The following is a 144179-nucleotide window of genomic DNA, read 5'->3' on the forward strand; positions in this document are numbered from 1 at the left end:
CCTCCACTCGGGTGCGATTTCTGCATAATTTCCGTCGAATGGCTTTGTCTAATGTGTACGCGGATAGTTCTTGTGACCATCGTTGCACTTGGGGAGTGTTTGTTGGTTCCTGGGCACACGCCAAAATTACACTTACATCAATGACTTGGCACACACACTCTTATCGTTTTGTTTTGGACTATCGCTTGGTCAAAATGGTGACGATGTGTTTTCCAAAATCACCAAAGACTCCTCCCGTTTGGTTGCTCCTCTTTTCCTTTGGACGACTGTGTCTTTTCTGGGGGTGACGTCGATGGTTGACTAAGCGTTTTTTTCGGATGACAAGCATGAACTTGTCTTTTTCCTTTTCCTTTTGGGATAGAAGAACGACGATGGTGACGGTGTGCACATCTTTGAGGGACATCTTGAGCTATTCGGGAGCACACACAAAAATGCATTGAAGTCCATGGCTTGACACTCGTCCTTTTTTCTTCTTTGAGGTGGCATCTTTGGATGTTCAGGAGAACAAAAACACTGATCACCATCATTTGCTTCAGACATGTTTTATGCTGGAATGCGTCGCCAATGACGGTCTCTACGACGTATCAACTTGATGACAGGCATCACACGCCGTCGAGTGGTTCGCAAAGGTCTAAATCGGGACAGTTCTTGCTTGGATAAATCCAGTAAACGCTGCAACATGCCCGATCTCTCTTAGACTTTGACTTTTGGGGCTGGTACTTTGTGAGCATCTGCCACTGCAGCTAAAGAGAAGGAGGGTGTCACCGCTTGAGGAGAAGTCCTTGAAGAAGCGCGTTTCCATTGTTTCAACAAATAATGAAGAACGGCAGGTAAATTAGGTTTGGCAGGCATCATCAGCAACGAAGAAATGGAAGAACCTAAGGCTACTGGAGACGCGGTCACGGTCTCTACAGGTCGTGGTTTACGAATATAAGGTTGCGTCCTGGCCGAAGTGCCTCTCTTGCGGGTAGAAGCTATTTTCTGAGGCCTTTTCTGTGGCCTTTTCTTTCTCTAGGGTGTGACCTGGTCTTGATACTACTGTTCGTTTTCTTTTGGGTCCGTTAGGCTTTTTGGGGAGTGGTTGTTTTTTTTTGGGCAGGACGTTGGGAGCAATATGATCCCATTTTAAGAGAAGCGAATGATGACACTTCCTTGAGAACCGCTACCTCCAGCTTTCAAAATGATTTACTTTTTTGTTTGAGTGTTGATGCCGAGATCTGTCAGTTGCGTCAATGCTTCAATGTTTCTTTCAAAGAAAAGTTTGGTTTAATGTGGGATGTGAATGATACCTTGCAGTAATTGGCGTGCTGTCACCGTAAACCAACGTAAGACGTCTCTGAGTCTGGCTTTTAAGACACAAGCACGTATTTGTGAATTTTTTTTTTCTCGCGACTAATGCCGTATAAGGCAAGAACAATTTGACGGAAAGATTGGACTGAAAGGACGTCATGTTGACGATGAGTTAGACAGACACAAAGTGTCCGAGGTTTTTATAGTTTTTGTGTTAGGCGGACGACGGGGACGTGTATACGACAGGCCCTTCGTGTTGGCACCAATGGTGAAACAGATGGGTACGAAATCTCAAATAATTAGAGAAGTTAGGTTTTAAATCTACGAGTAAATAGACATGTGGGGTTTGAGTGGCATCGTCGTATGTATTAGTCAGCCAAGGTTTTCCTAACTGTTTGGCTAAGAATAGCATTTGCAATTTATCTCTAGGGCTTTTAAACAAGACCACATAATGAGCATTGAGACTGATAGTGAAACAATTTTTTGGTGTTGTAAATGACACTGACATTACGATGATGCCCTTTGCGCGTAAACCACAGTTTAATTTCTTCGTCTTCTCCTAAAATCTCGAAGATGACCACATGGGATTGAAAAGGGTCAGACGCGATCCCGTTGTCTTCAGCAGGAATGCCTTACACAAACACAATTGAATCGCCGATTGCCTCTCTTTGTAACACCACACCATCCGTTTAGGTAGACGAGCGATCAATTGATGTTTATTTTCGATAAAACATTTGACAAATTTGGTTTTGCCTGAACCACTATTATCGACAATTAACATGTTAAAGGGACGCGAAGAAACAAGGCCTCCCAACTGGCACGATCTAAGTGGTCGTCGATGACTTTGAAAGTGAGAAAGAGGGAACAGAGACAGTAGAGGTAGCCAATGTGCAGGGAACGTCACTTTTGACACGAAGAAAGACAAGACACTAGTTTTTACACTTTTGTCATGACTCGTTTATTTCAACACACGTTTAAAATTGAACAAAACGAAAGACAAAATCACATAAAAGCCAAAGGCTTACGTACAACGATAAAATACACAACACAACGATCGAAGTGGAATATATACAAGTCTCTGTACAACATGTTTTTGGTAACAAAGGTGTCCTAGTGACAGTGTGTAATATTCGTAGAGTCTCTACATTGGGTACAGTCACACAAGTGGTCTCCCTGAATTGCCCTTGGTGAATATCCATGACAGTCCCTTCCTGAATGGAGTGGTTTTCCTCGGTGTCTGGTTCTTATTCTGGCACTGTCACTAACACGGGTGAAAAATTATTTTTTGTTTACTTGACGTTTGAGTGTAGGATCACAACTCCTGAGCATAAATTGGTCACTTCTTTAGTCCAAGCCTCGAAACCCCAACTTTTCCAGTCACGTACATATCTCTAACGAGCGTCACAAGCTACACACACATCGTCGTACACATCTTCAGTGCCTTAAATATTTTTGTCCTGTAGAGGTCGAGAAGTATCCAGATGAAAATGCAAGGCTTTTAACAGAACGAGTCTCTCGTGGACATTTAAAGGAACCACTTTCGTGTTTTACTTGGTGGTAACTACTCTTCGTAAAGAATCCACAAGGAATCGGCTGGAAAACGAATTCCCAGAAAGGAAGTCACTAATACACACACCACACAGCGTCCCCAATTCAATGGACACAGTTCTCTTAATACATTCTGGTAAGTAATCCTCCACCGTTTGAATACTCTCATTGATTTCCTTCTACGGAATCTGTTGTATTACCACTGATAAATCTCGTAGAATGGTACCCCGTTTTATACCTATTTTTGTCAGAGGCAATAAGTGTACTTTCAACACAGAGACTAGTTTACTCCAGTGGCGCATCTAAATGGTTTAGTCACTAACTTGCAGATCACACTCCGTTCAGAAGTTTTCTCTTGAACTAAATTTACATCGTGTATAAGATTTTGGTAATCCACTAACGCTTCTTCTGGAATTCGCTGGAGTATGTCTAACTTGCAGTAACAAGAATGAGTAACAACAAACCAATCCTTCTCGCCCACGTCCAGTTTAACATTGTCTGACCACTGAACACTTTCACCTGAATCAGTTCTTTCATAGCATTCAGGTACCAGTGTTAAAAATCGATGTCGTAACGGATGCAGTTGTTCTTAGCGTTGAACTTGTATTTTGACCAGCTCTCGGTAACTGCGTTGTCTCAACTCCACAGGCAAACCACGAATGTTCTCTTGTAAAGTATCCATTATCATGTCAGTTAGTATTTATACCCACGTTGAGGTCACTTCTAATTGTCCTTATTTTATCAGACTTGGCCCAGAAAAATCTAACGAGTTTGTTAACTTTTGTCAATTTCATCTTGTAAATTTCTCTACACAAAAGTTCCTCAGTCACCAACTGAGACTGTGCTCTGGCAAGTCCCTGCTAAACTTCCTTGTAGATCTTATCTTGCAATTCGTTTGGTAATCCTTTAATATTTTTTTTTAAATTGGGTTTAAATACTTGTCTAGGTGTTGTCCAAAGGTTGACTCCTAGCCCAGCTGGTTTCTTAATCGACATTGTATGCCTCGTCAATGACTAGGGTCACACTAAAGTAGGTAGTTACAATGCAGAGACCATCAAGCATATTCCAGGTAAGCAGAATCTTTCTGCTCCTACTCGTGACGTGACACACTACAACTGAAGCACTTGACTTTATACATTCGCCTAATTAGGAAAATCCGGCTCTGGCTAGTTCTTCGGAGGTAGGACCTCCCAGATATTTATCACCCTTTCCTTGGAACTTTTGGAATCTACTTTCAAAGTTGCAGTATTGAGGCAAACGCACAGGGAACGAATATTCGTCTTTCACAGACACATTTCGATGAGGGTACGGTGATATCCGCAGGAGTTTGTTCAGGGTTAGATGACATCCGTATGGTGGTGGACGCATGGTATCGCGTGGAGGATGACATCCACCATGAAAACCAGTAAAGAGTCCACGGTAACTAGTGGCATCAATTTCACATCCGTCAGGTTTGACATGCACATCATCACTTCCCATGGTAGGTGTAGTGGTAGTAGTAGTCATAGCAAAGGTCCCATGATGTGGCACTGAATCACTGAGGCTAAAGCGTACGGCATCCATGCAATCACAAAGCACAGCATCGCACTCCACTTGAGAATCACCGAACTTAAATGATGTCTGTTTAAAAGTATTCATCTTTCTCGCATGGTCTCGGTAGTTACAATGAACTATCGGTCTTGGACGTTGATCCTTTGTATATGCTGACCAATATCGACATGTCCGTAAGGCAAAGTGAAGTGATTGGGAAGTCGCACTCGCGTCTGGTATAGGATGTGATACACTTTTTACCAGAGTTCGACTGACGATTTGGTTTGTGGGTAAACGTACAATCTTTTGCGGTTCGTAAGTGGTCACCTTACACTTTTCATCCTTTCCAGACTGAAAAGCTTCTTTCAAGACTATAAAGTTCACCACTCGACTGGTGCGGTAATTGAGAGTCGATTCCTTCAATTTACACTCGGTGTGCACTTATCTTTGTTTTCCCGGTATTCGTAGCAGTAATGTTTGGGACCGCCACTAGCAAAACTTAGAATCTTGTCGTAGGGGTGGTCGTCCATCCAGGCTCATAAACGGTCTCCTCTGATTTTAGGGTAACATTGACCCAGGCGATCGATGTAGATGCAACTGTCAGTGTCAAAATGCAGGACGCGATCTCCTAACTGTCACGGAAACAGCAATGATGACATTTCCACACGAACGACGTCACGTGTTTCATGTATTTGGTTTTGTCGTGAATCATCTGGAACTTGCGGGAAGGTTCTGACAAATACTCCGTCTGGGGTAAACACGGTTGTTGTGCCATTTTTCTCCACAAGCAATTTAACATCACTTTGGCAAACGATCGCCTTCGTTTATCTCCACGTAGTCTAAAGTGATACCTTCCTACGCCCAGTATTTATCTTTGAATTTCTTTTGGTCTTCGGGAGTGTGGAACCAGGAAGGATAACCGCTGTCTTTTTGTTTCGGTTTCAAAAAGGCATCCACGTAGTCTGCGAAAATGACTTTCTGAGTCCCGTCGCCCTCGTGGTATGTTTTTTTTTCTTGGGAAAGTATTAAATTTCGTACACTTCTAACAATTGGTATCCCAGGTCCAGAGCTTTAAACAAACAATCGCTAACCCACGTTCGCGTCAAGGTGCGTTCTTCCTGGGTGTGCTGGTAAGGTCGGTCGTGGTTGTATGTTTCGGCACAAGTACAGCGCAAGACGAACATCAGTTTTCCTTGGAAATGATGAGGTAAAATGGGATGGTACAAGTCCGTGGGAGGCAAGACTTTATATTTAATCAATCCTTCGTACTGTCGAATGTTGTCCAGGTCGATGTGTTCCGTCAGCGATTGCGTGTGCCCTGCAGGAAAGAGACAATATTTGCACACGTAAGGATACAGCGAACACACGTCCAAGTATATGATTTCCTCTCCTTTCTCCTCGTCGGCGTGGTACAGCAAAAGGTGGCATTCCTCCGTCCTCCGTACAAACTGCCCCTCAGGTACAGTGGGTCCACCAGTTTGTAACTTTCCACGATGCGTTTAAGCTCTGGATCGGTTTTCAAACGGTGATCCTACTCTTGTTCTCACATGTCCACCACTTGGCATCCTTGCTGTTCTAACGTTAAGCGCCACTGACAAGTGGCCTCGTAGAAGTCTTCCATGGTACGTTGTAAAAACTGATTGTCTTGTCCCGTTGGGGTTAGCAGATGAGACATCCGTGAAATAAGCATCCGTTAAACTCGGACACGATCTGGAAGTTTTCTAAAGCCCAACCATTCACCGAATACGTCCCAATGGTCTTTTGCCTCGTCCGTTGCGGTCATATTGAATCCCTTTGTTTACCTTGACGCACAGGTAATGTAGCCAGCGTAGGGCTTTGACCGATTTTTGACAAAGTTCGTCGTTTGAGGACTTATGACAGACAGCCAGTGTGTTCGGGCATGAATCGTTGGCGGTACACTAAGGAAAACGCTTTTGCAATGGTGTAGGCTTCTTTCAAAGGATCGATGAACAGTCCTCGAAATTTTTTACAGCAACGCCGTAAAATGTCTACATCGGAACGACTATACTTTAACATTTCTTCTTGAAAGTCGAAGGGGTCCGAGTTGTGAGTCTGATACCAAGCATAGAAATCTTCATGTTGTTCGGTGCGCATGTTGTTGGGGTCGTAGTAGTAAGCCTCAGGCAGATGGTGTAGAACGGCGTGTTGATTGGCCTCTGTATTGAAAAAGTGAGGAAAATAGTCTTTAGCCATTTATTTCATTCAAAACGTTTAAGGCATTCGACTAAGGCATGGCCAAGTAAGTCATCGAATATTTAAACTACTTGTTCTACTTGCCTGGAAATGATTTTGGCTCCGTTCAAAGTCACTTTAGGACGTTCGGTACTTTGTTCCGTATAGGATCTAAGAAGAAACTGCTCGTAGTATCCCTAGACATTGCGAGCCATTACCGTGTCAAGGCGATGACAATCTCCGTAACGTTCAATGCCCTCTTGGCTCCACGTCTAATTGATGGGGTCTAAGATCGGTTGGGCGAAATCGGCTAGCGTGTTCGGTCCCCGAAAGATTTTTTTACGACATCCAGGAATCTGAAGTGAGGGAATGACTAAAGAAGGGCTCTTGGATGCACTTCTCGCACGCTCGATGAGCCACGCAGAAATTAGAAATGTGAATGCCGGTAGGTATCTTGCATGCATATGACATCAAAAAAGATGAAATTGCCTTTCTGATAGTCATCGTCTTCCTCTTCAGATTTGGAATGGTATTTTGAATGTAGCATTCGTGTTCCAAGTCCACGATTCGGTGACAAATGTGACATTGCTTCTTTCCTGAACATACGCGTGACTTGGCATTATTGGTACGTATACCTTGTCCAAAAGTAGAGCACAATCTCAGCAGTTGACCAACACCTTTCCGTTGTGAACCTTACGTCTTCAGTTGTTGTTGGTAACATGTAGGGCTAACAAAAGTGCGCTGACAAGCAGGGCAATGCACTCGTTCTTGTCCTTCGTCCAGACAGGGTTGACAGGCCAAACATCATGAGTCATTTGATCCACAATGCTTGTATTGCTCTCGGTTGTTATAGCCATAGTCACATTTCTCACAATAATAATCGTATCCCAGGAATCCAGTGATACTGGTAATGGCATATAAATGTTCACTGTCATGATAGCCGTGAATATATTTTCCATCTTTCAAATATTTGCCTCGAAACAACAGAGTTCCACGCACTTCTTGAGGGTGCACGTTAAAGGTTTAGCGTGGAGACAAGACATCTTGCATATTTTGCATTTCAGGAATGCCACAGGGTGTGTCTTAGGATAGCCCCGCTTGCTGTAATAGGACTTCTGCTTCGCTTAGCTGCTTGGCTCGGTCCTATTGTCGAATGTTCTCCCATGCTCTTTTCCGTTCTTCCGTGTCGTTCTTCTCGGCATACGTTCGTCCCACCACGATGCCACGGGCTAAACACATCTAGTGTTGAGGATTGTTAATTCGGACGGCACTTTTTTGGTGCTATGAAGGTTGTCCACCAATAACGCCGTTTTGCGTTATGTCCCTTGGGGATGAGACACGTGGGTCATGAACAGTGTTGCTTTTACATCGGTTATTTGAAACTTGTCGTTGGATTGTTGCACGTGTTGAATCTTGTCGATGACTTTGGAAGTTATTATTTCTGCCGGACTGCTAAACTCAGTCTAAACAAGGGATTTCAAACTGTTGTGATGAATGGAAAGTCTCAAGCGATCTTCTTCTTTGGCCTCACATTGTCGTTTCAGTATGATTAACAAAGAATCCCACGCCTTGGTGATGAATCCCTCTGCTTTCTCCTACGGTACTTCGGACTTGAAAACGTTAACCTTCGTTTCTCGAATGTGGTAGTACGTTTGAAGAGTTAATGGTGGACTTTGATTTGGTGTAGAATCTCTGAGCCTATATTCGGACTCAATCATGTCATATTCAAAATCACTGGCATAAATTTGAGCCAAGACTTCAGCTAATGTGCGAGGCGATAAATCACGTTTATTTCTCTTACTTTCTTCTCCGTTCTCCATGAAATGATGCGATCGTTTCATCTTGACTACAACAAATCAAATGACTACATTTTAAACTCCATAGTCCTCTATATAAATGTCAGTCCAGTGTCTTCCTATATAAAGGGTCAGTGTCTTCCCTCCCAGTATTCATGTCACTCTCAAACCGCTCAGAACGATGGAAGAGCCCACACAGATCCAACTTCTGACCAGAGCTTTGCAAGGGTCATACGAACGTTTTCTTCAGACAAGCCGACGAACTATTCCTGCTCCTTTCGAGGTAAAAGTGAAGATACCTGCTATATCTTTAGCATTGGGCTACAGAGTGTCCCGACCGTCAGTAAAGCAAAAAAGAGACAAAAGTTAAGATACCTGTTACCATTATCAAGAGAAAAGACACAGGTCTCCAGAGTGCTCTAAACAACAACAGGATCAAGAGGAAGAGAGGGGATCAGAACAGGAAGAAGAGGTAGCCTCCTAAAAGGAAGAACCCAGACACGTCCAGAAAGAGAAAAAATGTAAGAAAAGAAAACAAGGAGAAAGTGAGGAAGAAGATGAGGAAAATCCTTGAAAGTGAAGAAAATTTGGTTTTAAAAGAGAGTGAAAGCACACACAGAATAAGAAGTTTATGGACGCTTTAAAGTGCTGTTGTAAATTGAATTGTAAATTTTTTAACAGAATAGACCAGACAGAAAACGTAAGTGTCTCTTAGTTTTGATTTTTTAGAATATAGACCTACACGCACACACTCACTCGCACATACATCATAGGCAAAAAAAAGATTCTGAGTTTTATTTGATTTGGCAGAAAGAATGCTATCTCTTTTCGAGAGATGTGAGTGGCCCTGAAAAGGACCGTTGGTTGTTTTGTTTTTTTTAAAAAGACAAACTCAGGAACAGGAAGCAATCAGCTTTAACTACCTTAGGCCTTTGCCACGGCCAAGGCCTACTTCTGCACTTGCTCCTGTCGATGATGATTTGGTAGAAATGACTAGGGCTGGTATCTCAGGTGTAGTAACAAGGTTACTGTTTGGCTCTGGAAGGTTTTCTTTTCTCTTGGGTCATAATAAAGAAGTCTAACAGATTTCTTTCAGACTCCTTAACTCCGCCAAAATGTCTAAGAGTACCGTCACCGTTTGACTTTCACTGTCCTCCTTCTCTCCTAGACCTTGTTTTTTCTCTGCTGCTTTTTCTTCTTCCTTTCATTTCCTTCTTCTTGCCTCTTCTTCTTCTTGCTGTTGTTGTTGAAAGAGAAAGGCTTGTTCTGCTTCTTTCTGCTGCTGTAAAAATTTCTCCAATTCTTCTTTCTGTCTTTGTTTAAAATCCTCTACGTTTGGTAAAGAAAGAGAATGTGACAAAGGTGCTGGTACCAGAACAAGTTCTTGCGAAGAAGAGGGGAAAATCAACTGAATCCCAATTAAAATCAGTCTCTTCTGGAAGTAAGACTGTGTTGACTTTGGTAGCTGCGGCTATGCCATCGCCTCTCTTCTCCACGGCACATCTATATACGGAATGTGACGTCACATGCACCTCTCTTTGGATTGGAAGACAGACTCCGTACTGTGACTGAATTTTGTAACGCGTATTGGGACTGGTAAAAAAAAAATCAATCGTTTCGATCCGCTCTTCCACTATAAATAACAACGGTTCACTTTCATTCCCTTCGCCTGTTCACGTCACAAGATGCGAATTAACGTTGAATCATCTACCCTCGTATCATCAATGATATTCCGTACTGACTTACCCATGTATGTCAGATCATCATGGATCACCGATACGAGCGTTTGGAAAGAAAGAATCTATGTGGAGAGACAATGTTGTCTGAAGAGAGTCTTCAGCTGGTCCAGAAGTCAGAAGAAGTTTGAGGAATATAAGAAAACCTATGCGATGCCCTCTATGTTAACGGAATGATGTTAACAAACAAAAACAGGGACAATCATGTGCCTCGAAAAGATATTTTATTCTCTTTGCCTAACAAACTTTTTTGTCGATTTTATACATGTAGTTTAGGTGTGATAGATTGATCTAGTTTTTTTTCCAGCTGTTTGATCCGATTGAGGTCAGACCCTTGCAACATTTTTGCCAATCTCCAGTACCGTGACATCACCCCTCTCCAATTCCTATTGACCCTAGATAGTCCCAATCCATTGACGCTATACATTCCATATGTTAAATCCCCACTGACCTTAGAGTATCCCACCCATGTTAAATTACCATAGACCCTATACTACAAGTACCCACTTTTAACATTATGTCACATAGACCCTATAGTATCCCACTATACTGCTCGTCTAGAAGTCTTGCCAGAAAATGAGACAAGTAAATTTAGATCGTGAGGAAATTCTAGATTGAATTATAATCGGTTTCAGTGATGACAAATATCTCTCTCTCTCTCTCTCTCTCTCTCTCTCTCTCTCTCTCTCTCTCTCTCTCTCTCTCACTTCGTTGTACAGGGTGACAAATTTGTGACTGCATCTATCAACACACCAAATATTTGCAATCTAGTGTTGACAAGACATCAGTGAAATGTACAAAACGCACTGATATGCGTACAAGGCCAGCCAAAGGCGACATATTGTTACAGTTTTATTTTAGTAGACCTTGAAAACACGAAGGCCAGAGCGAGGTTATCCCGGTGTCATTACTCAAATAAACAACTGACTTCATTACAATGGTTTTAATAAGGAAACACTATATATTGACAGTCCTGTAAAAATTAAGCTTACTTTTCAAAACAACTGAACAGCACAATGAATTCACAGAATCCCACATTATAATCAAGAAATCACAGTACACTGAGACAACATTTAAATAAAGATAAAACGCACACTAATTTATATTGATGCGTAATCGTCTTTTGAAATTTAGGGGTGGGGGTAAGGAGACGTGTGCTTTAAAACGGTCACGTTTATAGACCACTCATAAATCTCAACTCCGTCCGTGTGGATATATCAGACAGTTTGCCAGTAGCTACCCGTGGGTCAGTATTTATTCCCGGGTTCGCTCTCCACCAAATACACGGCCGCCATTTATAGCCTGTCATGTGCTGAAATTGGCGTTAAATCCCACAAATCCAAACCAAACCTTTCAAAACTTAAGAAGCATTTAGCCTTGCATATGTATGTTGCTGAGATATGAATACTCAATTTGCATGTCTCTATTTGTTTGATTTCCAGATAATATACAAATGCTTGTAATTAATCCAAACAAATAGATCTCGTAACGAAGTCGTCATCATAAACCAATCTCCACGTCTGAATCGAAAGTTAGAGACAATAAGTGAAAATTACTGTTGCAACTGACAAAACTCTGCACTTTTCCGCTCAATATTGGGGGAAGAAAAAATAAAATCCTCTTTGCAAGCCTGTGTGTTCCCTGTGTCACATGAAACAGTACACTTTCAACATAAATTACATTTTTCGCAATACACCGTTTTACCTGTGTGAAAATATACTGTAGATGATATATGATAAATCTGTCATAGCAAATGTTTGAAGGAAAGTACAGATCTCTCTCTCTCTCTCTCTCTCTCTCTCTCTCTCTCTCTCTCTCTCTCAGTATACAACAGCATGGCCTTCAGTATAGAAAACCATACAAATTCGTGCATTTTGAAAAGCAAAACTAAAATCAATCTCACTGTTCTTTTAAATGATTTATTCTTATGTTCAAAATCCCTTTAAAACCAAATTACATGATTTATTATACAATTTTTATAGTTACAAGCTAGTTTTCTACCTGTTTATTTACATGTGATTTTTGTATATTATTTCGCATTTGAAAATGTTTATTGGCATGCATCTGGATAATGAGGATGAGCGACTGCGTATTCCATTCAGTGAAGATTGCGTCATCTTGCGTCATCTTAATTTTCAATCACCCAATAGCATACGGAGGATTGCACAACATGCAGCGAATGCGCACGGATGTCACGCCTGATGATCGCGACTGCACGATTTTTGACACAAGTATCTGTATGTTATCCAAATGTGAGTTCATTCACTTCTCAACCTGACGCCACAAAGCTACACCTGGAGCACACCTGACACTTTGAACCAAAACTGAGGTTCCGAATTTCTACTCCGCGGCAGAGATGGAACGCTTCTTACTCTATTCTGTTCTCATCTTCATATTTTGTTATCTTTCCGCAGGTAAGATATTCAGTTCGTCCGTCAGTTTGTATCTCTGAAGGGCATGTCACATTTTTTTCCTGTTGATGTTCTCTCTCTCTCTCTCTCTCTCTCTCTCTCTCTCTCTCTCTCTCTCTCTCTCTCCCCCCCCCCCCGCCCCAATTCTATTTCATTGCGTCCTCGATAGGCGGGGCTGGGGAGTTGATCAACTGGACCATTTACTCGGCCTTTAATTCTGCCTTGTTATAACTGTATTTATGTGGTATGTATCCCTGTTAACCAGTAATAACAGGAACATTTTTGATCTGTAACAATATCTTTAGCAGGAAAAAAAAAGAAACTCGCGATAAATAAATGATAATTTCTCCACACAAAAAAAGATCGTAATTTCTGATTTGAACAGACCATAAATTTTAATGCGTGTGTGTCGTCTGTATAATGTCAATCAGTATACTGGAATTCCTAATACTCCTGCCCATTTGGATGGGCATTGCATGTTAAAATGTAGAATTAACAATACTTTGTATTTTATCCATATTCATTGCGACCAGCTACCTTCGCCAGCAAACAGTTCAATTTGTAAAGTTTGGAATTTGATTCAAGAACACAGTATAGTGCGTACTCGTATTCCTGAATCGCTACGTTTATTCAGGGCCGGCGCCAGACTATCTGGCGCCCTAGGCAAGGTAAGATTCTGACGCACCCCCCACCCCCCGAAAATATCAATTTCAAAAATTTATAAACAATAAAATAAGGAGTTACCCCCCTCAATTTGGTTTCCGCGGCAAAATGGTTTCGTATACGCGTGATTCCACGGAAAAACTCGTGGCCTATAAAAACACGCGAACTTAATTACGTCCTGAAAGTTTCGTATACGCGCGATTTTCACTCACTCATTTTACTTTTTCCGGTCAGCCTGGTGTTTCGGTCAGACTGAATCTACCTGATTATTTGTCCCTGTATGAAAAAAAACTAGGATAAAAAACGACTCTCAATAAAACTGAAATTTATTTATTTATTTTGTTGTTGATTTGGAGAAATGCGCCCCCTAAAATCAGCGCCCTAGCGGCTGCCTAGTTTGCCTATATGGTAGCGCCGGCCCTGCGTCTATTAATATCATAGAAGTATTTGTAACTCTTAATTTTTTTTCAGCAGGATTAATTTTTTAATTATTAAGTTTGAATGAAGCTCTACTAATCCGCGTCTAAGATCAATAATATACAATTTATGACACTTAAAAGACTTTTTAAAAAAAGACAAAGATGTACAATTGATTAGTCAAGCAACAAACAGACATTGAATTCGTTCGTTTCTTCGTTCCATCTTTCTTATGACGTTTCAAGCGGAATGCTTGTCATCTATAACTGAATTTCAGTACCAGTTATAATGCTCTGGGTATTGATATATTTTCTTGTCTAAGTGGTAAAACTCTTGCTCTGCAGCTTTGGTGACGTGTTATATTCCCAGTCTGACCACACAATACAGATCATGATCAGGACGAATTACTTCCATCTTTAAAAAATCAGAATACACAAATTTACAAAATGATGGAAGGGACTGACCAATGGATATTTCAAGTTGTTGAGGGTCCGTTCGTTTGCTCTCAATATACCTTCCTTTTATCTGAACATTTCTTTTTTAGAGTTATCAAAGTTCCATTAAATGTCGGACACCCAACCATTTTATTTGTACATTGATGAGAAAAATGTTTTGTGGTCAACTAAAACCTCAATTCAGTTTGTGACGATCAGGTTAATCTATCGGTCTAAATGTGAGTGAGTCGTGTCAGATAAGCAAAACCGGACTGTATATCGTGCCGTTAATCTGGATACTTTTAGTGGATTTCATTTCGACAAGTTTAATTGGGGGTGTTGTATATTCGTACAGGGAAGCCTGGCTAGCTCAGTTGGTAGAGCTCAACTTGACCTTCAGCTGGCACGACACCGCCATTTTTGTGCAGAGATGACGTAAAAGTTACATGTGTTCATAATCCAGAGTCCGATAAAGTTGCGTTTTTTTTGGGGGGGGGGGGGGAGGGGTTCGTTATGCGTTATTTTCGATTTATGTGCAGATGTAACTTTCTAATGTCTGTATTGGTTTGTATTATAACATACATATTCAGTAGCGTAAAAGAGTGGGGTGGGGGCAGTTAGCCCGTGCGCCAGTGGTCTTTGGGCACCAAAACCCACGGACACCAGAGGTCATGGAGCACCAATCCACGATATATATATATATATATATATATATATATATATATATATATATATATATATATATATATATATATATATATATATATATATATCCGATCTTACTCTGAACAATGAAGATGGTGTATGAATAACGTTTATTGGAATAAGTTACCGTCAACAGCCTAAGTGTGTATTGTTCCTGTTGATAAATGTAGGAATTTGATTGTTGAATTTCATGCAGCATGCATTGTACGAGGACTCGCGTGTGGTGGCTAATCAAATTTATATTTTTGTTATGAATCGGCATGCTGTTAAGTACTTTAGGCTGTCGCTAAAAGGTTACTATAAGCCTGCGACAACGATGAAGGTTGTGCAGCAGATTTTAAGTACAATGATTTAAATGAAAATCAAAATAAAATAAAATCTCTTGCTTTTTAGTGATATATAATAGAAATGAATTTTCTTTTATTTATATATTGTATGCCCAGTCACGGTAGTTTGGAAGGTAGGTTGATTGTTATAACGGTATTTCAACACATTATTAAATAGATTAAAAGTGCAACAAAATGTATTAATAAGCACAATGGCTAATGCTTATCAAAAGTTCTTTAGTCTGAATTTTCTTATACTGAAAAATATTTAGAATATTTACGACAGACTCATGAACAGAAGCGTACTAACGAAAGTGTAGGGACGGGGCGGTTGCCCCGGACGCCAAAGGTTCTGGTGCGCCAAAACAGCTGATACAAAATTGTATAAAATCGTTGTCAGGCCATCTTCGTCGCCCCGGGCTACATTTACCCTTAGAACGTCACTGCTCCTAAAAACTTGCATGTGATCTGTGTATTCAATGCTTATATCCTGGTTATGTTTTAAAAGACGGACAAATGCACTAGACTTTTATCTACTGCAAAAATGTCCAATATTAATGGTATAAGTAACATTTGTAGAACGAATTTATTTGTAAACATTCTCTACCTAACTGTTTATCAAAACTATGAAACTATGTTTTTAATATTCATAATGTCTCCAAACCACCCACTCAATATACAGCTAAACTCTGATGCAATTATAAGGAAAGTGTTTATCTCACCGTCCATCCTTTGTTGAGACCACATTTGACATTACACAGTCGGAATGATGCAACTTTCATTTCAGATCTCAAACAGGTATCGTATTTCTCTTGCATAGTATGCACTGGTTGTTACTCATTGACGACTAGTGCAGTATGATGCAATGTTATTATGTGGTTTCTTTCATTTGTCCGCACCTGTAAACTTAATAGATCTAATAATTGTTGCTCACGACACTGGATCTAACTGTTGTTTACGACACTGGGGCAAATCAATGCTTTTGTAAAAATTTCTTCGTGTTTTCTAGTAACTGCGTATGATGATGCAATGTTTCGACTTTTGATCAATAAAGAATTCAATATGAGGTCTGGTTTAGCTATTGGCAATTAACAAGTGAAATTCCCTTCGATGAAGATGCATGTACCTGTAGAGCTTAATTACTTCGATTATTTACATTACATAAAGAAACGAACATACCACAATCACTACTACTGATGATAATGACGAAGATTTTTTTTTGTTGTTTTCGGGTTTAGCGCCATTTCTCAGCACAAGATACGCAGCCGCCAGGATAATGGTGAAGGAATAATCCGACAAATACTAGTTAGAACCACCGACTCACGGGAACCTACTGGCAAGGTTTCTCGCATTCCCACATTGACCGAGCCCGAGGCTCGAACCCACGCGGACAGGTGAAATGGCACTGATCGGTAAAGGCGAGGGCTTTAGACCACTCGGTCACCCGGGACCCCAAATAAGAATAAAATCAATACTGGAACACGCAGGGGGTTCTTAAGCACCTTACATCGAGCGATTCGAACATCTGTGTGAGGCGGACTCGAGATAGATCTTTGTCCCCTTTTCCGAAATCCTCCAGGCAATAATCAGTGTCAACTAGGGATCAATAAACACGCTAATAACACAAATAATTTCGCTTCAATCAACTGCTGACCAGATACTGACGTGATCCTAATTTCACAACTACAGGTTTCTTGATTTGTTTGATTTTCGGTACTCTTTCTCTAAGCCGTGCATCGATATTTCATGTTACGTACTACGAAACATGACACATACAATTGGATACACATAATTAGATCCATCTCGAATGACCAAGCACGTATACGTGATAATATCCCGTAAATTCCGCATGCAAAGAAATTCGCGAGGAGCCATTTTATGAAACTAATTTATGCTTCCATAAAGTCTCGTGATTACTGTACATTATAACGCATGTTCCAAGGAACCGGTTAATTAGTCGGTTAGAGAAATATCTTCCAAACACCGACACCACCCCACCCCATAAAGAAACAATCACAAAAACATAACAGCCATCAATGGAGACATGAATACAAATATCACAAACTATAGATTGTATGCAATAAGTTTCTTAGGCACTTTGGTGGTGGGTGGGCGCCATGTTAGCTCAGTTACGTATAACATCGGACTCGTAATCCAAAGCGCATGCCAGCCGAGTAAGCTCCCTGCGTCCTGGGAATCATGTCGACAGGGTCGTGTTAAAAGTACCGTTAAAATCCAAAACAATGTCCTTTCGGGCGGTGGCAGAGTTGACGACACTAACAGGGTAAACCCGCTCGCGAATGTTACTGCAAATTATTTACCATGCCACGGACTTTGTGAATTTGCAGTGGACTTGACAATTTGCAAATATTTTTTTCCGTTAATAAATTGAATTTTAGTGCATATCATGGAATTTTCTAAGCATTGTATTTCATTGAAATGTATGTAACATCATTAATTATTTTTTTTTTTTTTTTTTTTTTTTGTGCTTTGTGGATTTAACGCTATTAGCACATGATACATGGCGGCCAGTATATCTGATGGAAAAAGAACCCAGAAAGACCCCAGGAAGATCGTTAAAGTACAACTGTAAACGGAATGAATGTTAAAATTAATAAGAAAAATGTTTATGAAGTCCAGATTTATTTTGGGAGTATACAGAATCATTTTTCAATTTTTAACATTACTGAGAATATTGTTGAAGCCACAAAAAATATATGGATTAAGTGCTTTGAGCTTTGAAAATCGTTGAACTAGATGAAATTTAATTTTTGCTAATTTCCAAGTTGGGGGATTCGGCCGATCTGGTATACTTTCATTTAGTAATTTTATAATGTATTCAGTTATGTTTTAAATATAGGTCACTGTTTTCAGAGACCACCTTGCTCCTTAACCCTTTTAATTTGTTGAGCTATTGGGCATTGTACAAAAGCCATCCATCAATGGAAATGAAATTTTTAAATATGAATACCTAATTGCTCAACACTTCCTTGAATTTAAATGTTTCCTTGTTGCTTTGTTTTACAAAATCTGTTCATTTTTTTTAAAAAAGTAAGCTGGTTGGATGGGTGTGAAATTGGGCAGGGTGAAAAGAGGGCTGACAAGATTTAGGATGTTGCTAATGTCAGTGCGAAAAGAAAATTCAAATGTTTTCCTCCATTCTTATAAAGTTTTAAATTCGATGATAGTGACAGTATCAAAAACATCTTTATGTAAGTCTCGATTTTTAGTTTAAAATAAAACATGAACATTACTGAGTGAAAATTATTAGCAATGCAAAATCAAATTAACGAAAATGACCATTTTTATTCATGTCTCATGCATATAAATTTTGTAACGGGAGTTTTTAAAATTTGTGATGCACATTTTCTGTACAAATTCCAAATTCATGTTTTACCTCTACACCAGAAATTTGCATAACTATCCAAATAAAATTGCACAAATGTACTAAAGATTTTTGCCGACAATGACAATTTTCTTATCTTAATGACGAAATATGACAGTATGGTTTGCACACCATGCGCTTTGCTGGCCCTTTGAACGTAGATTTTATAGTAGTAGGGAACGAGTGATATTGGTTGGGCTTTGTATGGCGTGTCCCATCCCCCTCTTCGTCTCGGGTATTTTGACTTTTTATTATATTTCAGCACAAGGTCGGAACTATGGGGAGTTGAGAAGTAAATGTACCGGACTTTCGACAGAAAGGCCGTTTCAGAATCTTTACGTGTCAGCCTGGTTCGGCTACGGAGATGTTGATTTAAACCTTGGGGAATGCATTTCGCTTCAATGGCACACAATTATTTTTACGCGTATTGCTGGTCTATAAAACGTCCAAATCAATACAATGCAAAACTTTTCGCGACTGTGGTCGGTTCCATATTTGCCGAATGGAGAAGAAACGACAACAACTACAACTATGGCGGTGTATATTGCGCGTAATATTTAAATTATTCTTAACACCAAAAGACCAAGGAGTATTTAATCCTTAGTTTTAATCCTCAAAGTATAACCACAGCTTATGAATGATATATATTATGTATCATGCACTCCGATGTTTGGACTCGCTTAAGCATTTCACCTTTTTAGAAATACTTTCATACTGATATCTCTCATGACTTTACAAACATTGGTTACTTTAGCAAATTATGGATAAGAAATGGTAATGATAATTTAGATTACGTGCTACCACAGATTTGACGCCTGGTTCCAGTAGGAGACCGGTCACAATTAATTTTCCTATATAGTCTCTTCTTTTGTTTATCAGTACGGAACTTTCCACTGTGTGACAATCAATGCAAATTATGTTAACCGAAAATACCTTCAAAGAACGACTTCACGGTGAAGTTCTTTTCGTAGGTTCACCGGCATTTCTTTGAGAACTAGACTGTAAACAAAGCAATGGAACACAATTTCACATCCGGATCATCACCTACTCCATTGAGTCAGATAGCGTTGTTTGATTGGTTGAATGTTAGGGATGATGTCATTTAGAAATTGTCAATATTCCCTCACATTCCTATCGAGCTTGCATCCAGACGATCCCTTGTCATAATGCTCGTGTAATACTTCACCTATTTTGACGCACCTCAAAAATCTTAATGTGACACCACTGTACACGTGATTAAGAGAAAATAATATATTACAAAGCAACATCAATAACACATAGAAAAAAGTTTATAGGAGAAATTAATGAAATTTAACCTGGAATTCCTAATTGTTTTTTTTTTCTGGTCATAATTTAAATTTTGAAACTGAATTTGTCTTAAAAGCTAAAATCATATTGGAGAAAATCGTGTTCGTATTATAAAATTGTTGCATATAAAAATATTAGGTTTAGTTTATAGCTTTTTTCAAATACTTAATTACCATTGCGAACATACAGAAACTTGATGAGTGAATGCACCGTTTTTGGAACTTTAAAAACTGGTTTGCATCATTCATAACTTGTTTCTCTAGAAGTGCAATTAATCTAATGCAATACAGTGTTACAGGGAAAGGTTTTATTTTCATTTATTATAATTGTTGCTATTATGAAACAAATGTAAAAGTAATATATTTGTCAAAATAAGATAAATGTTTGGATTCCCTTAAAGGTAATCCCACAGTAAGACATGACCCTGATTGTTTTTCGGTTGCTGTCTTACTGCCTAACAGCAATTTGATTGTTCTGAGGTTGATTAACATCAGAACAGGAAGTCAGATTTAAGAAATAACTTGCACATTTGACAGCCCATATCGATGCTTTTCTACTAATTAAAATCATATCGCTTTAGTCAAGACTTTATTTACTCTGATGTCTTTTTTTAAAAAAAATCAAATTTTGACAAGTAATTGAACAAGTTTCCAAGTTCTGTTGATGTACATTTCAGTTGGCTTGAATGCAGTGGAAGCTGTGAGTGTCGAAATTGGTCAAAAGGACAAGCATCTTGTACAAAAAAGACTTTCTTTAATATTATCTTTTTATTTGTTTCTTAAGACATACTTCAACTTTATCCTCGTCTGGTATTCCCAGCTTCCGTTGCAGTCTAGATGGCTTCAATGTAAGTTGATGGATCTTGAAAACATGTCAATTTGCTTCTGTTGGACTTTACAAGAATATGAACATCACAGAATTGTCACTTTACACATGGAATTGATGTAGCTTATTAAACAAAGTATTTTGTTTTAGGTGTATCTCGAGACAGGGCCCGATGTCCTCAAAAGGAGTTCCAGTGTCTAGATGGCAGCAAGTGCATCATAAAATCAGCACTATGTGACAAAGAACCAGATTGCCCGGACCACTCGGATGAACTTGTCTGCCGTAAATTGTTTCATCTCAAATAGATTTATAGTCCAATTTAATTAATCAATCTTAATTTGATTTATATACTAGTTTTCTAACACAAAATTAGTGGGAAGAATATTTAGAACTAAATTAAAATGTAAACTTTATTTAGGCATTAGTTCTGGGGTATAAACTAGGCTACAGTTGATTGGTGCCTAGATTGATAGTCCCAAGATTTAAAACAGATTGGATGGATTGCTTGCTAGTTAATATTGGAAGAGTTGTATGACTTGGGGATTATGGTTTGGGGGAGGGGTGGCCAACCTTTGTTTCGTTATATCCTTCCCATTGTAACAAAGGAGACAGATGTATTGCAGTCTTGTTCTTTATTGGGTCGTGGACTCGATTTTTATACTTCTGCCCCAGTAGAGACAGGGTTATATATAATTCTTGCCAGTATGTCAATCCTTCCATCCATCACATAACTAGTCTGCAGTTTATTGTGATTGCCATGATGAAAGTTTGTAAATATTCATCACCTCAAGATGTGCACAGTTAAATCACATAACTCTGAGAGTTATTGCCCTTTGTCCTGCAGCTGAATGCGGTGTATGAGAGAACGTTGTGGACACATCTTTCTTGCTGTTGATTGGAATCTTTGATTCATGGTAATTATCGTAATTGGTAATTATTGTAATAATTTAAACCTGTACATATTGAAACAATCAGCGCATCAGAGGAATGTACTGTAGTTATAACTTACGTAATATAGAACAGGATTGTGTGAACTCGACTATGCCTTAGTTATTGATGGATTTTGATTTCTGTACAGGCTATTGTCCTGCTGGCCTTGCATCATGAGGCAACTAGCTGCAATTTTACTCCTGCAAACTTCCATTGTGCCAGCTTGCTCTCGGGTAAAAGATCTCAAATAAAGGGGCACGTCTCTGTAACTCTTTTTGTAAGGAACCTTAACACTTTCTAAGGAACCGTAATTCTTGTCCTAAAGAACCATCAAAGTGTTTGTGATGTAGGATTAGTTGCAATTTTATGTATTCTCCCCCCCATCCCCCCCCCCCCCCGTTCCCATTTCAGGCTCAGGGATGTAGAATAAGCCTGATTCACCTGCCTGCACTTTTCAGAAGGTGACAGATGGAATTTGGGAGCTGTGATTTGTATAGTTTGAATGCCAGACTGAAAAGGTACAGGTTGGTTACCAGTTACACAGGACTTGGCACTTAGCTCCAGTTGCCATGGCACTAAATATCATAACCTACTTGTTGCCAGGCTGTAAATTGCCAAACCATGCCTTGTACACTGGAGAACACTTCATGGCAAAATAAAATCTAAACAATGGGATCTATGACCATACCAATATACAAGTTACTGTGTTATACTGACATGTGTTATAATGAGGGAGCACAAGACAAGGTTGTAAATATGCTATGTAAATCAAAGCACAAGGGACATATACGAGTCTTTCCAAAGTGCTTCATCCATAATTTTCACACAGTAAGAACATTTAAAATTGATCTTAGTTATGACCATAGCTGCAGTAGCTGAGTTGGTAGAGCAACCAACTTGTAAGCCAAGGGTCCTGGTTTCGATAACCATGTAGGTCAGCTGCCTCAGTGTGTTCTTGAGAAAGGTACTTGGTTCTCATTTCTTCTGTATGATAAAGCCATTAAAGCCAATCATGTTTTAAGTGTCAAAGCCAACAAAAGACTGACAAAAGAAAAAGTACGATTAAGTCTTAAATGCAGCAGTTGTGCAGTGTTTCTTGGGCATTAAAAAAATTCTAAATGGCACATGCAGATATTGGCAACATGTAATATTTGGCAACATGCAGATTCTGGCAACATGTAATATTTGGCACATGCAGATATTGGCAACATGTAACTGCACATGCAGATATTCACAACATGTAATGGCACATGTGGATATTGGCAACATGTAACATTTGGCACATGCAGATATTGGCAACATGTAATATTTGGCACATGCATATATTGGCAACATGTAATATTTGGCACATGCAGGTATTGGCAACATGTAATTGGCAACATGTAATATTTGGCAACATGCATATATTGGCAACATGTAATATTTGGCAACATGCATATATTGGCAACATGTAATATTTGGCAACATGCATATATTGGCAACATGTAATATTTGGCAACATGCAGATATTGGCAACATGTAATATTTGGCACATGCAGATATTGGCAACATGTAATATTTGGCACATGCAGATATTGGCACCATGTAACTTGCACATGCAGACAATTGCAAAACATGTAACTGCACATGCAGACAATTGCAAAACATGTAACTGCACATGCAGACAATTTCAAACATATAACTGCATATGCAGACAGTTGCAAAACATGTAACTGCACATGCAGACAATTGCAAAACATGACACATGCAGATATTGGTAACATTTAATGGCACATGCAGATGTTAGCAAACACATGCACTGATATTGGCAACAGATAGTGGCACATGCCAATATTGGCAACATAAAAAAGCACAATAGTAAGCTACAGCCCTTCACTGTCACATTTAAATATGGGTAGATTTTTAGGTTTCATTCATTGTTTTGGCTTACAAAGGTAAACCGAAATTGTAAAGAAAGATTACATTCATTTGTTCACTCAGTACAGACTAATTGATCTGACTGCTGTATATGCTGCATAGTACATAGAATTGCAGCAGTTAACCACTTTGGGACATTTGTTTTATGATACCTTTCCATTTGAGTACAACCTGTATATGCCATCAGATCTTTGTTTACATGTAAGTTGTGCTGTGTCCTGACTGAGACTGATTCACCAAGTCATAAAAACACTTGATTTTGCTATTCATGCCATATCACAAGGTTCTTGTTGATCAAGGTTTCTGTGTGCTCAGTGATTAAGAACTAAAGGAGATGTAACTTTTTCATGCTTAGTACTTAAAAGATGAAAACTCTACCAAAATTGATAGCAATGGGTGCATGCCTTTGCATCCAACACCAGTACCAGGAGTGATGGTTCAGGTAGTTGGGTGTAAAGAATGAACACAAACATGGAATAATCCTATGGATTATAACCCATAATAAAGACTTGTGACCTATGACCCAATTTATTATTTTTTTGATTGTGCAGCAATTTAAAATGAAACCAATTTGGATGGAATTCCATGACGGCACTGTGTATTCAGTTCTTAACTGTTCAAATGCTTATATTGCATAAAGAGTGAAAATAATTCATACAATTTAAATCAGCAGGAAATGCAACATTGTATGAAATTATTGTAGTAATTTGGAGGAATTGTGTGTTGTTTATAATTGTGTAATAAACAAGCAACAAGTTCTTACAAAATTGTCAAACAAGAAGCAGATCCCCATGAAAGGAAGAGTCCAATAAATAATTTTCACCCCAGGGACAATGTTCTGGGAAAGCTGGAGAAACACCATGTACCAAAAGGTTTGTTACTTAGGAAACATAGCTGTACTTAAGCAGCATGTGATATTACAACAGTGGTTCCCCTTTGCCACCTCTTTTGCACTGAAAAGCTGACTTATACATAAAGTGGACCTCACTAAACAGACAAATTGCTGTTGTAATGTGGCACAAGATGTTTTCATATCAGGTGGAAACCAGTGCTGAGAGGGGTCTGCAAGAGGGTAAACACTATTAAAATATGGCTTGTCACAATTAGGCATGTGTCTAACAAGTCTGAACCAGTTCAGTTAAGTAAAAAGCAAGAATATCTTAAATTTTACCAAAATCCTGCTTGTTTGCATTTTACATAATACCTAACATTCCTTTTATTTATTTCCTAGCTGTACAAGTTTTCACTTGTGACCATGATGATTCAGTACTGTGCAGTTCAGGGGAGTGTATACCAAAGGAGTGGATGTGTGATGGCCACTTTGATTGTTTGGATGGAAGTGATGAGTTCTGTGGTAATCATACCAACTTTTTTCTTAAGACCTATTCTTGATCTGGCTAGTTAGTTGCCAGTTTCACGATGAATGAACACAAAATATTAATCCAAAGAAAATGTCAAATTTGTCATTCAGATCAATGGAAGTGATTTCATAAGTCATACCAGTCTTAAACGGCTTTCTGTGAGGAAAGGTTAAACTGGCTTCTCAACACACATGACCTCTGAATGGAGGTTTATCTATCAAAACTGTTTCTGATCAAATAATGTACATTAAGCAATTAGTTATTATTATTATCATTATTATTTTGTTAACTCTATGACCAGCAGAACTTCTGAAATGGTCTGTAGTCCAATGTCCATTGTCCATTATCTGTTATCTGTCCATTTATTAGTACAAGATTGTTTTTGCTACTTCTATATTACTTGGAGGATTGCCATAAAACTTTCCACACTCATTCATTCTATGGTCATGTTGATCCTAAATGAAAATGGTTCCACTCATTACAATGCAGTGGCCATTTTCAAAATATTATCACAGTGTTTGGGAGTACAGAATTGTAATTTGAGCATGACACACTATGCTTCAGTCTAATTAAAAAAATCTATCTCAATTTTACGTCTGACAGTGGTTTAGATTTTTTGTGTCATGGCAGGTTGTCAACATCTTAAAAACACATTTACACTTTTCATCAGCGCAATCAGTTTCCTCCGGCAAATTATTTTTTTTTACAAGCCTGACAGGCACCTCACTTAGAATACAAGGCAGACCTGATCACAAATTAGAGGGGCCCCGGTCATCCGGCTGTTAGATTTTTTGAGGACTGATATTAAAATTTGTCCACTGATAATTGATGAAAATTCTAGCACAAAATGCTAGGGGTGAAACGATTTCATCAATATATTAATGCATCAGTACTTTTGCTGTAGTGATACACATATTAATGCAATAGATGGAGAAGGATACAAAACGATACTTACTGTATGTACTGTATGCAAGTTATTCCAGTCTTCAGCAGTCATGAATAATTATTAGTTTGCCTTGTTATTTAAATTTAGAATTCATCTGAAACAGCATTTGCGATCACAGGTACATGTACTCATTTTTATTAGAGAAAATAAGACTATTGAGAATACTATCTCACCATCTACAAATAAACAATGACAAGGTTCATAATTTGCCCCCCCACCCCCACCCCACCCTTCATGCTAACTTTTTCCTAGCAGCTATAATTTCCTTGGATGGCTGTTTTGAATTGATTCACAATGCAAATAAGGTACAAAATGTTCAGGCTAATAAGGTTGTAATAAATTGATTTTGTAATTTTGTTGTTTAGGATGCTATATATTTCATGGAAGTGTATAGTTTACTGTGCTTCACAGAGGTGTCTCGGCACTGTGACCGATCAAAATGTTCAGACTAAGTTGTAATAAATTTTGTAATTTTGTTGTTTAGGATGTTATACATTTTATGGAAGTGTATAGTTTACTGTATTTTACAGAGGTGTCTCGGCACTGTGACCGATCAAAGGGACGCTACTTGTGTAGCAATCATCGGCAATGCATCTCCATGGAGCAAGTCTGTGATGGCTCGCATGACTGTACAGACATGTCAGATGAAGGTGGAGTTTGTGGTAAGAATTTATACAAGAAATTGTGACACTATTTGCATTTGCTGATGGCTGCTTTACACCTCCATGCTTGCAAGACAGAGGTCTAGCTGCTTTTGTAAAAGAACAGATTTACCTAGCATCTCTATATTCATTGTATTTAGCAACCAGACAAATCAATGAAAAGTGTTGCACCACAACAAATGGCAGATTTTTAGGACCTCATTAGAGCAAAAAGCTGCACCATAAAATTTCATTATATTCGTCGACACCTCCAATTTTCAGTAGCTATGTTTTGGGTATAAATTTTACTTGATATAGGAAAAATGATTTTCTCAGTCCTGCTGTTATTGAATTATGGATAGGGTCCTCTTTCCCCATTGTGAATGGGGATGTTATTTCCACATTGTGGATGGGGTCCTATTGTTTCTCCAGTGTGGATTGGGTCCTATTGTTTCCCTATCTTGGTTGGGATCCTACTGAAATCCCAGAGGGATTGTCAGTTGTCTCATTAAGTTCCATGTTTATAGCCATTGCAAAATTCACCCAAGTTTATATCCAACTGCAGTGAATTTATGGTAATAGTAAAAACAAAAACTGAAATGCACTCTATTTATTAAAAATGTTTTTATGTTTGTATCAGTCATCACAAAAGATCTGTTGGAAGAGTAAGGGTGAAGCTTAAAATTCTCTACTTGAAGTAGATTTACAATGTTGAAATTAAGCAAGCATGGAGTGAAATGAAGGTTCTTGCATTATTTTAAGTGACTATGCAGAAAGTCAACATTTTATTTTGAGCAGGACATTTCATCTTAGTGTTTTAAAAGTATTGATAAAGAGCCAAGAATATCACTTACTTTCAAATTTGATAATAACTGTACTTGGTTCTGGCAGTATCGTTAAATTGGTTGTATGCATAATTGTTTGTTTATAGTATTATTAACATTATTTATTCATAATCATAACTTTTAATATTTATTCAGTTGCAAATTATTTTTGTGAAATCACAATTTGTACTTAATGAAGTCGCAGTTTGTATGTATTTTATTTCTATGTGAAATCACAGCTTGTACTTATTATTTTTATGGTATGTGACTAGCTCTGCTGTTATACTTTGTGAATGATTATAATTTCAGGCACTTCTTGCAAACTACTTAAATGTGAACACACTTGCCAAGCAACTCCAACTGGGGGATTTTGTTCCTGTGACAAGGGGTTTGCGCTGGGTGAAAATGGGACACAATGTAATGGTATGTACTATATACGAAACATTGTTACATTATATTGCAAATTGTATGCATTAAGTGTTGTTAGCCTACCTTGTGTTCAGAAATAGTTGATGCTAGAGCAAGTGATAAAGTATAGTATATAAAACTGCATTGGACACGAATATTTTGCAGTGGCAAAAGCAAGAAATTCTGCTCATTCCCTGCCTTGCGAAAGTTAATTTGGGGGGCCCCCTCTCAGTAAATTGGTTGTTGTATGGGAATTTTGTGCTTCCACCAGCCTTTCTTGTTTTTTTTATAGATGGTTTTTCATTCGGCTGAAGTGAAAACATTGTTTTTGTCTGCATTAGTTTTCAGTTTAAGGACCTGTTTTTGAAGTATACACCATACTTTTAATGTTTTGTCATGTTACTGAAAGGAATCTCCTTAACTCATTTGGCCCCGATCCCGTCTGTAGGCGAGATCTGGTTTCTTCATTCATTGGCCGATCCCGCCTGTAGTTGTGATCCGGTTTCTGCATTCATTGGCCGATCCCGCCTGTAGTCGTGAATTGTTTACTGCATTCAGTGGTTGAACCTGTCTCTAGGCATGATGAATGTGTGTTAGATACAGTGTCTGATTGGTTAGAAATGGGTTTATTCCAAGAACTAAACAACTATTAAACCAATAAGAAATGATTTTACTTTCATTTTGTGGAAATTTGAATTGTTCAGAAGCCCAGGGCTGCTGTTTGAGAGCAGTTTAGCTACGCATGTTCTGATGGCAGACAAAAGTGATTTTTGATGAGAGCAAAAATGAGGAGTTTCTCGGGTTTGATCTTGAAAATATTGAGCAAGCTGAGGAAAGATATGTTAGGCAGTTGGATATTTTGTGAGATTTAGATTCGGACATAGAAGTTTCTGAGATGGAATCGTCCGAAGATGAGGATGCTGACAGCGATGATAGAGTTATTGCAGATAAACGTTGCACATAATTTTGTAAATCTGTATAAATAAGTTGTGAAAGACTTGGACAAATAGGAAAAAAATATATCACTGTGTAGACAAATTCATTTGGAATAAATGTTGAAAATTCCATGGATTTTGATGGGATATAACAAGAGAAATTAAGGTAAAAGTGAATGCATGTGCACGATGTTTTCAAAAATTTTCAAACAGGTAAAAACTCTGGAGCACAAAAAAGCTAGACACAGCTTAGTGCTTCTGAGGCATAGCAGCAGAGATACTGATAACAGTGCTGGGGCCTAATGAGTTAAACAAGTTAACTGATGGTAAAGCCTGCTTTCATTTGGTCAAAAGAATGACATCTGAACAAAGTTCAAAAAAGTTTACCTATGATCCAAAAGTAAAATATATTCATGGTCAGTCAACTCAAAACACAACTCAGAAGCTTGATGAAATTTGACATGAAGTATCCTGGCTAAAAGGCTAATAAGTTGTAAAATGTGCTAGCCATTACAAAATGTTTGGGTGCCCCAAGGGGTAGAGTGGTCTAAAGCGCTCTCCGTTGCGGATCACTGCCATCTCACCTCTGTCTCTGTGGGTTCCAGTCTCCGATTTGTCGAATGTGGGTATGTGAGAAAGCTTGTCAGTAGCTACTTGTGGGTTGGTGGTTCTTTGGGGGGTTTTCCCAGGTTCTTCCTCCACCATTAATGCTGACCGCCATGTATAACCTATCGTGTGCTGAAAAATGGCATTAAACCCTACAACAGTAACAACAAAAAGTTTGAAAACCTTCAAATTTCATAAAAACTGTTGAACCCTAGTTTGTCTTCACAGCTGCCTACTTCTGAAAAGAAATGAGGAATTACTCAATGCCACCTTCCTTACATAAATCAGTGAGGGAAGATTGTCATATTGCTATTTAAATGGGAAAGACTTTGCCTTGACAATGGCTTCTGATCATATTCAACACTGTACACCCATTGTCCAGGGCCGGCCCCACTGTACAGACCTGTTACAGATGTCCCCAAAAAATCTTTTCATGTCCAACAATCTTATCAAGAAATGTACAGTTCTTTCAGATAAAGGGCCAGAGAAATTTTACAAAAGACAAAGCCACCATGTTTTTTTTTTATTGAAGACTGTTTCTCATTTAACCAGCCAAGAACACATAGACTTGAGCTTTCAAGCTTCATCAACCTTTTATATGGACACCATGATTCAGAATGGAGATGAATTCTAAATGCTATTGAAGATGGAAACTTCATATTAAGTCTAGACTTGCAAAGATGCTTAATTCCCTTTTATGATAGACAAATCCTCTTGGAAATTCCAGAGATTGAAAGGATACAGTAATACAGTTCAGGGCTCTCTATTTTGGACTTAACCTCAGTCCCTGGGTCTAAAACAAAAATGGACAGAATAGTGTATTGGGATAGAAATCAGGGACCATCTCCACTTGTCACCTAGCTACTAAGACATTGTACAACAAATCACAAAGTGAATTATATTTTAAGTCTGGATATGAATTCTCATATTTATCTTCTACTCTGCCTTTAATTCTGTTAACAAGGAAGGATCTGACATCATCCTGTCTCAGCATTTCACACATTTGGGAATGTAGCTCAAAATGCATGAGAAGAGGGTCTGTCTTCCTAAGGAAGGAGTCTTAAAGATTATTGAGACACAATCTTCAATACCAGCAAAGAATTGCATCTCAGCCAAGAGATTTCCATTGGCTACTGGGCCTCCTCAATGCAGCAGTCCTGTGTCATATTATATGACACCGTTACAAATGATCATGTTGTGCCATTAGTGACTGAGCTTTGCACACTGGAGCAAACAATCTTGTTATCCAGTTATATGAAGAAGCTTACTTGTCTTACAGTAGGTGTTGCCTTGCCATTCAAGCCATTAGGAATCCCATTTTGTATGGTTGCTAGCACAGAGGGCTGGAATTGTCACTCCTGCAGCCATCATCGAAAGAAATTAGTTTGGATCTTTGCATCTGTCACCTAAATCAAGGCAAGGATGGATGCATGTCATTGGTGGCACAAAATGCTACATGAAAAGGGCATACATACTTATTCAATCTGACAAATCCAGTATGGTGATTTATCTCAGAAATGGGGGGGTGAGGGAATCAACAGGCCTGTGCTATTTTATTTTCTCAGGTGGTACAATCAACAGCAAATTCATTCAGTTCATTCACATTCCAAGTACTCTGAATGTATTGGCAGACTCATTCTGCTTAAATCGGCTACCCCAAATGATTAAATTTTCCCATGGTATTTAGTCAGACTGAACCTCAGTGTCTGACAATTCCTGTATCTTTAATCCCAGGTCCAAAGACTGTTAGCCTGCACTCAATCCATTGATTGCAATGGTTTAGACATGTACACTTATCTTCAATCCTAGATCCAAGGACCAGTTCAGTCAACACACTATCCATATATTGCAGTGATATGGACATGCATGCTTATTTTCAAATGCAGATCCAATGGCCAGGTCGGTCTACTCATTCTATGGAATGGTAATCCATATAATTATCCTCTTATTCCAAACATCCTGCAGAAAGCTAGAGAATGGGAGTACTGCCTCATTCTGGTTGATCCTAAGATGGGAAAAATGGGTTATTAAACCTGGCAATGGAAGTCTTGAATCAAATGGGGTTTTTTTTCCTTTCTTGCTCATACAGTGATGATAGCAGTTGTTTTGTCCAAATCAAAACCTCTGTCTGGATCATTTCAAACAAATCCATTGGAGCAAATATTTCTCGAAGCAAATGGTTTATACAATCTGTGGGTTATTGGTTCTTTTTGAGGTTTTCCAGTGTTCTACCTCCACCAAATATACTGGCCGTAATACATAGCCTATCATGTGTTGAAAAATAGTGTTTAATCCATAACATCCAAGCAGTTTGTTTACAAGCAACAAAAATGGAAACAATGACAGTATAAGCACATAATGTAAATGCACACAAAGGAATCCTTGCATAAGGGCATTGTGACTCCCATTTTGTTTAAATGACCCATTTTTTTTGACCCAGTAGGGGTCATTAAGCCCCATCTTTTATACTTCTGGTTTGAACTAGGAATATTAATCACTGTGATTTTCATGCAGTCTCCAAAGGTAATGTACTAGGTAAAGTGTTAAAACTGAGGCATGTCAGAGTACGTAGGGTCACCACCTCAAAAATCTATATTTTTCTTCTGGAAAAATATGTAAAGCACTTATTTTCTATATGCCGAAAAAACAAAGTATAAAATAAGAATCTTGGATATTTCACCTCAATTGTAGTGAAGGACATTTTTCAGTTACAAAGCATTCAGATCCCATCTGTGCCTTTACTAAAGGATAAACTAGAAAATTTGAGATTTATTTGTTTATAAAGACTTTGTAAATGATTACCAAATACATTTGATTCATTTTGTTTGCAGATATTGATGAGTGTGCTGATGTGGGTCGGCCGAGATGTTCTCACATTTGCTCCAACTTTAATGGCAGTTACTCGTGTACTTGCTATGAGGGGTATACTATGGAAAGTGATAACAGTACCTGCTTTCCAGAAGGTCAGTTATGATGATGTCATGGTGGTTGTGGTGGTGATGGGTGAAATGGTGTTGGGGGGGGATGATGGTGGTTGGGATAATTATGATGGAGGGTTTTGATTGATGAACATGATGATAATGAGTGGGTGATAAAATCAACCATTCATCAGAGCATTGTCATTAGATCATCACCAGTCAGTAAAATGATTCTCTTACATAGAAGGGGGCCTGGGTGGCCAAGTGGTCTAAAGCGCTCTGTTACGGATCACTGCCATCTCACCTGTCTGTGTGGGTTCGAGTCACTGATTCGGCTAATGTGGGTATGTGAGAAAGCTTGCCAGTAGCTTCTTGTGGGTCGGTGTTTCTTTCCGGGGTTTTTCAGGGTTCTTCCTCCACCATTAATACTGGCCACCTTGCATAGCCTATCGTGTGCTGAAAAATGGCGTTAAACCCCACAACAACAACTTGCACAGAACAGACAGGTATGGCAACCATGAATTTACTGAAGTCCCAACCCCACCCTATACAGGTCCCCATGCCAAAATTGGTGTACACATGTGATAGCAGACTTGAGAAATTTAACAGTAGCCAGAGACCTGCTTTTGTTATTGAAATGTAAATGTATCTTGTTGCTTTAAAAATTTACCTTATCATATTTACACAAGATGTGTCTACCGTAAAATGTCTGCATTATTTTAAATTATTACCCCTCACTACGTAATATGGGAGGATATAGCTCTTCCTGTCTGACTGAATATCCGTAACATTTTAGTCTCTGAAGCACTTCTCTCCAGGTTAAATACTTTTAGCTCAAAAACTACAAGTACTCACTTGATCATAAAGAGAACAATTACTAGTCTGAGTATAGTCTTTATTTGTTTGTCTTGCAGATTTAAACCCTGGGTGAGACTGGTCAGACAACGTGTAGTTTTTCTGGTTGTCATCCTTTGACAACAAGTCGGACTTGTTTGGGAAAAGTCAACATAAATTGGGTAACAAATAATCTGATTATACTCAGGGCAGCAAGATGGAGAGCAGCAACAAGCATCAGTTAGTCTCTGATATCAAAAGTTTGGATTGGATATGTGGATCACACATCCCATACACTGTTCCAGCCTCAAGAACTGAAGTGTCATGCCAGCCTAGATGGCCATATTCCTCTATGACTGGACTTGACCCTATATTTCTGATCATAATGGGCCATGACAACAATTTGATCATACAGATCAGCCAAAAATCAAACTTGTCCAGTTCCTCAACTTGCATAGTGGTGCCCAGCTTCTCATGAATAGACTCTCCTGCAGACAACTTCCAGTCTCTTACTACATGGTATCTCCAACACTTTTGACATACAACATCCATTTTGGGGCCTCAAGTTTCAAGAGGTCTCTTCACTTGCCCTCAGGTCTGTCATCCAATAGACTCTCCTTAGTGACTTTGGAAGTAATGGGATCTGGCCCATTGGTGCTGCAAGGGTTGTGGGCCTCCATCAACATTCTTCTCCAGCTACTTTGCAGGTAGTGCAAGAGATGTTGACTTAACTACCTTCCTCTGTGTTGATAATACTTGCATTCAAGTCCCCATGTCATTGCTAGATCTTTGGTAAACGAATCTCCACCTTGCAGGTTTGAACTGAAGTTTTCCCACCCATTCCCCTTGATCTTCTGTCTGTCTTTTCTCCACATCACCTGCCAGGTCTACATATCTGACAAGATTTTACTTTCAGCTGCTTCCACAATCAATCTTTTTTGGTCACCACCACAGAACCCATCATTGCCAATTTCTAAAGACCTTGCGACCACAAGGCTTGACTATATTTGTATAATGCTGTATAGCAAGGGAATAAACAAACAGCCAAAGTACCCTCTTGCACAGCAGATGCATGGACTGATTACATGGATCAAACATCCCATAACCATTCCAAACATAATGAGTCTGATGCCATTCTCCCAGATGACCTACTTCCATGTCAATGGGCCTAGTTGTATACAGTGGATCATTGGGACCTCAACCATGACATATCCAGGTTAAGTCCAGCATCAATTAGTTTAGTCACAGGAACAAGTGGGGCATATTCATGGGATAAGACTTCATAAGACACAACAGCCTAAAACCATAATAGCTGGTATGAACATAAAATGGATGGAAAAATGCAGTGCCCTGTTCCTCCACCTCAGAGACCTCTTGTGGTCCAAAATACTCTTGCAACGAAATCTATTTTCTTTAATTATCACGTTGACAGAATATGCAGCATACCACCATCCCTTTGTCTTGGGTACAGCAGAGAGATTTGCAAAGTAACCAGCAAGATTGCAGGTATGTCCCCAGAGCACATGCCACTAGGCTGGGAAACAATCCTGCACCTAACTGAAAGTTAAAGGGATATCGATAGTTTTTTTACCAGCATACCACATGACCATCCTGATCTCAATGACATACATACTGGCCCCCCATTCCCATTCCTATCAAGATCCCGATGAGAAGGTTCAAATCTTTAGTGGCTGAATGGGGAAGATTTACCATGTCCTGTAGACCCACCAATAGTACCTGGGGACTCGGTATCTTGTTCAACATATGTAATAAGCTTTTGGCCACAGCTTTCTAAGCTGCAATGCAGCACTTACAAGTTTATCTGCAAATTAAGCACATTCAGTCAACCCTATTATACTCTTAGGTTTGTGATGGAATATAACAGGCCCTAACACTGTCCATTGAGAAGACTGTGCAATCAGTGTAGACTTACAAGTGTTGTGATTTCACACCCCACTCAAATGACTTTCACAATTTCTGTGATTTCCCTGCAGCATGCAACAAACAGACAGTTATATTTTGGAGCAAGACATGTATTTTACTTGTTACTTTCCTTTCATTCTTAATCTCTTTTCAACACGAACACCTTGGACCTTTTAACCTTTCAAGATTTGGTTGACTATATTGAGTAAGAAGAATGTTCCCCCAGGAAAGGGATTTGAATACATTCAATGGTTAAGTTCAGTTCCTCTTTGGAGGAATCAGTCTCTTAGAATTGTTCACTGGCTGAGTTATGCTCATTAATACAACAGTGGACATCTTTATCCTTGGATGCTTTTTGAGCTCTCATAACAGTGATTATGTGGTCCAAGTGGAGACCTAACTTTAACGTTTGAGCCACCTCTCAGTTGGCAACCATTCAAGGCTGCATCATGATAGCACATTGGACTCTAATCATTATCTCTGCAAACACATTCTTCAGCAATCACAATTACAATGGTTGCAAACAGATTACTGGGAGGAGCCTACCATACTCGGACTGGCATAGGAGCATGGCCATCTCAGCATGTATATTTTTATGTCCATATCATCGTATGGATTCCGGGCTTTTTAAGCCTGTAATTGGTAGCTGGCAAACCTGCACAGGAGTTCTCATTCTGCCCAACTTCATTGTGGTGTATGATCTCAAACAGCAAAGTGGAATAAACACCTGGACCTTTGCATTATTGTTTCGGATTTTCTTAAGTGGCGTCTTCAGTGACAATCCATGTTTCGGTCCAGCATCTCCTAGGCTGGCTAACATATTGGCAGACTCGTTTGTCTGCAATGAGGAACTCGTACAGATGGAATGGCTTTTCCATACTTGATGGGATTGAATTATGATGGACGTTAGTTACAAGGTGGAATGCCACCTATCCTGGGCCCCAAGTTCTGGCTGTTGCTGCTTCCTATACATTGGAATGGTCAAATGTATATACATCTGACACCTTGGATTATGAATGTGTAATATGAACTAAAATTATGAGTATCTCTTCATCCTGGGTTATTATGGCAAGGCAATTGGAATATAAAATCTGGTTTACAGCAGAGTACTTATCCCAATAGAGACATCCATTCCGTAATGGTTAACTTTCTAGGCTTTTAGATGAGAAACGTTTAACACATTAACCCCTAGCGACGACTTAACGGGGCAGGAGGTAGTAGCCTACTGCTGAGCTCTGTAGCGTCATGGTCATGAATGATACACTGAAGTGGGTGGTATTATAGAAATGTAGACAGATGTAGCTCTACAATGATACCAAATCTGGAATATCTAGTTGCACTACAAAATACAGATTTAAAAAAAACTGGACCAGACTTTCTTCTACCCAAAATTTGCCTGTGGTCGGAATCAGATTTTTGTGACTTTGTGGTCTCAGATCTAAGGCAAACTGGTATGAACTGCAAACAGACAGATGAGCCTTTACAAAAAGTTGGATAAAAAGAGTGGTCTCTATACATAAATAATGGCTCTGTTTAGCAACAAAAAAACGACCTGCTTTGTCATTTGCATTAGCTCTGGATGGCAGAAGCAGTGAATATATGCCTTATCAGTGGACCCAAATTGCAGTTCCAGCAAGATGGGTCAGTTTCACTCATGACCGGACCCTCTTTCATTGCCAAAAACAGGCTCCCATCCATGAGTAGCCAGAGTTTTGTAATGAAATTACTCTCCACTCTAAATACTTAAGTACAAGCCTTGAATTGGTATCTTAAATGACAGAGCCATTGCATCAAGGGAGATCACTTAGTTTTACCTTTCAAACAGTAACAAGATATATTGGCACAGACCTTTCATACTGGATTGAGTGGGTTATTTGCCGATCTGCACATCAAGAAATAATCCTAGTTCAAATGAATTTGTTGCTCATTTCAGTTCACAAGGCTAAAAAAGTTGCCATAAGCATTTCATTTGACCAAATCTGTTCTGACATTATCCAAGGCAATAGGATGGAGATTGGACTTGACATTCTTCAGTTTTTATCTCAAAGATCTTTCATCCCAAATGGCTCGACTTGATCTGGTAGGTCTTGCTGCAGTAATGTAAGAGGTCACCTTTCCAGATCATTTGACAGCTTCCTAAGATGCAGCCTCCTGACTTATGCTGGATTATTGGGAGGGAAAATTTTCCCTTTTTGAAGTTCCTTTCCAACAGATGGAGTCTTCTCCATTCGAGTTATCTAGATGGACTGGAGGTGGCATCTCCAGGGTAAGGGGATCTCCCTCCACCTCTTAGCTATTCTAAAGCATTATGATTGGGCAACATTTTTTAAAAAAGAAACAATTTTTCCTAGTAAAATATTTCTGAGAATATATTATACTCAATCATAATGCACATACACCCTCCCAGTCCCTCTGCAGTTACATCCATATAGTGTGCCTTCTGTTCCAGTAGTAACTGAGATATTCTTGGGATTTGTCACCAATCCCTATACTAAGGGGAGGTCACTGCCCAACCATCACCTAGGTGGGCAGATAACCTATAGCTCTTTAGCCAGGGTTGTAAGCTGTAAGGGCTGGATTTGTGAGCTAGTAGTAGTTCTCCTAAGGTATTATGACTGGGCATTGAGTATTCTCAACGAAACATATTTTGCTAGTAAAAATTGTTTTCTCATGACAGGACCAGACCCAGTGCTAATATACGATTTCTTATGACAGGTCCAGATCCAGTGATAGTATATGCAGGAAATAACAGTATCAACATTTTCAACATGAAAACCAAGAAGTCTACCCTTCTTGAAGCTGACCTTGACACTGTTCTGGACTTGGGTAAGCAAACTGAACATATCCATTTATCCTTCCATCCACCTGCCCATAGCTCATCTCTTCCAAAACTGCTGTCTGAAATTCATGTTGCGTGGTACTCACCCACCAGTGTTGTAATGGCTTGGAGTTATAACTATTGCCTCAAGTCAAAAGGTAACATGGTACTAACTTTGTGTTAACGACTTGAAGGAGTATTTATTACTTTGTTTGCCTCAAGTCAAAAGATAACATGGTACTCACTTTCTGTGTTAACGACTTGAAGGAGTATTTATTACCTTGTATCAGGATGAGTCAAAAGATAACATGGTACTCACTTTCTGTGTTAACGACTTGAAGGAGTATTTATTACCTTGTATCAGGATGAGTCAAAAGATAACATGGTACTCACTTTCTGTGTTAACGACTTGGAGTATTTATTGCCTTGTATCAGGAGGAATCAGAAGGTAACATGGTACTCACTTTCTGTGTTAATGACTTGAAGGAATATTTATTACCTTGTATCAGGATGAGTCAAAAGATAACATGGTACTCACTTTCTGTGTTAACGACTTGAAGGAGTATTTATTACCTTGTATCAGGAGGAGTCAAAAGGTAACATGGTACTCACTTTCTGTGTTAACGACTTGGAGTATTTATTGCCTTTTATCAGGAGGAATCAGAAGGTAACATGGGACTCGCGTTCTGTGTAACGACTTGAATTATTGTTACCTTGTATTAAGATGAATCAGAAATAACATGGTACTCACCTGTCCATGTGCATCAACTTGAAAGAGTATTGTTATTATAGTAAAAGTCTTACGGGTCAAAATACAAGTGCATTTACTGATATAAATTTAAAAACTAATTTTAGTTTTAAAATGTAATCGTAATATTGTGATAACAAAAGTTTAGTAAAACTATCAATCACTATGAACTTTTACAATGGCAGTTCAGCATTACACTGAATCAGGAAAGTTGATATTGGATTGAACTATTTCTAGTGCTGGGGCATTGATGTATGATCACAAGAACAAGAAGTTGCGTGCATTTTCATTAATCTCCTGTATGAATGGGACAGGAGTAACATTAAGTTTTATTCGTAACTTGTACATGCAACATTTTTCAAAATGATAATTAAGCATATGTCAAATTTAGCTAAAATAAATCTGAATTGAGAACTGGTTTCTACTGTCTTTTACATGTATGAAGGAATATAAGTATCATTTATGAATTGAAATGGGACATACCATGCAGAAGATGTATAGGAAGTTATGCAGTTGCCTCCAGTTTATTGGACAGGTGTGCCATTTTGTTTTCTTACCCGTGTTTTCCCAGGCTTTGTTTATAAATGAGAACATTGTTGCATATGTTTGTTTGTAGTGCTTCTTCCCAACTGCAGGCACATTCCCTCTTATATAGCGCATGACAAAAACTGGTTTAAATGGGTTAACTATGCTTGCTTGACTGTGCCTCGTAATGATGAAATATATTATCATTGAATTTGCTGTTAAGCATTTTTGAGGAATTTATATAATCTTCAATGGAATTTTAATGGACAAGGTGTGAAATAAAGTGAATAAACACCATTTAACGGTTTGTGTAATTAAATTCTCCAAAATGACACCTGTAGCCACAAAAAGTGACTCGACATGTACATGAGCTATGTCAGTTGTACTATAACTTGTACAGTGAAGAGTCAAAGGTAAAATTTGCAAAACATTTTCTAAATACTGCTCAGCAGAATTTAATTAAGTTTGTTAGAGGCCATTCAATATTGGACAAATGCTTCTGTTGTGCAATTGAATATAGTATAAAGATACGGAAACTTAAGAACTTAAAACAGTTGATTTCGTAACATGTGCTGTCAATGGCATTAGATTATTAGGCCTAAAAGAAATAAGTATAAGTGTTTTCACAACTGACCCATTTTTGTGGTCTGCCAACCTAGACTTTTGATAGAGTTCCAAAATGTTTAGTTTTCTGAATGTTATAATCAGTCAAGATTTCATTTCTTTTATAGAAGTAGAATTTTTGTTTCTGAAAGCTGTATTAATGTACAATTTTCAGTCAGTTTTTTAAATTATAAAATGAGAAAATGCAATGATTCATCACAAATTCCAATCATGTCAAGTCTCTTTCCACATTCATTGAAAATTAGGAATATTTGTGTTCAGTATTGTTCAACATTTTTTATGTTGAATTTATTTTGTAAAAGAAACAAATGCGAGTTAAATTTGCAATGGGTTTCCATATTAAGCCAATGTTTACGTTTTTTTTTTTTTACATTTCTTTTGGCTAACCAAGATTATTTCCGGTTTTCCTACACAGAACAAAGACATTGATTTTTTCTTATCACTATTTTCAGTAATAGGTCCAGCATATGCCCTCTACTGGACAGATTCTGTAAACAAGACTGTGTACAGCTCAGTTGTCTCCCAGGAATCGGCTCAAGCTAGCAAACAGATCATAGTAGATACAGGTCAGTGTTCTTACAACAAGATGTTCAGTGTACCTAAATTACCATGGGAGATACGGGTCAGTTTTCTACCAGCAAACATTTCATTGACCACAAATGCCAAAGATGCAAGTCAGAATTCTTCCAGCAAATGTTTCATTCCACCAAACATGCCATATTAAGATACAGGTCATTATTCTTCCATCAAATGGTTCACTCCACTAAACAAACCATAGTAGACACATGTCAGTTTTATACTATCTAACTTGTGAATGAGACACATCATTTGATTAGTAAAAAGTCATAAATTACACTAGTCTGTTGAAATTCCACACTGTGCCATTAGAAACTATGACATAATTGAGATGTCAGGACTCTTGCTGTGGTATTGTGACATGGAAAGTTGACCTTATTGGTTATTAAATCAAAAAAAATTCCAAGCTGTCAGAATATATATAATTGTCTTCTGTTTGATGATTAGAGTTTTGGTTGTTTGACTGTCACAAATGTTTTGCTGGATTAACTGACTCATCAGTTGTAAAACTCCATTTTGAGTCATTAACATTCCAAACTTCTCAAGTAGATTAGTGTTAGCTTTTTAATCTGACTTTGTGTTTTGGTTTATCTTGGTGATAAATAATGAAATGGAGAGTGACACTGTTTTAACAAATTCTCAGGTTAACAGCTTGGCGTTTCTACCAGTCCAGTTGTTGTTTGAGCCATGTCTGCAGAACTTATCAAGATGTAGCAGTCACTTTCTGGTATTTGTCAACTGTTCTGGTTTTGATCATTTTTAAAAATCATTTGAATGTAGGCTTGACATGCAGATCCTTCTCATCAGAAATTCAGAAGAATGATAAAAGAATATGAAACTTTGGCAGAGCTCGTGTTAGTAAATCATTTTATTTTGGAGCTGAGATGCCAAAGATGAAATACATATGAGCTGTGTGAAAGTGTACACAACATCCATAAGAACAGCTAGCTATACCTGCTGTGAATCTGTCCACAATATGGATCGACTTAATGTTATTTATACATCTGTCCACAACATTAATGTTGTCTGTACACGAACCCACACCATTGATTAACCTTAATATTATCAGTGTACATGTGTACACCATAGATTAACCTTCTTTGTGATGTGTACAACCGCTGACACCATTAGATTAACCTGTTTTCTGCACATCTGCCTACACCATATATTGACCATAATGTTATATGTACATGTGAACACACCATAGATTGACCTTGAAGTTGACTCAATGGAAAAAACAGCATGGGGACCTCTAATGATTTTGTTAATTTTCTTGTTTTTAAGTTATGAAAATAGTCATACAGATTCTCTTGGTATACCAATTGCAGAATGTGAATACAATATATTTTATTAATACAGTATTATAATATTTTGAAAACTACAATATCTTTTGTTACAAAAAAGTACATCTTTATTGTGGATTTAAATATTTTGTGATGTTCTTTTGTTCCTTTATGTAACAGTTTACAAGATGTGTTAACGTTCTTTTTTAGGTGTGGGATTTCCTGAGGGTCTTGTTGTGGACTGGTTGACTTCTAATCTGTACATTGTGGACACTTTGTTTGGACACATACTAGCTTGCTCTCCCAGGGGAGACAACTGTGTTATTATTCTGGAGAATCTTTACAGTCCAGTTGGTATTACTCTGAATAGTCAGTCAAGGTAATATTGAAAAGGTCATCATCAGCACAGTTTTTGAATATTTTGTATGAGTGCCAATTTGGCATGCAATTTAACAGTTGGGTTCAATATTTTTCATTTAAGTTGGAATGAAAGAACAGAAGAATGAACTTTTCATATTGAATGGGACTTGATAATTTTATCGGATGGGATTTCGTCATTCATATTGAATGGTACTTGAGCTTTTAGATGGATGGGATTTGATTTTTTATATTGGATTGAACTTGATCTTTTATATTGGATGGAACTTGATCTTTTATACTGGATAGGACTTTATCTTTCACATTGAATTGGACTTAAGCCTTCATATTGAATGGACACAAATGAAAAATTTCATTATCACATGACAAAAACTAAGTTTTTGATTCAGTATACAAAAATTATTGTCGTGAAGACAGATATCACAGATAACTTGATCATTGTGCCTTTACCTGCTACAGTGCTATGGCATTTTGGACACCTTGAATGCTCTGCCTTTACAAGGTACACTGTTATAAACTTTTGGGCAACATGAATATTGTGCCTTTATCTGGTACAATGCTGTGGCATTTTGGACACCTTGAATGCTCTCCCTTTAAAAGGTACACTGCTATAAACTTTTGGGCAACTTGAATATTGTGCCTTTATCTGGTACAATGCTGTGGCATTTTGGACACCTTGAATACTCTGCCTTTACAAGGTACACTGCTATAAACTTTTGGGCAACTTGAATATTGTGCCTTTATCTAGTACAATGCTGTGGCATTTTGGACACCTTGAATGCTCTGCCTTTACAAGGTACACTGTTATAAACTTTTGGGCAACATGAATATTGTGCCTTTATCTGGTACAATGCTGTGGCATTTTGGACACCTTGAATGCTCTCCCTTTACAAGATACACTGCTATAAACTTTTGGGTTAGTGATCCTACACCTGAGCATCAATGTCCAAATACCAAATATGGGGTGGGAAGGGTGCGAGAAATCTTTGGACTACCACTAACCTTGTGAACCTAACTGGACTACCACAAACCTTGCAGACCTAACTATGTAACACCTAGGAATTTTCAGCAGTGGCCCAGTTTTAAACAGATATCCTGTTCTTGATAAATGGTCTATTGATTAGAAGGATAGTTGCTATTATAATTGTTAAATAATATACTTCTAAATCTTTGTTTTAAAATTGTTTGATACTGCTACAAATCTAGTCTCATTTTTCCACGTGCAAGAATTGAAAGGTGCAGTGTCAGAGTTGGAATGAAATGCCAAAAATTGTGTTCTTCCTTCTTTCTTTCCACTCTAAATATAAACTGTTATAAACAGAATCTTGAATAGGTAATGAGCTTGAATTTATAAAGCTTGTTGAATAATGTCCAGCTTTTGTGAGTCAAGGCTGGTCAGAGCTGGACATTATTCAGCAAGTTTCACATTCAATATTGACCATTGCAGCTCTTCCATATATGAAATTTATTATTTGTTGTGATAAAATAATTTCCTGTAAGTAAATGAATGCTTGGTTTCAATCAAAAAATTTCCATATGACAGGTCTTTGTATTGGACGGACTGGGGCCAAAAACAGGACCTCAAGTCGGGTCAGATAGGGCGTACAGGGCTAGATGGAGTAGGGAAATTTACCCTTGTTACCGGACTGTCCAGGCCCAGTGGCATTACACTTGACTACTTCTCACAGCAGCTTTTCTGGGTGGATGAGGACAAACTGCATCCTGTCATTGAAAGTGTCCGGTTGGATGGAACTGATCGCAAGGTGGGAATTGTATGCTGAATCGTTTATTGGTATCATTAAAAAGTTTGTACTTCTCATGAATTCATGCTCTAGTACATTGGCCATGGGCATAATACATTCTTAATTCCAAAAATGCAAATTTGGGATGTTATGGTTTTTTTTAAATATTGAAGATTATTATATTTCAGTTTAAGACTCTGCCTTTCCTAGCTAGACAAAGATAGCTTAAGATCAAAGGATTTTCCAAAGAAGGTAATATTTTCTGCCAAGATCCTTGTTACAGAATAATGTCCTGTTATAGGTTGACAGCAGTTGTACTGTGTATTTTTGTTCCCATGTACCTGAATAAATTTGTAAGCAAGGTTTTTCATGCTAAATTATTTCATTCATAGCTCATAAGGGAATGCATTTTAATTGGAGTGAACTATTTTTGTACCATAAAAATAGTCACTATTATAAGTAAAAGGAGCAATTATGTCTTAGAGGTGTAAAAATATAGATTTGTAAATTGCTTGTCATTTTGGGGCACTTTTCACATTAATTATACCTGTTATTTGCAAAATGACAAAACACTCAGGAACTAAGATCTAGTCATAATCATAGTCAATGACAAACTTTGGGACAAATGAGTTGGCCACATATTTATACCAGGGCTGTAATAGTGCATTGGAAGTAAGAATCAAAATGACGCTTATTAATCAATGAAAAAATCTGGTTTTCATTTTCAGTTTTTTAACTGATTTTGATGATCTGTACAATAAAATCTGTTTATTATATGCTCATTTTTTTCCCCGTTAACTTTACATTGTCAGAATCGTTCAATATTACCCGATACTGAACTCGCACGACAATACACATAGCATTCACGTGCATAAAGGAACTACTTTCTATTGTAAACAAACGATGGAGGCAGATGCCAGCACTTTTGATTTGTGCACAAATCATGTACACTCGCGTAAGAGGCTCTTTACGTTGTGGTTGTTTAAATTTGTTTCTGAATGAAGTAAAACATGTTTCATGGACTGCAACAAACCCCAGCTGTTTTGGCACATTCCGCATTGGTACAATATTATGGATTTAGGCTAGCTACATTATATAACAGACAGAAGATAAGGTCCTTACAAATAACATACAAGTGACAAGTCATATACTCTCTTCTTTATCTGATAAGAATGGCAAAATAAAATATACTTAGTTTTACATCCTGAATGTCCTCAAAATGTATTTTCTTAATTCTGCAAATCCGAATTACATGAGCCATGTCGAAGGTTTTCAATCTGGATTACACATTTCAAAATTGTGCTGTAATTTCAATGATAAGTGCAATTGCATCCTCCTTACTGCACTCAAAATGAAATGAGCTTTAAATTCCATAGCATCTTTTTGATAATTGCAATTGAAAGACTTCATATTTTTCCCACATTATGATTTCAAACAATCATTGACAGAAACAGAAACACATTTGCAGATGTAAACACGTTTCTCCCACGCCACTTCAATCCGATGTATTTCGTGTATAATTTGCACAGATGAATCCAGTCCAAAATCGCAAACTTTCATCGAATTGAAACAAAATACCAAAATATATTCATTCCAGATCAAATGGAAACTTTGTTGCAATGCGCATTCATTCACAATATAACTGCAAATCTCAATTTGAACTAGACACGCCATTTTCTTTCGAAAGTTATGTCAAGCGTGTGACTAAGTTCAAATTTATCTGGGCGAGCTATGTGCGCATTAATAATGATGTCATTGTGTAATGACAAATCTGCGCTTGTGTATTTAGTTTGGAATACGGCATTTATTCATTTACTTTGTTTCTTGTAGTGTATTTTGTTTATATAATTAAACCTTAGGTAGAATTAAAACAAATAGCATATAATAAAAAGGTTACTGCATTTGTATGGGAAAATATGAACTCATTTTTTTGGAAGGATATACTGCACTCCCAAGGTCGTGCAGTATTCCATCCCAAAACTCGTTCATATTTTCCCATACAAATGCAGTAACCTATAATTCTGATGAAAAAATGTTTTAGAAATTGTTAAAAACCCTGCATGTTGCACACTTTGCACACAAGCTTGATATGATTGGTCAATTTTTCATAGAGGTAAATTGTCCCCTGTAGCCTCATTATTAAGCAAACTTATTTCAGAGGTCAAAATCTCAACAGTAGCGAAGTAAGGCAGAGATCAGATTCCTTATCCACGTTGTCACTTTTTAATCCTGACATATCTTGATGAACCCAGGTCTTCACACTATCTTGCAGTAAGAAAATATCTTAAAGGCCAAGGTCATTGGTAGGGATGATTGAGATATGCTGTATCTTGTGCCATTTGCAGTACCCCTGTGAGATATGACACATCATGTGCCAATTGAATTACTCCTGTGAGATATGACACATCATGTGCCATTTGAATTACTCCTGTGAGATATGACACATCATGTGCCAATTGAATTACTCCTGTGAGATATGACGTATCATGTGCCATTTGAAGTACTCCTGTGAGATATGACGTATCATGTGCCATTTGAATTACTCCTGTGAGATATGACGTATCATGTGCCAATTGAATTACTCCTGTGAGATATGACATATCATGTGCCATTTGCCATTCTCTTGTGAAAACAGGTATATCATGTGCAATTTCAGTATTCTTGCTCAGTATTTTTTTAATAAAAAAATTTAAACTATAGTTAAATATACAATTAAACCACATGCAGTCTAGGAAAGGAATATCTTTTACTAGTGAAACAAGTAATTTGCCAGTGAAATGCATAAACGTTGTGACAAATTTGTTACATCCCATTGTGCACTGTAACAGGATGAACTGGGTTGGGGTCAGATTATTACAATGAAGACACTAAGAATGATAACGAAAATGTTTATTTATTGATGATTAAAGATTGCAAAAATCCTACACCAAATTCATGTCCATGAATTCCATGACTGGATTTCGAAACACAATTAAGTGCACTGGGTTAAATAACTGAATAACTGAAATATAACGAGAAAAATGATACCTTTCCTAACTGGAACAAATTAGAAAATGTAATTCATAACAGTCAGCATTAATAAATGGATTGAAATCAAACAAATATTAAGCACAGAAAGAAACAATAATCAAGCACTCAACCAATGATATGTGAATTTCAAAACAATGATAATGTTTCACTCGGTGATAACTGGTTTGATATAAACAATGACAGTTTTTCACTCAAATAGTAATAACAGATTTAATAGAAATTGGGACATGTATCTTGTGGCATCTGATTTATAACCACAAGGTAATTCCAGCCCCACTGCTCTGCCAGATGGTCAAGGAGCCACCATGAATGGTCTGTTCATGGTCTAAGGATCCATAGAACCTCTTGTTTCCTGCAGTCCTGAAGCTTTGGTCCCTCACTACAAGATAGCCACCATCTTTCTTAGGGCCAACATCACCACCAACAGCAGCACACTGGGTATATGCAAATCCAAATTAGCAACATGGCTAAAACGCCTTCAGTATGGTGCAGACACAAAGATGCAACATAGCTCTGCCATTAATGCTCTATCCCTTTCACTGCTTTCAGCCCATCACCCCTTTAACTGCTTTTAGCCCATCACCCCTTTCACTGCTTTCAGCCCTTCACCCCTTTCACTGATTTCAGCCCTTCACCCCTTTTAGCTGAAAATATAATATCTAAATCCATGTAATATCAGCAACAGTCATGTATAACATGCAATGATGTGATGCATACGCAAAGAGGGGTTGATGATTTTATAAAATTCATATCAGGACACTGTATAAGGTTATCATAATAATCAGGTTCATATGTGAACCTGTACCTGATGAGAATCGTACAGAAGTAACGTTCTCTTGTCCCTTAATTCATGCAACTTTAATGTGAATACAATCCTTCTGTTAAGTTACATACTGGTGAACCTGAAAACAGACTTTAATAAAATCTAACATTACATTGTAGTTCAGAACTATCAAAAATGCACAATATATATTAGAACAAAACAATTCTGTCCAATAATACAAATAGGAAATGTGAAGTTTGAATGTACCATGAGCCTGAATGTTCACTGGCTGTATTGCAGTGCAGAGCCTGTGTGCTCAAGGTAAATCTGTTTTCCCATTGTAAGCACTTTGCTTGTGCAGCAAGGAGTGAACCGAACTTACTACACTACATCGAAATAATGTATGAATTAGATAAATCACCCTCGAATAAATTCACAGAAATTAAACCCTGGTACACTGATTCCAAATATTCATAAACAATAAATACACACAATTCCATGACGTGCACACTGTGGATTCCTAAACTGAACTTTTCCTTTTCCAATCTTTTTTCGTGACTTGAGCATTTGCATTGAAAACAAATTTGATCTAAAGGAAATTTTATATGCAAGTTACCAGAATGATAATTACCAAAAAAGTTTTGAAATTTCAAGCTTGAAAATTTAAACATTTCTTACAGAAATTTCTCCAGCAAATATGCTCCCAATCAAGTTAGAATTAGGAAAATAAAATCTGCTACTTATCAGATAAGAGCATCCTGGAAAGTCAAAAATGTTTCATTGTGACCTGAATGTTGGTTGTAATAAAATGTTGCAATTTATATTCTCAGAGTGGTCAACATGTAAACAGCAAATCTTGTGAAAATGTTTACAGTAGCTCCACTATGCAGGGTGATTGACTTTCATGACCTTTGATGGAATCGAACTGTCATCAGTTCAGATTAGATGGTTCCATGGGTTCATTTGCTTGCCCGTCTCAGTCAATACTTAAAGAGAAACAATGATGCAAGTTCCTATCCATGCTCTCAGACATACTTCTGGTCAGAGCTGGAAAGCTGTGTAAACCCTAGAGTTATGGCATATTAGCTTAACTGGTGGGTATGCTTAGCATAAGTCTCTCAGGGACCAAATATGTCTCTTGGCTATTTAAAACTAATTTGAATGAACCTGTGGCTGCAGGCCAGATAAACACCAGACCAAGTTAACAACAGCACAACCTCCTCATAATAGTAATAATATAATAATGACTTTATTTCAAGTAGCCTATTTGGTCAAATGTTTAGTCTTCCATGAGGCCTTCTACAATGACATTTGTACAAATATATATATATATATATATATATATATATATATATATAATGCACAATTTTTACAAGATAAGGTGTCTTTAGACAAGTGCTGTCATAAACTCGACAATCGATCTACTGCTACAATAAAATGTCTTCATGGGTATGCATTGGTAGCTTTCGCTAATAGATTGTTCATTGCTTGTACATTGATATTGTCATATGACCATCATTAGTGCTGCCTTCTCATCAAGGGAGCTGTTTCTCCATTACAGATTCCACTGTCGTCTCCATCAGGGTGGATAACCCATTGTAGAGGTGGGATGCTTATGTATTTGATCTTCCTGTTATTGTTTCTTATGTTAATACAATTGTGGAACATATTTGAAAGAGAAAGTTATGTTTTTAGTAACTTGTGTTTATGTGAGAATACTTGCCTGCTCACATTTACTATCAAACTTTGCCTTGCGAGCATCCTTATTAGTGTATCACTTGGCTTAAAATGAATATATCAGCAGCTGCCTAGCGGTGGAAATGAGTGGTAATTGGTGAGTTTATTCCATGTCAGATATGGTACATATAAGGTAAAGATGAAATTTCAGTCTTCTGGGAACGCTGAATTCAGGAGGTAGACCAGAGTTTATTTTCCTAATGTTAATTTGGTTATGTATTGAGAAAAATAATTTATTTAAAACATTACTTTCCTCATGTACACAATATTTTGTCACCTGTTATGTTATGAAAATTATTTCTCATATCCAGGTAATTATATCGTATATATTAGACCAGCCATTCCGTGTTTCCATCATAGCCAACACTTTGTACTGGACAGATGTGCAGCAGAAGAGTATCATGATGGCAGACAAGTTCACAGGAATGAAACCAGAGAAATTGATATCAAACCTAATCCGACCTTCAGGACTACAGGTGTATCATTCATTTCAGTATAACAAGATTACCTCAGCAGGTAAGAACAGCAGGTGTATCATTCATTTCTGTACAACAAGATTTACCTCAATAGCCAAGGCCAGCAGGTATATCATTCACTTCTGTATAACAAGAATACCTCAGTAGGTAAGGCCAGTAAGTGTATCATACATGCCAGTACAACAAAATTACTTGAATAGGTAAGGCTAACAGGCATATCATTCATTTTAGTATAACAAGATTACCTCGGTAAGGCCAGCAGGTATAGCATTCATTTCTATATAACATTACTGGATTAGGTAAGGCCAGCAGGTGTCACTTCCCTTTCGGCATTCATTCATCAATGAAATGTATCTGATATACAATAGGCAGTTTGTAGTGTGGTAACTAGAATCAGCATCAATGAAATGTATCTGATGTACAATAGGCAGTATATAGTGTGGTAACTAGTATCTGCATCATAAATGAAATATATCTGATGTACAATAGGCAGTTTGTAGTGTGGTAACTAGAATCAGCATCAATGAAATGTATCTGATATACAATAGGCAGTTTGTAGTGTGGTAACTAGTATCTGCATCATAAATGAAATGTATCTGATGTACAATAGGCAGTATGTAGTGTGGTAACTAGAATATGCATCATTAATGAAATATATCTGATGTACAATAGGCAGTATGTAGTGTGGTAACTAGTCTCTGCATCATTAATGAAATATATGATATACTATAGGCATTTTGTAGTGTGGTAACTAGAATCTGCATCATTAATGAACTTAATAACCATTGAAGTTTATCACAGTTGGATGTATTTTACATTTTATACTATGACAGAAAGTTGCAGATTTGATCCATTTGTAAATTTAACCTACCAAAATTATATGAAAATTGAGCATTGTGCTGCAGTCAAATTTACAGTGAAGTTTGGAAGGATAGCAGTCATGTTTCTTGCTATATGTTTGTACTGTACAACTGAATGGAACTAATGTGGGTGGATGATGCATTGAGCCTAAATGCTGATTTTCTGAGTACAAGAGGTCTGTATATTTTCTTATCTTTCAGATAATCCCTGTAAGAAAGCTTTTTGTAGCCATGTTTGCCTCCTTAGTAACAGTTCCCTTGGTTACAAGTGTGCCTGTCCAGTTTATCTGTCTTTAGGGGATGATGGAGCAAGCTGCCAAAGTAAGATTTAATTACCTACTTTCATTTTTCTGTGTTTAATGGAAACAAAATTAAACAAAATCTTTACTAAAAGTAAACAAGAAAATTGATTTCAGTTTTTTGTTTAGTCCTTGTAATTAGTTGGATATGGCAGTTTCTTTTCAACTGACTGCAGCAGTGTTGAAAAATTTTATTTATATTAGTTGTGAATCTCAATAAGCTAAGACCATTCATTCTACAGTATGCTTGCTCACCCCTTTTACCCATCTCCTTCCAATGTATTCCCTATCACATCAACTTCATGAAAATAAGCCTGCTATCTCCCAATTCCAGCCCTACTAAAAGACCAAAATTAGTCTTTTCTGTCTACAGCATGTAGAAAAAGGGCAGTAACTCTTACCCATTATCTCCCTCTGTTGCATCTAGGCATTGCCAGTTAACCCATTTTATCCTGTTTCCCAATTTCAACTGCAGTGCCTGATTCCTGAGAAGCAATTCTAAGTACATTGTGATAAAACAGAGCATCATAGAGCAGCAGCTGCAGAAATTGTGACTGCCTTCACCATGTTTACTAAAACTGTTGTAACAATGTTATTTCTTTTATAAAATATATAAAAATATATATCTCTGAAAAGGTAATACAATTTGCAACACAGTGATACATGTTTGTTATCATTTACCAATTTACATGCTCACAACTGTATTTTGAAATATGACTTGCAAGAAGAAAAAAAAACAAATCATAAAACTTACCATGATCAGTGAATCTTTTGTCCATGAAGATGAATGAAATGCTCATAATAGTATGTGAATAAAATAAAGATAATTCAGTTTCTAGTATTTTGGTCCAACTTTGAAGTTTTTGTGCTGTTAGTTCAAAAGTTATAATAATTTTACTAAAACTGGACAACATGACACATGGAACAATGTTTACTTCACATTCTGGAACATGTACGTCAGCATGCAGTTTCTCATGAAAACTTGTCACAAATTAATCCTAGAAATCTTTCAGTAAGATAAAGGAAATTAATCAGTACAATTTTTGTCCAAATTTTGAAGTTCACATCCTCACTATGTCAGTAATAATAATAATACTTTAATGGTGAATAAAAATGTCCACATCACATTGCAAAAAAAGTATTTCATTTTTAAAACAGCCATATATCAGTTGTCTAAACATCAGCTTTTAAGCATTTATACACCTAGTTATGCGTTTTCACCTGGCATTCGGTATGAACAGGGACATTGCTTTCCCTGCAACCAAATTGTCACCCCTTTTCTTGGTCCAGGTTGAGCAGCCAGTGAACATTCATGACAGGTTTTTTTTTGGTCAAACATTTTTTCAATTGTATGTTGCACTGTTCTTCTGGTAGACTCTGGAACAAGTGCTGCAGCCTTTCCAGCTCTTTTGTCATCAACCAGAGATGCAACTAAGTCATCCAAATAGCTCTGAAATGTTGGCCACATACTTTTGACTCTCTCTGGATTTGTGTCCCTTGCAATCACATATGCATTGTACGCCGAAGTTTCCATTAGATAAAAGAAAATTAGATGCCACCATTTGTTTGACCGGTGATGTAGAAGATAGTACCCAACCATCTGGTCACAGAGATCTACTATCTTCATGTTTTGTTGGTAATCTGATAGCATTTTGAAAACTTCAACCTGTTGCTGAACAGCCATACCAGAACATCGTTACATTGCCACGTGATGATGGATCTTGAAAATTTTACAAGACACAAAAAGCTTTTGTATCTTGCCAAACACAAAATGTAAGTTCATCCTTCTGTGCGACTTTGTACTAGTGTTTCTTCAGTTTCAGCTGTTTTAGCAGCAAGTCTTTTGGCAACCCCTTCCTGTTGTTATGGGCTGTTCCACAGGCCATCACCCCTCTAGTATGCAAGTCTCTCAATAAATCTGTACATGTGTAAAAGTTGTCAAAATAGACTGTCAGATTTGTTCCAAACATGCGTGAGCAGAGATCCATTACGACTTTCTAAGCCAGCCCCTTATCTTGCCCATTTTCTTTGCTGGTGTATGCCTGGAATCTGTGCATGTATCCAGTTGAACTGTCGACCATATTCCAGAGTTTCTCACCATAATTTGTTGGCTTTGCTGGGTGATGCTGTCTAAGAGAGTCTTCCTTTGAATTTGATAATGCTTTCATCAATAGTTGCATTTGCTTTGTGTATGAAATTTGATGAAAATCTCTGGTCTAAATAATCCAGGTACCATCTAATTTTCTTTAATTTACCTGGTCTTCCCTCGGGCTGAGGCTCTGCAGCTTGTTCTTCATTGTCATGGAGATGCAAGTACCTCCAAATCAGATCAAATATGTCACGAGACCAAATCTTCACAAGACATGATTTTATTGAAGGATATGACAAATATATACTTATTTTGTTGTCAAAAATTATGTCTTGATGGAAGACGAATTATTCCCATGGCAAAACATAAGCCTATAAATGCCTTCATTGTGGGAGTATCGACTGGCATCCATCTTGGTGACTTCGGTGGGGGGGGGATTTTTTCTACGCTCCTGTTCAGCATGACGATTTGTTTCATCACGTTTTTTCCATATTAAATCATCCCAAAGTAACTCAAAATAATGTTGTGCATCGGTTTCTTCTGGGTGTTGAACAGTTGCTCCTTCTATCAATTTAAATCTTGGCTGCAACCAAAGCGAAAAATCATCCAGGACCCATTCCTCTTGAAAGCCTTCAGTCAGCTTCATTCTCGGAGACACTGTCGAAAAGTGCATGAAGCCATGCATCATCTTTTTCATCAACTTTATTCAATTGTAACCCATCATTGAAGTAAATATCATTATCAGAATCATCCAAATCCTCAACTTCAGTGTCGCTACCCTCGCTATCAACATCCATGTTTACATCAGAGTTGTCGTCCATCATTTTATCGATCGGTTTTCAAGTCAAGTTTCTTTTCCAATCATGTTTTTTTTTAAATTTCACTGCGCATGCATGCTTTAACCATTTCCTGTGTAGGTGAAGAAGTACACAAATATTTGTGATGTATAAAAGGTTTCTAGAGACACTACACACATGTAGTAGAGTACGACCGTAGTCGTATTCAGGATAAAATGGGATACTATGACTGCAGGCGTATTCAGGATAAAATGGGTTAAGCTTCACTGTTGTACAGACAAAATCAAAATGGAAACTTCTGTCCATCCATGCCAAAAATGTGAATTTTGACCATATATCTAGAAATTTGGATTTCTTTTGTTTATTAATCATTCCTCTACTATTGGTATTTACTATATTTTATAATTTATTCCAGTATTTTTGTGAATTTGTCACTTTCTCAAACTTAGGATGTATTCTGCAACATTCTTGCTATAGATGCACGATGCGATTCATGGTTTCATGCACACTGCCTGCTGTTCACTCTCCCTGTTTGTCCCAAGTGTTATTTTTGTGACTTGTTAACACTCGGCATTCATTTATTCATTTTTTGGTTTTATGTTGTAGTTTCAGTGAAATAAAAAAGTAATATATTTGTTCAAAGCCAAGGAAAATTCCCCTGATTTGTGTCTTGTATTTAGAAAATGTATTTCATCAGTACCATGCTTTGTGTGTGCCATATGGTCCGAGTGCATATGGACTATCGTTCTTGCAAAAGTCAACCAAGGCGAAGAAAGGAGGGTGATGAGAACGCAACATTTTAAATATCTACAGGTAATTGTGACACAGTGGGTGAATTTACCACCATTTTTAGGCAGTCCAATTGGCACAAGTTCCCTCCCATGTAAACGTGCTGACCGGCTTGCCATGTGTTCCGGGCTTACTCACAAGGATCATCTGTACCACCTGGGATGGATCATCTGTACCACCTGGGATGGGTCGTCTGTACCACCTGGGATGGATCATCTGGATCTGGAACAGGACATTATTTAAAACCAAAGTCATTGCCACAACAGAGGGTCAATATGTAAGCCAAGCAAAAAGGATATTTTATATCCAAGTGCCATTCAGATCTCAAATTTTTGCCAGGTGCCAAACCAGACTGATCATCCCTTACAGTGGTGGTAAGAAAGTTTCTCCACCCCAAGCAAGGGTGAAATGATTCATCAATATATCGATGCACCATTACTTTTGCTGAAATGATACACATATTGATACAGTAGATGGAGAATCCAAACAAAATGATACTTACCGTATGTATGTTATTTTATCCTTCAGCAGTCATGAATAATTATCAGTTGCCTTGTTATTCTGTAAAATTATAGTCCATCTGAAACAGCATTTACAATCACAGGTACTCATGTTTATTAGTAAAGATGAAAGATTCTTTGAGAATACCCACTTGCCATCTACAAGTTAACACAAAGTGACCTGGTTCGTAAGCTGGCCCCGCCCCCATTCCATGCTAATTATCTTAACCCAGAAGTATGTAAAGCATATATTACACATTCCAAATGTGTTCCACATGTATAATTAAAGTACTTTACTCATCATTACTCAAATAGTATCTTGACTCCTTTTGTCAGTTTGAAAGCTACACTAATGGTGTGCTGCATGTTGAAAGATTTTACATTGAATTCTCATTTGTGGTTATTGCTTATTCTGCTTCAGGTTAAACATTGACCACCAGTCAGAAATCAGTATAGGTTATTATCTGCGTGACAAACAGGAAGTATTGGCAGAGGAACAGACTTTGTGGGGAAAGTCGTTAGATTTGTCAAGTACTTGTGTCGATGCTGTCAGGGTGTGAATCATGCAAAATTTGTATGAATGTTTTACAAATGCGTGTTTAAAATATGGGCTACCTACCTGGTTCATTACAATTTCATTCTTGGCAAATACTTTTTGATGATAGTGATGACAATAATTTTTAAAGTTATGAAGTATATCAGATTATTAGAGCTGGGAAAGTGTTAATGGATATAACAATAAGTGATTTTGGGCCTGAAATGGTGTTAAATACAAGTTGTACATGCTAGATGGACAAAAAATAGAATGACCCTTTCAGTGATATTTCAAAATTAAATGTACAAAGGGCAGACTAATGAGCCTAATTAAAATAGAATTTAAAAATATAATGCAATTTTCATTTTTTTAATTAATCAAATTTCGCCCTGTGGATCATATGCTACAGAACATAATACATGTATCCACATCAGGGTTAGAATAAATTGAATAAAATATTAGCTATAAAATGCAGTAAAGAAGTAAAGATATTTAAAATTAAATTAAGATATTTATTTTAATACCTCTGTCTGCACAAGCATTGATGAACTAAATACCGTTGCACAGCATTATGGAGCAGATAAGAAATTTGGCATAGTAGTCAGTAAAGTTCTGATTTAACAAAGGAAGTTTATCTTGGTGAAAATTCCTGTTTTGGAGCAGATGTATCCAAAAGATTAGATCTGTGATGTCTGGTAATTGTACACAAGTCACAAAGATTAGTTTCCAAACATATTGAAGTTGACAAAGCTAGCTGTTTTTATGCCCCTTCAGAAAGAATCACAGAACAATATTGATACAAAGAAAAGGAACAGAGTATACTCAGAATTAATTAACATATTAATGCTTATACAACTAGAGGTGGCATCTGTCAAAGATGTTGATTTCAGTTAAAGAGCTATAAGAAAGTGGAGCAGGAAAAAGAGATTGAAGTTTAGGTAAATATTGACCTATGACCATTTCTAACTCCATTAGGATAAAATCCTGTCATCTCTCAAAATCATACATTGGAAACACATTTGGATTTTTTTTTAATGCAGAAATATTGAACCAGTGAATGAAGGTGCTGATGGAAAAATGAAATCGGGATAGAATGAGCAATGGGACAGAATTCAAACTGTTCAAGTTTATCACCTTTTAAAAGAAAAATATAGAATAGGACTGGGTGTAGTCAGTAGTTTTCCTTCTTCACTAACAAATACAAGTACCTATGGCTGCAGCAGTATTTTCCATCTGCAGGAAATAAATTGATAGATTTTGTTGGTATTGAAACTTATTCCCCTGCACGGATTTGTTCTAGGCGAGATTTTCTCTGCATGAGGAAATTGCTTTATTTCTTCTGTTTTGAAGAAATTTTTTTGTCTTCTAAGTGTAACTGAGACATGAAAATGGTAATGTTTTCAAATTATTCATGTGGTTGAAAACAAAGGGTGTTATATGGAGCCACCATTATATGGCCTAAAACGTTGGATAAAACTCGTTGCAACCAACCGGTAGTACAATGGGCAGAATACTGAGCCTAATTAAAATAAAATTTAAAAGTATAATGCAGTTTTCATTTTTGAAAGTATTATCTTCTCATCAGTGAGAATTGCATATAAATATGATAACTATATGTCTATCTGTAGTCTGCGTACTGGAAATAAAACCAAGAATGTCAACATACATGAAACGGCACCATCTAGCTTCCAAAAATGGATTGTTCATAAAGTTCATATGTGTATTGATATGCATTGTATTGCAGGCTGCATATCATGAATCAGACTGATATACGGCACAGGTGTATAATTTGAACCCTAACCCTAAGTCTCCTGTTTCCCACCATTGAGTTGCTACCTCCACCTCCCACAGTCTACTGGTGGGTGTTGTACTCCTGCAGTTCTAGCCATGTTGGATCAACCTATTTCCTCAAAATAAATTAATCGAATTGCGCAATTTGGATTTCATTTATCCATCCCCTTTTTTCCTTTCTTCTGAGGGATCTGCCATCAGATGGTTAGGACAGTTTATTTCAGCAGGTGATTGTTGCTTCTCGACAAACAGATGGTGGAGATTATGTGAAAACCACAATCTCTGGGATTCTAATCACAACTGTTCCTTATAAAAAATACCAGTGATAAGTTGTGCTTGATATGGACCTTGAGTTGTCTCCCCAAATGCATTCTTCATTAAGATTCAAATTGGAGACTGCAAGATCTCTATGACTCTCCATCCAAAGGGATGAGCATGCCATCAGTCTCAATTTCACTGCCCACTTTCATGTCCCTATTCACTTGGCATCACAAGTTTCTTCAGTTGGCTAACAGCAACAGTGTTTACCAATTTCAGCTTCTTCCATCCTTTCTTAATAACAGCCCCCAGGTCTTTAAAAAAATATGGAATGCATCATCACCTTGTTCCAGCCAACTTCCTCTACAGCAATGATGGCACATCTGAATGATCTTCTCCTATGGTAAGTTCTATTCTTATCAAGGTCAGAAACAGTTTCTTATGCCTCAGGGCACCACTCAGTTTTCACATGAATTGGGACATTATGCAATCTAAACCCATTCCAGTGTTTTGTCTCCTGTGTATGGAATTTATAACCAGTCACAATCTTGTACACCTCACGTTTGCACAATGTCACAATAATGATCCATCGACCTACTAGCCAATTTTGATTTGAATGGACCAAAATCCCTCATGTGGTTTCCAAAATGGAATCTGTCTTGGGTATTAACAAGGCTCAATTCAGATAAATTTGAGCCATTAACCTGGATATTACTATGGCTGTTACCATACAAAGCTTCAGCACGCATTGAGTTACATGCCCTTTCAGTTGGCCTGAACTATCTTGAGTTCAGATAGAATTAACTCAGTAACTCAGTAATGCTCGTGACACAACCAGACTTTAATAACCAAGAAGGGTTACTGTCAATGGGCATTCAGAGTCATAAGTTTCCTCTCACCTATAGACAAATCGAGATAAGCAGCCATGAAAGATCCTGCTTGGACCCTCAAGCACTATTTAAGCACACAGACAAATCATGGCAACCTCAAATGACTTTCTCCTCATGGAGACGGAAAAGCAGGACATCATCTTTAGTCTGCTTTAGTTGTTATGGTTTTGGGGTTTAATGCCATTTTTTGGCACATGATGGGCACCCAGTATAACTGGTGGACAAAGAACCCTTGACAATCCAACCTACAGGAAACAACTGGTGAGCTTTCTCACATACCCATATTGACCCAGCCTGCATGGCTTTTGGGGGTTAAACGTCTCAAAAGATCAGTTGCCTCATGATGATTTCCACTGATGAAATTGAGTGGTCTCTGAGCCTCATGTTCAGATGCAGTGTTTCAATCCAGGACATCACAGAAACTGTTGTCTGGCATGCAGAGTCAACTTATCAGGTTTTTATCTTGGGGATTTAGCTCCACAATGACAAAACCTGAACCTGGTATGTCCTGTGCCAGAGGTCCCGATGACCACCACCACCAGACCCAGTTAAACCAGCACATCCTCTTAGCTTTGTTGGAAAGATGATTTCATGACCATAGATTCTGTTGGTTTAAGTTGGAGAGCAGACTATCATTCACACAAGCCATCCCCTCCTCTTCGCCTTGAAGTATTCCCAAAGCTCAGTATTCCATCTCAACTAATTACCATTTCTCTAAATGGGAGTGTGACCATGTAACATATTCAAGAGCAAATTTTTCTAGTCGGATGTTCTCCGAGAATATTACTCAGATTAATTGAAACCCACCCAGCTGCCACTCTGAGCATCTTCATTGGTACTTTGCTCAGCTAAAAATGTAGCAGCACCTAGATGCAGCAAGGGTAGATAATTGGCAAGTGTTATTGACCATTGTCTATATAATATAGACAGACAAGATGAATTTTCATCCTCTAGTAATGGCAGGATTCAGAAAGTAACAGGCTTATATTCCTTGTGATAATGTGATCAGGCAAGTATTCTCAGATTAGCAATTTACAAGAAACATTTGCTTTCTTGGAATTGATGTCAGAGCCATAGAGAATTGTTGTATGACCTTTGGGTCAAGGTTGCACATTTCACAACAGTGCTTTAGTTGTGGGCTTGATGTGCATGCACAGGCCTTTCTGTTCATTAACTTTAATCTCATTTTATATTGCCTGCTTGTGATATAGTCTCTGAATCATTTCCATGCTTGAACTATCTAGAGAATATAACAAAGACCTTTCCTCATTTTTATGAATGCCTTATCCAAAAGAGAAGTAACCATGGTAACATATTTTATATTAATTACTTGCCAAGTCATTTGGTGTTTTGACTGGTTGTAACTTAAATTTCCTGGATTTTCAGAAAACAGTCGCATTCCCAGTCTTGTCATCAGCAGTAGCACTGGAATATATTCCTTCCCACTGCTGTATATTGGGGATGGTGAGAAGCAAGGGAAATTACTCTTACAGACAAACCAGGTGGATGCAATTGATATTGACATGAAAGTAGATACAGTTGTGTTTTACAACAAAGAGAAGAGAGAAATATTGATGGTACCCAGGACAATTCCTACACTTACTGGGTAAGCCATTATAAAAAAAGTTAGTTCACTATCAAATGATTTCCATTTTAATTCAATATTTCAGAAGGAGAATCATCAAAACATTTTATTCTTTGACTCCATTTTTTATGTAATTATCAAAAATTTTTTATATAGTGTAACTATTTGGAAAGATCAGTGTCCATTTGGACTCGTCTTGTAGCCAATCTGAAGCTCAGACTTGGTAATGGTGAAATTTAGCCTAGTGCCACTAACAGACTAACAGAGGCCATCAGAGAACAAGTATTGTTTTTACTTGTGCAACTTAGAGCCCAGCTGCAAACTATGGATCCCAGATCTGCATTTGCAGGCATTCCTGTCTAAAGCCTGTGGCACATTTCTCCCATTTTTGAAAGACTCGCATTCACCATGGTCACCATGCAAAGCAACCTATCATGTTGTAGGTTGAAGAAAAAGTATGAGGGTATTGTAGGGTATCAGTATAAGTGCCAGATTTCACTGGAAACCAGTGTGCAGCAGGATCCAGATTTGAACCTAGAACTTCTGTAATCCTTAACATGTAGAATATCACCTGAGCTTTGAAGGCAGACATTTCTTCCAGTTGTCCATTGTATACATCTGTATTCTAAGTGATTGGCTATTTTGCTGGAAATACAAAGAGGATGAAGAGTTGTTGTTGTTGTTGTTGTTGTTGTTGTTGTTGTTGTTCCAGGGTTTAATGCCATTTTTCAGCACAAGATAGGTTATACATGGTGGCCAGTATAACTGGTGGAGGAAGAAGAACCACCAACCCACGAGAAGCTACTGGCAGGCTTTCCCACATACCCACGCTAACCGAGCCTTGGACTTGAACCCACGCAGACAGAGGTGAGATGGCAGTGATCTGGAACGGTTAGCGCTTTAGACCACTCGGCAACTCAGGGCCCCGAGAAGAAGAGTGGCTCCATTCTGACAGTGGTAGGACATATTGTTAACCCTTGTCCATCTGTATGTCTGTTCATCTCGTTCTTTTTAAGGATGTTTTTCAAGTCCTTTCACTTGCAGAACATAAATATGACACTGGAATTGCATCTTCAACAGCAGAATAGGTATTTGTTTGGGTATTGTGGTGGGCATCTGTTAAATCGTACATTTAGCTGCTTTTCTCTAACATTTGCATGAACTGTCATGAAATAGGAAATAAAGGTGGGATATTATCAGTGTTTAATTTGGAGAGGCATTTCGTGTTGAACTTTTTGGGCAGGCATCAGATTTGAGCTTTGGACAGGCATCATTGTTGAGCTTTTGTAAAGGTGTTTGTGTTGAACTTTGGACAGGCATTAATATTGAGCTTTGGACATGCATCAAAGTTGAGTTTGGGCAGGCATTGGTGTTGAGATTTGGACAGGTATTGGAGTTAAGTTTAGGCAGTCATCAGTGTTGAGCTTTGGGCAGGCTTCAGTGTTGAGCTTTTGACAAGCTTCAATGTTGAGCTTTGGGCAGGCATTATTGTTGAGTTTTGGACAGGCATTATTGTTGAGTTTTGGACAGCTGGGCATCATTGTTTAGCTGTGGGACAGGCATCATTGAGCTGTAGGACAGGCATCATTGTTGAGCTGTGGGACAGGCATCATTGTTGAGCTGTGGGACAGGCATCATTGTTTAGCTGTGGGACAGGCATCATTGTTGAGCTGTTGGACAGGTATCAGACTTAAGTTTGTGCAGGCATTAGAGCAGGCATCTGCAACATTCTCCAGGGTCAAACCTGACAATGTATTGCTCCACATGATGTAGATATAAACAGATGTAATGTTAGATTGCCTGCAAGATGTAGCCCAAGCACATTAGCTTGCATATGCCTGCATGATATTGAAGGTTTTATGGCCCACAATGATAGTGCACTGGCATATTGTTCTGCTTCTGTCCATCCATTAAGTTGTATGTCTTTCTATCAATATGCACATTGTCTGTCCCAAATCTGTTTTAGTGGGATGACAAAAAAACTTGGAACACTGAAATTTGGTTTATTATGGTCAGCCATAGAGGCTATAATTGGTTTAAATTATCTTCCTATTTTTGGCATTTCTAAATGTTTTGCTCATTTCTGAACTTTTTGTACAAACACCTTCATGATTAAAATGATCAGGATAGAGAGATGAAATTTTAGTATGAATATTTGTATATGTAGATAAAAACCCTGACATTTAAAGGAATTTTTCAAATTGTTCTGCTTGTTTGAATTTTGAAACTTCACTTTTTATGTCTGTAGTAGGATCTGTTTTTCTAATACAAATCTTTGTTTTCATTCAGCTCATTTCCTCCAAAACTACCCTTGTCTTTGATTAAACTCAATGACTGCTTTCATCTTGAGTTCCACTCACTGCAAGCTAAAGTGCATACATTTAAAGGGCCAAGAGTAACATTCTTGGTCACTGTGATCTACTTTTCTAGTTCTAATGAATTATTCAGTTTTGGTTATATGCAGCAGCAGAGCAAGCTTACAAAGTACTCAGCATTATTTGTATGTGGGACTTTTCCATTTCACATGTTCAATTTGGGTGGGGGGGGAATAATCAGTATATCAGGGAAGTGCATTAACTGCTAGGACATGTCCAGAAATTGTAACACTGAGCTTTAGGTTCGGATTCAAGATTTTATTTCAACCATATACGTAATACAAAAAAATGTTCCTTTTTATTGGCTTATAGCATAAAGTCAATCATGGAGTATAGAGGTGTGTGTATAGAAGTGCGTGTTTATCGAGTTGCATGTATATTGAGGTGCGTGTTTATCAAGTTGCATGTATATTGAGGTGCGTGTTTATCGAGTTGCATGTATATTGAGGTGCATGCATATCGAGGTGCATTTATATAGAGTTGCATGCATATCGAGGTGCATTTATATTGAGGTGTGTATATAGAGGTTTGTATATATTGAGGACCAGTTCATACTGGTCTCATTTTAGTTACTACAGTGAGTGGGAGGTGACAGGGTTTTATGACAGAGTTGTTTGCACTACAGTAAGATGAGGGAACTTGTTTGTATGGGAAAATTTATATTAAAGACTTTGGTTTCATTTTATTTGTATTACAATAGGGGGGACCAGCCAGGGATATTTGTATCTTGAGGAATTGTCTACTTTAAACAGGTTTCACTCTAGCTGAGTTGTTGGCATTAGGTGGAGGGAAAGTAGTAAGGTTTGACTGTGCTGAGTTTGTTTTACAGGGAGAGGGAGGTGACCAGTCTTCATAAGGATGTGTATGTTGACGACTTGGCAGTGGACTGGTCAGCAAGAAATGTTTACTGGACTGATTCTCACACTGTAAGTCTTACAGATGTAAAGGTATAGATTAGTTATTATTTATTACATAATGAAATGAAATGTATAATTGTAGGAAAAATTGATGTCGCTTCAGTAATTCAGGTGGCATCTCAGCTGGTGTTGTCACCTATGGAGCTACTTTTGCCATTTAGAAAAATTTATCTGCCCTTGTGTACATTGTATCTGCATACATTGTTTGTTTATTGTTAGTTTACCTATGCAAAGTTAAGTTATTGTACTACTCCAAGTTTCAGCATCTACAGATTAAAGTATATAGACCTGTACACTCTCACTGAATGTCGGCCATTCTTTCTTCCCAGTACCTTCCCCCAGGGGAGGGAGATAAATTTGTACATGTATATTGGTTGTATATTCTTGTTTAAACACTGCTTTACCTGGAATCACAAAACTGAGGGGATGTGTCTGGATTAATACTCTCCTCACCATTGTAAGTCACTATAATCTATAAAAAATTTTAAAACTGACTTTGGTTTAATTTTGTGGTTCACTTTATTTCTCATCCACTGTTCATGATAGAATCATTAAAATATATGATTGAATGTAGTGCTATTACGACATGCTTACCACAAAGGAAGATCACTGTGATCTGCATTTCACATTTTATTGACCTTTAGTTTAGTTTTTGCATTTGGCTCATGACCATCTAAGTTTTTTGCACTCATTAGATATTCTGTTATGCCTAGATTTGTGAAAGCTGGAAAGGGGATGCATTTTGAGTGTACTACATCCTCATCATAAACATAAGCCATTGTGACCTTTATTTCACGGCTGACTTTAAGTTATTTCTCAAGCTGTTACTAGAATCCTGAAACTAGATGAGATTTCATCTCAATTAGTACCACACCCATGTCACAAAACAATGTTTATGCATCTTGATAGTTCAGCATGTCACAAAAGTAGATCACTGTGACCTATATTTCATGCCTCTGACTGGCTGATTTAATTTTAAGTTTATTTCTTAAGCTTCATTCTAGAATCATCACACTAGATGACGGTTTGCGTCTCTTGGTGCAACACACCATATTAAAATGCAGTGAAAAAAAGTAACCATTGTAAACTACACTTGGTACAAAAAAGCAAATATAAACGCAACAATTAACATGATAGATGCCTGAGGCAGAGCTATATATATATTGTATTGTTCATTTTTCAGCACACGATAGGCTATACATGGTGGCTGGTATAAGTGGCAGAGGAAGAACCCGGGAGAATCCTGGGAAGAACCACAAACCCACAGGAAGCTACTGGCGAGCTTTCTCGTATATTCACATTGGCCGAGCCCATGACTTTTGAACCTGTGTGGACTGCAAATTGAGATTTGCAGTGATTCGTAAAGGCGAATGCTTTTGACCACTCAAGGTCCCTCTTTTTTGTTTTACTCTAGATAAATTCCTACACTCAAAAAGGTTCCAAAATCAAATTGATCCAACTAAAAGGAATGACTTTAAACAAAGAAAAGCTTCCATGTAATGTATCATAGTTGTACAGTGTGACCCCACTATAACACAGTAGTTGGGAGCCATAAAACCCAACACAATGTACCAACCAGGACTACTCATCCCCATACATTTCTTTTTATGAATATGATGGCTATTTCTTAAAATAAATCTTACAAAATACTAAGTATAAATTGCATATTAAGCCTAAACGTTTTTCCACCTGCAAAGCATATCGTACAGTTGGTGAACTTTTCATGCCCAAGGGACTTTGCAGGGTTTTGAATTATGCCATGGCAGTGAGAGTTAATATTCTGCTGAATTAATTGCTTTATTGTTCTACACTAATTTGCATGCATTTCTAATGCAGAGAACCGTACGAGTAGGCCGTCTTGATAAACCTGTTGCCACTATATTGATCAGTGAGGGAGTCTTCAAGCCAAGTGCAGTTACACTTGATGTAAATGCTGGGTAAGTGGTTGCTGTAGTGATGTCTATTTGTCCAGTTTATGATGGCAATTAGACATTGATCCATCCGTATCATAAATATCATGGTACACATTTCACATTGTAAGACTAAGTCCCTATCCACCTCGGCTTTCGTCAAATTGTTGTAATGGCTTTAAATATTAGATTGCCATTACACTGCTGTACTAGCTTTTAACTCAGTTGGTCAGACTAGCAGAGCCTGTGGTACGGCCAATTATCCATCAAGCATCTCTTTCTTAGCTTGAAACTTTATCCACACATTCATCCCATGGTCAGGTTTGTCCTAAATAAATGTTTCTGTTCTGACATGTAATATGGCCACCAGAGCAGCCATCTTTAAAATCTTGTCTGTACTACTCTTTAATTGATATTTATAAACTACACACAAAATAGACAGAATTCAAGCTTTAAGCAATCTCAGAATGAAACCGTTTTTCACCTGTATTTCTGATTAATAATTCTATTCAGTGAATACAATCTTGCTACAATTGACTGAACATTTTCCCAAATAGAAGTTTAAAAATCTTTGAAAATTTAAATGTAGATTGAAGACTTGTAAAATAAAATTAATGTTGTGGAAGCAATATCAACAATCACAATATTAATGATAATAATGTTTGTTTTAATAGCAGGAATGCATTATCTGTCGGAGTTGCCTTGTTTGTCTTTCTGCACTGTAATTAACCTCATCCAAAATAGAAAATTCCATACTCAGATGAAAAGTTCCAGGACAGTTGGAACTAGAAATAACACGGACTCAGTCTGATCCCCTCATCATAAGCCCATATGCAGTAGCCATCCTATTTTTCTAAACTTATCATTCAGTGTTCAGATCTCTATAGCAAAACTAGCCTCTTTCTTGCATCTTAAGATGCTTTCCAGCATTTAATCTCTTTTTCCATATTGGGTGAAGATACCTTCAGTCCATTGTAAATTGAATGCTTCTATAAGCTCACTACAGATTTTAGGTATTTATTGTCATTGTTTGAAATAACAATTATCATACCAATCAGCTTTTAGCAATGGAGTACATAATAAGTTTTCATATTGGCAGACATATTATTGCCCTGTATCTTCGGCACATTTTCAGTCTGGATGTTTCAATAATGTAATATGATGGTAGAGTTTACAGTATTGTATGTTGAATCTTAAAATGTTTTTGAAGGTCTTGTCATCAATATTGTTTTTTAGGTCTTGTCATCAATATTGTTTTTTTAAGTCTTGACATCAATATTGTTTTGAAGGTCTTGTCATCAATATTGTTTTTTAGGTCTTGTCATCAATATTGTTTTTTAGGTCTTGTCATCAATGTTGTTTTGAAGGTCTTGTCATCAATGTTTTTATTTGCTGGAGAAATTAAATGGGGGAGGGGCATGCGGCCTTACTAGAGATGCACCACACCTGCCTTTTATGTGTATGCATGGATGGATGGATGTTATATTGCCTTTGGTTTGAAGAGGGTCAGGATTTTGCTAAGTGTAGATGCATACGAGAGGAGTCAGTTCCAGGAGGCATAGGATCCTACTCTGCATTCTTTGAGACTTGGAAGACTTGTCAATTCTTGGAAAGTATGGGATCCTTGTCTTTTGAGAAAAATTAAGAAGCCCAAGGCTCCTTGATGGTTAGTGAATGCACCCTGTGCCAGTTGAGGTTTGATCTATGATCCTAACATTGACCAGCACCATCTAAGTGCACTTATCCTGGTTAGTGTGTGAATAGCCCCCTCTCATGGCCCTTGGTCATTCAAAGAAAACAATCATTTTGTGTCATCCTGATAGCGAAGAGCAGCAGTAGCAGTCCAAGATCAGGAGAGGGTTTAGAGCCAAGTTTCTTACATTTGACATTATAGACATTATCCTGGTTCTTTTTTCATCTCTTCAAGACCTCGTCTGCAGACCTTTACCTATCCCTCATGGGGATTTTGAACTCCATGGTGAATATGGTTCCACAAGGAAGACTTTACTTGTGCACTCTCTAGTTGCTTCATTTGACTGCACAAGGATTCCATCAGGGTGGATTTTTCAAGGACCAGAGTTTCATTACTATTTGAGGATGTGAGCCAGTCCAGACTGGTTTCTGTCCAGAATTCCAGAACGCACCTCAGATTCCAACTCCTATCCATACAGAAGTGCATCAGATTCAGGTTAGGATGCTCACTTGGAGCCAGAAGGGCTAGTTCTTCAGGACTTACGGTCCCAGAAAGAAACTACCCTTCACATAATAAAGTTGGAAAGGAGGTTGGTATTATTAGCCCTACAGGGGTTTGTAAACCAAAGGAGTCAGTGTATGATGGTTTATTCTGTCAAGACATTGAAGGAAGTATTTGTTGCTCCATCCCATTGCATGGAGTCTGAGGGGATTACCCTTCATGTTTGCCATATTCCAGGCAAGAAAAATATTCTAGCAGATAGTCTGTACAAGATGGGCAAGGCAGTCTTAAGTATGGTCTCTGTACCAGTCTATAGCAGAGTCCCCCTTCAGAATCTGAAGGAGACTTTTAGTGGACTTCGCAGTGAGACTGAATGACAAGTTCTCTTTCTATGTCCCCATTGTTGGATCCAGATGACAGTGAATGCCTTCAGTCAGTTCTCAGTGGCATTCATCAGTTCACTGAAACAGTTGTCTCATGCTGTCTTGTTATGACTGTTAAAGGCTGTAGGAGAGGCATCAAGGTACACATTGCCTAAGCCATCGCATTCACTGGAGCTTCTCCACCTCCATAGAGATATTGCATTGAATAGTTTTTGCTTTGGCATAGCAAAATTTTTAGATTTGTACCCCTGATATCACTTTATTTGTTGGTCTTGTTACCTCCATTTCATAACAAAACTTCAAGGACTACAAGCATAGGTCCCTTTTTGTTGGTTGCTGGCCCAAACCAGTTTGAGATGGGTGACCTAAGGCCACCTCACCTCTCCTGCAATGCATCCCTCTTCCTTTAATACAAGTAGGTTGGTGGGTCATTTCCAAAGGGAAGGTGGATTTGTGTCTGCTTCACATTCCTAACAGAAGGGTGTCTGTTTCATGCATTTGCAGTGTCTGATTATTCTACGAGGACTGCTCAGTGGCCTAGTGGTTAGAGCCTCTGCCTCGGATGTGGGAGGTCACTGGTTTGAACCCAAGCTGATTCATACCAGAGACTTACAAAAATGGTACATAAGCTGCCTCGCTTGGCATTCAGCATTAAGAGGTTAGTGTTTGTACTGTTCATCCTGGTGTCAGAATAATCTGACTGGGTGGGACATCGTGCTAGATGTCTGCAGCTTGATGCTTCAGTGCTAGACATCACTATAAACTGCCACACTGCAGACATCATAGTGATGTGACTGAAAATGTGTTAAAAGTTGCATTAAAAATCATATCACACACACACACACTCATTCTTTGAGAGAAACCTCTAGTGGACTTGTTTGCAATGAAATTTGCAATTTTCCCAGATTACATTTCTGCAGTAAAAGACCAATGAACTTTGGCAGGTAACACCTTCAACTAGAAGTGGAATTTTTTTGTTTACTTAATTTCTGCTGATCAGGTTGATTCCACGAGTATTTTACAAGATCAGGACAGTAGCTGCTTCTCACAACATGGATACTCTATTGTACACATCTTCATTTTCCATGTTCATGCTTGGTTCAGTTCAAGTGATCAATGCACAAGGCTACTTTTTTTTAGTAAATTTGCCAACTGTATTGTACAGGCCTGGTAATATTCTACATCTAAGGTCTATGATGTGAAACGGAATAGCTTGTGTTTCATGCACTTGGAAAAGCTGCCCCTGTCTTGCTGCGGTAGCCATTTTTCAATTCTTCCTTTTTGAAGTGAGATCTTGTACAGTCTCCACAAAAAGGTTATAGGAATGCACTTTCAAATGCACTTAATTCTCCAAAGGTCATTCCGTAGGTATGAATCTTGTAAAACGCTTTGTAACATGGAGCCTGCTGTTATCAATTTGTAACAGTGAGCCTGGTGTTATCAAGTTGGAGTCTTTCATGTCTTGTATAGGCTCCAGCTAGAAGATCTTATGAACCTCCAAGTCAGTCTTCCTACGAAAATCTTGCGTATAAAACCATCATTCTTTTGCATCAGTACAGTGATGTTTAATAGGAATTTTGATTGTTTCGTTATGTCAACCAGGTTTGCAAAGAACCAGCTTCCTTCAGTACTTCCATCCCATATAGATCCCAGGTCTTAGTTGCTGCTGTGCTGGGCCTTATCAAAACTCCTTATCCCAGTTTGAGCACTGCAGTTCCATTTAGAAGTTACTAACTAGGTAGAAGAAAGGTTGATCTCTCTTAAGGGGTTAAGCTAATTTTCAGCATCCACCATCTCTAGATGGACACAGCCCATCAACAGGGCTTTTCACTCTCCTCTCCTTCATAAGGATAAGACCATGAAGCCAAACCTATCACTATTTTCTGGACCACTCTCAATCATTCCTCTTACAAGATTTTGAGAAGGCTTCATTTTGGTCATCACACATGACCTCATTTTAGAGTAGGTGCTTATCAAACCAGTACCAAGGTATTTTTTCTCAGGGTCTAATTGTTGCTACAGTGACTCAGACTGCTGCTTGTAACAGTAGTTGAGTCGCTAAGTTAGAGTGAGTAATCATGTTTTACTCTTAGTCTATTAGACTCCTCCTTACGGACATATTCGGCTTAGCATTAATGAAGGTAATGTGTTGCAGATATTAAAATGTAATTTGGTTTGGAGTAAAACTAATTTTAATTATGTAATATTTACCCATCACTAACCATCCTCCCAGGGAAGATGATCAGTTGAACAAATGAATCACCTGGAATTATTCCCTCTGAAGTGAATTAACGATAGTAATGATGGACAGGGTCTTTCCATCATGGAAAGAATAAGCATAACAATAGTGTCAAATTTGTATTAAAATGTAATTTTACTACCACCATCACCACCACCACCACCACCAAACTACATATTTGATGCACAGTATTCAGAAACCAAGATTGATAGTTGAATCTCCAGACAGGTCACCTGTGCCAAAAGGTCCATTTTAATGTTTTGCATCTGTCCAAGACATTTAGACTTAGTCTTCCTTCAATCTGTATTGTTTCCCTTATTTAATATTTTGATATATTCAGCCAAATCTAGACAAGCGTAGACACTGTTAGTTTACAAGTAATTGTATCATGCATAGCAGAACCTGTTTGAAAGACCAGCCCTCCTTCCAGAAATCAGTTTTTTTTATATAGACCAAACTTATTTCATGACAGTTCTGAACATTAAATATATTTTGTGCATCTCAAAATACTACACATTAAAGAAGCAAAAATAAATGTCTCTTCCTGAACCAGTTTCCATTATTCTTTTCCCAATCCTCTCACATTATTGTGTCCCCAATCCTGTTGCCATTATTCTTTTACCAAACCTGCAGTAAGAAGATTCAGCAATGTTCCACCATCATATTTATTGCATAAGCTTTACATTTCAGTCACTTCATCCTTGTCATCCATAGGTCTGCATGTCTCTCAGTATATCTGCATGGCTGTCCACACCCTGGTTGAACTTCAGTGAAGTATTTTAACTTTCCCTTTATTTCATTAGGGTTTTATCCCTCCCTCCCTCTTTGAATCTGTAACATAGCTTGTAGGCAGGCTAAGCATGTCGGTCATGACAATTGTCTCAAAACTTTAGGACAGATACTTGTGATGAGAAGATGGAGCCCAGTAAAAAGCTGAGTTTGATTTCTATGATGAAAGGGGATAGAAGAAAGGCTAGTTCAGATTTGTTATACACATGCCTCAAGAGGTTGGGGTATAAATGAATCCACTTGTCTGTCTGCCCATTCTTCAGAATGTTTCTTATGAACCTGGGCCTGGTCCCCAGAGCCAGTTGGAGAGTCAGAGACATGTGACGTGTTTCTTTTTAAGTTGAGGAAAATGCTCCAATGTATATGGTCTAGGACAGAAAATAAATGACGCCAATGATAGACAATGTAGCAGCTGTGTACTCCAAGCTTTTCTAGCTGTCCATGTTTCAATACAGATGCAAATTTGCATCCACAAGCTGATGCATCCATTAATCAAGTGAACACTATAAGGCCGACTTTTGTCTCTTGTTTTGTCTAAAGAATTGTCTCTATGGTGTAGTGTTGTGTGCAGAAAAGGTAGAAGTTTATTTATGTGAGAAATTTGCTCCCATTTCTCTAGTGTTTTTAGGGTTACTGAATCAGTTCTCTACCTTTCAGATTTATCTACTATGCAGACCATGGTCATTTTGCAATTTTCCGATGTCACATGGATGGCACAAATTGTTATATTTTGCTGGCAGAGGTGGGAAATATTACTGCCTTGGCCCTGGACCGCATTGAACATAGACTCTACTGGACTGATTCTAAAAACCAACAGATCAGTTCCATATTTGTGAATGGTGCTCACAACAGGAAAAACATTACCCTTCACACAGTCAGGTACTAACTGTTGAAACTATTTTTGTGATTTATCTGATTTAGTATGGGAAATCAAATTTAGTTTTTAGTATTTTAATTCAGTTATAGCCAAACAGGAACCGTGGTCAAAGATATATCTGTATTATTGTCAGAATGTTCTGAAACCTTTAATGGAGAAAATTGGCTAGCAATAAAATGTATCAGCTGTAAGAGTTATTTTCAGATATATATTTTAAAGCAACACGTGGAGCTCTGGAGTGTTGTGAACGTCTTTAAAAAATATACAAGGTTTTTCAGTAGCTTGGGAAAATTGTTTTTTTCCCGATTATATACTTTCAACCAAGTACTAATCGTTTTGCCCTATTGCAATTGCCATTTAATTCAAGACTGTAATGAATAATATAAAGGTTTTAACAGTATATGAAAGAATATTTCTTAGAAAGGCCAAATTGATGTATAAAGTATCCAGAAAAGACATTCCTGTCTAAGCAATATCTTTCACCAGAGATGCTGATGGCACTCCAAATTTAAGGTCCATAAGAAGAAAAAATTACATTATACCAAGACCAAAGAAGGAATTGTTTAAAAAAAAGTTTTCAATATACTGGTCCACTGGTATGAAACATTCCCAGTGACATAAGGCAGGCTCCTAGCATTTCATCTTTTCACAATTAGTGTCTTAAATGGATGAAAGCTTTAGAAAGTTGAACAGTTCTAGTACAAAACATACTGCCTGCTTTTCTGTAATTTTGCATCATTTTCATAGCTGAATTTTTCAATGCAGGATTATTGTATATTGTACACAACAGATAGAAGGCCTCAAGGTAGATTAGTTCTGTAACTGAGTTACCTTCTCTAAATAGTCTTTATTATTATTATTATTATTAGTTTTCTCATACTGGACAGACATTTGGTGATATTATAACCAGACTCGTGTAAATGCCATTTTCAATCGTCTTGCAGGGTACATTTTATTCACACAAAAACTGGGAAAAGGGTGTGTATCTTTGAAATGTCATAAAAAGCTACACTATCAGATGGTAAGAGATGTATCTTTGAAATGTGCCATAAAAAGCTACACTATCAGATGGTAAGAGATGTATCTTTGAAATGTGTCATAAAAAGCTACACTATCAGATGGTAAGAGATGTATCTTTGAAATGTGTCATAAAAAGCTACACTATCAGATGGTAAGAGATGTATCTTTGAAATGTCATAAAAAGCTACACTATCAGATGGTAAGAGATGTATCTTTGAAATGTCATAAAAAGCTACACTATCAGATGGTAAGAGACGTATCTTTGAAATGTGCCATAAAAAGCTACACTATCAGATGGTAAGAGATGTATCTTTGAAATGTGTCATAAAAAGCTACACTATCAGATGGTAAAAGAGATGTATCTTTGAAATGTGCCATAAAAAGCTACACTATCAGATGGTAAGAGATGTATCTTTGAAATGTGCCATAAAAAGCCACACTATCAGATGGTAAGAGATGTATCTTTGAAATGTGTCATAAAAAGCTACACTGTCAGATGGTAAGAGATGTATCTTTGAAATGTGCCATAAAAAGCTACACTATCAGATGGTAAGAGATGTATCTTTGAAATGTGCCATAAAAAGCCACACTATCAGATGGTAAGAGATGTATCTTTGAAATGTGCCATAAAAAGCTACACTATCAGATGGTAAGAGATGTATCTTTGAAATGTCATAAAAAGCTACACTATCAGATGGTAAGAGATGTATCTTTGAAATGTGTCATAAAAAGCTACACTATCAGATGGTAAGAGATGTATCTTTGAAATGTGCCATAAAAAGCCACACTATCAGATGGTAAGAGATGTATCTTTGAAATGTGCCATAAAAAGCCACACTATCAGATGGTAAGAGATGTATCTTTGAAATGTGTCATAAAAAGCTACACTATCAGATGGTAAGAGATGTATCTTTGAAATGTCATAAAAAGCTACACTATCAGATGGTAAGAGATGTATCTTTGAAATGTGCCATAAAAAGCTACACTATCAGATGGTAAGAGATGTATCTTTGAAATGTGTCATAAAAAGCTACACTATCAGATGGTAAGAGATGTATCTTTGAAATGTGCCATAAAAAGCCACACTATCAGATGGTAACAGATGTATCTTTGAAATGTGTCATAAAAAGCTACACTATCAGATGGTAAGAGATGTATCTTTGAAATGTGTCATAAAAAGCTACACTATCAGATGGTAAGAGGTGTATCTTTGAAATGTGTCATAAAAAGCTACACTATCAGATGGTAAAAAGAGACATACCCTTGAAACTGCCATAAATCTTCACTATCAGATAGTAAAAGGGAAGTATCCTTGAATCATGCCATAAAACTAAACTGAGACAGTAAAAAGGAGTGTATTTTTAATATAGCCAGGATTGTGCTGATGTGCCACATATATATATATATATATAAATATGAATGTAAGATGTGTGTATATATGTATGTGTATATATCTGTATGTGCATGTATGTTCGTATATAATGTACAAACACACACACATCCAGCTTTGTATTAATTTCTATCAACAGATCATCCTTGGAGATTTGCCCATATAGTCTGGCTATTACTGATTGGCTAATATTCTTCACTGACATGAATTCACACCAGTTCCATTACATAGAAAAGGCCGATACCACAATTGTCCATACTTCAAGATTCCAGACTGGCACGATGAATCGTCTAGCCCTGTGGGACCCACAGCGATTTGATGCAGGTAGGGAACAAAAAAATTCATCACATTTCCTTTCCAATATGTAGCAGTTTAGAATCTCATAGCATGACTGTTTTATACCATATTGTATAGAATAATGGCCTGCTTTGTGTCATATTGTATAGAATAATGGCCTGCTTTGTGCCATATTGTATAGAATAATGGCCTGCTTTGTGCCATATTGTATAGAATAATGGCCTGCTTTGTGCCTTGTTTTATAGAATAATGGCCTGCTTTGTGCCATATTATATAGAATAATGGCATGTATTTTATTCAGGCACCACTATATGGAATATTGGTAAGCATTTTGTCTGGCAACATCTGGCTATGTAATGCCACACTGTATGAAATATTGGCATGCATTTTACTGTCTGGCAACATTTGGCTATGAAATGCCACACTTTGGAATATTGGCATGCATTTTGCTGTCTGGCAACATCTGGCTATGTAAAAACACACATTTAAGCCAATTTGGGCATTGATGGACTTAATACAGCATTATGCGGCAGATACGTCAAACTTAGCAAAGCTCTGATTCAACAAGGCGAGGCATGGCAGAGCTAATGTTGGTGAAAATTCTTGTTTTGGAGCAGAATTGTCTGAGACAGCACCTATAATCTGTGACATTGTTCATAACAACCATAAAGAATAGTTTCCCAACTTATTCAGCATATGCCACTTCAAACAGAAGACTGTGAAATGAGGTTATCAGCACAGAACAATATTCATACATAAAGAACAGATTAATCTCAGATACAATCAACAGATTAATGCTTATACGACTAGTGGCATTTCTTTTTAGTATTTCAAGTCAAGTCGATTTTTGATAATTTGAACCTTACAACTGGTCCTGGTCATTTCCAATTATCAGTAATTGGAATTTCATAGAACTGGGTCAGACAGCTCTGGTGGCCTAGTGGTTAAAGCATCTGTCTTGGATGCAGGTCTCTGGTTCAAACCCTGGCCAAATTGTACTAAACACAAATATGGTACTGACACTACCTCACTTGATGCTCAGCATTAAGAGGCTAGTGTTAGGACTGGTCAGCTTGGTGTCAGGATAATGTGACTGGGTGGGACATCATGCTACATATTTGCAGCATGATGCCTCAGTGTTAGACATCACTATAAACTGCCATACTGCAGACATTCGTAGCAGTATGACTAAAAAAATTGTTAAAGCTATGTTACAAAAACCAAACCACGCACATGTATCTGGGTCAAGGTTTTTTCTAACAACCAAATCATTCCTCCACTTTACAAAAATTGTATTTGTCTTGTATTTGTAATTGTAAAATTACACCAGTGGATAAAATCACAAGGAATGAAAATTATTTTTGACTTTTCTCTTTGTTTTTTGGACATTGGATGAGTTATTTTGGTGGTGAGGGGGACAGAAAAATAAAAGATGTATGCAGGATCATCATTGGACAAATACCATGCCTTTTTGAAGTCTTTGTCTCATGGTGGACAACATGAATGTAGAAAGCATGTTTGTACCCCTAACCACTCAAAATCTGTTGGATTTAATGTTGAAAATAATTTGTTGGATAATTTTTTAAAAATATTCCTATCATTATGTTAAGATTTTGATATTTTTGAAAGCTAACATTCCTATTTGAAATTGGTAGGGTGTATTCTGTGCACATGATATTTGTGACTTTCTTTTATTATGACCAAATGTACCATTTGGCTGCAGGAGAGGTTGTGTTTTTAATATTTAACTTTTCATGACATATCTGTATAATAATAATAATAATAATAATAATAATAATAATAATAATAATTGTTTTATATAGGGTGACTTCCTTATCATACCAACACTAAATTTAATTGTGCAAACTTGTATAGAAGATTCCTATTCAGGTAGAGGGATACAACATTGCATGCATTTACTTATCCGTTGAATACATTTCCTGATGATAATAATGTTAGGAAAATAAACTCTGCTACTTCCCTAATCCAGCTCTCCTGAAAGATGAACAGGTCTTTTATTTTTGTGCCATGTAGACAAAGGGAAAACACTCTTACTAATTACCTCCCCTTGAAGACTGCTAAGTGGTGTGAGTCTGAAGCTCTTGCTGAAGTAATATACAGTCCTGAAGACCTCCCAAATTCATTTGAATATTTTTGTGATTTCAGTCCATCTGTCCAGTAGGCCAGTATATTAGAACATAAGGTTTTTACTACATGTAAATATTTGTTTTGATTTTGATAAATATTTTATTAGAATTTTTATGTCGTGGGTATATCATTTATTATGACCTTGTGCTCTTTCATTGTGTCATTGGTACATAGCTATTGGTTGTTAATTTTGTGAATAATTTTGGGGCTGTTAATTGTTATTTTTGTTGTTGTATACATTTCAGTTAAATACAGTAAACCCAAGAAATTTAAGGCTAGTAAGGACACAGGAGATGTTTTGCTTGTTCAAATTGTTCCATGTCCTCAACATGTAATGTGTGTTGCATCTGCAATGATTACATCAGCAGAATCAGAGGAACAAGGGGTTGCAGAATTGCTATCAAGAAATTATATCAGATGTTTGTGTTTGTATTAATTGGTGCAGAAAATGATGATGCACTTTCTAAGTTTAGGACAGTATTTGCCCATACACCCATCACAAACTGCCTGGATAATTTGGAGCTGTAAGTGACTCGCCATATATGGACAGCCCAGTTTGCTCTGCTCAAGTCCCTCCTAGTGTCTAAGCAAGGCCTTTGGGCCTGTAAGCCCAGACATTGTTTTAAAAATTATCTTGATCCATTTCAACATTCATTCCGTATCACACTGTCATCAGTCTTTCATGCCATACCTATTTAATGACAATATGGTGATACTTCAATGAGCCATTGTCATTTACTGGACAAAAGTGTTGTAGCATGTGGAACCATATGGGGATAAGATTGGCCAATCTATCCATTGTGCTGCACTTCAACACAGGCAGTACCAAAACCAACCAGCAATTGAGCTGACCATCTGGCCATTTGTCTAGCATACTCTCTATCCATCCATACTGGCAAGTTTTTTTATGTAACTGGCAAGTAATTTTAGAGCCATATCATGATACCCCTAATGACTACATCTTAGGACACTTAAATCTTGGGACACCGTTAATTATTTTCAAAAGTAACATTTTGTAACCTATAAATGTTCAGACACAAAATTATTTTTTTTCATGTTCTCCAAGTCTTAGGACACCTTTCTCATTTTTATTTATTAATCAGTTGTAACACTTGAAAAAAATAAAAAAATAACTTTTGTTAAGGGACAATCAACATAGCTTGTTGTATGAAAATATTATAAATTTGTTGAAAAATTCAATATATTTAATTTTTTATTTGATGGATGACAAGAACTAAACATTAGTGCATCCATTTATAACAGTAACCTCTCCTTCAGTCTCTATATTTTTTACATGCATACAAGTTTTGGGGCATGAACAATTATTGTTCATAAAAAGAAAAAAGAACACTCCTCAAGCACCAGTGTGTCTGTAGTGGATTATATGCTCAGTGTACTCTGAAGTCTCAAATGATCTAGAGGCGTCTCATGAAGATTTCAGTGCATAACATTAGAGCAGTGCTTTCAGACTTGGTTTTAACCCAAGATATAACAGCTGTTGGCTGGCATATTAAGTCAACTCTCAAGTTTTCTCTAGGATTTAACTTTGTGGAGACTAGGTTTGAATCGGTTGTGTCCAGTGGCTGCAGCCCATATGGCCACCAGATTTGGTTGATATCAGTTCCTCGTGAGCATCAGTTAAGCACTTTTAATGGATTCACCCATAAAATATAAAGACAAGTACTTAACTTCATGACCATTGTCATGGATGACCTGATCATCTGTTGTGCACCTTTGAGTTTGGGAGAGCAGGCAGTCCTTCATATAGGGAATCCGGTCATTATTGCTTCGTATGTTGCCCATGGAAAAGGTAGGATGCTCAGCATTTCCTCCTACCGTATTTACTGTGTATGCTGGGACACCATATTTGTTGGGACACCATCAATTTTTAAACTAATTTTTTTGTGCTCTGTATGTTCTGGGGCACATTTTTTTGAGTCGTAAGTTGTGGTACACCTTTTAAATCATTCAAAAATTACATGTTAGAAAATGCACTCCAATTTAAATTTTATTTTAAAAAATATACAACTGTGTACTTGAGATAACTCTTTAATCCACTGCAGCAGCATCTCATTACCACATCCCTTCTGCACATGTATGATCCATTCTTTCGGTACATGAATATTTTTTTAGCTTTCTCATACTGTGAAAATTGTTAGAGGCAATACATCACCTGAAGCAAAACCTTCAAGCACAAAAGTAAGATTTTTTCAAATCTGCACTAGTCTTGCTAATTCTTACACTTCTGACCCCCATCTTATCGTCAGTCCATCCAGGAATGCGATCAAAGTACACTAGAGTTTCATCCATGTTAATGATCATATTGTCGGTAAAATGATCTGTTTCTCTTCTGGCCTTCACGAATTCGTCACGTGATTTTATTTTCTCCAAATCTTCTGGGTGATGCTGGGTCATTGATGTTAGCACATGAAGCACTATATTGTCACTTTAAAAACTGTTCCATTGTTTCACTTTATTTTCAAAATTTTCGTGAATAGCGGTGAAAAGGAACCAAAGTTAGCTTCCATATCTTGGCCGTCTTTGTATATTCAAAACTAAAAAATAAAAAATTGGCTCACTTAAAAGAATCCATACTTGGCTTCCAAGGTCAGCTTGCTTTGCAATAAAATAACTTTTGTATTGATATCCTTTAAAAAAAGTCTGGCTTCAGAGTCCAAAGTCAGCTTCCGTGGTCAGCTTGCTTTGTAATAAAAATAACCTTAGTCTTGTTCAAAGAAGTTTACTGCTGGCTGCCAGTTGTGTTTATTTACTGCCAGGGCTTCTATGTGCTTGGCATCTGTAGTAATAATTAATACAAAGGTGCACTAATGTGAGCAGGTAAATAGTAATGACACTTTTGTAACCCGCACTGGCGAAAAGATTGTCACTTGCACTCAAGTGAATGTGTTTTCAAATAATGATTTTTATTTACGAGATACTGTCATACAATAGTCCTGGATATAATTCAGTCTTGGCTATTTTGCACCTAACACTGTGTCATGTGGGAATGGCAGTTTTCTTCAATATATTGGTTGATTATTTCCCTCTCATTTGTGAAATCGTTTGCTTCTCTTCTAGCCTTCACGATTCATCACATGATTTTATTTTCTCCAAATATTGTGGGTGATGCTGGGTCATTGACATCTGAGCACATGACACTATATTGTGTCACTTTAAAATTTGTTCCATTGTTTCAATTTATTTTCAAATTTCCCGTGAATACAGGTGAAAAGGAACCAAAGTTTGCTTCCATATCTTGGCCATCTTTGTATATTCAAAAAAAAATCAGCTCACTTCACAGAATCCATAGTCAGCTTCTGATGTTGGCTTGCTTTGTAATAAAAATAACATTCTGTCTTTGATGTCCTGTCGGTAAGTTCAAAAAAGGGGTTAACTGCTTGTTGCCAGTTGTGTTTATTCACCACCAGAGCTTCTATGTGCTAGGCATCTGTGGTTACAGTTAATACAAAGGTGCATTGATGTCTGCGGGTAAATAGTTAGGATACTTTTGTAACCCGAGCTGGTGAAAAAATTGTCACTTGCACTCAGGTGAATGTGTTTTCAAATGATGATTTTTATATGCAAGAAACTGTCATACAGTAGACCTGGATATAATTCAGTCATGATTATTTTGCACTCAACACCATGTCATGTGTGAATGGCGTCTTCAAGATATCGGTTGACTTTTTCCCTCATGTTTGCAATTTTGTTAGCTCCACTTTTCAGTCGGATAACATGTTCAAACTTTTGAGCACAACCACACACAATTGTTTCTCAATGTTCATGTCTATGAATAACATGGTATGTGGTATTGGACATAATTGATACACGCTACAGTATGGAAGCCTACGCTACTTATACGGATTTTGTTCATATATTTTCTTTAATGCTCATGTTGAAAAAAGGAATAAATGATAATAAAACAAGGTTAGTTTCTTTCTTTTATCAATTAAACATTTTATTTATTCTATTGCAATGTGCAGGGGGGGGGGCAAGCACAAATGCAATACAAATTTTTTTCATTTCTTAAGTCTTGGGACTTATGACCAAAGTGAAAAGTTTCACCGTAAGTTCTGATACAGAAAAAAATATTTTATTGTGTCCCAACATATATGGTAAATATGATATTACCTATTTTCTTAACATTAAATGTTATTGAGAAATGTATTAAAAGGAGAAGCACATTTTTAGTTATACTTTTCAGAGAATATTAACCCAATCACATTTCGATAAACCTATCTAATATCCCTGCTAATGGTAGCATCCTAAATTGATATATCACTCACCTTGAAACTGGCACCTCCTAGCTGTGGGTAAGAGGAGATAATGGATAAGTTTCTTCCCTGTGTCTATGTGGTATATAGATTAAAGTTTTAATCTGTTTGGAACAGTTGGATTCAGGAGGAGTTTATTTTCCTATCAGTGTGATTGGGTAAGTATTCTTAGAGAAAGAAATATAATTTTACTATAAATTTGATTACAAACAAAACCTCAATTATGATTATTTGTAGCACCCAATGGATGCTCCCAGAATAATGGAGATTGCAGCCACATTTGTCTTGCCAAGCCTGCAAGTCAAAGGTCATGTGCATGTCCCATCGGATGGTTACTTAATGGAGATAATAAAACCTGTTCAGGTAGGTAACCTTCATTTTTCTTGCATTCTTTTGATGTAAATGTGACACTTCTGATGTATCTGCTGTGTCATTTAGTTTACATGATCTACTGGCTGGTCAGATTGCTAGTGCAGTGTGCTGGCAGGTTTCTTGCATAGCCTAATGTGCTGGCAGGTTACTTGCATTGCCTAATATGCTGGCAGGTTACTTGCATAGCTTAATGTGCTGGCAGGTTACTTGAATATCTTGCTGTACTGGCAGGTTACTTGCATAGCCTAATGTGCTGACAGGTTACTTGCATAGCCTAATCTGCTGACAGGTTACTTGCATAGCCTAATGTGCTGGCAGGTTACTTGAATATCTTGATGTACTGGCAGCTTATTTGCATAGCCTAATGTGCTGGTATGTTACTTGCATAACCTAATGTGCTGGCAGATTACTTGCATAGCCTAATGTGCTGGCATGTTAATTGCTTAGCCTAATGTGCTGGCAGGTTAACTGCATAACCTAATGTGCTGGCAGGTTAATTGCATAGCCTAATGTGCTGGTAGGTTACATGCATAGCTAATGTGATGGCAGGTTAATTGCATGGTCTAATGTGATGGCAGGTCATGTTAGCTAACTGAATAAGCTAGCATATCAGATAGAATTGTTACGAGTCTATGCTCTTAAAATAACAGATAAGAGTGAAAGACAACAAGCTTTATAAAGCTTACCAGACAATTTATTTCCCCAGAATATAAAGTGAGAATGAGATAAAAGAACATGCAGTATTGAGAATTAAATCCCATAGTCCAAGAATTACAGGCACAAGTCCTAGTAATTTAAAGTCCTGAATAAAACTCAGTACAAGTCTAGAATAAATCCAAAATCTGAAGGCGATGATATATGTGATAGCTTAGATTGTTGATGTATCAGCAGTCTTTTGTTGAATCACAAAAATTTAATTACACTATAAATTCCAATGTCTTTATCAAAGAATTTTATGAGAGCATTTTTATGTTTCCAGAGAAAATAATCACATGAAATCAATAATTTGAAGAAAGATTCAGCACAAATTAGTATTAAAAAAATACTGGACACAAAATACTTGATTCTACTAAAAGTTTAAGCACAAATGACGAAGTCCTCACAGTCCTCTACTTGACCTTGGGTCATAATTAGCATTTTCTATAAAACAAAACTTTACCTGATGTAAAATACCTGTCTGCATGGTTTGAGTCTCAGGCTCAGCTAATGTCTGTACAGGAGAAAGCATGCCAGTAGCTTCTCATTGGTCAGTGGTTCTTCCCATGGTTTTCCAGGGTTCTTCATCGTCCACCAGTTATACTCACCACCATGTATAGCCTATTTTGTGCTAAAAATGGCATTAAACCCTACAACCACCTAATGGAATAACTTTTAGAATGGTCCTGATTTTTACAAAACAATAACCTGGATTATATATAATTCAATTAGGCAATTCCAAAACTTTGACCCAACTAAATATATTTAATTATATTAATAATACCAATTTTAAACCCATACATATAGAGAATAATTTAGCTATGTATTGTTTTCTGTGAATAAAATAGGCAGTTTGGGTCAAAAAGAAATGAACTCAATTGTGGACAAGGTCAAGTCCAACATACAATGTTACATTACAGTAACATGTAATGGAATAAAAGAAAATAAAACCCTAACATTTAAGTGAAATATACATAACAGAATGATGTGCTGGAAGGTCAGTTAGTATAAAGTCTGGCAGGTCAGTTAGTTAGTGTAATGTGTTTGCAAATCATTGTAATGTGTTTGCTGGTCAAGTAGCTAGTGTAATGTGTTTGCAGGTCAAGTAGCTAGTGTAATGTGTTTGCAGGTCAATTAGTTAGTGTAATGTGTTTGCAAATCATTGTAATGTGTTTGCTGGTCAAGTAGCTAGTGTAATGTTTGCAGGTCAAGTAGCTAGTGTAATGTGTTTACAGGTCAAGTAGCTAGTGTAATGTGTTTGCAAATCATTGTAATGTGTTTGCAGGTCAAGTAGCTAGTGTAACGTGTTTGCAGGTCAAGTAGCTAGTGTAATGTGTTTGCAAATCATTGTAATGTGTTTGCTGATCAAGTAGCTAGTGTAATGTGTTTGCTGGTCAAGTAGCTAGGGTAAAGTGTGTGCAGGTCAAGTAGCTAGTGTAACGTGTTTGCTGGTCAAGTAGCTAGTGTAATGTGTTTGCAGGTCAAGTAGCTAGTGTAATGTTTGCTGTTCAAGTAGCTAGTGTAACGTGTTTGCTGGTCAAGTAACTAGTGTAATGTGTTTGCTGGTCAAGTAGCTAGTGTAATGTGTTTGCAAATCATTGTAATGTGTTTGCTGATCAAGTAGCTAGTGTAATGTGTTTGCTGGTCAAGTAGCTAGTGTAACGTGTTTGCTGGTCAAGTAACTAGTGTAATGTGTTTGCAGGTCAAGTAGCTAGTGTAATGTGTTTGCAAATCATTGTAATGTGTTTGCTGATCAAGTAGCTAGTGTAATGTGTTTGCTGGTCAGGTAGCTAGTGTAACGTGTTTGCTGGTCAAGTAACTAGTGTAATGTGTTTGCAGGTCAAGTAGCTAGTGTAATGTGTTTGCAAATCATTGTAATGTGTTTGCTGATCAAGTAGCTAGTGTAATGTGTTTGCTGGTCAAGTAGCTAGTGTAACGTGTTTGCAGGTCAAGTAGCTAGTGTAATGTGTTTGCAAATCATTGTAATGTGTTTGCTGATCAAGTAGCTAGTGTAATGTGTTTGCTGGTCAAGTAGCTAGGGTAAAGTGTGTGCAGGTCAAGTAGCTAGTGTAACGTGTTTGCTGGTCAAGTAGCTAGTGTAATGTGTTTGCAAATCATTGTAATGTGTTTGCAGGTCAAGTAGCTAGTGTAATGTTTGCTGTTCAAGTAGCTAGTGTAACGTGTTTGCTGGTCAAGTAACTAGTGTAATGTGTTTGCAGGTCAAGTAGCTAGTGTAATGTGTTTGCTGGTCAAGTAGCTAGTTTAATGTGTTTGCTGGTCGAGTAACTAGTGTAATGTGTTTGCTGGTCAAGTAGCTAGTGTAATGTGTTTGCTGGTCAAGTAGCTAGTGTAATGTGTTTGCTGGTCAAGTAGCTAGTGTAATGTGTTTGCTGGTCAAGTAGCTAGTGTAATGTGTTTGCAGGTCAAGTAGCTTGTGTAATGTTTGCTGGTCACGTAGCTAGTGTAATGTGTTTGCAGGTCAAGTAGCTAGTGTAATGTGTTTGCTGGTCAAGTAGCTAGTGTAAGGTGTGTGCTGGTCAAGTAGCTAGTGTAATGTGTTTGCTGGTCAAGTAGCTAGTGTAATGTGTTTGCAGGTCAAGTAGCTAGTGTAATGTGTGTGCTGGTCAAGTAGCTAGTGTAATGTGTGTGCAGGTCAAGTAGCTAGTGTAATGTTTGCTGGTCAAGTAGCTAGTGTAATGTTTGCTGGTCATGTAGCTAGTGTAATGTTTGCTGGTCACGTAGCTAGTGTAATGTGTTTGCTGGTCACGTAGCTAGTGTAATGTGTTTGCTGGTCAAGTAGCTAGTGTAATGTTTGCTGGTCACGTAGCTAGTGTAATGTGTTTGCTGGTCAAGTAGCTAGGGTAAAGTGTGTGCAGGTCAGGTAGCTAATGTAATGTGTTTGCAGGTCAAGTAGCTAGTGTAATGTTTGCTGGTCAAGTAGCTAGTGTAATGTGTTTGTTGGTCAAGTAACTAGTGTAATGTGTTTGCTGGTCAAGTAGCTAGTGTAATGTGTTTGCAGGTCAACTAGCTAGTGTAATGTGTTTGCTGGTCAAGTAGCTAGTGTAATGTGTGTGCCGGTCAAGTAGCTAGCATAATGTGTTTGCAGGTCAAGTAGCTAGTGTAATGTGTGTGCAGGTCAAGTAGCTAGGGTAAAGTGTTTACAAATTAGTTAGCTAATACAATGTGCTGTCAGGTCAGTTATCTAATGTAATGGGCTGGCAGGTCAGTTATCTAGTGTAATGTGCTGTCAGGTCAGTTATCTAGTGTAATGGGCTGTCAGGTCAGTTATCTAATGTAATGGGCTGGCAGGTCAGTTATCTAGTGTAATGTGCTGTCAGGTCAGTTATCTAGTGTAATGTGCTGTCAGGTCAGTTATCTAGTGTAATGGGCTTTCAGGTCAGTTATCTAGTGTAATGGTCTGTAAGGTCAGTTATCTAGTGTAATGGGCTGTAAGGTCAGTTATCTAGTGTAATAGGCTGTCAGGTCAGTTATCTAGGTGTAATAGGTTGGCATGTCAGTTATCTAGTGTAATGGGCTGGCATGTCAGTTATCTAGTGTAATGGGCTGGCATGTCAGTTATCTAGTGTAATGGGCTGTCAGGTCAGTTATCTAGTGTAATGGGCTGGCATGTCAGATTGTGTAATGTGCTGGCAGCTCAGTTAACTAGAGTAATGTGCGGACAGGTCAGTTGGTCGGTTAGATAACATAATATTCAGGCAGATCAATTAGCTGGTGTAATGAGCAAGCAGGTCAGTTAATTATTCTGATGGCAGATCAGCTGACTAGTGTAGTGGGCTGGCAGGTCAGTTAGTATAATTTGCTGACAGGTTATTTAGATAGCATGATGAGCTGATGGGTTATTTAGATAGCATGAGCTGACATATTTATTAGACAGCATAATGTTCTGGCATTTCAGTCGGATAGCATAATCTGCTGACAGGCCAGTTAATTAGTGTACTATAATGGCAGACAATTATATAGTTTAAGGATGATCCTGTACATCATTAAGAAATCATGTTCTTTTAGGTCATTTAGATAGCATAATGTGCCAGCAGGTCAGTTAAGTAGAACAACATGCAGGCACATTATTTTGATAACATAATTTTGCAGGCTAGACAAAGTATCAAGTTGGGTATGAGTGAGATAAAGTATTAAAACTGCTCTAACAGCGGGAGACAAAGTTCAAAGTTTCCTCTAATAGTGAGACAGAGCATTAGTCTGTTCTAACAGTGAGACAAAGTACATGTCCTAACAGTGAAACAAAGCACAAGTCTGTTCTAACAGTGAGGCAAAGCAAAAGTATATTCAAACAGTGAAACAAAGCACAAGTCTGCTCAAATAGAGTGAGACAAAACGTTAATTATCCAGCATCACTAAAAGCATAAAAGTCTTATTAAAATTGTTACTGAGCACCATACATAGGGTACTAGGCTCTACATACATAGGGTACTAGACTTTACATACGTAGGGTACTAGGCTCTACATACGTAGGGTACTAGGCTCTACATACGTAGGGTACTAGGCTCTACATACGTAGGGTACTAGGCTCTACATACGTAGGGTACTAGGCTCTACATACATAGGGTACTAGGCTCTACATACATAGGGTACTAGGCTCTACATACATAGGGTACTAGGCTCTACATACATAGGGTACTAGGCTCTACATGGAAAGGGTACACAAATATGAGGAGGATATAGAATACTTTAGGTACTCAATACCAAAGAGGGTTCTGGATACCACTGGAAGGGTACTGGATACAAGGAAGGTTCTGAATATGAGGGTTCTGGATACCAAGAGGCTACTGAATACCACATAGAGGGTATAGCATGGTGTGGTTCACAGGTAAGATTGCAGCATTCACAGGAACTGTCTTTGCACACCAGTCATTAACCCTGTCCAGTTACTGCATGCTGAATTTACATATGAACTTCCACAATGATAATTGTGTCAATGATGTAATAATGTTGGTGGTGGTTTTGATGTTGTGATGCTAATGTGGTTGTGGCCATATAACCTGTCCATGTGGATGTACAGCAGTTGATTTCAGTCCAACACGACTCCATAATTGTGTGGCTCTTGCCATCTCACCATTACTGCATGTTTTATTTTGTTTTATAATTGTGGTGCATTAACTTAATGAATAGGCAGAACGTGACCTTGCATGTTTGCAAGATTAAAAATTATCAGACTTCTAAATTCCTCTTGAAAGGTTTGCAGTCATTTTATGTGTAGAAATAACTCTCTATCTCTATTTTGGTAATACTTTGGACTTTTCAGAGCCAGCCAAACAAGTTCATGCAAACCAAGCCACAAATAGCACCATCAACATGAAAGTCACCACCACAACTAGCCCAGCCACCAAGTTCCAAACATCCGTACCACCAAGAAAGACAGAAACATGGACCAATACCACTTTACTAAATCTTGTGACTCTAAAAGTCAAATTTCACATCCATCTGGAGATTCCATCAACTCCTGCTTTGAAAATTGCTGATTTTGACACTTCTGACGGACAAAGCATTAACCTTGAACCAAATTCAAGTCAGAATTTTGACCTTGACTCTAGTCCAGGTCAGAGAATTTTGGATTAGCTTTCTCTGCCAAGTTCTATGAATGTTCTTAAACACAAGTCTGTCCTTTTCTCACCTTCAAAATCAGTGAGACAATGGTATTGCTTTTCCACTGGTGGCATCAGTGTTAAAGTTTTGTGCCAGACATTTGTTTTGAAATATTTGCAAGACAAATGGGGATGTGGAGTGGAGCTAGAGATACATAAGGACACAACTTTACATGAAAATGTTTATGAAAGTAATATTTCATTCACGTCAGTCGTCGTCCAAACTTTAATATTTATGCCATTCTTAAGCAACTAAATCTTGTAAGGTATCCCTAACTTAGTTGCTACTAAAGTCCTTGGGAACTCTCTTCTGTTTTGTGTTAACTTTTGAAATCAGATTTTCTAGGTCAGCATTTTTTAATGACAGGAATCCTAGGAGAATGACAGGAATCCTAGGACAAAGACAGGAATCCTAGGTGCCCAAAATTGGAAGTATGTGTATTTGCAATTGCTTCCATGTTAAAGAACATCCCAGGGTATCACAGTCCCCCATAATCACAGGACATCCCAAGGGTATCAGTCCCCCATAATCAAAGAGCATCCCAGGGGTATCACAGTCCCCCATAATCACAGATGAAAACATGGGGCTGTCACAGACCTACATAATAAGTGAAGAAACAAACCATGGCCCTCAGTCCCTAGTAATCACAGGTGAAAACCTGGCACCGTCATGGACCCATGTAGTCAGAGATGAAGAAACAAACTCTGGGCTCTCACAAACCCACATAATCGCAAGTGAAGTAACAATGTTGTTGCTGATGACATCTTAACACTATCCCTGTACATCTTAGCACTATCCCTGTACATCTTAGCACTATCCCTGTACATCTTAGCACTATCCCTGTACATCTTAACACTATCCCTGTACAACTTAACACTTAGTATCCCTGTACATCTTAGCACTATGTATCCCTGTACATCTTAACACTATCCCTGTACATCTTAAGTACGTAACCTAAAGAGGAAGATACAAATGTTTATTATTTTTACTTTAGAAAGAAAGATACACTAGAGTAAATTTTGAATCTGAAAGCTTTAAGCACGAATATATTAATGGGCATTTTTTCTCTGACAGCCTTTTGGATACTATTCACTGATAGAATGCAGTTCTGTTTATAGTACATCGTACAGTTTAGTACCCAGCATGCATACTCATCTTAAGTTCGGTATTTAGTACTTTCAAAGAAAAGATTTTTTAAACATTTACATTTTCAAATCATATATATTTTTGTTTTAGAACATGAGCACTTGAAAGCAGCATGTCCCCTGGAGTGTGAGAATGATGGAGTGTGCTATGTTGTTGAAAAGCAGGCCTACTGCAGGTACTTTCATCATCCTTTTGTATTCTAATTTTGTATCCAACTTTTGCAGATATATGATAATCAGTTGTGTCCATTTACCCATCAGCTTTGTCAGTTCCCCTTTGTAACCTCAACTATATTCCTTCAATTGCTGCACCTTGAATGACCTTGAAATTCAAATAGAACTAAAATAACAAGATAGTAGGTCATGTGGCAATAATCTTTCGATAATAATAATAATAAAGACTTTCTTTAGAGAAGGAAACTCAGTTACAGAACTAATCTACCCTGAGGCCTTCTAGCTGTTGTGTACAGTAATATTTAGTATATACAACATATAAAAAATCAGGTTTGACACTAAAGAAAGTGATTTTAAAAATTAAAGTATCAAGCCTGGAACATATGCACAGGTATCTGTAAACACATAAACATATATAAAATATAAAATATCATCCTGCATGGAAAAATTCAGCTGTGAAAATAATGAAAAAATACAGAAAAATAGGCAATGTTTATATTACTAGAACTGTTAAGTTGTAAGATTTCATTCATTTGATCCATCGATTATGAAAAGAAGAAATGGTAGGAGCCTGCCTTATGTCACTAGGAATGTTGTTCCATACCAGTGGACCAGTATGTTGAAAACATTTTTTAAACAATTCTTTCTTTGGTCTTGGTATAATGTAATTTTTACTTCTTATGGACTTTAAATTTGGAGTGCCATCAGCATCTCTTTGATGAAAGATATTGCTTAGATATACAGGAATAGCTTTTCTGAATACTTTATACACCAATTTGGCCTTTCTAAGAAATATTCTTTCATGTATTGTTAAAATAAAATATTCATATCATCCTAGAAATTGTCAATATTTGATCTAGATTTATACAGCTTGCTCTCTTTTGGAGTCTTAAAAGGTAAAGATTAACTAATTTAGTTTAAATGTTAATTTTGCTGAATTGTAATTAATCTTTAAATTTAAATAAATATATGGGATTTGTAATCTATATCCTTGTAAAAAAAAAAAAAAAAAAAAACATTATAATGCTTTCCATGCAACCCATGTTGTATACATTATAGTGAGACTGCCTTTTAATGAAGTACATGGTACACTGTAGTGTGACCCCACTATAACTCGATGGTTGGTGTTCACTGAATCCGACTGTTATGTGCAGAGCTACAGGCTGACCTGGAAGAGGACATGACACAACAGTGAGAGCCGTAAGATGCTGGCAAAAAAATCTTATATCTAACCATGGAGCAGACTGAATTCAGCTTTCAAGCCACCCTCAAGGAAATCTACCAGGTTTTGTCCATTTGAGAATGCCTTCAACCCTCTACCACTACCCAGAAAACTCCATTTGGGTCTGTATTGCTTTTTAGAGCATGAATTGAATAAGTTCAGAGGCAGGCAGTTGAAGAACTTCCCTGCAACTCATCCACTCCTCTTGCAAAGGCATTTGGATCCACTCAGCTCCTGTCTGTGCAAAGTACATTCCAAGTCCCAAGGACAGGTGATTCCCTCAGTCAGATGTGTGCCAATATCAATCACAACTCTGACAGCAGACTACAGCCTAATCAACATAGGAGGCAATCATACAAAGGTAGGAATAACCATAATTGCTCTGCCTTCAAGCCTCTAAACCATAAATGACCTACCCTCCCGACCACCTGCAGACAGCCTACACAGCAAACTCCTGCATTTTCCTGCTCACTCCATCTCTTTCTTCCCTCAGAATGGGTGGTTTATTGAGGTCATTAAGGGGGGGGGGTAGATTTCGTTCATTGAACCCCCGCCCCTCTTCTCCTCTCCCTGCGGGAGGTTGTGGGTTCGATCCCCGACCAAGTCATACCAAAGACATACAAAAATGGTACTAACAGCTGCCTCGCTTGGTGCTCAACATTAAGAGGTTAGTGTTAAAACTGGTCGGCCTGGTGTCAAGATAATGTGACTGGATGGGACATCATGTTACATGTCTGCGGCGTGATGCCCCAGTGCTAGACATCACGATAAAACTGTCACACTGCATACATCAAAGTGATATTACTGAAAAATTGTTAAAGCTATGTTAAAAATCCAAATCACACACACACACTCTCCTGCTTTCCCATCTTCATGTAGGTACTGGCAGATCAGAAGGATGCCTTCCTACAACAAGAGATTTGGTCACTCATAAAAAAAAACCAAAACAAAACAGGTAGTGGATATCATGCAAAAGCCACATTGCCCGGGGTTTTATTAAAGGCTGTTTCTAATTTGGAAGCAGACAGCAAGTTGAGGCCCATCATAGACTTGAGTCACCTCAACTGATTCATTGCACCTCCAACGTTAATAATGGAGATGGTGAGATCAATCCACCTCTCCATCTGAAAGAGTGAGTATGCTGTCGGTCTTGACCTGACTGACACATACTTTCACATCCCTATCAACCCCATGTCCTGCAATTTTATGTTTTGATTACCCTAACACCGTTTATCAATTTACAGTTCTCCCTTTGACCTCAACATCAGCCCCTGGGCTTTTACTTGGAAAAGTCAGACCTCTGTCCATCCCAGAACTTTGTCCATCTGCATATGGAGTTCTTAACCAATTCACATAATCAAAATCATTGAAGTCCATTTCCAACAGGACTTGGATTTCAATGAGTTCTCCTGTTTATTCAATGTGGCAACAGACTTGATCCTACTCAGGTGTCTTTTTATGCTGCCCATTTTCAAGTCCCCTTCATCAAACAATCATGATCACACAGTAGATTAAATTATTCCTGCATCAGTGGCACAAACACGGGTTGGCTGACCATGGGAATCCTGCTGGATAAGCCTCAAGTGGAAATAATAGTATATATCAACAAGTGTGTACAGTTGGGGTGCCCACCTGTTGCAGGACTTCACTACCATCAGTAGCACGTGGGAGCCAGGGGATGGCCTCTGCACATCAATGATCTGGAAATGAAGGCTGTCATCAACTCCTTTCACTTCTGGGAAGATTGACTCTTATGCTAAATTGTTCTCATTGTACATGACAGCTCAGTAGTAGTGACCTATCTCCTCAAACAGGGGTCACCAGATTGCCCAACCTGTGTGTTATGATTTGGCAGTTTTTACATTGGTGCGACAATATCCATATCAACATGCAAGTCAGACACATTACTGGCAGACTCAATTTCTTGGCCAATTTTCTATCCAATAGCTGTTAAGTCTGTCACACAGAATGGTCTCTCAATAGGTCTTCATTGTCTGCGCACTTTGTGTCTAATGATCAACCTTTTTGTGACAAGGTGGAATCTAAAGTTACCCACCTTCATCTCTACCAGTCCAGACCCAGACGCTTGGGCTGTTAATGCACTGTCAGTCAATCGGGATTGTGGAACTTTGCCTACCCTCTCCTGATACCAAAAATAATCCAGAAGTTACATGGTGATCAGAATTGCAAGATGATTCTGATAGCCATTCTCAGATGGGACAAGTCCTGGGTCACTGTTCTACTCCATCTAGCAATAGATCTGCCCAGGAAGATCCCACCCAACCCGAATCTTCTTAGCATCCATGGTCCCAGGTTCCATTTGTCTGGACCGCATTCTTCTGCATCATGCTTGGCTCTTATCAGGAAAGCATTGCAAGACAAACAATTTAAACCTTCAGTTAAGGAGAGAATCTCAAGACAGAAGGACCTCCACTCTGAAGACTTAGAGGAGAAAGTGGCAAGTTTTCAGTGACTAGTGCCAGACCAATGACATTGTCCCTCTGAGTGCCTCAGTACCTCAACAGGTCGACTTTTGCTCTGGCTCTTTGAGAAACAGTTGGCCCCCATCACTATCAAAAGCTACCACTCTGACATTGGACATATTCCAGCATCTTGGCAGATTGGAAATTGAGCATGATAAAGACTTTTCAGATCTTTTGGCCAAATTTGATCTTAATTAACCAAAATACCACACTTGTTTCTAAAATGGAACCTGTTGTGGGTTTTAACATGACTCAATTCAAGTAAATTTTAGCCCCAAGCCCACACATTGCTAAAGTTACTATCATAACAAGACTTATTTCCTGATAGCTTTAGCTTCTGCATGCTCAGTAAACAAGCTACATGCTCTCTCCATTGATCCAAACCATCTTCATTTCAGATTGGATGGTTTAGTGGTCCTCTTGACAAAACCAGGTTTTGTAGCCAAAAACAGGTTACTGTCCATTAGTAACCAGAGTCATCATTCGTTCTCTTCTATAAACAGATCGAGGGCAGCAACATGCAAGATCCTGTTTCCTCTCAAGCACTCAAGCTGAAACAGACAAGTTGTGACATGTGTAATCACCTCCTCCTCCCAGTAAAAGCTGGGAAACAAGCTCTTGAGTCATGGCTGAAGTGGGTTCTACACCCTGCATACTCTGAGGTCTCGCATGACAAGTCACCTCATGAAGATTACTGTGAACAAGATCAGAGCCATGTCTGCGAGCCATGCATTCGAACACATTCGATCCTAGATGTAATGGAAGCTGTTGGCTGGCATTCATAGTCAACCTTCTCAAGTTTTTACCAGAGATTTAGTGTCACAGATCTTTGTCTAGTGGCATCAGCACAGATGCCACCAGACCCAACTAAATCAATCAATATAGCCTGTTATCTTTGCTGGATTTGCCATTGAAATTTTGTAGGTAAGATTTCAACTTCATCTTCTTAACCATTGATAAAGATCACATGTCATGGTGTTTTTCACAACTAATATGTATAAGTTGACGGCAATATCATGATACTCTTTACAACAGATTGTGTAAGCTTTGTCATAATGCTGTTCACAACTGATCTACAGGTTGACAGCCATGTCCTGATGCTGTTTATGCCAGATCTGTAAGTTGTATGAAGTCATGATATATAGAATCTATGTTGAGGTTTGGAACAAGACAAGGAAATCCCAGTCAAGGGGTTACATTGTCTCCCTATGATGCTTGCCGTGGGGGTGAGAGTATAATGTAACCCTGCAACTGGGATTTCCTTGTCTCAGTCCAACCCCAATGTAGATTCTTTTTCTTACTCAATAATTTCCTTTAAAGTCAAAAAGAACTTCTCACTTCTGCAATATAGTTAACACACCAGTGTTTACCTGCTGTGCATTAATGCAAATAAGTTCATGAGGGAGTGTCGTGTGTCATCTGAAGTACAGTTTTTATATATGAGCCAAACAAAATAACATAAAACATTGCATATTATTAAGGAATTATCACATTTAATATATGGATGTTATATGAAATTAACAATTAATATTTGATATTTATTATAACAATGTTTGTTTCTTCAATTCCAGTTTAGAAATTTATATTGTAAATAATGAAACGATACTGGGGCCACACCTATGTTGTGCATAGGCTATTATTATTACAAAAAGTTACATGTAGCATGACTGTCCATGCTTGGGTTATTCACAGGTAATTAGTGATCTGTTGCACATCTTATATAACTCCTTATTTTTGGAGGAGGTGAAACTCTTAGTGACATACTTGTGTTGTTCTTAATATTGATTGTAAAATTACCTCCGTGAATAATAGACCCATCAAATACAGACTGTGGTGGACAACATTGTGCTAAACTTTCAAGTTCATGGATTCTTTGAAAATTTATTTTTCTGTCTTGGAAATATGGCAAGTGCTACCATGAAATTTGCTTTTGGACTAATGTGTTGATGGATAAATGATTCCTTCTGGCTGGTAAGTGCATTATTTGTCATTAAATATTAGATATATGATTGATTCAACTTGGGCACAATGGAGATGCTTAACAATAGATTAAAATATGTTTGACATAACAGAATTTCTGACATAACAGAATTTCTGGCTGTTACTAAGTTTTCTGTAGTTAAGAGAGTTGAGAGGCTATGAAATGTATAGGTATATAGTCTATGTACATGGATCAGTGTTTTCTGTCACGTATTTCACACAGCATTGAAAATTGTCACATCATTTCACACAGCATTGAGAATTTTTTCCTATCTGTAGCATTTTTCAGGTCAGCATCATTAAATGTAGCTAACAGTATATAATTTGATTCACATGAAGTATTTAAAACTAGTTACATAGCTTTAGCTACATTTAATGATGCTGACCTGAAAATGTATTGAGTTAGGCCTACATATTGGATAAAATTGATCATGCTTTGTGGAAGGAACAAGCATAATATCAAAAAGCTTGACATCATATGTGTGTGTCTTTGTCTCTCAAAATGTTTTTGTATGGTGCATTCTCAAGGATGGATTTAACTAAAGTTGCTATGTTTTTTTTACGTATTTGTTGTTTGGTTTTAGAACTACGTCAGGCACAGCAGAAGATAACAAGGGTTTCTTTTTTTCTAAAAGTTGTTCTGGGCATGTGGACACCTTGACTGAGATGACTGGTCTGAGATGACTGGACTGAGATCAGAAAAATAAGGCCTGCAAAACAGCGATATTTATGTTGCATGGGTGTGAAAATGATATTCTCCCCTGATTTTGTGAATACATTTCACTAGACTTGATCCCTATAGTATGGTAGGTTTTGTGCAACACTATAAAGATGTTTTTTGGGGTCAGTACATCAAAATGAAGATCAAGGATCATGTGAGATGCGACTTTTGAAGGGGTGTGTGCTTTTGGAGGATAGCCTGAATGGATTAGTTTTATCAATGTTTCTACAGGTGTCCACCTTTCCTGACGGGGTCACGCTGCGAGTTTAAACTATCTAAGGAGGCCCTAGAGCAAGAGCGAGGAAACCAGTCAGAGATAATCACAAAGACCTCTCCCCCACTTGAACAGGTACATGACGGGTCATCGGAAAAGACAGCATGGATAGCTGGAGTCTTGCTGTGTGTGGGTATAGTGGTTCTGATTGTAGTAGTGGTGGTCATCATCAGGAACTCGAGGTAAGTTTATATATGTCATTAATTTGTCCATTAACTTTAGGTAACAAGACAGTGATTCTTCTGCAGCTCCACACATAACTCTTGATAAATAGTATGTTGCAGTTTTACTCAAAGAAAAGACAAAACACCTTAATTAAACATCCATAAAATTTTTTAAATGCTTTTGTATTGTACAAAACTATTAAATTTTCAACATTTAATCTCGAGTTTGTTAGCTCATTCATCATGCAATAAGAATAGTCCATATTATATGATGGCACATTCAGACTGTATAAACTGTTATGATTGCACATTCAATCAGTATAAACTGTTATGATTGCACATTCAATCAGTATAAACTGTTATGATGGCACATTCAATCAGTATAAACTGTTATGATGGCACATTCAGTCAGTAAAAACTGTTATGATGGCACATTCAGTCAGTAAAAACTGTTATGATGGCACATTCAAGCAGTAAAAGCTGTTATGATGGCACATTCAAGCAGTAAAAGCTGTTATGATGGCACATTCAATCAGTATAAACTTATGATGGCACATTGAATCAGTATAAAGGCCAAGGTCACTGACTGAAAGTAGGCCAGACTCCTATATTGATTCAACTGCAGGACCAAACTTCTATCAATGATTTAACATTAATACAAGTCCTAGTCTTAACTCTTATAATGATTTATACAGTGATACAAGTCCTAGATCACTCTTATAAATGATTTACACATTGATACAAGTCCTAGACCAAACTCTTATTAATGGTTTACATATTAATACAAGTCCTAGACCAAACTCGTATAAATGATTTACACATTGATACAAGTCCTAGACCAAACTCTATGATTTACACATTGAACTCTTATAAAGATTTACACATTGATACAAGTCCTAGACCAAACTCCTATAAATGATTTACAGTGATACAAGTCCTAGACCAAACTCTTATACATGATTTACACATTGATACAAGTCCTTACCAAACTTTTATAAATGATTTACACATTGATACAAGTTCTTAACCAAACTCTTATACATGATTTACAGTGATACAAGTCCTAGATGAAACTCTTATAAATGATTTACACATTGATACAAGTCCTAGACCAAACTCTTATAAATGATTTACACAGTGATACAAGTATGAGATCAAACTCTTATAAATGATTTGCACAGTGATACTAGTATGAGATCAAACTCTTATAAATGATTTACACATTGATACAAGTCCTAGATCAAACTCTTATAAATGATTTACACAGTGATACAAGTATGAGATCAAACTCTTATAAATGATTTACAGTGATACAAGTCCTATGATGATATAAAATGTGCTCTGCATGTTATCAGCAGTCATAGTAATGTTTTTACGTGATACTGATAATATTTTTCCATTATGTTACATTTGTTTCTCAATGCCATTATGAAGATTGGACAAAGTAATAGCTAACTATAAATATGTAACAGCTAACTATAAAAATGTAAATTGCATCAACTATTTTTCATGAGGTATATGGTAGCAGTGTCTTGAACCCATATTCTTCAAATAACTTTTTCTAATTGTGAACTCTTTTTTTTTGCAAGGGGTGAGAAACCTCATTTTTGTTGATTGTTATAATTTTATGAACATTTGAGAGTAAACAAGTTTCATGTACTTTGTTACAAGCTTTAATTGCAGTAGTTTGAATTTATATATGCTGGAAATTATAAGACGCATTGTCCATCTAGAATTTAAAATATAAAGTGACTGGAAATTATAAGACATGTTGACAAACAAAAATTACACACAAATAAGGGATTCAGAGCAGTTTAATGTCAATAATAAACCTCACTACCTCCATTTGATGCAAATTTTGATTAATTGGTCAAGTCCTCAGCTTGCCAATTGTAGAAAATTAAAACAAATTTAAGCTGAAATGCAAAACTAAAATGGGTCAGTGATCATTGTTAATCTGTATTCATAATTTTAACCTATATTATGATTATTCTTTCTTGAACATATGAAAGTTATATGTGCTGGTTATATGCATTATACAATTAAACATGAAAGTTATATGAATATATGAAAGTTATATACATTATACAATTAAACATGAAAGTTATATGAATATGTGCTGGTTAAATACATTATACAATTAAACATAAGAAAGTTATATACATTATACAATTAAACATGAAAATTATATGAATATATGCTGGTTATATACATTATACAATTAAACATGAAAGTTATGTACATTATACAATTAAACATATGAAAGTTATACGAATATGTGCTGGTTATATACATTATACAATTAAACATATGAAAATTATACGAATATGTGCTGGTTATATAAATTATTCAGTTAAACATGAAAGTTATATGAATATGTAAAAGTTATATACATTATACAATTAAACATATGAAAATTATACAAATATGTGCTGGTTATATAAATTATTCAGTTAAACATATGAAAGTTATACAAATATGTGCTGGTTATATACATTATACAATTAAACATATGAAAGTTATGTGAATATATGCTGGTTATATAAATTATTCAGTTAAACATGAAAGTTATATGAATATGTAAAAGTTATATACATTATACAATTAAACATATGAGCGTTAAATGAATGTGCTGATTATATACATTATACAATTAAACATATGAAAGTTATATGAACATGTGCTGGTTATATACGTTATACAATTAAACATGAAAATTATACGAATATGTGCTGGTTATATACATTATACAATTAAACATATGAAAGTTATGTGAATATATGCTGGTTATATAAATTATTCAATTAAACATGAAAATTATATGAATATATGCTGGTTATATACAATATTCAGTTAAACATGAAAGTTATATGAATATGTAAAAGTTATATACATTATACAATTAAACATATGAGCGTTAAATGAATGTGCTGATTATATACATTATACAATCAAGCATATGAAAGTTATATACATTATACAATTAAACATATGAAAGTTATATGAACATGTGCTGGTTATATACCTTATACAATTAAGCATATCAAAATTATATGAATATATGCTGGTTATATACATTATACAGTTAAACATATGAAAATTATACGAATATGTGCTGATTATATAGATTAAACAATTAAACATGAAAATTGAGCTGGTTATATACATTATACAATTAAACATGAAAGTTATATGCATTATACAATTAAACATGAAAGTTATATACATTATACAATTAAACATGAAAGTTATATGCATTATACAATTAAACATGAAAGTTATATGAATATGTGCTGATTATATACATTATACAATTAAGCATATGAAAGTTATATACATTATACAATTAAACATGAAAGTTATATGAATATATGCTAGTTATATACATTATACAGTTAAACATGAAAATTATATGAATATGTGCTGATTATATACATTATACAGTTAAACATATGAAAGTTATACAAATATGTGCTGGTTATATACATTATACAATTATTAAACATGAAAGTTATATGAATATATGCTGGTTATATGCATGATTCAATTAAACATGAAAGTTATATGAATATATGCTGGTTATGAACATAGTTAAACATGAAAGTTAATATGAATATGTGCTTGTCATATTCATTATACAATTAAACATATGAAAATTATCTGAATATATGCTGGTTATATGCATTATACAATTAAACATGAAAGTTATCTACATTATACAATTAAACATGAAAGTTTTATACATTATACAGGTAAACATGAAAGTTATATGAATATATGCTGGTTATATATATTATACAGGTAAACATGAAAGTTATACGAATATGTACTGGTTATATACATTATACAATTAAACATGAAAGTTATATACATTATACAGGTAAACATGAAAGTTATATGAATATATGCTGGTTATATACATTATACAGGTAAACATGAAAGTTATATGAATATGTGCTGGTTATATACATTATACAGTTAAACATGAAAATTATATGAATATGTGCTGGTTATATACATTATACAATTAAACATGAAAGTTATATGAATATGTGCTGATTATATACATTATACAGTTAAACATGAAAGTTATATGAATATATGCTGGTTATATACATTATACAGTTAAACATATGAAAGTTATACAATTATGTGCTGGTTATATACATTATACAATTATTAAACATGAAAGTTATATGAATATATGCTGGTTATATGCATGATTCAATTAAACATGATAGTTATATGAATATGTGCTTGTCATATTCATTATACAATTAAACATATGAAAATTATCTGAATATATGCTGGTTATATGTATTATACAAATAAACATGAAAGTTATATACATTATACAGGTAAACATGAAAGTTATATGAATATATGCTGGTTATATACATTATACAGGTAAACATGAAAGTTATACGAATATGTACTGGTTATATACATTATACAATTAAACATGAAAGTTATATACTTTATACAATTAAACATATGAAAGTTATATGAATATGTGCTGGTTATATACATTATTCAATTAAACATGAAACTTATATACAGTATACAATTAAACATGAAAATTCTATACATTATACAATTAAACAAATGAAAATTATATGAATGTATGCTGGTTATATACATTATACAGTTAAACATATGAAAGTTATATGAATATGTGCTGGTTATATACATTATACTATTAAAAGTTATGCAAATATGTACTGGTTATATACATTATACAATTAAACATATGAAATTATATGAATATATGCTGGTTATATACATTATACAATTAAACATGAAAGTTATATGAATATGTGCTCGATATATATGCATTATACAATTAAACATGAAATTTATATACATTATACAGTTAAACATATGAAAGTTATATGAAAATGTGCTGGATATATATGCATTATACAATTAAACATGAAAGTTATATACATTATACAATTAAACATATGAAAGTTATATGAATGTGTACTGGTTATATACATTATACAGTTAAACATATGGAAGTTATATTCATTATACAATTAAACATGAAAATTATATGAATATATGCTGGTTATATACATTATACAATTAAACATAAAAGTTATATGAATATATGCTGCTTTTATACATCATATAATTTTCATATGTTTAATTGTATAAAGATATGCTGGTTATATACATTATAAAATTAGACATGAAAGTTATATACATTATACAATTAAACATGAAAATTATGAGAAAATATATGCTGGTTATATACATTATACAGTTTAACATATGAAAGTTATAGGAATATGTGCTGGTTATATACATTATACAATTAAACATGAAAGTTATATGAATATGTGCTGGTTATATACATTATGCAGTTAAACATGAAAGTTAATATGAATATGTGCTGGTTATATGCATTATACAATTAAACATGAAAGTTATATACATTATACAAATAAACATATGAAAGTTATATGAATATGTGCTGGTTATATGCATTATACAATTAAACATGTATACAGATTATATCACTTTGTAGGATCACATATTTGACTGAAAAACAGTAATTTGTGAATGCATGGATCAAAGTAAATGAACCAGCTATGTATCGAATAATGTTATTGGTAAAAACAATAAAGTAAAATCTGATATTTTTGGGAATAAACAAGGATCCAAGTGATGCTAAGCATGATTTGCTCTGTAAGAACTGAATTTTATGTATAAATCTCCGGGGTACACTTAATGTGGATTGTGAATTATGAAGTTTGTATTTAACTTTATTTTATTTCTTGATGGGGAAATTGGAAAATTTGCACCAAGTCATGCAAAATAATGACCAAGACAATCAGTTATTTATAACAGCTAATTGACATGGTCATTTAAAGAACTGATCATTGGTGTGCAATGCATCTTAACAATTTTATGTTGATATTTTTTTGGACTATGTTGTTGGGACACAAAAATGCTATTTCTTTTTACTGGCATACAAGTCTTTGGGCACGAAAAAAACAATTATCCCAATATTCAGTCATTATGGGTTAAAACAATTATCCCAATATTCAGTCATTATGGGTTAGGGTCACTTGACCATCTGAATTGCCTTAAAATGAGGTATGAAATGCATTTTCATGGATAGACTTGTCTCTGTCACAGCATGTACCAACATAATGACATCACATGAAGAAATAGCAATGGAATGCAGAATAAGTTTTGGAAAAATAAACCATTTTGGATGATTTTAACAGAGCACATTAACACCTATAGCTACAGTTTGTCAAGTGAGTTGTTCCTTGTTGCTCTTCAGTAGATCATCCAAGGATGACCAAAACAACCAAAATTTCAATTTATGTTCAATTCTTTATTATTAAAGCATTAAATGCCAAAGTATTTAACAATAATTAGGTAAAGAAACATTAATAAATTAGATCCTGTTAATGCTATTTCATTTACACACTGTCAGTGGAGATTTATGAAGTTTAAATTAAACATTAAAATTCTAGCTCATTTTAAATGAGGAAAAGATCTATTATGCAAATGAACATGCAAATAAATAAGAAAACTTCAAAATGGACTTGTACATGTATAATTTTATCCATAGATTTCTAGAGCATCCTGAAAATAAGGTATGTAAAATATGAACAGGTAATACTCCAAGTACAATTAGAATGTGTCATTTCTCTCTAAGTCTCACACACACGCACACTCATTTGAAGCCCCACCCCCGAGTTTAAATAAAAATCATGAAAAATGGCAATAAACTCACAAAAGAAACTATACTCCATTGGTCTGCAGAAGGGTTTCCTGTGAGAGTAAATTTTGTATTTGACAAAGGAAACCACTACTATGGGTTTCCTTTGATAGTAAATTTTGTATTTGACAAAGGAAACCACTACTATGGGTTTCCTATGATAGTAAATTTTGTATTTGACAAAGGAAACCACTACTATGGGTTTCCTGTGATAGTAAATTTTGTATTTGACAAAGGAAACCACTATGCTTCAGTCGATAGCAACTCTTGCATGAATCACACCCTAAGTCTGGTGCATATACACACCTAGACTACTAGGTTGTCTGTTTAGTGAAAGCACTGAAGAGAGGGTAGAGAAAATGAATCAAATTTTGCAACGTTTTGCACCAAACTCAAGTACATAAACCCACTTGATTATTAGTCTGTGTTTTGTAAATTGTCTGGCAGGCTTTGACAGATACATTTTCAAAATCTCAAGCTTTTGCAACACAGTTGGGATTGTGAAAATGTTGGAATGGAGAAAATCCTTGATATGCATGAAAACTAGGCTGTCCACACTTTACATTTTTCAGCAAATTGCTCATTTTTCAGTGTGCCGATTTGTGGTGTAATTTGTTTATGTTGAAATTCTGAACTTCATTTGCAGTAATTCTTTGCTTTTGGCAGATATCTCTACTGTCTGTCAGTAAGCATATATGTGATACAGTAGGTAGATTGGCCATTTAATAAAAGTTGCTGATCAGGCTGATCAAGTAAATGTAAATGTCACATCTCATTCAGATTTCATTGTTTCAGAACCGTCTTGCACTTCTGTTCTTGAGAAATCTATTTCCCCATCAAATTGTTTGAACTGTGGAATTTTATGAAGTATTTGGTGTAACTTTTTGGATTTAGTTGTGTTCTTCCTGGAAGATGATTAACTTTACCAGTCTGTTTAAATATGTGCATTGTGAATAGCAGGTAGCAATATGCAGTTATCACTATTCTGAATGTGACTTTTGCGAAATAATCGTTTAATGTTAAAGATTTTGAATTGCACACTAATGTTTCAGGTACACTTCAGCTATAGTTTTGTTAATACTTTGCATGCCTAAGATTAGATCCAAGATGTGTCATTGTTCCTGTCTTCTATGTGTCAGCAAATAGATATTTGTATGGTTCCATTGCCAAAAGCAGTGCCGCATGTAAAAGCTTTGTTATTTATGTTTACAGGCAGAAGGGCAGTAGCAGTCTGTTGTCATGGATACATTACCACAAGGCCAACAAGGATGATGACTCTGAGCATCTCATAAGCAGCTTGAGCCTTTCGAGCCAATCTTCAGGCAACTTCAGTGGTGCAAGTGTTGACCCCCGGCTCAAGGTTTTCTGATTTAAGGTATTTATCATGAAATTATAAAACTTTAAAGCTAATTTTCTTATGATTGTAGGAATTCAAAGAGTTAAGCTGTATACGTGTAAATCAGAGTACCAAAAATTCTAATGAAATTTTTCCCCATAAATTTGTATTGTGACCCAATATTTGAAACTAGACATAACATTTTAAGAGGCACAAGATTTCTAAGCTTTTGTTGATTTTAACAGTTCGTTTAACACATCACTGTATCATGCTGAGTAAATGGGACCAAAATGCCTTGCCAATGATACAAGTCAGTTCATACAGGTAGACCTGTATCATACCTATGGCAAATCATTTTCAGTTTCAGATTTGCTTTTTGCTTCAGTTTTAACATGGTCTTTTTAGCATGACCAGTTTTCTCTCAAGTTTAAAAAAATGTAGCAATCACTTTCCATCAGATGCATCAACATATGTAAGGTTTTGGTTAAAATTTCCATGCTGTGCTTTGATCTTTGGTTAAAGTTTTCAGACAGTGTTTTCATCTTTGGTTTAAGTTTACAGGCAGCATTTTCATCGTGGGTTAAAGTTTTCAGGTAGTGCTTTCATCTTGGGCTTCAGATATAGTATGTATTTTTAACTGATAAGATTTCTTTGAATATTTCTTATGTCCTATTTCTTGGCAGGTATTACAAATTCTTTGTTTGGCCAAATTACTTTTCACTAATCTTATAAACTAAGAATGTCTGACATTTTTGCATTTTTGTGACAACTTTTTCCTTCTTTGTTAACTATTTGTCAGATTAATGTGTAGTTATTACATGAAATAATTTGTTTATGAAGGTAGTGAGCTTGTCATATTATGTTCTGGTTCTGCTTTGGTACTCTTTCATCTACATTTCATTATCTGGTACTCTTTCATCTACATTTCATAATCTAGTACTCTTTCATCTACATTTCATAATCTGGTACTCTTTTATCTACATTTCATAATCTGGTACTCTTTTCAGTTACATTTCATAATCTGGTACTCTTTCAGCTACATTTCATAATATGGTACTCTTTCAGCTACATTTCATAATATGGTACTCTTTTCAGTTACATTTCATAATCTGGTACTCTTTTCATTTACATTTCATAATCTGGTACTCTTTCATTTATATTTCATAATCTGGTACTCTTTTCATTTACATTTCATAATCTGGTACTCTTTCATTTATATTTCATAATCTGGTACTCTTTTCAGTTACATTTCATAATCTGGTACTCTTTTCATTTATATTTCATAATCTGCAAGAGAGGAATCGTGACTGCTAACAAAATGTTTTTGCTTAGTGGTGATTAGACATGAGGCAGACTTGAGCTAGACAATATTGTGCTACTAAGCAGTTAACCTTCGCCATGTTGATAATTATTGGTGGTAGGAGTAGATAATAAATTATGAAAGTCACAAGCCCAAACATGTAAGGAATACAATGGATTAAAATTGGGTAATTTATTTCCATGTTGGAACATTCATCAGTGTGTTGAATTTAGAATATGACAAATAGTTGATTTTCATTTGCATTAATAAGCTGACCATTGACTCCATTAGAGGGGTGGCCATACTTGAGGGATACTTTAAACTTGTCAGTTGCAGTAAAAGATATGCTGACCAGTGACTGCATTAGAGGGGTGGCCATACTTGATGGATATTTTAAACTTATCGGTTGCTGTAAAACATATGAGGTAACTCGAGATGGGTGCCATTGAAGGGGGAGGCGGGCACTGTACATGCTTGTGCTTCATGGTTACAGAATACCCAAACAAGTGCAAGGGATTATTGTGGGATCCTTGTGTCCACTATACAACATGTCCAGTTAAAAACCTCATTTTAGATCATTTGTGACTTGGTACCCTGGGTGACTGAGGGGTGACCGAAGCATTTGCCTTTACAGATCAGTCAGACCACATACATCTGATCCATGTCCATGCAAGTTGGAGTCTTGGATCAACCATCAAGTATGTGAGAAGGTTTGATAGTAGCATCCCGTGTGTTGGGGTCTTCCCAGGTTCTTCCTTCATCAAATATAATGGCAACCATGTACTGAAAAAAGGCGTTAAACCCCACATAACAAAACCAAATTGACTCTTGTCCATCAAGTGCATGACATTTTGGGATTTCTGATGCAGATATAACACTAAGTGTCTTTATAAAAATAATTTGTCTTGAATTTAATAAAATTCGCAGTTCTCAAAAAAGGATGAATTTCTGATAAGGATCAGTTTTGCTTTCATGAGTTTGAAGTTATATTTTCCTCTGACATTGTCAAACTTGAGTACAATATGTGACTTTATAATTCACAGTACAATATGTGACTTTATAATTCACAGTACACAATGTGACTTTATTATTCACAGTACACAATATGTGACTTTATAATTCACAGTACAAAATATGTGACGTTATAATTCACAGTACACAATATGGCCATAAGAACATTCAGGAACGCTCATAAGAAAAGTTTAATTGAAGAAAAAATTGCACAGAATGAAATTTTTAACAGCTTGCCAAGTAATTAAATGTGGTTGCTAATTAAGTGATGGAATCTGTTTGGTAATTAAGTGATGTACAGGTTGGAATCTGGTTGGTACTTAAGTGTACAGTTTTGAATCTGGTTGGTAATTAAGTGATATACAGGTTGGATCTTGTTGGTAATTTGCTACATACAAACTGTGTATTTGAATGTATTAGGAAGCTTAACAAAATCCTTGAATAGTAGGGACTTTTTATGCCTGCTGTATATGGAGTATATCCTGGCCATGTTGTCTATCCTGGCCATGTTGTCTATCCTGGCCATGTTGTCTATCCATTATTGTTTTTGTATTATTTTCATGGAAAATAGGGTGTATTAAATTTGTCCTGTCCATTTGCCCTTCCATCATTCTGCACTTCAGTCCATTCCCAGCACCTAATTTCCATGCAGTAAATAAATCAAGTACTGCACTTCATTTAATTTGTTGTACCCTTTCATTGTTTGGGTAGCTACATTTGGTACTTTTCATCAAATCCTTTCATTCAGAAAAGATGAGACGAGATGATTTGCATGTGCAAACATCAAAAAGATTGCTAAAGATTTGTGATAAAGAATAAGCACTTTAAATTGTAGACATTTAGGGCATTGTTGGTAATTTGGGGATTTTTATGTCATCTTTTAATCTCATATTATGAGGTTTTAGATTTGAATCAAAACAAGAACTTCATGTACAAACTGCATCATAAAATGTATGATTTTGATACATCAGACACCCAATATATTCTTTGCCAAGTATATTGACTAAAATCCTGTTTAAAAGTCATTATTTTGTCCAATTTGGGTAAGAATTTAATGCAAGCATTAAAAAGAGAAGAGGCAGGAAATAAAATTGTATTGCTGCCAATACTGCAGAAAATTGTTTTTCTTTGTATTACTGCATCATACTTCCTGCTTGTTGTCATTGTTATTTTTTTTCCTTGCTGTGTTTTACATCTTGCTCATTACTGTGTTACACTTATTGCTTGTTGTCATTGCTGTGTTATACTTACCCTGGTACTGCTTGTTAAAATTGCTATAATACTTATTTCTTGTTGTCATTGGTGTTGTACTTATTGCTTGTCATTGCTGTGAACACTTATTGCTTGTTTTCATGGCATCGTTATACTTACTACTTGCCATTGCTTTGTTGCACTTTGTTTGTTGCCAAAGCTGTATTATACCTGGTGTCATTGCTATGTTATATTTATTTCTTGCTGGCATTGCTATGTTGTACTTATTGCTTGCTGGCATTGCTATGATTGTACTTATTGCTTACTGTCATTTCTATGTTGTACTTATTGCTTGCTGTCATTGCTGTGTTCTACTTGTCGCTTGCTGGTTTTGCTGTATTATACTTATTACTTGCTGTCATTGCTGTGTTATGCTTATTGCTTGCCGATTTTGCTGTTGTCCTTATTGCTTGCTGTCATTGCTATGTTGCATTTATTACTTGCTGTCATTTCTATGTTGTACTTATTGCTTGCTGTCATTGCTGTGTTGTACTTGCTGTTTGCTGTCATTGCTCTGTTATACTTATTGCTTGCTGGTTTTGCTGTATTATACTTATTGCTTGCTGTCGTTGCTATCTTGTATCTATTGTTTGTGGTCATTGCAATGTTGTACTTATTGTCATTGCTGTGTTATACCTTTTTGCTTGCTGGTTTTGCTGTGTTATACTAATTGTATGCTGTCGTTGCCATGTTGTACTTATTGTTTGCTATCATTGCTATGTTTTACTTATTGCTTGTGATTGCTTTGTTGTACTTATTGCTTGCTGACATTGCTGTGTTGTACATATAGCTTGATGTCATTGCTGTGTTATACTTTATGCTTGTTGTCATTGTTGTATTATAACTTATTGCTGTGTTGTACTTGTTGCTTGCTGTCATTGCTGTGATACTTTGTTTGCTGTCACTGCTTTGTTATACTTATTGCTTACTGGTTTTGCTTTGTTATGCTTATTGTTTGATGTCATTGCTGTGTTGTACTTGTTGCTTGCAGTCATTGCTGTGTTGTACTTGTTGCTTGCAGTCATTCCTATGTTGTACTTATTGCTTGCTGTCATTGCTGTTATAATTATTGCTTGCTGTCATTGCTGTTATAATTATTGCTTGCTGTCATTGCTTTGTTATACTTTGTGCTGTCATTGACGTGTTGTACTTATTGTTTGCTATTATTGATGTGTTGTACTTGTTTGCTATTGATCTTGTGTTGTACTTGTAACTTGCTGTCATTGTGTTGCACTTATTGCTTGCTATCATTGCTATGTTGTTCTTATTGCTTGCTGGTTTTGTTGTGTTATACTTGTTGCTTGCTGTTATTGCTGTGTTGTACTTATTGATTGCTGTTGTTGCTATGTTGTACTTATTGCTTTAGGATTCGGCCAATGTGGGTATGTGAGAAAGCTTGCCAGTAGCTTCTCGTGGGTCGGTGGTTCTTCCTGGGGTTTTCTGGGTTCTTCCTCCACCATTAATACTGGTCGCCATGCATAGCCTATCATGTGCTGAAAATGGCATTAAACCCCACAACAACAACAACTTATTGCTTGTCATTTCTGTGTTGTACTTGATGCTGGTTGTCATGGCTGTGTTGTACTTATTGCTTGTTGTCATGGCTGTGTTGTACTAATTGTTTGCTGTCATTGCTGTGTTATACTTATTACTTGCTGTTATTGTTGTGCTATACTTATTGCTTGCAGGTTTTGCTGTGTTATACTTATTGCTTGCCATCATTGTTATGTTGTACCTTTTGCTTGCTGTCCTGGCAATGTTGTACTTATTGCTTGTTGTCATGGCAATGTTGTACTAATTGTTTGCTGTCATTGCTGTCTTTTACTACTTGCTTGCTGCCATTGATGTGTTGTACTTATAGCTTGCTATTATTGCTGTGTTGTACTTATTGTTTGCTGTCATTGTTGTTATACTTATAAGATTGCTGTCATTGTTTTGTTTTACTTTTTACTTTCTGTCATTGCTCTTATACTTAATTGTTTGCTGTCATTGCTGTGTTATACTTATTGCTTGCTGTCATTGTTGTGCTATACTTATTGCTTGCTGGTTTTGCTGTGTTGTACTTACTGCTTGTCATCATTGTTATGTTGTACCTATTGCTTGCTGTCATGGCAATGTTGTACTTATTGCTTGCTGTCATGGCTATGTTGTACTTATTGCTTGCTGTCATGGCAATGTTGTACCAATTGTTTGCTGTCATTGCTGTCTTTTACTACTTGCTTGCTGTCATTGATGTGTTGTACTTGTTTGCTGTCATTGCTGTGCTGTACTTGTTGCTTGTCATTGCTGTGTTATACTTATTGCTTGCTTGTTATTGATGTGTTATACTTGTTCCTTGTTATTGCTTTGTTATACTTGATTGCTGTCATTGCTTTGTTGTACTTATTGCTTGCTTGTTATTGCTGTGTTACATTTATTCCTTGCTGCCATTGCTATGTTGTATTTATTGCTTGCTGTTGCTGTGTTGTACTTATTACTTGCTGTCATTGCTGGGTTGTACTCATTGCTTGCTGTCATTGCTGTTGTACTTATTGCTTGCTGTCATGCTGTGTTGTACTTGTAGCTTGCTGTTATTGCTGTGTTGAACTCAATTGCTTGCCATTACTGTATTATACTTATTGCCAGCTGTTATTACTGTGTTGTACTTATTGCTTGTTGTCATTGATGTGTTGTACTTATTGCTTGTTGTTATTGCTGTGTTGTACTTATTGCTTGTTATTGCTGTGTTATACATATTCCTTTCTGTTGCTGCTATGTTGTATTTATTGCTTTTTATCATTGATATATTGTACTTGTTGCCTTTGACATTGCTGTGTTACACTTATTGCTTGTTATTGCTGTGTTAAACTTATTGTTGTCATTGGTGTGTTAACATGTATTGCTTGTCATGGCTGTGCTATACTTATTGTTTGTATGTTATTGCTGTTCAACTAATTGCTTTTTGTGATAGCTGTTTTATACATATTTCTTGTTTTCATTGCTGTGTTACTTATTGCTTTTTGTTAATACTGTTATATACATACTGCTTGTTTTTGCTTTGTTATACTTGTTATTGCTGTGTTGTACTTGTTGACTGTTATTGCTGTGTTATACTTTGTTGTTCATCATTGCCGTCCTTGTGATTATTGATGTTGTAATGCATGAAATGATTTATTTGTGACATTGTGGTGACATAATAATCCTCATTTTCATCTGTCCATCCTTCCATTCATCCTTCCATCAGTCTGGCACTCCTTATTCTTTGTTTCTATGGATAGCCTTGAAACATCATCAAATACATGTATTATGGTCATCAAACAAGATTCACATTTAACAAATCACTTGGCTCTTGCAGTTTCTATCTTGTAGCAGTGTATAAGTCTTGTTTGCACAACTATCCCCAGTTTTTGAAGTTTTGTTATGAAATTTGGTAAATATTACATCAAATTTAGACAAGTCATTCTTCTCCAGTACAGTTTGTTAAAGTTCATTCAAATTTTTTCTTGTGTTGAATTATGTCATCTCATTGGCACAAGGAGTCCCCCAGTTGTTGATTGATTGCAGTGGCCATGAATCTAAGATGCACCGATGTACCACTCAGTTTTTGCATCAGCAATTTTTTTTCTCGAGTTATTGCCCTTTTTCTTTTAGAGATTAATACAGTGCATGACAGTCATGTTAATGTGACTAAGGTGGCGCTCACCAGATAATATGTACTTTTGAGAGAGTGACGTATGTAAGGTGAAGTAGTTCACATTTAAAACATGCACAGTGGAGAGAATGTTTGCATACCTATATGCTACATTAATGTAATGTGGATGATATTTCTTTTGGATATTGTACTTTTGGAAATTTTACATGATTTAAGCACACTGCTAACTAAAATGACTGCTCCCTTGTGGTAAAAAATCAGTCTGAATTAGTCTAAAGTACACTATACATAGCAGCTATTAAAATAGGGAAAATGAATTTTGCCAGACTAGACAATACCAGCTTCTGAAGGTGCAATGAATGAATTACCAAATATATAAAATGTAAAAAAGGTTATCGGCTCTTTTTTATACAATTTACCTCTGAAGTTCAGGAAGTGAAAATGACCAAGTAGAGCTAGCACTTTTTTGAAAGGTGCACATTTGAAGTAAGGCCAAGCTGTATACTCTATAACCCATAGTACACCCGTCAATCATACACCAGAATAAAGGGAATTAAAGGTTCTTTGCATTATACCTAAGATATACAAGGTCTTTTTTAAATAGCCAGTATAACCAGTGAGGAAAGCCGGGGACATTCTTTTTCTTTAAATTCCTAACCCTATGCAAAATGCGAAACTGTATAGCGCCACCTAACCCACCAGTGTATTATGGATTGCCATGAAAGTTGATAAATGTCAAGGGCCTAGCTAGAAGATGCCCATGTTGACAAATTATTTTGCTCTCACACGTTTTGCTAGAGTTATTGCCCTTATGGTTTTGAAACTTAATACAGTGCATAATGCAATCTTTCTCGGTTAATTTTTATGTTTGTAAGAGTTGTCCTTTGTGACGTGCAGCAGAATGCATTGCATGATGAAATTTTATGAATGCAACTACTCTGCAGATTTTCGATTGCTCTAAAACTTGGGAAGATATGCATGTGGACAAATTGTTATATTGGCTCTTTTAAGCAGATTCATCTGTGATGAGGTAGGGTTGAGATGTGGGGGAGGCAGTTATAATTATGTGAGCAAATTGCTTACCATTACTCTAATTTATCTCGATTATAATCAAATTATTATGTACCCAGTTATCTTTATTGCACAAATTTTTAGATCATTCCACACATTGTAAATGATACCCACATGTTTCACTTTGAATTTTCAAGCCAGCATTTCAAACTGTAGCTAGAATTGCCAAATTAATTTCATGCAAGAATGATTTAATTAATTTCATGCAAGAATGATTTAAACATAATTCATATTGGCATAGAGCTCAATACAATACATTTGATACAGGTTGAAAAAACAATGGTATATATGTGTAACCTGGTTTGTTTGCCCAATGTTCTGGAAGAGTCCATGTTGGATACAGAAAAGAAATCAAAGGAAGGCAGCTAAACTGACTTCTCCACAGGTAATGATGCATCAAAAACTTTTATGTAAACAGACTACACTGTTTTGGCATGTATTTAATTAGATGTGTTATGCTCTGTTGATTGGAACAGCATTGAAGTACTTTCTGTGCAAAAGAAGTTAGTTTTAGCTACCCTGAAAAATCAGCCCTTACAGATGTCATTTGCAGTGCTGTGCCAAATGAACCAGTACTTTTTGCACAAGAGATGACAATTAGACTTCATTTTTCTTTCAGGTGGGGCAATATTTTTCAAAGATCCAAAACACAATCTGCCAGAGAAAAATGTGTGGCTCCAGAAAACAAGTCGATTCACTATTAATCAGCCTGGCTATGCAACATGGATTGATTCACCATTCATCAGCTTTGATTCTCGATTGTCATCCACTTTAAGCTGAAAGTAGATGTAATGAATCTTGATATCCAGTGTTTTACTTAAGTGTATTTATTTTCATAGCCATATTTTCATTTTTATAAATTCTGCCATTTATTTGCATGCTAATATCTAATCTGAATATTTAACTGCACTTTAAGTGTCTACTGCAAACATTGTTCTGTGGATTTATGATAGTGTGAAATGGCTTAAAAGGAAGAATTGTGCAAAATAAGTATGCTTACAATAGCATATCAGAAAGTCATATCAATAGGTGAAATGGAGTCTGTCTGAGCTGCACGTCTGCAATAAGCACCTCTAAAACAGTTTGTGAGCAAGTGAAAGTTTTGAATTTATTGCACATTTTTTATTTTGGGGACTTGGTTACTTTTATGAAACATTTGCCTGCATGTGTTAAAACCACTTGAGGTAAACAAGAAATTTGGAAGGTCTGTTTGTATCCACATGTGACAGAAATGTTTGTTTGGGTATGTAAATGACATGTCTGTATTTGTATGTATATGCAAATGTTTTTGTATTCATATGTAAATGTTGTTTTTGTATGCATATGTAAATGACATGTTTGTATGTATATGTAAATGGCATGCTTGTATGTGTATGTAAATGACATGTTTGTATATGTAAAAGTTTGTATGCATATGTAAATGACATGTTTGTATGCATATGTAAATGAGTGTATGCATATGTAAATGACCTTGTATGCATATGTAAATGACCTTGTATGCATATGTTAATGACCAGATGGTATGCATATGTTAATGACCAGATGGTATGCATACATTAATGACCTTGTATGCATATGTTAATGACTTACCTGATCAGATACGGAACTTGTGCTATGATAACAATCTTTGAATTTTTCAAACTTTCTCAACCCTTTTGGACTTTTTTTTACTTTTATGTGCAGTGGAGGTATATATGTTTCACAAATACAATAGCTGGGGGGCTTTTAAATTTTTAACCATGCTAAATAAGATGGCAGATGTATTTCTATACATATGACACAGATGCACCCCTGGATATTTCTTCATTTCTTTATATAACATCAGTGGCAGCTATCATTTTATTTGGATAAAATTTCTCTTGGTACACTCTTTTGTTTATATTTCTAGACTTGTCAAACATGTGAGGTTTTATACCTTTTTCCTTTATATAGTTTCTGCAAAATTTGATCAGGTTTGTAGTGCACATTAACGTATTCAAGACACAGCAGTTTTTGTCAGCTGTAGCTCAAAATCTCTTCACCTCTTTTTCTCTGTCTCTCTCACTGCAATATTTATATATGTATGTTGGTCCCTATCTAGCATTTCCTCTCAGAAGTGGCCACCATACCCGACACCCATAAGTTTTGTTGAGCTTTATTGGCTATGGATGAGAAGTGGTATTTTACATGTTATCCTTCTAGTTATACTGCACTGTCTTTTGTACATGTTAATTTAAATATGAGATAAAAGGATTATCAGATTTGGTATGTTGGAGTTTCTCAAGCGTACTGATGATTTCAGTCCTCTAAGTTTAAGAGCACCTTTTTCTTGCAGAAGGGATGGCCTCATAAAGGGGGACCACTGCATTTATAGTGCATGCTGCAATTATCCTCCTTGATTATACCATATTAATAGTGTTGTGTTTGTGTCCATGTTATAAATATTTATTAATGTTTTTCAACAGTATATCTTTATATTTTTGTATTGTTCCTATGGTTAGAAGTAAAATTGATGTATGGTTCAACTTGAAATAAATGCAGTAGGAATGTCATTTGCTCTATATTGTACCTTTTCTAGTCCAATAAATATTAGGACAGTAAACCAACTGACATTCCTTAAGTCATAAATGTAATAAAAATAATGGAATATGTCTGGCTGTAGTTATGGGTATGTTGTGGCATATAATATTGGGTTTGGTCAGTAGTGGGATGAATCAGACGAATCGGAGTTTAACATTGAATTTTGTCTCAGTCCTGGGATGTATTGACATTTAATATTGGTGCAGGCTTCATAAAATGATGCATGGGAATTAAAACAGCAAGATTTGAATTGGTATGAAGATGTATTGGAATTTATCATCAAGTTTTTGGTAGTACAGGCATAATTGAGATTTAACATTTGGGTCCCATATGGAATTTCTAACGTAACACACGTTGGGGTTGATGGGAATTTAACAGGATGTGACACCTTAGAGTTTATCAAACTTGTAAAGAGTGTCAGATGCACCTAATAACAAGCCAAAATGTTGACTAATACTGATTATAACATACCAACACATATTGTATATGACAGCCCTATCTTATCTTGTCAACACATTATGATGCCTATTACAGCTGACCAATAGCTATTCTGACTGACAAACATCAGTTCTTATGGAAAACACATATATTTCTTTTGACAGTACTTGTTATAACTGACCTGTGCCTTTTTTAACTGATTCAACACCTGTTCTGACCAAGTATCTATCTATTCTAACCAACTCCTATTCCAACTGACCAGCACTTATTCTGACCAAACAGTACATATCCTGATTGAGCTATACCTATTCTGTTTGACCAAGACTTATATTGACAAAGTCGAGGCAGTTTGCCAAATCTCACCTTCCTTATCCTCTAAACTTTAAAATTCTGATTATATTTTGATGGAGTAATAGGATGGTCGAATACATTTTATGAAAGTAATTGCAACATTGTAAAAACAAATGTCTACAATAAACTGGTTTTAAATTTGGCATGTGATGTCATATCACTAAACAATAAGCATAAACTACTATTTTCAGTCAGTCAGAACCTCGGCCGAGTCGTAACAAAGACTTATAAAAATGGTACTAACAGCTGCCTTGCTAAGCGCTAAGCAATAATAGAGATTAGTGTTAGGACTGGTAAGCCTGGTGTCAAGATAATGTGACTGAGTGGGACATGATGCTGCGTGACGGCTTCATGATGCTCCAGTGCTAGACATCACTATAAACTGCCGCACGGCAGACATCATAGCGATATGACTGCAAAATTGTTAAAACTACTTTAAAATCCAAAAACTCACATTTCTGTTGTTCCATAAAAACAATTTTTTTACAATTTCCATCAATGAAGTATGTACACGGGTGGAATTTAGCAAACTACATTATTTGTCTCGATATTATCGAAATCTGTGTTAATAACCGTAAGTGTTGGATAGCTGAGTTTTGGTACAATAGGTGGCTATTGGTCAGCCGAATAGCTTGTTGGTCATTAAGAATAGTTATGGAAAATATATTAGTCACATTAGATAGTTGTCATGAGGGCGAGTCAGCATCTTTTATTAAGTGTCAAACTCATTCTATAAATTAATATTTCTTAATCATGAAAGCATCTCCATGTTCATTTCTTAGAGCCCCATAATGACCCAAATGATAAATTCGTGTATGTTGCCATAAGAACCCAAAGTTGATATAATGCATTTCTCGAACATAACCATAGTGCTTCAGTAATGTTAATACCCATCCATCCACATACCAACTTGAGCCCAGTGTTAAATTCAGATACTTCTCTAAGCCAACACAAATTTTGATGTAATGTTGATTCCCATACTGATCTAAATGAAATGTTCAGTTCCCCTTTCATCCCATACTGTCCCATTATTGCCGTAAGTTATTTCCCAACTTACCAAAGTGCTCCTGGAATCTTAGTTCCCAATACTGACCCAAACCCAGTGTTGAATTTAATTACATCCTCGTACCAACCCAAATTTGGCCATAGTGATAATTCCATATATCTCCATACCATCCCGCTATTGTAGTTGTCTGTTTCTGTACTGTCCCAAACCCAGATTTGATAACATTAGTCATGGCAGCCAATATAGCGGTAATGTCAATTCCCATAATTCCTATACCCCACAACTACTGTAATATGGATCTCTCTCTCTCTCTCTCATTATTTACACATTTGCACATTACCATAATACAAACCTGCCAACCGTTGGAAGTTTTGCCCATAGCTTTGAGGAAATTGTATTAAAATTATACATGCAGAATAATAGCAAAGAATTTTTTTTTATAAAATCTTTCCGGTACTTTCCAGATATTGGCTTCTCGTGATTTGGTCCAGATCCAAGTTTAGTAGACTGTTAGGAAATCAAAGTATGCAGTGGTACATGTCACACTTAAATATGTTGTTCATGCAAAATGCACATCTGATAAAGATTTTGCTTTTACATTCTTTCATCGGATCATCTGGAAATGTGATCCATATGAAAATGTTGATTCTTGACAGGACAATCGGCCTCATAAAAAGTTGAAACATTGGGTACAAAAATGTAAAACGGATCATTCACATGATTTGATCACGTTAAGAAAAACTGAAGGAAATGTTGACCATTTTATTGATTGCATGTTGTCATGGAGACTTGAGTATTTCCCAAAGCGGGCGAGGTTGTCGCTGTCTTTGAATGTAAATTTAAAAGAAAACTAAGTGTTGCATTGAAATCTATCTTAAGTTGTTGGTTTCTATAAAATTTGGATCTTTAGTATCCGATACTAACTTAAAGGTCATAAAACCCGAAGTCTATCCGCGATTTCGACAACACGAAATCGCGCTGAAAACGTGATCTTGTTTACGCAAAAACTGAAAGTTGGGAATGGGTTTAGTTATGGGATATGTCTCTCATGCTTGTACGCAGTAATGTTATTTCAGCATGTGTGAATACGAATGTCACTGTTGCATACTGAAACGGACTTTAGTTAACCACTGCAGCAGTGAGAACGCTTGCCAGTAGCTTCTCATGGGTCGGTGGTTCTTTCTGAGGTTTTCTTGGGTTCTTCCTCCGTTTATACTGGCCGCCATGTATAGCCCATCTTGTGCCGAAAAATGGCGTTAAACACTATAACAACCACTGCAGCAAAATATATATAACGTCAGAGTTCCAGTAAATATTGTTACAAGCCAGAGGTATTTGCTTGACCGAACCCTGGCGCGATTTCCGCTAGAAGTCAAAAGTTTACCCCAAATTTGCAAAGACTTCTAGACAACTTCAGTTGTAAATTAGAAAGCTCGACGTGTCCATTCTATACATATATTTTACTCGAATCGATGCAAGACCACAAATCTCACAGTATACATCAGCCGCACATCTGCATGGTTTCTCTTCATCAATGTTCTGTACCGTCAGCAGTTCACGCCGTATAACTATACAGCTATCCCCATATACATAAATATTTTAACTACTCCACCTTAGGCCAGTGAATTCATGGTTTCAAGGCACATTTCGCCAGTGCAACTGCATCACATTTCCCACCATGGTTACATAAACTGTATCTGCCGAGTCCCTTATTATAGATTCCATTGTGTAATTTACCGGTTTCATACCGTAAATACTGCCACTGCAGTCACACCATCAATGTAAACCACTATCTTTTAATAGGAAATATGGTACTCCAGGGACACACATTCGGTTTTTACCTGAATTCACTAAAAGTAAACCATGGCATCATGGAAACTCACTAACACTTCACTCCGTGACGTTTGCTCCTAGTAAGTGGCTAATTATTTCGGGCCAAGGAATATTTCCATTGCACCGAATTCCAATGATCAGACATGTAATCACAAAAATCTAAGAATTCCTTAAAACGGGGAGCTATAACCAAATGCGCATACTCCAAATTTATTACATTATGACTATTATTCTCTTAGACTATAGTGTAATGGGGCGGCCCTGTCAGTTAGATACTTATGATTGCTTGGATTCACTTCTAACGATCTAAAAAAGACAACAAAAAATTATTTTTCAAAAATAGAAGAAAACTGTCCATTTTCACCAAATGAGATGGCAATATCTGAAATCTCGCATTAGTGGGGAAGGCGCAAGAATGCAGAGAGCATCAACGAATTTGAAGTTTTATAACAATGTAAAATTAAGAAAAGTAATTGACCATTAGAAAATTTAAAGGGCCACAAAGAAAATTTGAGTGGCCATGTACGTTTTAGTATTGTCTCTAGAACAATACAAATGCTATTTCAAGTGTTCATATAGGAGACCAACTGAACAAATTAATTCGGTTTTACTGTATTTACTATACATATTTTTGCAAAGTGATGCCGAGCCATCCAAGGGAGATCATCGCACTTGCGAATTTTCGTATTTTTACAATACTAATAATTCACGATAAAACGGGATGTACCTATTAATCATAAGACACACGTTTAAAGTGCACTTTGTGATGGATAATTATGAAGCCCCCTTTTAGGTCCTTGAGGAAACACCATATACTGCAGGGAAAGTCATTTTTTATATATATTAAAAAAACAATTTCCCACACGTGAAACTGCAAATGTATCGGTTACAGAAATGCATAGCATGACATGAAAATTAAAAAAAGATGAACAAAAACCAAACCAAACGATCTTTAGGTTAGTTTGAATGTAAAGTCGACTCCTTACATACTACGTTTCCGATTATGATATAAGAAAAGAGCCACAAACAGGAAATAAATTCTGCAACTGAACATTACAGAAAGTGAAATATTCATAACATCAGGCAACGTAGTTTAAGGCTGTTGCTATTTACTCGAAACAGAATAGATGCAACTGGATAACACAACACGCTGAATTGTTGTAAACATAGCCTCAAACCCGCCCCAACCCCACTTTCAAAATCGCGTCATCTAAAGCGACTCCCGAGTGTGATTTCATTATGTCAAAAATGGTCAATTTACACACTTTTTAATTGAGCATAATGATGCACAACTGCATCTGACCACGCTTCTGAACAATTAGATACGTGTTCCATTTCCTCGATAGCAAACATTAATCGGTGCGGTAGAACAAAAACTACTGCCATTTTTTTAAACACCACGTCGGTTCCGGGGAAATGGTGAATTGCGTTTAATCCCAGCCCTTCAGAACAGCAATTGATGGTAGCAATGACTACTCAGCATCAGCATCATTTAAAGTATAGACTTTTTCGCCCATACGGGCATGTACGTCTGGTTAATGTCCATAAGCGGACTATTTAATTGATCCCGGGGGAAGGAATTAGAGCCTTATCCCCCATGCATTACTGTGCATAAAAGGCACTATTAGCAGCGGGGGGGGGGGCGAATCCGACATTTTGTCCAATCGTCATTTTGCTTTATCAATACTTTCTGCACTCAGCGGATCCGGTGTCGTCAGCGCCCGGTAAAAAAAAAACGACGTCGTCGTCGGGGGTCGTCCAATCGTTATTTTGCTTTATTAATACTTTCTGCACTCAGCGGATCAGGTGTCGTATGCGCCCGGTAAAAAAAAAACGACGTCGTCGTCGGGGAGGATCGTCCAATCGTCATTTAGTTTAATTAATACTTTCTGCGAGCCGATCCCAGCGTCGTCAGCGTCCGGTAAAAAAGCGCGACGACCGCGTCGATGTCATTGCCCCCCTTGCTGCTAAGGGGCTATTTACAATGATCTTACAAACAGAGTGATCACTAACTCCTCCTCTTGTAGATCAATTAGGTTATTTGACTGATCGGTAAGTCTGAAATTAATTCTCGTTAAAAACCGATTATGGCATCGCATATAGACCGGATTAATCGGGCTCTCAACGATTAAGAATCCGGGAGGGGCTGTTGGTGAAAATGAATAAAGGATATACCCCTGTTGAGCTTGATTTGATTGCTTGGTATCTACCTGGTAACTCCCTTCGATGACATCACACACTAGATTGATTGCTATCACCGATGCGATATTTACGTTGTATGGAGCAATATGCCTACCACCATCTCCGTTATCGTGTTTGAGGATAGTTGATGGACCGAAAAAATCATTAAGAGACTTTCTTAGTTTTGGCGCGTTGTATCCTGGAAACTTGAAATCGGGTAAATCGGCTTCTGTGATATTATACTCGGTTAGGAATTTTTGTTTATTATCATCGATGCTATCGGATATTATTTTAACGATTCGTTCATTGATATATTCCATGTCTGATATAAGTTGATTTAACACCTCAACGTGTTTTTGTGCTTTTGTTTTCCGTAGTTGTTCTAGTTGCAATTGGTAATTACGATTAATCTCGATAAAAAAAACTATCTATATCATTTAAATTAACTGTTAATATGATGAATGATTCAGGAGTTTTCTTATACGGAAAATACCATTCAATGGTATTCCTGTCTTGAAACATAAACCGGCCGTATGGTGACGTATTTTTCATAATAGACAAATCATTTCGATACCTGGGAATAATTTCATGATACGATTGCGCATTCGTGTGAAATTCCCGCGGACTTTCATGAGGTGGATTCTCGGGCCAACCTAGTATGGTTCTTTTTGAACTGTTATAAATATCAACCATATACCCCGGTGTGCTTATTTCAATCGTCGACGATAACGTCGGTTCATGAACCGTAATAGCGATTTTTGATTCTCTTCCTGTGATCGATTTTATCCTGCGTTGAAATTCTTTATTGATTTGTTCTACTTGGTATGACCCAGTTGGTATTGTAACCTCCTTCCAGTCTGGGGTCCCATCGGGTTTATTTGTCCATGCAAAAACCAGCGAGTTATTAGGTTGTTGTCCGTTAAATGCTTCCGCTCGGATATTAGGCCAACTGTGATATACTCGCAATTTTGCCAGCGCTATTTCCTTCACTGGGACCGATGATGGGAAGTTCACACTGAATTCTGGCTTCGTTGATGTTATCGATATCATACTTGTTTGTACCGGAGTGGTGTTCTCCGCGATCCGTTGAAGTAATTGAAACCCTTCGGGGTTCAGCGACATTATTATTATTCGTCGTTTCTAGTGTTTAATTTCAACACCGAATATTAACAACCTGCTTGTTTTCAGGAGAATGTTTTAAGCCCATTGAAGTGGTTTCCAGCTTCCAGTTGAAAATCCGCGATTTTTGACATCGCGGAGTCATACAACTGAACCATCGTGGAGAATTCAACATCGGATATAAACGAATTATCTATCGCCAACGAGATCAACCCGGATAATTTCGAGTACGCGTCGGATACTATTTGATGTTTTACTGTATACTCGTTGAGTTTTTTCTGAGAACACGATGATATCTTTCTAGTGATTGCGTTGGCGACTCCAGCAATTGTTGTCGTCGCGGAGATAGCGATTGGAACAGCGATCGGGGCCATCATGGTCACCGTGGATAAAATAACACCGGTACCGGCTACTATACCCGACACCGAGTACACGACCGCGTCGATGGTGGTTATTTTTCGACGGTATTTTTTTATTTTTACACGGTATTGTTCGGAAAGCGTTTTCAAATTCGCGGAGAATTCTTTTACGGTATTGAATCGATATTGATGTGACGTCGGTGATACCTCTGATTCAATTACCTTGGTGGTCATTTTTATTTTAAAAGAGCTAGTGTTTTTAATTACTTAGATCCGCTACAAATTCCACATACCATGTAATGTTTGCCCTGGTTAAATTTCTATCAACGGCATAAATTGTAAACGGTTCAGTTGCGTCCTTGTCTATAATTGTTGATATTGTATTGTTAAACCCGGATGAACTCGACGATAATATATTAAACTGCATCATTGAAACCAGTGTCAATCGATAAATACCCTTAACAGTTGCGGTAATATTTACTATATTCTGTGTAAGAGTCCAAGTGAATGATCCATGCCGAATCGTGTATACTGTGTTGATGGTGTTCTCGTGAGGGATTTTTATTTTTGTCATTTCCGGTATTCTGTCTTTGATATCTGTAACATCAGCTCTGATTGTTCCTATTTTCTGTGTATGCGCGTCTATATTCCCCTTAATCGCTGCAACATTAGTTTTGATTGTTTCTATTTCACGTGTATTCTCGGTCATAGTTTTTTTGTTCGCTGCAACATCAAGTTTGATTGTTCCTATTTCATATGTATGCACGTCTATACCCTTTTTGTTCGCTGCAACATCAGTTTTGATTATTCCTATTCCCCGCCAATACGCGTCTATATTTTTTTTGTTCGCTTCAATATCAGTTTTGATTGTTCCTATTTCCTGTGTATGCGCGTCTATATTTTTTTGTTCGCATCAATATCAGTTTTGATTGTTCCTATTTCATGTGTATGCGCGTCTACATTATTTATGATCGTTGTAACATCAGTTTTGATTGTTTCTATTCTCCGTCCATGCGAGTCTACATTATTTATGATTGTTGCAACATTAGCGCCGATTATTTCTATTTCCCGTTCATGCACGTCTACACTCCTTTTGTTCGTTGCAACATCAGTTTTGATTGTTCTTATTTCCTGTCCATACGCAGTGATATCATTTATAGTTGTTGTAATTTCATCCAGCTTGGTATTTTTTTTACCAAAGAATTTATCAAAGTTGTCATCAACCCTGCTAAAAATTTTTCGTAACGTGTAAAATTGGCCCGACAGCGTTGTAAACTCCGAAATAGTACTTTTTATCCTTTCAAGATTTGGTTCGGTTACCGTCGGGGTCCCAAAAAAACTAGCAGTAGTGAGTTGTATACCGGTGACAGACTTTTGTATCCCCTCGAACTGATTTGCTTGCGCGTTAAATTTATCATACAAATTTTTTAACGAATTCGACATGGATATATAATTGTCGCCCAGTGTATTTATTTTTCCATTTATCGTCAAGATGGATTCACCTGATTTAAGTCGTCCGTCGCCGGTATATAGCGCGATAGTGTTCTCGGCGGCATTACGTTGTCGTATTAAAACGTCATCCAGCGACACATTACTGGATTTTAATTTACCCTGACGATCTTGAAATACAACTATTTCGCCCGGGTCAACACTGGTTAGATTTAACGTATCAGCGATTTCATCCTCAATTAGTTTTTTTTATGTCATCGGTGGCGAGCGTTTCCGTGGATTCTTTCAGCGCTGAAACCGGTCGTCCCCAGATATCAATCATTATTATTGTAAAAAAACACAGTGTTTTTAATTAACCCGCCGGGCCTCTACGACCCCACTAGTGTATTCGTTTACAACCACATGAGGTGGTTTCCGCGATGATGAAATCGCCGCGAGTACGTTCAATACCTCACGGCCGCATATCGGTGGGTCACTTAATTGTTGTGTTGGCAGCGTGGAATAAAAAACCGGGGCTGAACACGCCCGGATATACCGCATGAACTCGTTTGGCGGGGCTAACCCGTATGAATCAAAATAGACGATCGCACGCGGATCAATTGCGTATGCAACCCAATGAGTTCCCGCTCCGGAGGATTTATCGAGGTTAATTATACCGGTTTCAATATTCCTTGGTTTTGTCGGTAATTGATCCCTCATAAAAACACCTCTGAAGTTTTTTATCGCTAACGCGTTTGCGGCATCTATTAAATCAAAATTAGACATAGGAGTCATTAAACGGTTCCCGGTAGTCTTAGACCCTTCCCCGAGTACCATGAATACGGGGTTCCCGGTAGTCTTAGACCCTTTCCGGCTACGGGTCGTCCTCGTTTCTTTTTTTTATAGCCTTTCCCGGTTGCCTTCTTCAATGCCATTCCCGCCGCGGTACCAACGGCTCCTAACGCCGCCGCCTTCGCCACTGCTGGGGCCGCCGCGGCAATCAACGCTGGAATCGCAGCTAACAACGGAAATATCCCGCCGGTCTTTTCCATGTTTTTAATCGCTGCGGCCGCAAAATCTATTTGAACACCCTTTTTATTCTTCATCGCATCATTGAAATGTTTTATTTGACGCGCCGTCAACGATATCTTAAGATTACCACCTGCCATCTGTGACGACTTTAACGTTATTGTGGTTCCACATTGTTTAGCCGACTTTGATCGTAATTTCTTGACTTGACCATCGGTCAACTCTACACCGACAACACTATACGACATTTTTATTGTAAACGCGTTTATGTTTTCAATTACATGTTTTCCACTGGTGCATCAACGATTCTCATTGGTCCACCAACACCTTCCAACAGCATTGATTTATCGCTGAGAATGACAGCAACCGCTCTATAATCAACACCACCCGGGGCTATACGAGCTCGGAAGTGTATATCAACGACGGACTGTCTCGTTAAATCAAGATGTTCCAGCGAAAAGTAATAAATCGGATACAGGTTTTTAAAATCAAGTTGTGATATTTGCAAACCGGTGTCAACGTTTTGATCACGACCCATATATGATAGCATCCGATGATACACGCGAGCAATATGGTTGTTGTCGTAATTAAGCTGTATATCCTCGGATGGTTCCTGTTGTCCGTTTATTCTCAGCGAAACCTCCCTGACTCCTAATCGATCAAATATCATATGACTGTGTTCTTGATTATTCAATCGTCTTATATCCTGTAACGCAACAAATATATGACGCGGGGCTGAAACGCCTTGTTTTGATGCCAGGTGCCATGTAAATGTATCAGCGACATTATCCTCTTTGACATCAGTTGTTACCGCTAGCCAACTCAACAACGATTTCCCCCCCCCCCGTCCCATAAATGATAACAATCGTGCTTCCGTGGTAACTGATGGAGTTAACACCGGCATCCACAATGCTATTTTAGTTAAAACGACTTTACCGGCAGCGACACCAGCAGCACGCCATATTGCATTGTTATCATCGCCCCTTCGCGCTAGCGCAATTGTATGCTTAGCCCCATAGATAACTTTTCTGACATTTCTACAAAATCCGAATATGTGATGGAGTGGAATCGCGCATGAAAACTGTCGGCGTTGTCCTTGCAACATCCCTAATCGTGTTGCAAACCCTAGATTAAAATTATCGTTAGTACTTTTTATAATAGTAAAATTGTCACCTGGTCTTGCCCTGCGGTCTGGGTTGGCTGCTTCAGCTTGATTAGCAACTGAAGTATCTTGTGGTGTTAGCACGTTAATGTACTGAATATGATCAGCGTTATTAGTGGTATCCTTTGCGAACATCATAGATGGGCCCGCCGATCTTGTATAATCATCTGAGTATCTCGCTAGCCCAATTATCGTCGTTGCAACATCAACCTCGCGTTCTATTGATTCAATTTCTCGCCCGTCAATAAGATATCTGGCACTCTCAAATAACGCCATGATACCGTTGTTGACGAAGCCAACTCGAACACGACCGTCATTTGCGTATGGTGCATTATCGGCAGCATTTGTTACAAGTTCTCCCTCAATTTCGATAAACGCTTCACACGGCAAAAAGTATTTACTGGTATCTTGGACTTGAAGTTCAATTCGCGATCGTAGGTCGGCTTGTGGTGGTTGATAGGAATAAAATTGATAATCACGGACAGAATCATCCCTGCGCACTGGGGCGTCCATATCAAACGCGGGATCAGCGGTTCGCGCAAACATTTTATTATTTATCATGTTGATGTTTTCAATTGCAATTCATCAACGTCGTTTTCGTCGTAAATTCTTTAAGCCACTTCCCGCTATCGCGTTCATGAGCGCGTTGGTTGTTGCATCGGTGGATGGCTTTGCCAGAGCCGCCAACGACTCTAGTTTTTCTTCCACGGCGTTATTTATTACTTTACTGACATTTGCAGGCATCACTGTCGTTGATGGCATCACCGGTGGTTTCTGTTTTCTTTTTCTCACCAACGACATTAGTTTATCTCGTGCTGCAGAAAACGCCCTTCCGGCAACATCTCCAATAGCACTAATACCCCTATCACGAATAACATCAATAGCCTTCATTCCTAATTGTTTAGCTAACGGCGCCACTTTTGGAGCCATTCTTGTAAATAACCCCGCAATGGTGCTACCGAGACCGTCTCCGTACCACGCGCGGTATACAGGCAATCGTGAGTTTACCACGTAGACGCTGACTGGTTTATCATGGTTGTAGTGTATAATCATCTTTATTATAAAAACACCAGTGTTTTCCAATTAGTGATTGATCACCAGTGATTGATCACCAGTGATTGATTACCAGTGATTGGTCAATCGCTGTAATGACCGTGGTCCACGAGTTCGTCTATGAGCGTTCGATATACATTTATGTCCATGATACCACCGGCAAATAACCGCCTGCAAATATCAGCGGCCTCATTGATTATTTCCGGAGAGTTATTTCAGGCTCGTTTCCCTCCAATAAGTACTTCTAACCGTGATATATCACTAAGAACATTACCAGGACAAGTAACGTCTTTACCAACAGAGTATCCTTTTCCTTTTTTTGGTTTCCTACTTTTAACCTTATCGAGGAATGCTTTGTAATCGGTATCACCACGTGGTATTATATCCTTATATCTACTTGCTAAATACACTATTCTTGTCCATTTTTCCACCGAATTTACATTTTTCTCGTAGCCGCTATTGATATACATCTCTCGTGAATCCTTATCAAAATTTATGGCAGTAAAATTAACTAATTCTTCATCGTCAAGATTTCTGATTGTGTCTATTGTGCTCTTTTTAAGTACATTACGGGGTATATTCCCCTCTTTCTGTATTTCTTCCGGTATTTCTTCCGGTATTTCTTCTTCTGGTTTTCTTGCGGTGGCGCCTAGTTCTTCTTCATCGGCCATTGTAACATAAGGTTCTTGTGGGTCCGTTATAGCGAGTGGTGGCGGCCTCTCCCTCCGTTGGTGTGTTGTAGCAACCGCTATTTTCGCAGGAAGTGTTTTCAGAGACTCTTTTGTTTGTTCTGTCTCTGCCGCTATCTTTTCAAGCGCACCGAGGACGGGCACAGTTGCCGCCGTAACATCTTTGGTCGCTTTAGTTACCGGGGCAAAGAGTTGTTCGCTTCCAACAGCAAAATCAGTTTGCATTTGTTGCCGCGTTTGAAGTTTCTCTCTCACTCTGTCTCGTAACGGTATAAACTTTTTAAGCGCTGCTAGTCTTTCACGTGCTAATCTCGTTGTAAGTGATTCACCTACCATTTATTATAAATAAAATTCTTCTAATTTTATAATACAAAACCCCAACACGTCATTGCAATTACCAGGTCAAAGTAAACTAGTGGTTAGATGATAACACCATGTCGCAGTAATCAGTACGCACATAGTTGTATAGGAAAATCCAGATTGATAAGAATTCTTGGAGGAGAAAATATACCTGCATACGTATATGGCAAAAAAAAAAATATTGTTTTAACGTTTTATTTGTACACACGAGTATAATCGGTGATTTCAATTGAGAGTTCTCTCCTCCACAGCGTCTTCGTCTATAATCCTTCTAATGTTTTTAATTTTATTAGAGATTTCTCGACGCCGTTCAAAAGCCTGTCCGAGTTTTTTTCGTATTTTTTCAACGGCAGTAAATAGTCCAATAAATGCATTTACGTCATTGCCATACAGGTTTTCATTGATCGTATATTGTAATCGCTTTATAAAAGAATACTCACGTGGCAGGGTATATCGACCTTTCTTTGATTGCTCGTTAATAATTTCATAATCGGACAATATTTTTTGGTTATCAAGCTTATCAGATAATACAATTCCTTGATTTTTTAATTTTGAAATCTCGGTTAATATATTATTGATGTCTTCGATATTCATATTCTTATAAACATCTTTATTTCTAATATAAAAAAAATGTTTTACAAAATGAACCCTGCGTATCAATCCCGAGATGTGTTATCTAGTATCAAGTATTAAACAGACAATTCGTCATGGCGACTTCGTCACTCGCTGATATAATCGGAGGATTTATTTATATATGAAAATCGAATTCTGTGTCCATTTTTACCTGATAAAGCTGTTTGATATACTCGTTCTGCAACATTTTGAACTGATTTACTACAAATATCGAAGTACCTACCGGCTTCATTCATCGACTGAAATATTTTTTCTTCGTGCGTTATTGTATCAAACGATTTGACGCTTTTTGCTTTTTTTGCGTGTTTCCCTGTTTTTCCAAATTTGGAATTTTGACTCGGTGTAACAGCTCTTAAATTACACAGTCTGTTATTTTGAGGGCATCCATCAATGTGATCAATAACGAGACCGTCGTTGATCAATCCGTTAAACGCTTCATATACCACCCTGTGAACAAGATAGCTTTTTTTCCCGGCACCAAATATCAAATACCCCTGATTATTTACGGTACCAACCGGCTTCTTCAGTCTACAATTTCTAACAACGCCGTCGCGAGATGCCTCGTAATTAACGAGCACAGGATGCGGCTGAAATTCTTGGTTCATTTGTATAATAATACTACTTGTCTAATTCATTATTTGGTTTAATTATAAACCTTGCAATGTAGTCCTGAGGAGTTTTGATGATTTTGTCCTTGACGGAGTCAGCGGTGGGGTCAATGACGGCATTTTTTATTCGCTTGTCATAATAGCGTTTTAGTTCCCTGTATCGCTTTCCGCCACAATTGATACACAACTGTGATTTTCCTCTTACACCAACGTGGCAAACCAAGCACGGGAGGGGGCCAAGAGAACCATTACGAACGCTTTATAAATGATACCCGCAGAATTCACCTCTACATGATTTATTGCACGGGGTTGTCGACCCAATCATCAACCATTTGCAGTGATTCATTATACTATATTCTTTCATTTAAATACTTGTTTTAATAATATGGAGGAGTTCGAGAGATTAGCAGCAATTAAGCCCTGGAAAAATATTAGGTTTAATCTCGATAGAGTCCTCAAGGACGCACCAAAAGCGTTAATAAACGATAGAACCCTGTTGAATAAAATACGCGATTGTATCAATGAATTCAAGCGTGATGGTGCATCTCATAGTTGGTCAACATTTCGAATTGATGGTGTTGTTGATGCTACCATGAACGACAACCGCGCAGCAACGATAATATCACACCTTGACGGTAAAAAGTATTTCTTCAGAGTAAAATTCATTGTCCGGGTGGAATCAGGTAATTGGATCATACGTGATAAATTTGAACCGGTTCTCAGCGACAAGAAAACAGTCATTGTTAGCCGCGACTCCAAGCCAGGGCTGTTAACCGGAATTGACAGACCATACTATGAACGAGCGTATCCTGAAACAGCAGTTGTCTATGGAATATACCCGTTAAATAAGAAACCTGATATCGGAAAACTAGCGCCGATGAAACAGTCAACGGGGATAAATTGTGTAGCAGAACGAGTAATAGAGCATTTTACAAATGCGTGTCGAGGAAATAAACTGACCGATTTACGACGTAGCAAAATAAACCAATGGGAGGAGACAGTGCGCGAGCGAGGAGCAACCATCAGCGACATAGCGAAATTAGAAACGTCGTTGAGATTTCCAATAACCGTTACAACAATAACCGGTGAAGTATTATATGAATCAAAGTATAAATAAAATGGAGCCCCAATCAAAATTATTGATCATAACGAACACGCGTGGACGCCCGCGGTCACAATATTTCCACGGGATAGAACAGTAAAGTATATCCCGGGGGAATTCCTGGGAGAGGATGGTTTTCTCGCGGAGAGGAAACTATTTGATGCTATTGCCTGCTTGTGTAAAAACGACCCTGTATCAGTGTGGTTACTTCGCAGCGCTGAAAACGATGCGGATACCTTTGATCAGTTTGTAAGACCAAACGGTGAATTATATCGCACTGAAGCGTTTCACAACAAAATGAAAAAAACCGCCATGGAATTTGAAGAGCATGATGAACAACTGCTAACAAATTGTTTTACGATTCCATCGGTTGCGGCTCATGTTGCAGCAAGGAAAAATGCGTGGAGACCAACGCGCAAGGAATTTCTACCGGATGTACAATCCAGTTGTTTGGAATACTATCACGGTGGACTATGGAACACTGAATACAACCGCGACGCTATGATTTCCGTTGATATGGTTGCCTGTTATCCAGCGAGTTTTCTCGGGTATGGATCCGCCGCTGAGTACTTTAAACAATTTGGACACCCCAGACATGAAATGACTCGTGTTGCTATTAATGGACCACTGCCTGATTTTGATTTAACCGGATTCGCTCGCATAGTATCATTTGAATTCGCGGAAGGACTTCATCGCTGTTGTTATATTTGGATCGGTAGACACATGGCTGAAAAGAAGTGGCTGCCAATAGCGCTGCTACGGTATATGATTGATTGTAGCATGCTTGTATCGTTGATTGTCAGTGACGCGATTATATCATACCGGGCGCAGACTGAAGTCTGGTTACCAGAACCAGAGCGTCTAGATAGCATAATTGACGAGTCCAGAAAACACATTGATGCCAACGAGGAATATATCATCGAATGGTCCAAAAAGATATTCAACCAACGAAACCGCGAGGCAAAAGATCTCGGTAGAAGAATAATCGGTAAGTTCACACAAGGTGGAAAAAACTGCGACTACAAACGATATTGCTCACGGCTGATTATAGATGACGCAGAATATGATTTCGTAATCAAGGACGCAGTGGCAAAAAATAGATACGTGAACTGCAAAACAGCTCTGCTGTCCAATGGAACAAAGTTGGGTACAGTTGTTACCTACAGCGATGGAGACAGCCCGGCATATCCACATTTGAGGGCGTCTATGCTGGGTTACGCCGCTATCAATTTATTCTCGATGATAAATAGATTTCCCGACACCGCGGTTAGAGTTGCGATTGATTCATTTTACATAGACGTAAAGTATAAGGGAAACATAGCCGAGTTTCCTAGTCCGGACGAGAGTTGGGGTATATGGAGAATTAAAAATGAAATACGACGCGATTATTCCCCGTCAGCAGATGTCACCGTTGAAAATAATTACTTACGCGGTGATAATCTATCAGAATGGTCTAATGCACCACCGTGTTCTGATCCAATTTGTAGATATAAAACAGTTTATTTAAGCGGCTGTGGCGGGTCAGGAAAGACGACTCGGGCAATTGAATTATTTCGAACGCGGGCAAGTATAATCGTGCTTACACCGACCCATAGACTAGCGCGATAGATAAAACAACGAAATGTTGACGCCGTTACTTATCACAGCTTTTTTCGATACAGCGGCGGTGAGTGGACTCCTGATCGAATGGGGGAAAAATTTATTCCTGAGGTTATCATCTGGGATGAGATATGTACTGTTTCGTTAGATGTTTTACAAATGTTTCTTGAGTGGTTGCTGCGAGCGAATACAGCGGTGATAATGTGCGGAGATCATGGCCAACCACCACCATTTGTCGGCGAGGGTCCACATGATTGGTTAAAGGGTTTTGTGGACTATTATGAAGAAACCGATACTGATTACCGAGCACTTGATGAACAACTGCGCGAGGTTAAAAAATTAATCAGATTACAGCCGGATAGAGTTCAATGTGAAATAATCCGCGAGGTGATTCCGGAAACGCCGTTAAATGAATTCTGGGAAACATGGAGACCAAACGATTTGATTGTAGCGAGTAGAAAGATAGTCAGAGACACACTTCAGCGGAAGTTGTTTACGTTGCATAAGGAAAAGTTTCCAACGCGTCCAGTGCCGTTGTGTTATAGACCCGCGGACACACGGCGGCAGAACATTGAAGTTGAAATCCCGGGCCCGACAGCGTCAGGGATAAAAAAACAAATTCTTGTGCTGAATGATATTGTGCTCGTTGATATCAGCGTCGTCGAGGACGCGCTACGTGCTGATAAATCCCCGTGGACGCTAGGATACGCAACGACAATACATTCCTCGCAAGGATTGACTATCACGGATACAATTGTTTGGATGGTTGATAATCGCATCGAATGGTCAAATCTAGTCTATCTTGCAGTGTCCAGAGTACGGAGAATGAATCAGCTTCGAAGAATTGTTATTGACGAAGCCAGTGACAACGATGACATTATTGATGCTAGCGTCATTGATAGAAAACTCTCGGGTTACCGCCAACAGGATAAAAAAAACAGCGGCGTTTTGATATTGATGCCGAATTAATAATTGCGTTACGACAACAACAGAATAATCACTGCGCGAGTTGCAATTGTGTAATGCGCTGGCGTTATTCGGATAAAGACGCTCGCCAATTTACCGTGGACAGGATCGATAACAGTCTCGGTCATATCCGTGGTAATGTGAGGTTAACTTGTCTTGAGTGCAATAGACGCAACGGCGCTAGTTAAGGCCACGTGGGGGCAATTGAGTATCGTCAGGTATCACTTGTAGTTGCTCGCGAGTAAATCCGCGCTGAGGAGCAGTTGAATCCAGTCTATAGATCGGTGGTCTACCAGTTGATCGTGTTATCGTTGATATGTTATGCGTGGTAACACTCCAAATAGGATCAGTAGCTCTTTTTTTACCGCCTTCAAGCTCTCCTGGTTCATACAGATATCTAACAGTGACATCGCCGAGAATCGGCTTGGAAACGCTATCTATTTTTGATCTTCCGAGTATATACTTTTTTTTAATCGCGTCGCTGGGCTTCATGTTGATTGCTCAGGTAATCTCGTTATTTAACGCTGCAATTACGCCTGGTAATCTTTTAACCCATTCACGAGATCGTTTTTCCTGGATGAATTCCTTCGCGTATTGATACCCAAATAACCGTTCAGCAAGAGTCCGATTGAATCGTTCAACAATTGCCTGATCACGATGTAGCGCAGTATGACCTCGTCGTATCGCGACGCTATGATGTTTCAGCGTTGATAAAACAGCGCCGCGAAATTCACTACCAGGATCAACTTGTAATAGATTTGGCCAGCGCAGAGGACCCCTTCGGTAAATCCGCTCAAACGCATCGGCTACTTCAGTTGCTGACTTTGTTTTTAACGGCTCCGCTTGTTTGTATCGACTCGCAACATCAACTACGGTTAGCGCGTATTTGTAACCGTTGTCATGCGGTAGAAATAGTATATCAGCCTGATGAACTTCATTGGGTACGCTGACATCAAAGTGTGAGAAGTTGATTTGTTTAGGTGGTGGTAGATAGATTTGCCATATAGCCTGTTTGGATAACCAATTAGCCGCAACGGCCTTTGTTACCTTTGCAGCGCTTGCGAGTTTACCAATTGCGGCCTTCCCCTTCCAGTATCCTCTCGGAGAATAATAGATGGATTCCATGTTGTTATTATAAACGCTAGCGTTTTCAATTACCAGCGCGAGAAGCTCCGCTTCCAATCATTAATTTACCTTTCATAGCCGATTTTACCAACCATGAAGCCAATTTTTCTTTGAATGATTTATCAGGAATAGCATTTAACGCGTGAATTAATTTTACATCCGCGATATGACGCTGTTGCAGATCGCTACTTTTGTAGTAAGCAACATCATGAGCATGACACGCCTTATCGATAGCGTTTATTGGATACTCACCGGGTTTGGGCTGATTTTGATCATCGAGTCTGATATCTAATCGTGTTCCGGGGCCACAGTAGCTATATCCTGGGAGGTGCTTTTCTCCTGGATACTTTGCCCACGGTGTTCCGGGGAGTTTTGATAACTTGGCTGCAATATCACCTCCTCGCTTTTTTTTAAAGCATCCCCGGGTCTAGCAGAAATAAATCTAAATTTCTTTGTACCGCATTGTACACACTTACCAGTAAGTGCCGATCTGTTATTTCTTGTTGTAACGGTTGTCATATCATTTGTGCCAGTACGCACTCTACACTTCACACAATATAAATCCATAATTTATATATAGAGATATGAATATAATTGATTTTTCGGCGACTAAAACAAGAGAACCAGTTAAGCATGTTGCAGCGTTACCAAACTCGATCCGGATGATTATCATCGGACCATCTGGATCCGGCAAGACGCAATTGTTACTCAGTTTAATAATGAGATGGATGAAGTGGGATAAGTTGTATTTAATCGCCCCTAGCGTGGATGATCAACGATGCTACGAGGTGTTGAAAGATTTTAACGAGAATGCATCAGCGATCGCTGAAAAAAATGTTATTGAGTTTATTACAGATATCAATGATGCACCAGGTATTGATGATATTGATGGCGACGTTAACAATCTAGTCGTGTACGATGATATTATGTTAGACAATCAAAAAAAACCAGCTAGGATATTTTCCAGAGGCAGGCATAAAAACACCGACGTGATATATGTCACTCAACGATACACTCAGATTCCAAAAGTAATCAGAGACAACTGTAATATTCTTGCTGTATTCAACGGCGTTGATACACACACGCTACGAAATATCTGGCAAACTTGGTGTGGCGGTGACATGGACTTTAATGGTTTTCGAAACTTTTTTAGTCATGCTCAGTCGACCCCACATGGATTTGTAACGATAAATTTACATGATCCTCGGACACGATATCGTATCGGACTTGACCAAATATTCGGTTAGTTGTAAATAATTTTCATTGTAAATAGCCCCTTAGCAGCAGGGGGGGCAATGACATCGACGCGGTCGTCGCGCTTTTTTACCGGACGCTGACGACGCTGGGATCGGCTCGCAGAAAGTATTAATTAAACTAAATGACGATTGGACGACCCCCCCCCCGCCCCAGACGACGACGTCGTTTTTTTTTTACCGGGCGCTGACGACACCTGATCCGCTGAGTGCAGAAAGTATTAATAAAGCAAAATAACGATTGGACGACCCCCGACGACGACGTCGTTTTTTTTTTTACCGGGCGCTGACGACACCGGATCCGCTGAGTGCAGAAAGTATTAATAAAGCAAAATGACGATTGGACAAAATGTCGGATTCGCCCCCCCCCCCCTGCTGCTCTATTTAAGTGGGCCGTCAGGTCTTGGGTCAATATAACTGGCTTCATAGACCCTAGCGACCTGAATGTAAGGTTATACTCGAGTGGGGATAGACCCAGCACACGCTCGAATTAGAGACAGCTGCTATTCAGCCTGCATTAGCTGCGCTAGGTTTCATCCAAGCAGTTTGTGACGCCAGTAGCGATTGGTCGCCACTATGACGTCACACCGGGACACCTAGGTTTTTATTCCCATGTGGAGGGGTAATTAATTGTTCATGAAGAGAGGCAAAAGTGCCTCTCCATTCATGTATTTAATAATGTGCTATGCACGTTTATTAATTTAATGTCCGGCAGTGCCGATGAGGAAGGTTCAGTCAGGGACGAGCCTGCTCACTAGGAAGACACCTTAGTTTATCCAGGATATAAATGTTTCGAGTCCTTGCCAAAAGGTTAATGAATCGTCGTCTTTACAGATTTTTGGAGATATAATCTGTGCCGTGTTTGTTTTTAAAGGTAGTACCGCACCAGTGACAGCTTAGTGATAGTCTATAGGGTTATTTAAACTTTTTTATATTTTGAGTCTGATTTGGGTGGGGTGGTTCTTGGTTTGGGTTCACCCTTTTGTGTATGGTTATTTAAACTTTCCTAGGCTTAATGGTGCGCCGCTTTGTACGACTGGGCCTGATGGTCCTTGGCGTTTGGATCACTTCATTTATTCTTAAGTTTAGGTTCCTAACTAGTTTCGTTAGGTATTTGGTTGCCGCATTGTGCAGCCCGGCCTGATGGTTCTTGTGGTTTGGACCACCTTATAGGTATTAATTTTGGGGTTATAGAGCAGTTTGCCGATCTTGATAGACTTTGCCGCCTTGTGCAGCGGGGCCTGATGATCTTGGGCTTTTTAGACCAACTTATATATTCTAGTTTTGGGGGTCATATCTAGGTGTTCTAATTGTTTTTAGTGCCTCGAGGAGAGGCTGTGCCTTAGTGCAGTTGCGTTTGTTGTACTACATATAATCTGCGGTCACCTTGCTGTAGGAAAAGATGTTATTGTCCTTAATTTCATGTTGTAGGATTGTGTTGCCTTAGACAAATAATTAATTATATAAAAAAAAATTAAAGAAAGAAAAACAAATGCAAGAATTTTTTTAAAATTTAGATTAAGGGTTATTGCAGTTTATTTGTTTCTATATATGTGGGTTTAGAGTTGGGCTAAGTACTTGCTAATCTATCTTTATGTTTGATATATTTTCCTAGTTTTTTGGATGAAGCCATTAGTATGTTATTTTATTTTCAGGCTAAGTCTGTTTGATTAAGACAGATATCTTTGCCGAATACTCGGGTGGCTAAGACATGTCAAAGACATTTGATCCTATTTATTCCCTAATTTTAAGTATTAGCCTGTCTACTAGTTATGATAATTGTTCCTATTTTGTTTTAGTTATGTGATGTTATTTTATTTTCAGGCTAAATCTATTTTGATAAGACAGATATCTTTGCCGAATACTCGGGTCGCCAAGACTTGTCAAAGACATCTGTTCTTATTTATTCCCTAATTTTAAGTTTGTTAGCCTGTCTACTAGTTTTGGTTGGCTTGGACTTATGTTGTTTTGATTATTATTTATGTGATGTTATTTTCAGGCTAAATCTATTTTGATAAGACAGATATCTTTGCCGAATACTCAGGTCGCTAAGACATGTCAAAGACATCTGGTCTTGTTGTTCCTTACATTTAGTTTTTTAGCCTGTTCCCTAGTTGTAATTAATTAAATGGTATTTATTTATTGTTTAACGGGTCATACACTTTTGTTTAGCCCCCCCCCCCCTTTTTTTTTTTTTTCTTCTCCCAATGTCGGTGAGGAAGTTTATAATATTTTGCTAAGTAATGACCTTATTTAAGTTTTGTTCTTTGAGGAAATCTGGATAGGTCGGTGGGGCCCTATTTTATGTTGTTTAGTCCTAAACCTAGTTCTTTGGGTTCCATACTTGTAGCATGTGTTAAAAACATGTTCTAAATCTTCTTGGAGTGGACAGTGTGGGCATTTGCCATTTGAGTTTATGCTGGTTGTCAGATATTTCCCAAAGCTGCTGGTAAATTTAGTTTTGCCTGTTAGTATCCTATTGATAAGTTTTTGATCCTGACTTCTATCGAGTTGTGGTGGATTGGTATGTCTTGCGACCTCATTGAGTGTGGAGTATAGCTTGCGTCCCTTTTTGCTGCTATACCATTGTTGTTGCCACTTATTGTCGATATAAATTCTGATGATGGTATACAATTCTTGGACGCTGTAGTATAATGCTATAGAGTCAGGTTCATGGAGATATTGTTTAGCTACTTGGTCTGCTTTATCGTTACCTGCTAGTCCGATATGGGAGGGCACCCACATGAACTCTATTATGTGTTTGTTATTTAGCAGTTGTTTAATTAAGTGGTTGGTTTCCTTCAGGAAGTTGCTTCTTGTGATAGAGTGGTTTGATTTAATCGAGTTGATGACGCTAAGGGAGTCGCTGATGATAACTGCTTGTCTAGTGTTTGTTAGTTTTATCCATTTTAGAGCTTCAATAATGACCCAGAATTCGGCTGTGTAAATGGAGCAGGTGTCGGGTAATCTAGCACCGAATTCTGTGCTGGTGTCATGGATTACTATTGCCGCAGCAGTTTTGAACGCTTTGTAATTTTTGAGCCGTCGGTGTATATCTTGGTGTACCGTATGTATTTTTCTTCTAGCTCGGCTAATATTTTTGTCTTTATATCATGTATCTGGTCTTGTTTGTTTCTAATAAATAAGTGCTATTGTGTTACAATTAGGGTTACCTCCCATCCATGGTGTTGGGTAGGGGTAACTGCATCGTTCAGCTTGTAGAGTGGGTAAGATAAGATCTTTAGTTAGTTCATGAATTTCTTTTGCACCGGGTGGTTGTGGTTTCAGTTTTTTAATGAAAAGGATATTACTTTGTTGTTTTGTGGATCGAAACTCGTGCGGTATATCTTGATATGCTTTCGTTTCTTCTTAGTTGCAGTGTCAGTTCTCCTGTCAGTATTTGGAGCTCTTCTAGGGAGGTTGAGTTTAGTGCTCCGGTACAAATGATTAGTGCCTTATGTTGTATGGAATCTAGTTTACTAAGTGATGTTTGGTTAGCTGATGCATAGACTTGGCATCCGTAATCTATTTTTGCTCTTATAGGTGCCTTATATATTGTTAAAAGCGTTTCTTTGTTGGCCCCCATGTAGTTCCCTTGAGGTTTCTTAATAGACTTAGATCAGCTTTACCTTTTTGGGTGAGCTCTTTAATGTGGTGTTTCCATGTTAGGTTTTCGTCAAGGAACATTCCATGGAATTTGGCTATTTTGACAAATATTATTATTTTCCCTCGTATGTGCAGTTTAGGGTATCCTATGGTATTTATATTGTGTGGCGAGAACATAATGGCTTCTGTTTTAGTGTTGGATATCTTAAAACCCCATTTATCTGCCCACCGACCTACTTGGTTATGACTATTTTGTATTCGTCCTATGACTGTTTTGCTGTTTGGATTGCCTGCTTTCCAAATCCCACTATCGTCAGCAAATTGGGATAGATCTACCTTATTTTTGTTAATTATAGTGTCAAGGTCGTTTGCCATGATGTTGAATAAAGTGGGGCTAAGCACCCTACCTTGTGGCGCGCCGTTTTCTAGGTTATATATATCTGAATATTGATCACCTACTTTTGTCAGTATCTTCCGATCTGTTAGGAAGTCTGCTATCCAGCTATGTATGCGGCGAGTTATTTGGTATAGATTAAGTTTGGCAATAAGACCTTTTGTCCATACCAAATCGAATGCTTTTTCTAGATCGAGAAATACTGCGATTAGATGTCTATTGCATTTGCGTTTTGCATTAAATGCTAGCTTGATACTTGCTTCGAGTCTGAACAATTGGTCCAGGGTGGATCTTTTGTTGCGAAAGCCGCTCTGTGTTTCTGCAATGTAGTTGTTGCTTTCTAGATGGTATTTTAGTCTGTCATTAATCATTGTTTCCATTATTTTGCATATGTTATCATTAGAGATATGGGTCTATATGCATTTATGTCATTTGGGTTTTTCTCAGGTTTGGTTGGGTATTTGAATGACGATAGCTTTTTTCCAACTTTTGGGTAGTTGGCCATTCCGCCAGCTATTATTCAGTAGATCTAGCACGATTTCGGTTATGTTTTCCGGGATGTGTTTGTATATTTCATAGCTAAGTTGGTCATCTTCGGGTGAGGTTTCCTCTTTCTTAGCAAGTGCAGCTATCCATTCTGCTATTGTGAAGTCCTCGTTTAATTTAGATTGTTTGGATCCTAGGTCGGAGAAGAGTTTTGGATACTTTTGTTCTACATTTTTGCGGTGCTCTTGGAATTTGTAGGTATGGTTGGAGTTGCTGCTCATGCTTGCAAAGTGTGATGCCAAGCAATTTGCCTTTTCTTTGTTGGTTAGATTTCTAGTCAGTTTGGGAATTGGTTGCTTGATTTTCCCCCTTTATTGCTTTTATCTTGTCCCATACCTGTTTTGCGTTGGTTTTGAAGTTTGTTAGAGCAGAAGGCTTGCCAGAATTTTTCTTTTGCATTTTGGATTATTGTTTTCATTTTTTCCCCTACTTTTTAAAATCCTAAAGTCATTGGAGTTCCCTTTGTGTTTAAATCGATTAAAGGCCTTTTGTTTAGTTTTTTGAGCTACTTTACAGTCTTCGTTCCACCATGGGACAGTGGGTTTAAGTTGTTCTCCTGTTCATTACATTTAGATTGTATTGATCGATGTTACAATTATGAAGATCTGCTAGAGTTATTGTAGAGAGGGCGATTTTAAATTTATCCCAATCGGCTTTGTCACACCTCCACCTTGGTATGTTGTTAGTTGGGTATGTTTGTGTCATTATATTGAGGGTGAGTAGGATAGGGAAGTGATCGCTTCCAAGGGTGCTGCTTTGATCTATTTCCCAATCTGAGATTTGGGCCAATTTAGGAGTGACTATGATGAGGTCGATTGCTGATAGTGCACCTTTGATGGGGGTATAATCTTGTTCCTGCTTCATTGTTAAGGATAACTAGATTGGATTCGGTTGTCCATTTTTCAAGTAGTTTTCCTCTTAGGTTTTGCGTTATTCCTCCCCATCTTACGTTATGGGCGTTAAAATCCCCGCATATGATAAGATTTTCTTCTTTGTCAGTAGTCACTTTCGTATAGTGATTGATTGCTGTTGGATTATCTCCCCTGGGTCATATACATTTAGCAGTTGTATAGTATGCTGGCCAGTGTTAATCATGATGGTTTGAATTTCAGTTTGTTCAGGTGCGTCTTGGTTTTTGATCTGGGTTAACTTCTGATGTGTTTGCAAGTGAGTCAGTAATATAAGTTGCTAGCCCCTCTTTTAATTTACCGTTTGTTCTATTTTTAGTATATACAGTTGAGTATCCTGGAATTTTTTTTTTTTTGGTGGGGGGAGTGTTAGAGGCCTGAGTGAGACGGGTTTCTTTTAAGCAGATAATGTCAGGTTTAGATTTTTCGGAGTTTATTTTTTGAATTAGCTCGGGGATATTCTTAATGATTAAGCGGCAGTTCCACTGCCACAGTATCAAGCATTTACGTTGAGCGGGATACATATCGATTATTGATATTTACTATTGTTATGATTTTGGTATGGTTTACTATGATCTCGAGTTTTGATTGGGAAAGAATTTGTTTATTAATTTGGTTAGCACTTGATGAGTCATGTCGATTGGGACATGATCATTCTTTATATCTTGTACAATGCTATTAGCAAATTCACTAATGAACAGGAGGACAACATTTGTCGAGTACCTATTTGATTTGGTGGCTTGATTATTCCTTTCCTCCGGTGTGCTAGTGGATTTGGATAATTGGTTTGTTTGATATCTGGCTGCCTGATTATTATTATAATGCCTACTAGATGTTATTATTGTAGGGGGTGTTTGGTTTGGGTGGTGCTGTTTTGCTTGTGAGTTTTCCTGGTTTCTTTATTCTCATTTTGGCTAGTGTTTTTTTTTTTTTTTGGGGGGGGGGTCTGTTTTGTTTGATTGGTGGTAATGTTCAGTTCTGAATTTGGGGGGGGGGGTCGGATTTTTAATGATATTTAGTCTTGCTTCTTTATATGATGTGTGGTTCTAATCCATATGTTGTACTATAGCAAATTCACGAGTAGTTGGGGGTGGGGGAGAGAAGATTCATATTATTTAGGGTAGTGAGGTCCTGTACAGTTAGCGCATTTAATTTCTTTCCTCCTGCACCGCCTGTTATATGTGTCTCTACAGTGATCGAATTTTGATTTGTTTTTGCAAGAACTAATGAAGTTGCCCCACCCTTTGCAGTTTCCGCAAAAGCGTGGTTTGTTTTTGTAGTTTTCCAGTTTGTATAGCTTTCTGTAGGGACCTAATCTTACCATTGATTTTGGGTGAGTATTGAATTCGATTATAGCAATTGGTGTTTCCTGTTTTCTGGAATTCTTGAGTTTGTATACCCTGTTTATATTAAACCCGTAATATGCAAGGTCGTCTTCGAGGTGTTTGATTGTTTTGAGTTGTTGTTCTCTGGGCAGCCTAAGGACTTTTGTGTACTGTTGCTGTACTATTTGGGGTTGTGTTGATTGAGAACTCAGCTCCGTGGGCAGTTGTGAATTCGCTTGCTGTGTTATTTTGATTAATGACTGCTCTAAAGTTTTATCCAGGTTATATGTTCGACACGGGGTGGGGGGGGGGTCACTGAACGTTTTCGTCAGTTCTGACATGTGATATATCATTGACTGAGGAAACTATGTTCACATTATCAGATTTTTTAAATAAAGTAAACTGGAATATGTTATTCCTTTGAATCGGATAGAACTAATGAATGGTGTGTTTGGACGTAACAAGGTTGAATCATTGGGTATAAATAAATGGATATTCACGTCATTTGACTGGTTGTAATAAATATTAATTCGGACGTAACTAGTGGAATCCCTGGGTATACTTAAGTGTATACTCATGCAATTGATACATTTAGCTGCGAAAAAGGGGGCATATAAACAGCCTTGGAGTTTTGATGACTTGTTAGTGGACATATCTTATTTTGATAAAAGTGTAAATAAACAAATGAAACTGATATGTAATGAGAGTCTGTGTGGAAATGGCAGAACAAATGCAGCATTGTGTAACAAGATGGTTGTCCATTTTTGAAGATATCAAGGACTGCTGGAGCGGTGGGAACCTTTAAAAACTTACTTGGAGAACTAAATTAAATGCAATAGGTCTGAGACCTAAAGGCTGAAGTCAAAAGTAGCACGTCAGAGAGGGAATCTGAGTACAAAGGATCAAATTCATCGTGTGTCTGGTTATAGAAAAGGAATAAAAATGTGCCAGTACATGCAATAAAACTTTGATCTTTGATAAATCGAAAAATCAAGCTATTATTATCCAAAAGCTATCACAGCATTAAAAATGAAGCTCGTAATACACCCCACCCCCCAAGTCTGTCACGCCAGCAAAGGCATAGAAAACAAACCACAGTGAAGGTGTCTTAGAGAAATCCCATAAATCTGTTGAGCAGGACGAGTCCGGATTTCATCAATAAGAAAGAGGAACTCTAGAAAAATCAGTTACAGGGAGGAAAAGGATAGTAGTGTGTACAAGTGTTTGCATTCCCAGATGAAGTTGTTTGGCTTTTCTCCAGATCACATCATTCCATTATGTAATAAACATACCGGTAACCTGCATGGAGCAAGTCAGATATTACACTTACAGTAGGCTCAGAAACAAGAAAATACATGGCTGAAAACTAAGCTTTATGAAAGTAGCCTTTGTGAATTCCGTAAACACGCAAGGAACTGTTATTACACAGTTGTTAGTGATTACATGGTCGACAGGTTTCCCTTGAATAATGAACTTCCTAGAAACAGTGCAGTTGCTGATAACTGGTAAGATAACTTGGAAGCCGAGTTATTGAAATGTCCAATGGACGAATTGAATTCCGAGATCTTAAACATTCAAAGAGTTGGAAAGCAATGAGATCTTGTAAGTGAGCTCAATGATGCAAATAGCCAGATGAAATATCAAGCATCATAAAGGCAGTGTTTATTAATATACAGTCCAATGCATGTTGTAAGAGGGTGTTCTCATTTATTGTAAAAACAAACCCAACTAAAACTCCAAAAACCTATTTGCCAGTTGATGCACTCGAAGCAATACAAGTAATGAAAGCGAGGGGAAAGAGTTTTTCAAAACTGTTTTCGATCAGAGATTTAATGAAAACTGTTGACTGCCTGACTGACAATGTATCTTTGTGGTTGGTAGATCTGCGTAATATGTACTTGGGCAATGCACTTTACTTTAATTGCCGCATCATTCAATAACATGTATGTGTTGCTTTTGTGTACAAAAGAAAACCCAAACGTAATACATCTCTCTCTCTCTCTCTCTCTCTCTTAGACACACACACACACACACACACGCTCAGACTGTGCCACATCCTATCACTTTCTATCATTGGGTCTGCCATATTAAACACACATTAAAGTGCACTAAATAATGTGTACCTGAACAAGGCACTTAACTTTAATTGATGCATCGTTAAATAACGTTCACCACGTGTTCATACACACTAGAAAACAAACAAACGCATCTCTCTCTCCCCCCCCCCCCTCTCAATATCCTTAAGAATGTATTTCTTACGTAACTTGGGATATGTATGGGACCCATATTAAAGTACATACATGCATTCTCTTTCTGAAAGAAATCGTACCAGAACAAATTACTCAGTGTCACATTAAGTGAAACTGTTGGTTTTAAAACAAGTTATAAATTATGTCCGAAATCGTCCTGTTGGTATTAAAACATGGTATAAATTATGTCCGAAATCGTCCTGTTGGTATTAAAACATGGTGTAAATTATGTCCGAAAGCGTCCTGTTGGTATTAAAACATGGTATAAATTATGTCCGAAATCACCTGTTGGTATTAGAACATCTTAAACATTCTGTACGAAATCGTCCTGTTGGTATCAAAACATGGTATAAATTATGTCCGAAATCGTCCTGTTGGTGTTAAAAC

The 144179-nt window shown here is 37.3% G+C and overlaps 1 protein-coding gene across 3 annotated transcripts; it reads left to right on the plus strand.

The window, feature by feature from the left end:
- Positions 1 to 12260: 12260 nt before the first annotated feature.
- LOC149779246 (vitellogenin receptor Yl-like) lies at positions 12261 to 114442 on the plus strand. 3 transcript variants are annotated; one of them, XM_089939827.1, is made up of 23 exons: positions 12261 to 12507; positions 20718 to 20849; positions 24646 to 24768; positions 26252 to 26383; positions 27496 to 27609; positions 31967 to 32098; positions 37526 to 37636; positions 39978 to 40091; positions 41595 to 41763; positions 43306 to 43525; positions 49346 to 49550; positions 50572 to 50691; positions 59705 to 59924; positions 63108 to 63204; positions 65032 to 65132; positions 71368 to 71589; positions 74137 to 74321; positions 80954 to 81079; positions 87066 to 87359; positions 88643 to 88727; positions 95363 to 95587; positions 103524 to 103686; positions 112531 to 114442. In XM_089939827.1, exons 1-22 carry the CDS (start codon positions 12450 to 12452, stop codon positions 103678 to 103680), a joined length of 3342 nt encoding a protein of 1113 aa, XP_089795953.1. In that variant the 5' UTR covers positions 12261 to 12449; the 3' UTR covers positions 103681 to 103686; positions 112531 to 114442. The 3 variants fall into 3 exon arrangements, with proteins under 3 accessions (XP_089795953.1, XP_089795956.1, XP_089795954.1); XM_089939830.1 differs by lacking the exon at positions 87066 to 87359 and having other exon boundaries at positions 12263 to 12507; XM_089939828.1 differs by lacking the exons at positions 12261 to 12507; positions 20718 to 20849 and adding an exon at positions 21383 to 21481.
- The last annotated feature ends 29737 nt before the right edge of the window (positions 114443 to 144179 follow it).

The sequence above is a fragment of the Sinohyriopsis cumingii genome, chromosome 17, assembly GCF_028554795.1.
Source record: "Sinohyriopsis cumingii isolate HCF-2022 chromosome 17, ASM2855479v2, whole genome shotgun sequence".
Classification (NCBI taxonomy): Eukaryota; Metazoa; Mollusca; class Bivalvia; order Unionida; family Unionidae; genus Sinohyriopsis; species Sinohyriopsis cumingii.

Excerpts from the sequence above, each read along its gene's own strand:
- LOC149779246 (XM_089939827.1), top strand. The coding sequence starts at position 12,450 with ATGGAACGCTTCTTACTCTATTCTGTTCTCATCTTCATATTTTGTTAT. Across the intron at positions 50,692-59,704 it reads TGATGGAGCAAGCTGCCAAA|AAAACAGTCGCATTCCCAGT; the intron begins GTAAGATTTAAT and ends CTGGATTTTCAG. Across the intron at positions 87,360-88,642 it reads TGACCTTGACTCTAGTCCAG|AACATGAGCACTTGAAAGCA; the intron begins GTCAGAGAATTT and ends TTTTTGTTTTAG.